The sequence below is a fragment of the Rhipicephalus microplus genome, chromosome 2, assembly GCF_043290135.1.
Source record: "Rhipicephalus microplus isolate Deutch F79 chromosome 2, USDA_Rmic, whole genome shotgun sequence".
NCBI classification, from domain to species: Eukaryota; Metazoa; Arthropoda; class Arachnida; order Ixodida; family Ixodidae; genus Rhipicephalus; species Rhipicephalus microplus.
Genome location: NC_134701.1, coordinates 188,399,523 through 188,543,701, shown reverse-complemented (window position 1 = coordinate 188,543,701; position 144,179 = coordinate 188,399,523). Strand labels below are relative to the sequence as shown.

Genomic DNA, 144,179 nt, shown 5'->3' with positions numbered 1-144,179 from the left:
ATGATTATCTTGGGCTGAATCCCACAACCGGCAGCAACACGGATCAGCTTTTACTCCCCATGTATTATGACCGAAGTTGAAGTCACCTGCTAGTAAAATATTTCCTCCACACGTGGTTGTTTAAGTATCTAATGGCCGAGTGCCATGTACGCCTGAAGGAAAGTATGCATTTACTACTGACAAAACCTGCCCGGCCGCAGTCGGGAGAGTTAAGCCTACAACTAATATTTCGTATGCCGGGAAGAGGAGCTTTAACGTCAGTTTGGCTTTGTGGCAAAGTTGGTTCGAAATCATTGTCACTATTACGCCACCTCTCGTAGGTGGTCTAGTCTGAACTAACGGTAATTCTTAAAGTGAAGATTATTATCAAGAGCCATTTAAGATTTTTTAAAGTAAGATTAAATGGGGATTTAGTTTGTCACACAGGAAATGTAAGTCAGTAAGAGCGGCAAATATAGAGTCCACTGCAGAACTCTCAGGGACGCTATTTTGGTGTAAGAATTGTTGCTGAGATAACTTTCTCCAAAATACTTTCTTTGAGTACTTTACTGGATGGAGTCTTTTTGGTTTAGACGGAAGGGAACTTGAAACGTGATGGTTCAACGGTGACCGGCTGCGTTTCTGTTCCCGAGCATCAAGCTCGACATCAGTAGACACACTTAGGTCTAACACTAGTTCTTGGTCAACGCTTGTCATGCATTCCGAGGAGCCTTAGATGTTATCCGCGTTATTCACCTCATCATTACATACTCCAGTAGCATCATTGGCAGTCGGTATTTTACTCGGCTCAGAATTATCCAGAGCAGTTGGAATCAACAGCTTAGTAATTTGATTACTGACAAATTGTGCTATTCATTCGGAGATGCTAGCTACCAATTGGTCCATTACTGTAGTCAAGGCTCTTCCTACCGCTACCTCAACTGCTGATTGGCTGATTGGCTGACCTCACGCGCACAGTTGGCTCGAAATTGCAAAATCGCACGCGCCTTGCCCTACACTTTCATCGTCATCGTTTTTTCTCACTGCTTGCTCCGCACAGAAAGCAAATCTTAATCATATCATGTGGGGTGCGGTGCCCTATGCAGACCCCTCCTCCGTCTCTTCAAAAAGTATACGTAAGTAATGAGGAGCAATAGGAGGCTGCCTTGCGCAGCTTGAAACCCGACGTCAGGAGGCCATCTGGATTGGCCAGAGAGGGTTGCGGAAGACTATCAAGTATATTAACCTCTACTCGTCTCTCTCCCATTGCCCCTTTCCTTTCCAAAGGAAAACTAAAGTTTTCTTTCCTATCTACCTACCTCACTGCGGTGAAGAAAATGTAAACGGGATGAAACAACTTGCCTCAGGCAGGGATCCACAACAGAGGCACAATAATGACACGCCCGGTGCTTCAGCGAATGATTATTACATATCTCTACACATGTACAGCGGAGAGTGAAACTAAAATGCTTGTAATGCATTATCCGCACACGTCTACAATGGCTTTCGCGAAGCCGATTAAAACATACCGCACCGTTTACGTTATACCATAAGCACTTCACCGTCTCATCGTGTCACCCTAATACCTAATTGAGACAGCCAAAAATGCAGCAGAAACTAACATTAAGGTGAGACCAACTACACACTGCAAATGTCTTATTTGGGACGTCAGCTGGCTCGTAACCCCAATTCTAATTGTGCAGATATAATTACAGTTGTCTAGAGCCCCCAACCAGCCACTCTAACTGCCGTTTTCTGAATAAATATGTACAGACGGACGTCATAATGATACCAAACATAGTAATACTGCGTACTAGATTGGATGGGATGAACTTTTATTTGGTCCTCTAAAACACAGATCACTGTGTTGCGGGCAGCTCCCACGTGGCGACTGAGATTCCAAGCTCCTCAGCCGCCTCGCGGGCTTGGTGGACAGCCCAGAGCTGATCTGCCAAGGACGAGCTGCGGATTGCCGCCTCCTATCTGGCAGAGGTGATGTTCAATATATGAGCGAATTTGGTGCACTGCCAGAGCATGTCTTCTAATGAAGCTATTTCCCCACAATGTGGACAAAGATTACTTGGGTATAGGTCAGAGTACATGATGTGTAACATTTTCAAAGTAGGGTACATCCGCGTTTGCAAAAGCCTTAATGTAAGTGCTTGGGGCCGGGTTAGATTTTTGTGAGGTGGAGGGAAAATTCTTCTAGACAGGTAGAAATGTTTAGTGAGCTCGTTATATTGCCACGACATAGTGCCTGCATTCAAACAACGCACCCATCACCACGCGCACAGAGACATACATGGGCGCCGTCTAGTGTTGCGCAGAGACAATGATGATAGCACGAGAACCCAGCTGGCCCCTGCTGATGTGTGCCACGCGCTTGGGACTCTTCTTGAAGAAGTAGAAGAAGAAGACATGTTGCCGTTCTGCTGTAACGTGCTACAACCATAGTCCCTTTGAGTTGTGGGCACAGGTTCGCCCTTTAATAAATACGTTTTGTTATACCCCGAGTCCTTCAACATCGTTACATTTCTGGTGGAGGTGCTGGGTAATGAATCAAAGCCCTACGAACGCAAGACAGCGTAGCCCCGACCACCAGCCAGTTGATACTGCGGAGCCGACACCTGTGCATCAGAGGACCAGTCGCAGTCTTCGAGGTGATTCACCAGAATTCAGCCCACTCCACTTTACGCCAAGGGGAACTCAGTCAATGGACGCCGCCACCATGACAAGTCATGTAACACCAGCCCAAGTGGTGATAAATCAGCCTCACCAGCCACCAGTATTTCATGGCGACTCGTATGAAGACGTAGAAGATTGGCTGAACCTCTTTGAGAGAGTGGCACGTTTGAACGGTTGGGACGAGAGAGAGAAGCTCCGCCGCGTATACTTTGCTTTGGAGGACTTCGCAAAGACGTGGTATGAAAACCATGAAACCTCCTTTACGACCTGGGATGAATTTCGGCGACAAGCTCTGGCGACTTATGCCAGCGCGGATCGCAAAGAAAAGGCGCAGGCTGCGCTCGAATCCAGGAACCAACTCACCAACGAAAGTGTCGCAATATATATCGAGGACATGATCCGCCTGTTCTAGCGCGCAGATACCCATATGACCGAAGACAAGAAGCTACGCCACCTCATGCGTGGGGTGAAGCAAGAGCTATTCGCTGTTCTCGTCCGCAACCCACCACGAACAGTTGCGGAGTTTCATACGGAAGCGACAGCCATAGAGAAAACGCTAGAACAGCGGGCTCGACAGTACAATCGAGACATAAACTATGCACCTGCCAATATCTTCTCTGGACGCCAGCGAAGTGACATGGACGCTCTGCGAGAACTCATCAGGTCAGTGATCAGGGAAGAGCTCAGCAAGTTGCAAGCACCTCACACTACAGCAACACTGTCTGTAGTCGTAGTAGTACGAGATGAACTGAGGCAGATGATACGTGAGCCGGAGCGTGCGCCACAGCCGATCCAACGCATACCAACGTACTCTGAAGTACTCAGACAACCCGCGGCGCACACCAATGCAGCAGTTACGATGGCCTCTCCTTGCCCACAAACGGTACGCAGCGCACCTCGTCCACTGGAACCGACGGCTACCTACCTGCCACGAGCCCGTGGTGTAGCTCGCTACGTGGATCAAAGGCCCCGGAAAAGGGACATCTAGCGTGACCATGAGCGCAGGCCTTTGTGTTTCCATTGTGGGGAAGCAGGTCACCTGTATAGGTTCTGCCCTTACCGACAGGCAGGATTAAGGGGCTTTCCGTTGTACGCACCATGCCCTCGAAACGGTGAACGGCCAACCGAGATCGAAGAGTACTTGTCCGCGCGCCAGAGCCCACTCACTCCACGCCAACATCAGCCAAGATCGCCGTCGCCCAGGCGTTACCGATCACCCAGCCCACGAGCTTCTTCCGCACGGTCTGGGCACCGTTCTACAAGCCCACACCAGGAAAACTGAAGCAAGCGACCTGTGGAGGTGAGGCCGCTGATAACGACAGTTGCGAAGATCCTCCATTGCGGTTTCAAGGTGACGATGCTATGTTTACAGAGGATAAGCGCAGCAGTGCGAAGATTACTTCCGATTTGCGGTTGAAAATAGACGGATACGAGCTGAATGCTTTAGTTGACACCGGCGCTGATTATTCGGTAATGAGTCACAAATTGGCAAAGAAACTGAAAAAGGTTGTAACAAAATGGAGTGGGGCACAGATACGCACGGCAGGTGGCCACACTATTACACCGCTCGGCAGATGCACCTCAAGGCTTGAAATAAGAGGCTTTACTTACGTTGCTGACTTCATCGTGCTGCCGGACTGTTCAAGGGAGCTTATACTAGGAATGGATTTTCTGCAAGCCAATGGAGCCATAATTAATCTGCGCAGATCCAGTGTAACGTTTTCGACAGAACAAGCTATGTTGGTAAAGGAATCGGAAAAGCGACGTCTTACTGCTCTGCGCGTTCTTGATGATGACGTCACAGTGCCACCTCGCTGTAGTGTAATGGTGCTTGTTGAAAATAAGGCATTTTGTGACCACGAAGGAATAACGGATGGAAACGTAGAGCTATTTTTAAACGAAGGAATTTGCGTGTCAAGGGGTGTTGTTCACTTAACGAATGGCCGCTCAGTTGTCCTCCTTACGAATTTTGGGAATGAATGTCAGCACATCGCGCAAGGTATGGCTATCGCCTATTTCCACGAGTTCTACATGGCGACTGAACTATGCAGTTTAGCGACAACGCCAACCACTCCACAAAAGACCTGCAACGTCGACGCATCAGTTAACGTCAACCATAGGCTCCCAGAATATCAAAAGAAACGATTGTTTGCCCTTATAAAAGAGTTTTCGGACTGCTTTTCAACGTCCTCTAAGGTGCGACGAACGGCTATTGCAAAACACAGGATTATAACAGAAGAAGCCACGAGACCGATTTACCAACACCCATATCGAGTATCGCAAAAGGAAAGAGACGTCATCAAGAAACAAGTGGAGGAGATGCTTTCAGATGACGTGATCCAGCCTTCCAGCAGTCCATGGGCGTCTCCCGTAGTGCTTGTTAAAAAGAAAGATAACAGCCTTCGATTCTGCGTCGACTATCGGAAACTGAACAGCGTAACGAAACGGGATGTATACCCTCTGCCGCGTATCGATGATACACTCTATCGACTACGGAGTGCGAAATACTTCTCCTCCCTTGATCTTAAGAGCGGATATTGGCAAATTGAGGTGGATGAGCGCGACCGTGAAAAGACGGCATTCATAACCCCAGACGGACTCTACGAATTTAAAGCACTTCCATTCGGCCTGTGCACAGCGCCAGCTACGTTTCAGAGAATGATGGACGCTGTCCTCGCGGGACTGAAATGGCAGTCCTGCTTGGTGTACTTGGATGACGTTGTCGTATTTTCCGCTACATTCGATCAACATCTAGAGCGACTCCGCACAGTATTAGAAGCCATTCGTTCAGCAGACTTGACCATCAAGCCAGAAAAATGCCACTTCGCTTTTGAAGAGCTTCGATTCCTCGGACACGTCGTCAGCTCCGACGGCGTTCGGCCAGATCCCGAAAGGCAGCTGCCATCGCGAAGTTCCCGACACCCAAAGACAAGAAGTCAGTACGTCGCTTCCTGGGTTTATGCGCGTACTATCGGCGATTTGTGGAAAATTTTTCGAACATTGCTGAACCACTTACTAAACTGACAAAAGACGAGGTGCCCTTTAGGTGGGAAAGTGAACAACAGGAAGCATTTGATGAGTTAAGAACACGCCTGCAAGCCTCTCCAATCCTCGCCCACTTCGATGATACTGCCGAAACTGAAGTTCACACTGATGCGAGTAACGTCGGCCTCGGAGCCATTCTAGTCCAGCGGCAAAACGGCCAAGAAAAATTGCTAGCGTATGCCAGCCGCAAGCTTTCGAAAGCTGAGACAAATTACTCTGCAACCGAAAAAGAGTGTCTCGCGGTCATTTGGGCCATAAGTAAATTTCGGCTGTACCTCTACGGTAGACCATTCCGAGCAGTAAGTGACCACCATTGCCTGTGTTGGCTGGCGAATCTTAAGGATCCCTCTGGCCGACTAGCAAGATGGAGCCTTAGGTTACAAGAGTACGATGTTACTGTGGTATACAAATCTGGGAAAAAGCACAGCGATGCCGACTGCCTGTCACGCGCACCAGTGGAGACGAGTGAGCCGGAGGAAGAAGACTTCCCGTTTCTAGGCGTCGTCCAGGCATCAGAAATCGCTGAACAACAACAAAATGACCCCGATTTGCTGCCGCTTAAACAGCGTCTCCAAGGACTCAACGTTAAAGTCCCGCGCACTTTATCCAGAGGGCTCCCTTCGTTCTGTCTTCGGGAAGGGGTCCTTTACAAGAGGAACTTCAAGCCTCATGGTGACAAGTTTTTACTCGTTGTACCTGCACCTTTACGAAACGAGATTCTGCACGCATGTCATGATGAGCCAACATCTGGGCACATGGGTGTCAGCCGTACATTCACCAGAATTCACCTAAAATACTACTAGCCAAAACTGTTATCATCAGTTCAGCGCTATGTGAAAACTTGCCGTGAGTGTCAAAGACGCAAAACTCCATCCGTGAAACCTGCAGGCCTCCTCCAGCCAATAGAACCACCGCATGCCCCATTCCAACAAGTTGGTATGGATCTCCTAGGCCCGTTTCCGACATCGACTGCACACAAGAAGTGGATAGTCGTAGCCACAGACTATTTCACTCGCTATGCTGAGACTGACTCGCTGTACACTGCAACATCTCTTGAAGTTGCCGAGTTCTTCATCAACAACATAGTCCTCAGACATGGTGCACCCAGCGTGGTAATTACAGATCGTGGCCCAGCTTTTACTGCAGACCTAATGAAATGTCTGATGCGAATGACCCACACAGACCAGAGAAGAACTACAGCATACCATCCTCAAACAAATGGCCTAACGGAGCGCTTGAACAGAACTCTGACTGATATGCTTTCAATGTATATCGACGTCGAACATAAACTGTGGTGTGAAATATTGCCCTACATCACGTTCGCATATAATACAGCCGTTCAAGAAACAACGCGAGTGACACCATTTGAACTTGTATTCGGCCGAAGAGTCACCACTCCACTGGATGCCATGTTACCACTGAATGATGAAAGCAGCAATCCACCTGGCCTAGACGACTTCCTGCAAAAAGCCGAGGAAGCACGACAGATGGCGAGATACAGAATACGCCGCCAACAACGTATCGACTCCTATCAATACAATCAGCGTCGTACCGAAGCGCATTTTCAACCAGGTGACAAAGTATGGATATGGACCCCAGTGCGTCGCCGCGGACTTTCTGAAAAACTTTTTAGCCACTACTTCGGGCCTTACGAAGTACTCCATCGTGTAAGCGATGTAACTTACCAAGTCAGATCCGCTATACACGGGAGCTCAAAACGCCGCAACCCTACAGAGCTTGTACATGTAGTCCGGATGAAGCCGTACTATGAGAGATCACCGGAAGACCAGTGACGCCTACGCCTACCACGAATCTATTCATTGCCTGACGCATCGGGACGATGCGTGTGAGGAGGGGGATTATGCCACGACATAGTGCCTGCATTCAAACAACGCGCCCATCACCACGCGCCCAGAGACATACATGGGCGCCGTCTAGTGTTGCGCAGAGACGATGATGATAGCACGAGAACCCAGCTGGCCCCTGCTGATGTGTGCCACGCGCTTGGGACTCTTCTTGAAGAAGTAGAAGAAGAAGACATCTTGCCGTTCTGCTGTAACGTGCTACGACCATTGTCCCTTTGAGTTGTGGGCACAGGTTCGCCCTTTAATAAATACGTTTTGTTATACCCCGAGTCCTTCAACATTGTTACAATATGTTGTAAGAATTTCCCGGTTATCCCCTTCACCGGTAGAACGCATCCCCGGGGAGGCGCGGTTGGAGAGTTCTCGCGCCGCCTCGTGTGCTGCTTCATTGAGATTGGGAGGGGAATCGTTGATTTGCCCAAGGTGATCTGGGAACCGAATCAGAAGATGATGCGTTATGTTCTTGCCTTGCAGTATTCTCAGCGTTTGTTCAGAGACCGTCCCCTTGGCGAACGCCCGTAGTGCTGCCATGGAATCACTGTATACGACTTCAAAGTTATCCATCTTGAGTGCTAAGGCGATGACCACCTGTTCCGCAATCATTGGGTCTTTCGTCCTGACCATCGCTGAGTTGACGACATGGCCAGCCCCATCGATCACCACTGCCAGAAACGCTTTCCCATTGGCGTAGGAAGCCGCGTCAACAAATACAACCCCTCGTTCCTCGTTTAAGACTTGACAAAGTATAGTCCTGGCCCTCGCTACTCTCCTTCCGACGTTGTGTTCTAGGTGCATGTTTCTTGGTATAGGAGACACCGTGATAGTCTCCCTGATGTTGCCGGGGATATCATTGTAATTGTGCCTGATTGCCATTGGGTGTTGGCCCAGCTCCTGCAGGATCATTCTCCCCGGCCTTGTTGTAGATAACCTTGCAAACTAAGCTCTCTCTTGGGCTTCTGCTATTTCTTCGAGCGTGTTGTGAATGCCAAGCTCAAGCAGACGCTCGGTGCTGGTATGTATGGGTAGGCCCAGGACATTCTTGATAACTTTCCTGAGGAGCACATTCAGTGTCTCGGACTCTGCTCTTGACCAGTTGTGCATTGCTGCCTCGAACGTGAAGTGGCTTAGAACAAACGCATGCATCAACCTGATGAGGTTGTGTTCCTTGATCCCATCTCGTTGGAATTCGAGGGGGAAAATCACGGGAAAATGAAAAAGACGCACACGTTCTCTCAATGCGTTTCATCATTTATCTCAAGTATTATGCGTCTATTCAAGTAATAAATACATAAACTACACAAGTCGTGTTAAATAATTTTCGCCGTGTCACGTGCTACTGTTGGCAACATCAGAGCACATGTCTACGTCGAGCTTAGAGGAAACTCTATGACGTATAGGAACAACTTCACAGCACTGCCGTGTACGTAGGCCTATTCTTACGTGTATGTCATGCCCTCATTCTCTGGGCTCGCCCCAGCGAAGGAAGGGAGAACAGCGTTCTTCAAATTTGACCAATTTCTGCGACGCGTAGCGTTGCAAATTTTGGCAGACGTGATCACGAACGCCCCATGTTCGCATTGCGCTTGTCAGCTCAAAATTGTCAAACCTAGTGAGTAGCCTTTTGACGATTTTCAGTACTATGTATATAACATATGTTTAGAAAAAGTGATCAATGATTTAAAGCACTATAGGTATTCTACTATGGAAGCGCATAAAGCCGTCTAGAGGGCCTCACGAGGCTGCCGTTCCACTTTGCATTTAACGATTCCTACTCAACTCTGGGAGAGCGTTCAGCCGTCCTGCTATGTGTTGAGAAAGTCGTTAACGATTGAGAGCACCTAGTACTCTACTATGGGACAGCATATAGCCATCCCGCTGTGTGTTTGGAGAAGGTAATAACAATTGAGAGTACGAGGTACTCTACTATGGGAGAGCATAGAGCCGTCCCGTCGGCCTCAAACCAGCCAATATCAGGCTGTCAAGCAACGTTCAGCCACAATACTACTGCATACTGTGTTTAGAAAGAGTTGTAAACGATTTAGAGCACTTGGTACTCTACTATGGGAGAGCTGAAAGCCGTCCCGAGACTACTGCATTGGAGGTTAGAAAAACGTGGTAACGATTTAGAGCACAGGGTACTCTACTACGGGAGAGCTTCAAGCCGTCCCGTAGGCCGCCATATCAAGGCCCTCTTCATCCAGAATAAGGCGAATGATGAACTTTGTTGAAGACCCTATAGATTAGCACTGCTTATGATGAAGCGGACTGCACGACGGCCTCCATATCCTATTCCAAGCACCTTATAAAAGTGTCACAGCTACGCTGTGTATTTTGTTAACCCCAAGTGTCAAATGATTGATCGATATAATTTTTATGAAACTATTGGCAAATCGTTTGCACAGCTGCGTATGACCTTTATTCGAAACTTTGCAATATTAAAACCGAAAGTGGAATAAGTCTACTAATGGCTTATAAATAGCTGCAAGCTCCTAGCTGAGGATGCTGCCGCATATGAGCTAGACATTTCAAGTTTGCACTCAGCGCAACGATGTGCGTCCCGTCGATCTGGTTCGTCAAGTGAGTGAGTGAGTGAGTGAGCAAACTTTATTTAACCAGCAAATTGAGGCATGGGCCTAAGCCGCACCAGGGGCGGTGGAGAGACCCTGTCTCTCAGCTGCCTCCCGTGCCCGCTGGATGGCCCATATTTGATCTGTGCGATCTGAGCTGATCAGCGCGGCTCTCCACCGCGCCCCAAGCTGTTCTGGGGAGACTGCATTGGCGTCCTTTATCTGTGTGCATTCCCATAACATGTGCTCTAGGGAGGCACGTCTCATGCTACATAGTTTACACGAGTCATATGGGTATAGTTCGGGGTAGATGCGATTTAGAAGCTTCGGATTGGGAAATATTCTAGTTTGAAGTCGCCTCCAATCAACCTCCTGAGATCTGTCTAATGTGGTGCTAGGTGGTGGAAATCTGCGCCTCGACTTTTGGTAGAATTGGATAATGTCGCAGAACCTAAACATTCTGCCTCTCTCCCACCACTCATTTCCTCCCAGTACCTCATGTGAAGCTCCATTGCGAGTGCGGTAAGTGAGACCTCGCGCTACGCGGTGAGCCTCCTCGTTGAGGTTGGGAATGGGGGACGCACACGGGGTGTGGGCTGGAAACCATATAATATACCTTTCTTCGAATTCCTCGGATGATATGAGATTTGCCTTGCGGAGGAGTATGTTGGCTGCTTCGGGAGATATTCTTCCTCGTGCATAGTTACGGATTGCTGACTGTGAGTCGCTGATGACATACCTACACTTTGGGGAAATTATGGCCTGTGCAATACCCACCTCTTCCGCGATTTCTGAATTATCCGAGCGTATGGAGCACGCGTTTACGCATTCGCGGTCGGTGTTTATTACTACGGCAACGTAGGATTTGTGACTAGGGTACTCCGCTGCGTCTACAAACAACGCTTCCTTGTCTCTGCCGTAGGCCTTAAGCAGAGTTCTAGCGCGGCTTTCTCTTCTGCCCTGATTAAATTCGGGGTGCATGTTTTTGGGCAGATTGGGGACCTGGATCTTTTCCCTGATCACCTTTAAAATCGACACTTTACTTCCTTGTTGCCTATGGTGATTTACCCCCAACTTGTCAAGGATACTCCGTCCTGTGCGCGTGCTGGCTAGCCTCTCCAACTGGGCAATCTGTTGCGCTTCTATCAGCTTCTCTAAAGTGTTATGTAAGCCCAGTTGAAACAGTTTCTCGTTGTTGGTGCTATCTGGAAGGCCCAAAGCTTGTTTGTACGCCTTTCGTATGAGTGCGTTGATTTTGAGTTTTTCGGCTGTATACCAGTTTAGACATGGCGCTACGTATATAATGTGACTTAGGGCAAATAAATAAATAAGCCTGATGACATTAGCCTCTTTCATGCCTTGGTGTTTGTTGGTGACTCTCTTGGTTAGCCGTATTGCGTTGGTGACTTTGGTTACTAACCTCTTGACGGTTTCACCGTTTGTACCCTTAGACTCTATGATGAGTCCAAGGACTCTGATTTGTTGCACTATAGGAATAGTCCTGCCGTTTTTGGTGTGAATTTGGATCTCTTCGTAAGCACGGTCCCGGTTGTATCCCTTGGATGGTCTGCCTTTAAGTGTGGGGCGATAGAGGAGGAGTTCGGATTTATCTGGCGAGCACTCGAGGCCAGTACCATCAAGATACTCCTCAATAGTGGTGACGGCCTCTTGTAGTCTCTGCTCTATCTCTCCGCCACTACCTTCACATGCCCAGATGGTGATATCATCTGCATATATAGAATGATGTATTCCGTATATTGAGTTCAGCCGCGCCGGGAGTCCTATCATTATGAGATTAAACAGCATTGGCGATATGACCGAACCCTGCGGGGTACCAGCACTGCCCATAGGTCTTTCCTCAGATCTCAGTTCTCCCATTACGATATATGCCGTTCTGTCTGTTAGGAAGTCCTTGACATAGTTATACGCCCTTGATCCTAGGCTTAATTGGCAGATCTGATGTAAGATAGCCGTATGCGATGCTTTGTCGAAGGCTTTTTTAAGGTCTAACCCTAAGATCGCCCGGGTAGCTCTTGTTTTGTTGTCTAGAATCTGCTGCTTAATTTGCAACATGGCGTCTTGCGTGGAGAGCCGTGTGCGGAACCCCAACATGGAATCCGGGTAGATTTCGTTCTCCTCAAGATAAGTGTTGATTCTGTCTAGAAAAGCGTGTTCCATCAGCTTCCCAGCACAAGACGTTAGGTATATGGGGCGTAAATTTGATAGATCGGGGGGTTTCCCAGGCTTGGGGATGAGAATTACTTTAGCTTTTTTCCACTGTTTTGGTATAGTGCCCTTGGTCCAGCACTCGTTAATATATTGCGTGATGTTCTCTATGGCTTGGTCGTCAAGGTTCCGTAGTGTTCTGTTAGTGATCCCGTCTGGTCCCGGTGCAGATTTGGTGTTTAGCTTCTGTAGCGCGGCCCTGATTTCAGCCACAGTAAACTCCTCATCTAAGAGCTCGTTCGGGCCTCCGGAATATGGTCCGTGCTCTATGACAGGCATGGCGGGAATGTACGTGTTGCTAGCCTCAGCGATAAAGTCCTCCTCACTGCCGTTATACTGGTGCACCAGTTTACGCAAGGTTTGCTTGTGTGCTGATTTGGTGTTATCTGGGTCTAGCAGGTGTTTGAGCATGCGCCATGTCTGGCCAGCATTCATTTGGCCATCGAGACTATTACAAACTTGGTCCCATTGCTGTTTGCTTAGCTGCTTACAATGTTCTTCGATCTGTTTGTTCAGCTTGGCTGTGCGCTTGCGCAAGGGCCTGTTGTGCCTCTGTCCCCGCCATCTATTCTGCAGTGATTGTTTGGCCTCCCACATGTGTGCGAGACGGCTATCAATCTGATCTAGGGGTGGACTTGAAGTGATACTCCGCGTTGCCTCGCTGACGTCGTTATTGACATCTTTGATCCAATCTTCTATATTGCTGATAGGGTCTTGTTTTTTCGCGTTTCTGACTTTCCGAAACTTATCCCAGTCAGTCCATCTAATCTGTCTCTGAATTTTTGCGGCAGCCATGGTTTCTATCCTGATTTCTAATATTCGATGATCACTCCCCAGATCATCGAATGTGTTTTTCCATTTAGCGGTCCCCGCGTTACGAACTAACGTTAAGTCTGGAGTGGTGTCTCTTGCAAGCCCAGTTTCCGTACGCGTAGGGGAGTCGGGGTCAGTGATGAGAGTTAAGCCTGTTTCTTGAATATCCTGCCATAGCGTTTTTCCTTTGGCTCTTGTGTATCCGTATCCCCAAGCACTGTGTGGAGCGTTAAAGTCTCCACCTATGACGAATGGATTGAGTCCCGCTATATCTACGGCCTTCTTAAAGAGAAGAAGGAAGCGTTGTCGTATGCGTGTGGGATTGCTGTACAAATTCAGAATAAATATGCTCGGAGATTTTTTTCTTTTAGGGGCAAGCTGTACGAGTATATGTTCAATTTGCGTGATGTGGGTGTCGTGGCAGATTGCTACGAGTCCCTTCCTTACTAGAGTGGTTAGTGTTCTAATATCCCCTGTTGAGGGGCCGATCGCCTGATATCCCGGTAGCTTAGCTAAAGCATGGGTTTTCTGCAAAATTAGAACATCCGGTTTGGTTTTGCCTCTAAGGTGTTGTTGCAAGACTGCTCTCTTCCCCTGATAGCTCCTGCAATTCCACTGCCAAATAATTAAGTCTCTTTTTCTCGGCTTCCCTATTTTGAGTTGGCTATCGAAGAGGGAGGAGGGTGAAAGGAGGCAGGCCTCATGAAATTAGTTGATATAGCGACTGATGCGGTGCCCTGAGATAAGTGTGAATTTCCTTCAGTGCTTATCGGAAGGTTGGTAGCTGGAAGTACCGGAGGTGTCCTAGGGTTGAGATTGGCTACGTTAGCTTCGAGTTTATCTAATCTATTCATGATCATAGATATTGCAAGCGAGAGGTTGTTGGTTGCCTCTGCCTGTTCCTTAACTGCTTTCTGTATTTCGGACAATGTTTGATTAATGTTCGAGCTTTGCGCCGTAGTTTTGTCATTAGACACCTGAGCTTTCCTTTTAAGAGGTGGCGGGGTACTGTCCTCGTCCATTCGGTTATCTTGCATTTCTTCGAGGCGCTCTTGGGCCGCGGAACGCATTTGACTAGAAGTTCTATTTGTGCAGTTTTAAGACTTTGAATTTCCCGAGTAAGTTGTGATATCAATTCTCGAAGCTCAGCGTTTTCTTTTTTCAGCTCTGCTATATCACTGGCATTATGCGCAGTCTCCCCCGAAGGCTCAGGGCGCGTCCCTTTAGCCACGTCTGACCAGCTCACCGTGAATGCCGGGTTCCCTTGATGGCCATTCCCACCCTTCGGCTTAGACCGGGATCTGGAACGGGATGTAGTGCGCCTCCTCGGTCCCGGAGACTGGGTGGTGTGGCCGCGGGGCGTTGCGCAGGACCAGGACCTTGATCTGGACCCAGGCGTTGCCCTCGTCCGGAATTTGGACCTCCCGCGTTCGGTTGGCTTGGTGGTAGGGGGGTAGTTCTCCTCGAGCGTCTCTTGAAGTTGTCGGAACCACTGGCGTAGTTTTACGATGTAGGGTGTCTTGAACTTGGCCTTGCAGAGTTTGTTTGCCGCACAGCTGACATCGTGGCTGACAGTGGTGGTCCTCGCTCGGATCAGGCGTTTCACAACCCGCACATAGCTTGTCGTTTGGCCTCCAGCACACGTCACTCCTGTGCCCAAGTCTGTTGCATTGTTTGCAAAAGTCAACTTGTTTCCTGTATAGTGAACAGCGTGTGAGCACTCCTCTGTACATAACGTGCGTCGGGACTCTGCTGCCGTCAAAAAGGACTATCACTGTCGTGGTGTTGCCAAGACGTTAGGCTGCAGTGGCCGTAGGATTTCGGGCTGTAATAATAGCTGCGGTGATGTCCCGTGGGGTTTCGTTCAAAGGAACTCCTTTGATTACACCTTTGGCAGTGAGTTCCGGGGCCGTCTCGTATGCTCCCACCTCATACAACTTGTCGTTGGCTTTGATGTGCTTGATGTCTTGGTACTTATCTGCATGGTCTTGGTTTGGGGTGCTAACGACCAAGATGTTCTGAAAATTATTCGGACAAATCGTGTCCGTCTCTCTTTCTTCATAAGGTATCTCGGTCGCTTCATACACAGCTTTGTCTAGCTCTGTTAAGCTGAGCTTGGATAGCTGCAGTCCTCCTCTTGGCCTTATAACTATCTTGAAGTCACCTGTCGGCAGTCTTGGCATTTTGCTGGCTCTGGTTATCCGGGATATCAGGTTTGCACCGCGCGTTCTAGGTGTTCGGGTAGGGCTAGGGCTACCACGGCGTTCCTGGCTACCTTTCTTCGCACGTTTTCTGTATCGAACTTCTGTCCACCCGTTGCCTGTGTCATCTTCTTGTTGGGCGACGTCTTCATCTTCCCGTCGGGTGGCATCTTCATTCTGCTGCGATACCTCCATTATTGATGATTACGGCCTGTATGGCGCGAACGCCGAGGCCTGGCTATCGTGAGGCCGCCCCAGTCGACGTGGAGCGCCGGTCGTAGGAGTAGTAGACGCTACTTGGTGGGGGCTGGTTTTCGGTCGTAAAATCTCAAAAAATGATCACTCACCTTACAATATGGTCTCTTCGGATTCTCGGTGACGAGAAGAATCAGATGGTATATAAATCCGAGCGGTGCCTGGCTGTATTCGCTGCGAAATCATTCAAGTCATTTCAAGACATTTCAAGTTTGCACTCAGCGCAATGATGGGCGTCCCGTCAATCTGGTTCGTCAAAAGCTGGATAATAATGAATAACATGGACAACTCAACCTTACTACACTGCAAATTTATGCTAATATTTTAAATGCGAAGCATTTCTTAGCGAGCTTCGGCGACTTTGAGTGTACCTATCTATCTACCTATCTATCTATCTAGCCACTTACGACTTTTAGCTCTCCTGGCCGTTTCGATAATCGTATCGATACCAAACTTGGTATGGCAAAACATGACTGTATGAAGAACATATTTGACTGGCCATAACATGAAATTCAAGACATCTATGTCATGATTTACATTTCAGGTTCCTGCAGCTCTTGCGGTGGTTTAGTTCACATGGCATGTCGCAAAACCGGTATAGCATGCCATGATGTCATAGTATGCCATGGCGAACACAAGCGACAGACACTAGCATGAAAACCATGACGTTTCATGTAACAACATGACTAACATGCCACGCTCATGATGCGCTCGCGGCCGTTTCGCTAGCGTCACATACCAAATTTCGTATTTAAGTACGTGAATGGGTGACGAAGTTATGTGACTAGTGCAAACATGATAATCATGACATGCGTGTCATGTAACAACATGACAACATGCCATGCTAATGATCCATTGGGGGCCGTTTCGCTAGCTTCTCTTATACCGAATTTGGTATTACTGGACGTGAATGGATGACGAAGGTATGTTTTTGGTGGAAACATGATAAACATGAAATACGTGTAATGTAACAACATGGCTACATGCTACGCTCCTGATGCGCTCTCGCGGCCGTTTCGCTAGCTTCACATGTACTATGCGACGCGAACGGACGACATAGGTAAACGACATATCGAAACTTGATAATCACGACATGCGTGTCATGTAACAACATGACTACATGCCACTCTGATGATGCGCTCGCGGCCGTTTCACTAGCTTCACATATGCCAAATTTGGTATTATGTGACGCCAATAGATGACGAAGGTATGTGACTGGTGCAAACATGATAATCATGAGATGCTTGTCATGCAAGATCATGAATACATGCCGCAGTCAAGGCGCCAATACATTTCGACGTGATGTGGTGCGCGTGTTTGCCGGCGTTCATTTCGTCGTGTCACGCCTGCGTTGCCACGCCATGCGCCGGTCCTGCCATGTACTCGCAGACGCGCGCCGCGCTGCGTTGCTTTGACGCGTGTGCGTTTCGGCGCGTTCGGCATCCCTCCGTCACGAAAAGAGGGATGCGCAGTGTTGTCTGGGTAACGCATCGGCGCGAAATGCAGCATGTCACATTTCGCGCCGACGGACGCTGGTCGCTCCTGGCGTCCGACTACAGAGTGTTCGCGTTTTGCTAACGCAGCGTCGCTGTGCCCAGCGTGCGCGCGCGTCAACGCTATACATTGGAGTATATTGGGCCCTTCATGATGCGTTCGCGGCCGTTTTGCTAGCTCTACATATACCAAATTAGGGGTTAAGTGACGTCAATGGATGACGAAATATATGACTGGTGCAAACATGATAATCCTGACAAGGTGTCATGTAAGAACATGACGGTATTTTGCTCATAGCTTGCTCGCGGCCGTTTCGCTAGCTCCATGGATACTACAAATTTGGTATCACGTGACTTGAATAGATGACGAAGGTAAACGACACATTTAAACATGATAAGCATAACACGGAAGTCATGTACGGTACCATTTACCTCCACCTCGTAACATTGTGCTGATATTAAAGTGACATATCAACATTTCCCATTCGTGCTTCGCATATCATTGATTCCCACTGTACGTGGGATCTGCCAGTTTTTCTTCGTCAAGAAGCTATTTCATCGACTCGCACTCAGCGCCATCCTCGCTGGCCGTCATTCGATGGTAACGTTTCTGATTTTGCAGTGTTTGAAGTGCACCGAAGCGGTAGAGCTTCATCGCGTTCGGTAGTGTTATGCCTGCGAGTCGACAGCGAACGTCTGTGCCTCTGTAAAAGGCAATCTGTGTCAAGGCCAGCCCGCGTCGCCCGCCTGACGCGATCAACAACTCAACGGCGCCTTTCTGGCGTGCACGTGCAGTGAGTCATCTCCGCAAGCGAGCCCGTCGAGTAAACAACTGGCGCCTTCCTGTCTGGCGGGTCTGACGCAATGCCTTGCGACGTCACTCGTCCTTGGGTGCAGCCACCTGCAGCGCAGCCTCTCAAGATTTGAGGAGAAAGAAGGACGCGGCCCAGCGGCGACCTCATTGGAGGATTCGGACCTCGCGACCAGCGGCGCTTCGGGTTGGACGTTTGGGTTGGACCCGGGGCATATAAAAGAAGCCCTACGGCGCGTCGAGAGAGACATCTTTTTACAGCGGATCCATTTAAGAGCAGACCTATGTTTTAGAGAGGAGAGCTCGGCTCTTCGAGTCTCTGTCGGCCCCAGTGCCGAATTTGTAACGCCTCTGTATATATGCTGTACATAAACCTTGTTTAACTCACCGTCGTCTCGTCCGCTCGTCTATCAGCTCTGCGCAGAAGCAGTCGCGAGCTGAGAAACCTACGCTACCAAACGGCTGGTGACCTTTCCGGCGGAGTTCGAAGCAGTGGCGCCTTCGGGACCGTGTTGGCGTCGCCGTCTTTCGAAACAGTGGTTGCAGCGGTGAGATTTCGAGGCGCCCTTCGTAACGACGTCGGAGGTGCGCGTCGCAACAGTGGTTGCAGCGGTGAGATTCGTAGCGCCCTTCGTAACGTCGCCGGAGGTGGCAGCGTTCGCAACAGTAGTTTCGGCAGCGTGAAGCAGCGACTCTGCGTGTATACTTCATCAGTCGCTCGGATGCACCAAGCTCATCACCTGAAGGTGACCACTCTCGACGATTGTCGTCGCGGTCATTCGTGCGCAGTTAGGTGAAAGTGAAGTCTGAATTGCGCGCGTCTGTTTTTTTTTTTTTTTGTTTTTTGGGGGGGAGGGGGGGTATGTAAGCGTCTGTGATTTATAACCCGCAAAATCCATGGCATCAGGGTTGCAACATGTGCGTGTGCGAGTGTGCTCCTTGGGTGTAGCAACGTGGGAATCTTTGTGATTTTCTGCGATATGCGCTGTGCTTTGCCAACGCCGACTAAATTTCAAGGCCGAAGGGCTGACGCAGTGACGTCAGAGGGTGGGGTTGCAGTTATTAAAGCCCATTTCTATGCCCATTTCTATGCCCATTTTGACCACGCCATGTGGAGGCGCACGCGCACAGCGAGACGCGACGTGGCACGGCACGTTAGGCCGCGTTCACACTGAGCATTCCGGCCGCTGAAAGTGCTCCGAATCCGGTTCGGCGGCGGCGAGATCCGCCGAAAGCGCCCTCTCCGCGCCAATCGCTCTCGAAGTGATTTTTGCGGCGTCTGCCGCCAAATCGGTCACTGCGGACCAATAGGAGCGCTAGTCAAGGAATTTTGAAAAATGGTGGCCAAGCCCTACTCACTTGTTATGCCGCAGTGCACGTAACTGAATGTTGAAACCAACGGGAGTTTAACCTACTCTGTGCCTACTTCACGTCCGTATTTCGTGGAAGAGGTGACTGAGCTTGTTGCGGTCTTGCAGAGCAAAACGAACCCACCCAACGCCGCTGGCGTCGGCGGTTTTTCTGCTTTTCGTGCATTACAAGATAGCCACTTGTCAGCAAAGTAAGCAGTACTGTCTTTTCTTGCTTCTTGCGTACGATAATCGTCGAAGCATACACCACCGGATAGCGTAGTAGCGTTTGCGAGCCGCGACAACAACCGTGTGACAGCGCATTCATCCCGCGTTCGCCCCGTAGTAGATGGCATATTCGGCGGCGCGGGGCGCGTTTAGTGCGAACGACGCTGCGTTTCTGCGGCAGGGGAATTTCGGTCGATGTAGAAAGCGGATGTTTAATGCCTAGTTCACACTGAAACATCCGCTTTCTACAGCGACCGAAATTCCCCTGCCACCGATGTTCAGCCCCAGATGAGGTTGGTGGGGGTGTTATTTGAACAACAGATATATTTCTAAGCTGGGGCTGAACTTCGTGCCTTCACAAGTTTTCTTATCATGCTTTGGTTTCTCTATCTCAATATCAATGAAGTGTTGCAAGATAATGGCTGTATGCGGGAAAGTTATTGGGGAACTACTTTTTTTGTAGCGCGGAAGCATAAAAAAATAAGGGCAATGCCACCTCGCTGGCAAAGCTTGTATTTATTTTTAGGTTGTCACCGACTATAGTTCACATGTAGTTGCGTGGTATATGCAAGAGCACAGGCGAACGTTGTCCTCGTATACAAGGGAGAGCACACCAAGGCGTTTCATTTGTCAAACGACAACGCTTTGAGCGAGCGCACATCGAGTAGGAGTGTTTATGTTTTTGTTGGCGCCGTGTTTGCGTGAGATTCACTATATGCTGCGTCCAGGTGTAAACTACTTCAGCTACAAGTTTTTTGTTTTGTTTTTATGTGGTTACTGATCTGTCTCAGGGTTACGACGAACATCGCTAACGCTACACATTCGTCGACAATAATGATAATTCCTATAATAATTGACAACACATTTTGCGGCATAATCAACTATAAGGAGTATCGTTCGTGACATTACCTATACGCAGTTTTTCTGTGTTATATAGTTCTCTAACATGGCGATCGTAGTGCTGTCAGTACCCTGCTTATGACACATCGTCACGTTCAGGTCGATTTGCGCCTCACGATGGCAGTTTTTGAAAGGGTTATCGGGCGTGCGCGGAGTTCTCTTTTGTAGGGGGGAGGGGGGTTCTACCCACTAAACCAATGCATAGGGCATACTTTGCACCCCCTCTCTTAGGTGATAAAGGTGGAGGGGGGCAGCAACCCCCTCCTTGCGTACTCGTAAAATTGCCGCTATCAAATTTTTTTTGTGGGCCCAAGGCGCACTTGTCACCTCTCTTAGAGTACAGACTTGTGGGCTAATTGATTTGCTACGTTGAATGAAGCCATAGCGCCGATAAGACAGTTGACCACAGAAAGCACATGTCCTCTCCTCTTTCTGTGGTCCCTGTTTTATCAGCGCTGTGGCTTCATTGAACCTCACCTCTCTTGCTTACGTAGCTCCTCGAAGTATTAATAGTCGAAAATATCGGCCACCATGATGTCATAGAGAAACATCCATACAGGGAGTGGTTACATAGAATCAACGTGCGCCGTTTTGTTCTGCGATTCTTAGATCTTGTATGCTTCTGGAAATTATTATTATTATTATTATTATTATTATTATTATTATTATTATTATTATTATTATTATTATTTGATATATTATACACGCCGTTGGTTATACACAGTCATAAGATGACACGCAGGAAGACAAGGGGTAAACAGTACGACAAAGCACGCGTTTCACTGTTCTGGACGTACAACAAAATGGCAGCCATCATGACGTTGATGCACGCCCCCTTGTGTGGGTGACTAGCTCTTGACAAAGCGCTATATCACCTATTCACTTTTCTCTACATTTTCACGTGATAACTCGCGCGCATTTTCTTTACTGTTCTTCCTTGAACCAGTGCCCTAACTCTTTATCGCTTATCTGCATGCGGTCAAAGCTTCTTTCAGCTTTGAAGGGCCCCCAGCGGGATACGAAGACACGTACCTGGATTCGCGCCTCGGGAAGCGCGATCTTCTCGGCCAACCTCTCCCGGGCGAACACGTCCGGGTAGTGGGTACGCTTGAACTCTGCAGCGTATAACATTGTTGTTCACGCATGGGTGCACGTATTCAAAGCATCACCTCTGCCAGATGGGAGGCGGATTGCCGCCTCCCTTCTGGCAGAGGTGATGTTCGATATATGAGCGAATTTGGAGCGCTGCCAGAGCATATGTCCTAATGTAGCTATTTCCCCACAATGTGGACAAAGATTACGCAGATATGGGTCAGGGTACATGATATGTAACATTTTCAAAGTAGGGTACATCCAAGTTTTCAAAAGCCTTAATGTAAGTGCTTGGGGCAGATTTAGATTTTTGTGATGTGGAGGGAAAATCCTTCTAGACAAGTAGAAATGTTTAGTGAGCTCTTTATATGTTGTAAGAATTTCCCGGTTATCCCCTTCACCGGTAGAACGCATCGCCGGGGAGGCGCGGTTGGAGAGGTCTCGCACCGCCTCGTGTGCTGCTTCATTGAGATTGAGAGGGGAATCGTTCATTTGCCCAAGGTGAGCTGGGAACCAACTCAGAAGATGATGCGTTATGTTCTTGCCTTGCAGTATTCTCAGCGTTTGTTCAGAGACCGTCCCCTTGGCGAACACCTGTAGTGCTGCCATGGAACCACTGTAGACGACTTCAATGTTATCCATCTTGAGTGCTAAGGCGATGGCCACCTGTTCCGCAATGATTGGGTCTTTCGTCCTGACCGTCGCTGAGTTGACGACATGGCCAGACCCATCAACCACCACTGCCCCAAACGCTTTCCCATTGGCGTAGGAAGCCGCGTCAACAAATACGACCCCTCGTTCCTCGTTTGAGACTTGACGAAGTACAGTGCTGGCCCTCGCTACTCTTCTTCCGACGTTGTGTTCTGGGTGCATGTTTCTTGGTATAGGAGACACCTTGATATTCTCCCTGATGTTGTCGGGGATATCATTGTAATTGTGCCTGATTGCCATTGGGTGTTGGCCCAGCTCCTGCAGGATCATTCTCCCCGACCTTGTTGTAGATAACCTTGCAAACTGTGCTCTCTTGGGCTTCTGCTATTTCTTCAAGCGTGTTGTGAACGCCAAGCTCAAGCAGACGCTCGGTGCTGGTATGTATGGGTAGGCCCAGGACCTTCTTGATAACTTTCCTGAGGAGCACATTCAGTGTCTCGGACTCTGCTCTTGACCAGTTGTGCATTGCTGCCTCGTACGTGAAGTGGCTTAGAACAAACGCATGCATCACCCTGATGAGGTTGTCTTCCTTGATCCCATTTCTTTTGTTGGCCACTCTGCGTATGAGGTTCACCGTGCTGTCTGTTTTTCAAGTTAACTTGGCTATAGATTTGCTGTTGGCGCCGGTAGACTCTATCAGCATGCCCAGGACTTTGGTGGAGTCAACCCTCTGGATGGAATCCCCTTGATTTGTACGGAGGTGGATGTCTATCTCGTTTAACGGCTTCCATCCTCTGGGCTTCTGTCCCCAGCGTGCAGTCCGATACAGTAAAAGTTCTGACTTACTCAAGGAGCACTTGAGCCCAAAAGGACGAAGGTACTCTTCTACGGTGTCAATCACCTCTTGCAGGGCGCTCTCAATCTGCCCTCGCTTCCATCTGTGCACCAGATGGTGATGTCATCTGCGTAGATGGTGTGCTTCAATCCTTCAATGCTCGATAATTTCTTTGACAGTCCAATCATGCCAATGTTGAACAGCATTGGTGAAATCACTGCCCCTTGCGGCGTGTCCCTTGCTTCTAGTTCGATTGCTGCGGTCTCGATATCTGCAATCTTCATGACGGCTTTCCGATCTGTAAGGAAAGACAATACGTAGTCATAAAAGGCTTTCCCCAGACCAAGCTTGGAAATTTCTTCGAGTATGAATGAGTGGTGGATGTTGTCAAACGCTTTTTCTAGATCTAGGCACAGAATGGCTCTCACGTCTCTCGTTTTGTTGTCGATGACCTGGTGTTTGATAAGCTTCAATGCATCTTGTGTGGATAGCCCTGCCCTGAATCCAACCATATTGTGTGTATATATGTCGTTATCTTCCAAGTACTTGTTTATCCTGTGCAGTATGGCATGTTCTGCAACCTTGCCGATACATGATGTCAAGGATATTGGCCTCATGTTGTCCAAGTTAGGGGGCTTTCCTGGCTTAGGAATAAGGATCGTCCTGGCCAGCTTCCACTGCTCTGGCACCCTGCCTTCTTTCCATGCTGCATTGATCATATCCTCCAGGGTTTCAATTGAATCAGCGTCAAGGTTACGAAGGGCCTTGTTTGATATACCGTCCGGGCCAGGGGCCGACCTGCCATTGAGATCATGCAAGGCTCTTCTGATCTCCTCGATATTAAAGTCGCCCTCAAGACCTGAATTGGGCCTGCCCTGATACTGTCTACTTGGTGGTGCCAATCCTCTTTTGATTGGGAGGTACTTATGCACGAGCCGCTGCACAACTTGCTGTTCTGTAGTGCGCCCTATCTTTTTATGCAAAATTCGAGTGATAACATGTTCTTTATTTGTTTTGGTGGTGTTTTTGTTGAGGAGATGCTTTAACATATTCCATGTCTTGCCATTGCGCATCTGACCATCGACGGAGTGGCAGATTTCGTCCCATTGCTGCCTGGATAGTGCGCGACAATGTTCCTCGACTGATCTGTTTGCCTCAGCTATCTTCTTTCTCAGTCTTCGGTTCAGGCGCTGACTCTTCCAACGGTTCAGTAGTGCTTGCTTGGTCTCAAGAAGATGAGCGAGCCGGCTATCCATTCTTTCAACCGGAAAATCTGTGGTAATGGTGGAGGAGACGGATTCGATGTCATCTTTAATCTGTTTCACCCACTGCTCCAAGCCTTGTCTGTGGCCATCTTGTTCCCTTTCCATCCTTATCTTCCTGAACTTATCCCAGTCTGTGAAGTGGAATTCTCTCTGCTTTTTACGCTCCACGGAGAAGGTAGTGGCAAGAATGCAGTGGTCACTCCCTAGGTCTACAGCAAGGTTCATCCACTGGGCCTTCTTGATGTTCCTTACAAATGTAAGGTCCGGGGTGGAATCCCTGCAGCAAGATGTACCAAGCCTTGTTGGTAGGCTGGGGTCTTTGATTAGGGTGAGATCGAGTTCACTGGCACTTTGCCAAAGTCGATTTCCTTTCCCAGCGTTGTACTTGTAACCCCATGTATGATGAGGGGCGTTGAAATCACCAGCTATGACGAGTGGACATTCCCCGGCGATATTAACAGCTTTCTTTAGAACCGTCTTGAACCCTTGCTTTTGTTCCTTTAGACTGCTGCATATATTAAGAATGAAAATTCTCTGACGGTTGCTGGTACCTGGCACGATCTCTACCATCACGTGTTCCAACCGGCCTGCTTCTATCTTGAGGTCGTGGGTTACGTGCATTAGTTTGTTGCATACGAAGGTTCAGACTCCCCTTCCTTCAGTATCTCCTATTATAGGCCGGAATCCAGGCAACGTTGCTTGCGGTGAAAGGGTTTCTTGTAATAATATAATATGAGGCTTTTCTTGGCTGCTCCGATATACTGCTGTAGGGCTGCCTTCTTTTTAAGGTAACCTCTACAGTTCCATTGCCAGATACGAAATGCTTCACGTAGCGATGCCATCATGGTTATTACATGGGCGGCCAGAGCCTGATGCTGCACTTGTCGACAGGTTTGGTACCACTAGTATTGGTGGCCGAAGTGGTGAGTTTGGTGCATGAGGAGGCCTTGCTGTATTGTGCAGATATGCTTCGACTTTTGTAATACGCAAAGTCATATGCTCTTCCAGTGCCACCACGCTTGACTGTAGCCTACCCATCTGCTCGCTAAGATTGGCTACTACTTTACTGAGCGTATCAAAGACCTCTTTCATATCTGACATGGTCGTTTGGTTGGCTTCCGCGTGTTCTGCTATGACTGCTCTCTTTTTTGTGGTTCTCGAGTCCCCCACGTTTTCAGCCACAGGGACATCAACTGTCTGAAGCATTGGCTGTGAAGACTGCGCGCTGGTTAGCTTAGTGAGAAGAATTTTTATTTCCTTTAACTCAGCTGATAGCCTCTCATTCGATTTTGTAAGTCTCGCGTTTTCTTGCTCTAGCTGTGCCATTCTATCATGCTCTGGAAGCTTACCTGTCATCACCTCTGCCGCGCCATTGCGCACTCGCTCAGCCCAGCTGCCTTTCGATGTAACTGCAGGCGTCCTCCCCGGGTGTGAAGCCGTGATCTCGAACTGAACGCCAGGCAGCTGGCCATTCGGGTGCCGCCCAGGCTGATCCCGACCCTAATGGTGACCTTGAGAACTCGAGCGCTCCCGTGATTGGGAGCGAGCCTCGGGTCTAGAATCTCTTCTAGAACGCGACCTCCCCCTGGAGTGGGGCCGCCTTTCCTGTTCTTGAGTAGTCTGGATGCTCTGGGTCCCGTAGGCTGGAATAAGCTGCTTGACGTTAATGTCTGGACTCGATGTGATTGATGCGTCCTGGGCTTCTGCGGCTGCTCGCAATCTTTCCCAACGTCTACGTCTGACGATGTATGACACTAAGAACCTGTTCTTGCACTCCTTGTCTGCCGTGGGATGGTGACCGTCACACAGCCTGCATCTCGGATTGCACTGGTGCAGGCTATCTGGGTTCTTGATCTCGCAGCCTCTGCAGATGGTTTCAGCTGGGTTCGGACAGACGTCAGACCGATGTCCCAGCTTTCCGCAGACGTAACAAATATCGATGTTCTTGCGGTAAAGGAAGCACTGCAAAAGTGAAGGTCCATATCTCACGAATCTGGGCACCTTGTGTCCTTCGAACGCTATGATGATTGTCCCGGTGTCCTTGATTCTCTTGGCCTGCAGCGCGAGCGCGTTGTTCGCATTCACAATCTTTCGGTTCAAAATGTCCGGAGTATCACTTACGGGGATCCCGCGAATCACTCCTTTACAAGTATCGTGGGGTGCTTTGGCGTACACGCTAACCTCAAAAACTTTGCCTCCAATGTCAATTTGCTTGACCTTGAGGTATCTTGACGCTCTGTCTTGGTCCGGAGTGCTTGCCAACTTAATGTTCTGCTGCAAGTTGGAACAGATGATGTCCTGCATGGCCTCCTCCTCTTTGATGCCGGCCGCCAGTACTATCGCGTCTGCCACGGCTCCAGTGCCAATTCTCGAGATATTTAATCCTCCACGTGGTCGTAGCACAATTTTGCTGAAGCCCTTGGGTAGTGGCGGCATGCGTCCAGCTCGCACGATTGTATGCTTGGTATCATACCTACTACGACTGGCTCGAGCGTCTCCCGCAACGCCAGCCTTGGTCGAACCCTTGGCAGTAGGAACGCTAACTGCGGTTTGCTTATTCCTTGAGCGTCTCGTTTCGGCTTCCTTCCAACCCATGTCTTCCGTGCAATTCTCTGGAGAGATGTCCTCTCCATCTACTTGGTATTCCATTCTCAGTTGCAGGTTCTGGAACGCGCAGAGCGTTGAGTCACGTTGACGCCGGGGCGGCGCATCGGCGACAATCGCCTCCTTGGTTGTTAGGCCTCAATATCCCGGTGGCGTTGCCGTGTAAAAAATGCCCCCAAAACGGTTTAAAATTCCACTCACCAGCACAAAGGTGGTATCTGCTGATTTCTTGAGAACTTAGGCACACGATGGGACTGAAAACTCGGCGACAAATTTGTGAATACCACAAGAAAGCATTCTTGAAAGCAGGAGCCGATCTTGAAAGCAGGAACCTCTACAGGGCAACGCTGCGTACTATATGTTTGTGCTTTAGTTTAAGCCTGGACGGAAGCCTGTAACTAACGTCAAAATGTCGACTAACGTTCCCATTCGGAAAAGTAACTATAACAACAACAATAAAATAATAATATGTGAAGTTTTACAATCCAAGACCCAGATATGATAATGAGAGACGCCATGCATACTGGGGGTAGGGGCTACGACCATCAGGGGCTCTTCAACGTGCTCTAACAATGCACATTACGTGAATCCTCTAGACTTTTGCCTCTATCAAAATGGTGCAGCCGGGATAGAACCCGTGACCTTTAGGTCCGTATCCGAGCACCGAAAGGACAAGTACGCCGTGCTGGTCAATCATTGATACTATACTACTAATAACACGTATAGTAGGTAGCTTTAAGACGTGTAGTAACAGAGCAGCCACATATCGCTACAGTGTATGGCTAGAAAGGCCTCCCTTATTGCAGTTTCTAGCATTACTGCCGCATGCTCACGCAGACGATTATTAAAACATCTGCCAGGTTTGAAAGTGCAGAATGGGATGCGAGTATAGGAAGCGATTAGCTCGCTCCCAAGGAAGGAAGGAAAATAGGAGGAAAAGAACGGCAGGGAAGTTAACCAGCCTGTAGGCGGCCGGTTTGCTACCCTGCGCATGGGAGGGGGATGGGGAGATGAAAGATAGAGAGCAGAGAGGAAAGAGAGATAAACACAGCACATTCAGCAGCACACGCGCGCACACTCGTAGTCCAGTCTTGTCTTTCGCAGTGTGTGACATTCCTGTTACAGCCGCTTGTACAAGTCCGTGTCGCGTAGGAATTTCAAAAGAGCTTTTGTCGCCTTTTGTTGCAATATCTTCTCTCGGGCACTTGACAGAACAGTGTCCACAGACATTTGGCTGTTGTCGATGCGCGCAAGAAAGGACGCCAGTGGCTGCCTCCGGATGTCATACAACAGACAGTCACACAGGATGTGGTGTGGCGTCTCTTCGCAACGACAGGCATTGCAGAGAGCATTGTCGGTCATTCCTATGACGAAGTAATAAGATTTTGTAAATGCCACTCCTAGCCATAAGCGATGAAGAAGGGTGGCTTCTCTTCCGTCAAACCCAGTGGGCATGCGGAGAGCTATCAAAGAGGACAGGTGTTGTTGACGATTCGTCTCGTTGCTTGGTGGGCACCATACTGAAAACGTGATTTCACGCGCAAGTCACCGTAGATTACTGCATTGGTCCGCGAAAGTGGTATGGCTTCTTCTCGTGTTCCCAGAGCTTCTCGCGCAGCAGTATCGACATGTTCGTTCCCTATGACGCCGCAGTGACTTGGCAGCCACTGAAAGGTCACATGATGCTCTTTCTCGTGTGCAGTGTGGAGAAGGCATCGAATTTCGAAAACAAGCTGTTCGTATGGCCCACGACGCATTGCTGAGAGCACAGATTGTAGGGCAGCCCTTGAGTCGCTGAAAATCTACCATTGTTGCGGTGCTTCCCAATTGACCACACAAAGTGCAGTGCGCTGCTGTAGATGCCGTGGAGTGGTCAGTCCTAAAGCTGATGGTAACACCTTTTGCTGCGACAACTACTGCACCTGACGAACACTGGCGGTTCGGGGAGCCATCGGTATATATATGTACACTGTCTGAATATTTCTCGTGCAAAAGAAGAAGAGACAGCTGTTTCAGCACGGGCGACGAAAGCTCAGATTTCCTCCGGTTCCCTGGCACACTAAGAAGCACTGTTCGTCGAATAATACACCAAGGGGGTATTGATGGTTTAGATGCAGGAGTGAAGTCCGAGGGAAGTTTCTCGTTGTACTTCACAATCATATTAGCGAACGATGCTTGGCGCCTCTTTGAAGCCAACAGTGCAAGGTGATGACAGGGAGCACGTGCGAAGTGTCTGATGTGCGTTCTCAGGACTTCTACAGCGATGTGAGTTTGCATCGGATGGTCACCAGCAATTGTAATTGTTGCCTCTGTTGACGTACATCTGGGCAGACCAAGGCACACTCTCAGTGCTCCCAAAAAGGCTGCTTTGTGTAAGGCCTCAGAATCCAGTAACGCCTCAGAAGCTTGCCGTAATTTCTTATCTACATGGAATCTCGCACAACTTGAAAAAGGATGGGGAGCGGCCCAATGCAAAGGTGGTTCTTTTCTGCCCCGGAAAAGTTGTCATACTTGCGTATATGAAGGATGTTTCACATGCAAAACCAGGTTGTTCGAAAAAGCACAAACATTGTTCGCTATGTGCGCAAAAAATATAATCTACCAGATATGCCTCTTTCATGCGGCAAGCACTACATATGACAAACTGGCCGCTGTGTTAATTCCCCCTTGGTTATGGGACTAACTGCGCTTAGCCTTAGGGTCGAAGCAGGGGCGTAGCCAGGGGTTGGCGCACCAGGCCGGTCGCCCCCCCCCCCTCGTACAGCATAGAAAGCGAAAATTGACCATTTATTTGAATGGGGTGCCCTACATCCCAGGGGGGGGGGGGGGTGTCCTGCCACAGTTACTAGACGCTCAGCAGAGAGCAGTTGGTTGGCTGGAGACAGCTGCGGACAAATACGTACGGGAATCTACTACTTACCAAAAATCTCAGTCTTCTTAGTGAAATCTATCCGGCAATATACGACAACTAATGCCAGCTATGCGGAGAACACTCCACACTTTACCACGTGAGATGGGCCTGCCAACACACAACGGTAGTGCCAAGAAACTCCAACACCGGAGTAGAGCGAGGCTGTGCTGTCCTGCTTTAAGCCTGAAGAACAGCTCCAGCTGATCGACAGAGCTTGAAAGATGTCAAAGGCCACAAGGTCCCAAGACTGAGGGCTCCACCTTCACCGGAAAAAATATTTGAAATAAATTTTTGCATTCATTCATTCATTTCTCAAATTTAAGGCAGTGGCCCCCCCTCCCGCTCTCCTCCTCTTTACGTACGGTGTTCGTCGTTCCCACCAAACCATCCTCCCGAAACTACCCCTTTCCCGGAAAAGATTTCTGGCTACGCACCCGAGTCAAAGTGAAGAGAGAGAGAGGGGGGTGTTAATGCAAAAAGGACGCTATCTTCGGCCTCCCGTCGCAGGGGCACGGCTTAGCACCTTTAGGAAATGGGGGGGAGAGAAGGGTGGAAGTAAAGATCATAGGAAGAAGAGAGGAGACAAGGAAAGTGAAAGGCATGGAAAGAGATCGTCTTCTTTGCCCAGTCAGTAGGCATTTCTCTTCGTGAACGCGGAATGTGGCCGCAGCGGCCTGAAAATGCCAAGTGTCTACATAATGCTGTCGAGAAAGTACGAGGAAGTATCTCGCTTCCTGGATTCCGGGCCGACCGGTTGTGCGCCCACGCGCTCTGCGCGCTTGCGATCTTCGGCGTCAGCGTAGCTCTGGCCGACTGGGCTCGCCTTACGTCACCTCCTGCCGCCGCCGACCTTCGACGACAGTGTAGCTCTGACTTACTGGACCTGCTCTACGCCATCTACCGACGCCGATAAGAGCTCTCGCAAGTGTGCCCCGTCCTCGGACTCCAGTGACCGTGCTTCCATCTTTCCTGTCTCTCCTATCCCCTCAGTTTGTTGTTGCTTCTTCTTCCTCTTTTCTACACCTTTACTCCTACCCTTTTTATCCCTCCTCACCCCCATCCCTTGTGAGCTACTGTGGCGGTGTCGCTCACTGAAGCAGACAATAACGGGGCTCACTTTTTTCTTCCTTTCTCTCTCTTAACAATCACTCACAAGTACGAGGGGGGGGGGGGGGGGGTAATTGCTTTGAAAGGGCGATCGTCTTCCCCACCTTTCTCTAGATGCACCACTGCAGCCCTTAGGAACCGTCATACGGAAACGGACGAAGAACTTGCTAAAGGACTCACTTGCATTAGAACGGGAGCTAGTTTCGCGATTTGCGATAGCAAAACTGTTCACCAGGAAGATGCAGGAAAACAGGCACCTATCATCCGCCACGCTCTCTCATCGCTTGGCGTAACGCTCCTTATGTCAATAGCGTGGGCAGAATAATTTTAAGGGGGGGGGGGGATGGAGGCGGGGCACCGCTTTGATTTGAACAGGGCGCCGGACAGCCAGATGGTAATTTAGCGCTCCGCGTGCCATGGCAATATATATATATATATATATATATATATATATATATATATATATATATATATATATATATATATATATATATATATATATATATATATATATCCGAGGGGAAGAGGGGTGCGCGGGCTCGGCAAGCCAGCCCCTGGTTACGTACGTCACTGCTCCATTTGCAGTCATATGCATATAGCATATTGAGCGCGCACTCGCGCTGAGGAGAAATTCTTCCTTTTATTCTTCGATCACCTTGATGATCTCCATGACCAATAAGTAAATAAATCCCCGCAGGGGCGTCTGAACAAGCAGGTTTGGTGTTGCCACCACGTACCCAAGCCAACGGGGAGGGGGAGGGGTCGACTCCCTCCCTCGCCTAGCCGTGCGTGGCTTTGCCATATCCGGGAAAAAGGGGATCCTGGGGGTTGAGCCGACGCCGATTGGACCTTTAAGGCCCCCCGGCAGAGGCAACACGCCCCTTTGCCCCCGCTTTACGTAGACAGCACCACTTGATTGACCCACTCAGAGAAAACCGGCAGTCGCCCTTTTCTGTCTCTCTCCGTACATCGTCGTCTTTTATCTCTCACTTTTTATCTCTCCTGTAATTTTCGTTTTTTTTTTCGTTTACTTCCTAATTTCCTGGTGGTAAGGGTTAACCCTGTGCTGTTGCCCAACCTTGGGTAGCTATATTCGGTTATAGCGGCGATGCATGGCTGGCGCCTCCAAGTGTTTGTGAATCAACCTTGTAGCGACTTCTTGTTGGGCTCGGAGGTGGGTGACCATCATCGCCGCCGAACATTCACAATCTGTATGGTCAACTATTTCCCCCTTTTTCCTGATCGCCGCCCGAAAAGGTGGCGCACTGAAGAACCATTCCTTTTTTTTAAAACCAAAGCAGTCTTTCTCCAAGTTTCTTGTCGTACATAGTCAGAAACAAAAGGAAACAGTCCGAGTCTCACCTTTTCTTGTCTCAAAAACACACACTGAAGCAATTGGCCCAGGGTATCGTGCAACCAAGTTGGGAAGCGGCGACCTCTTTTTAGAGGTTCGCAGCTGTCACAAAACGAGCGCTCAAAAAAGCGCGCGCCGATAAATTCTCGCGACGAAGCGCCGAGAGGTCAACGATAAAAAAAAGAAAACAAGCATCCAAAGACTCCCCGGGCGCGCGTCCCTCTCCCCTCAGAAGCGTAGGTTCACCAACGAACCTCCTCGCATCGGCGGCCGAGCAAGCCCTAGAACGTTCTCGATGGAAAGGAGCGTGGTGATGCAGGGTTGCGTCATCCGTCGAGGACGGCCCTCGTACCGTCTCACCCTTTTCCCTTCGCTGCGCATCGCGCCAACAAAATGATGAGAATTTTCTAGAATCTCGCGCGGAAGGTATTTAACCGAGCAGCAGAGATGGGAGATCAGGAGAAGAAGGAAGTTAGCGCCAGTGTGCGTGGGGTATTCCGCCGCGTCTGTCGGTGAAGGTTTTGTCCTTAGTGACAAAGCAGGAGAAAAAGAAAGTATGCGCCAGAGTGCGTAGGGTGTTCCGCCTTGTGGGCGAAGCCTTTGTCTTCCGTGACAAAGGAGGAGAAGAAGAGGATTTCCACCTGAGGGGTGAAGACTCGAGCTACAGGCAAGAGTGTCTGTCTACCGCTATCGAGCGAAGACGCGTGGCAAGAGCTGCGTGTGTGAAGCCGACGTGTTTACGGCGAAGAAGTTTGGAGCCTGGAGAGCGACCAATTGAAGACGCGAGGTTTCCTGGAAGAGAAACTTCGGGGGCAGCGGAACGACAAAAACGCTGGACTTTGAGTGAGTGATTCTCGGAAGAATATCATCCAGACTTTTGTTCCAAGAACTTTGGACTGAATAAGTTTTCTAACTCTTTAGTCTTTAAGTGTCTTGGTTGTTGGATGCATGCGACTGCATTGTAGTGCATATTGTTGTCTGTATCCGTTGTTTCGAGTGTGGCTCATTGTACTGTGTAGTACATTGTTTTATTGGTGACATATTGTATTCAACTATTGTCGAGTGTGCATACTTGTGTATCGTTTTGATCTGTCATAATTAAGAATATAATTTTGTTTTGTTTATCAACTCTCGGCTCTGACTTGTTCTTCGGGCCACAGCCGGCGTCCGCTGGCGCGCCAAATAGGACCACTTCTAATTGTTCATGCTTTCGTGGTGTGGTTCGGGGGGCCGATACTTCGGCCCTTGGAATTAGCCCGGCGATCGCCTCCCGGATTAACGGGATCTGTGACAGCGGCAAGCTCCCATAAGACAGCATATCTAAGCTTAGTAACGTTTGGGGATGTCCCAGTTTCCATAGTCCTCCACAGATCCTTGAAAACAGTTCGCGGTGTCATTTCTGATGATGACCTTCTTGGATTATCAGAGAGTTAACTATTTGAAGGCTGGCAAGACTATGCAGAATGGAGTAAAGGTCCAAAGAATAGTGATACGACGAAACAAAAAAGAGACACCAACAACACATATAATGACTTACCAGTGACTTACCCGATTCAATTGAGCCCGGCTACTGCAAGCTTCATGTCAGGCCATAATTACCAAATCTTTGTGGGTGTTTCGAATGTCAGCGCTTTGGACATGAGTCGCGAAGCTGCCGAGGGCGCGCTACTTGCGCGAACTGTATACTAGAGCTCCAACGAACACCCATCTGACCATTGTACTGCTGCAGTCCGCTGTGCGAACTGCGGAGGAGACCATCCCGCCTACTCACGAACGTGCCCATCCTGGAAAAAGGAAAAACAAATTGTTGCACTTAAAGTTAAATTCAATCTGTCTTTTCAACAGGCACGCCAGCGCTTCCTCTTTCCATAACAAGCACCCTCCTTCATTTGCAGATGTGACGCGCCAGGGCGCCGCATCACATCTTTCCGCGCCCTCGAGTGCCACACAAAGTGTGACCGCGGTCGCGCCGTCTGCGCCCACGGCTGGAGTAGCCTGTGCTGCTCCACCTCCTGCTAAACAGGTTAAGCAGACTTCAAAGTCTGTCGGACTCCGGACCACTGCACCCGCAGTTAGGTCCGAAACTTCTGTGAACGTGCCTGCTCATCAGGCACCATCCACTCCCTCACAGGTGGTGATGGAGTGGATGCCTCAAGCAACGTGCCTCAAGCGCCGAAGGATAGGCGCGACTCTTTGGAGCGCGACAAAAAAGAAAAACCCCGAATTTTAGGGCCCCCAAAAAGCCCTGCAACCTAATCCAACACTTCTGTACACACAGCACCACACAACAATAAAATGACACATACTACAATGGAACGTCAGAGGACTGCTGAGGAACCTCGAAGATATTCAAGAACTTTTGCACAAACATACACCAAAAGTGCTGTGTGTACAAGAAACACGCCCAAAATCCAAGCACACTGGCTTTCTATGCAGTTACACTACTTTCCGAAAGGACCGAGATGATGCTGTCGCGTCATCTGGCGGTGTTGCCATTATAGTTGTTCAAGGAACTGCCTGTGCACATTTACCACTTCGGACACCCCTTGAGGTGGTGGCCGTCCGAGCTGTCCTCTTCAACAAACTGGTCACACTTTGCTCCATTTACATACCTCCGCATCACCAACTCAATAAAAAGGAATTCCAGTCATTCATAGATAAACTCTCAGAACTCTATGTTGTCTTGGTGGACTTTAATGCGCATAACAGCTTATGGGGTGACACTCGCTGCGATGCGCGAGGTCGCCTGATTGAACAGTTCTTTGTTTTTTCCGGCACGTGCCTCCTGAATCGCAAAAATCCAATATATTACAATATCGTTAACAATACCTACTCGTCAATAGGCCTCAGCCTAACATCTCCATCACTCCTACCTCTATTTAAATGGGAAGTCATGAATAATTCATACGGTAGTGACCATTTTCCTATAGTTCTCAGCACATCCATACCAAATATATGTCATCCACAGGTTCCCAAGTGGCTCACTGATAAAGCCGATATTGAGAACAGTTTTAAAGAATGACTCTCTTAACGTGTACTGACATGGGGGTGTTAAGCTTAGAAGCTGCTGTGAGCTACCTGACAGCGTTTTTTATTGATGCTGCAACTAAATGTTCACCACAAACATGTGGACCATCGGGAAAACGACGAGTCCCATGGTGAAATAATGAGTGCGCAAAAAACAAAATAAGGCATGGAAGTTGCTTAGAGACTCGCCTACACCCGAGAATCTTATAAACTTTAAGAACATCAAGCAGCAAGGAAGGAGGACGCGCCGACAGGCGAGAAGACAATGTTGGCATAAATGCTTATCAGGCATTAATTCATGCACAGATAAGGCGAGACTCTGGAACATGGTTGGTAAAGTAGCAGGACGGCAAGCACACACACTTCCTCTAGTGAACACGCAAAGGGAGAGTTTGGAAAACCATGCGAACTCTCTCTCTCTCTCTCTCTCTCTCTCTCTCTCTCTATATATATATATATATATATATATATATATATATATATATATATATATATATATATATATATATATATATATATATATATATAGGTATGGGATATGGCACAACGGGAGCGTTGTGAACAAGGATAAATATATTTATTTCCCAACAGTTTCGGGAGGGGTCCTCCCTTCATCATGGGATGAGTTATACTGACATGAATTTCCAAACTTCGTTGCTGCCGCGTCCCTCTCACCTTGAAACATGTTTGCGAGAGTGAGAGCGAACTAAAAAAGGAAAGAAAACAAAAAACCAAAAAGGGGGGAGAAAACAGAAAAAGAAAGATAAGAAAGAAAATAAACAAGAGGAGTAACCACTGTCAACACTGAAAACGAAACCAACTGTCCGTCTACGTCCACATACGTTTCTTATCACGTGCTGTTCAGTTCTCGACGTGTGTCGGGCCACCCAAGATTGTCGCCGCGGTGCCGGGAGTGTCCGTGACGGCGTGCGTAAAGAAAGGCTTTCCCCGTAATGGGTCGGTCGGCTTGCGGCGTGCGTAAAGGAAGGGTTCCCGTTAATGGGTAGGTTGGCTCTTTTTACCTTTAATCTTCGTCCGTTTCCCTTCAATGGTCATGATGACCATTCAAGGCGAGAGGGACGCGGCAGCAACGAAGTTTGGAAATTCATGTCAGTATAACTCATCCCCTGATGAAGGGAGGACCCCTCCCGAAACTGTTGGGAAATAAATATATTTATCCTTGTTGACAACGCTTCCGTTGTGCCATATCCCATACCTTCACGAAGACTAACTGGCCCATTAAAATATTACTCCCACTATATATATATATATTGTTAAGACGTTTATTGGTGGACACTCGTTGATGAATCACGACAGCGACAGTCAATGCGGGGACCGACTCTCTGCACGAGCTGCTCTTCTTCTTATGAAAAGGGGCGACCCACTAGAAGGCACTCGAGAGGACGACCCACTGTTCGAAGGCTTTGCCACAACTACCCCGGGTACGAAAAGGGAGCCGCCTGGCGACCTAACAGGTGGTTACAATGAGCGGGTCATGGTAGGCCTTGAGGCGCTCCACGTTAACAATGTCGCGTCCTCGACGGCGCATGTCCGAAGATGGTTCGATTGGTTCAATCAAGTAGTTGACAGGAGAAGTGCGTTTGACGACACGGTAGGGGCCTTCGTATTTTGGCAATAGTTTTGAAGATAGGCCAGTTGCAGTGGTAGGGATCGAGAGCCAAACGAGCGCTCCAGGGAGGAACGTGGGCGCAGTAGTGCTGGCGTCAGCGCGAATGCTTTTTTGCCGCTCTTGATCGTGCGCAGTAAAGGTCTTTGCAAGCTCTCGACACTCTTCAGCAAGCTTGGCTGTAGCAGAAATAGGCGCCCACTCAGACGGATCTGGCCTGTACGGAAGTATCGTGTCGATGGTGTGCGACGGGTGCCTTCCATATAATAAAAAGAAAGGTGAAAAGCCAGTAGTGCTCTGAGGGGCGGTATTATATGCGTAGGTGACGAAGGGTAGAATGGCGTCCCAATTTGTGTGATCGGCGGCGACGTACTTGGAGAGCATGTCGCCGAGCGTACGGTTGAAGCGTTCGGTGAGGCCATTTGTCTGCGGGTGGTAAGCAGCAGTTTTGCGGTGAACAATGTTGCACTCTTTAAGAATGGCTTCAACTACTTCAGACAGGAAGACGCGACCTCGGTCACTGAGCAGTTCCTGGGGTGGACCGTGTCGCAAAATGAATCGTTGGAGCAGAAAGGAGGCCACATCGCTCGCTGTAGCCGCGGGGAGAGCGGCCGTTTCGGCGTATCGCGTGAGGTGGTCCACAGCGACAATGGCCCAGCGGTTACCAGCTGACGTTAGTGGAAGTGGCCCATACAAATCAATTCCAACGCGCCCAAACGGCCTGGCAGGGCAAGGTAGAGGTTGCAGACCTACCGGCGACAGTTGCGTTGAAGTTTTGCGGCGCTGACATTCTATGCAGGAGCGAACGAATTTCTGCACGTAGCGGTACATGCCGCGCCAAAAGTACCGTTGGCGAATGCGGTGGTAAGTCTTCGCTACCCCGGAGTGTGCACATTGCGGATCAGAATGAAAGAATTCGCATATGTCAGAGCGCAGACTGCGAGGTATGACTAGTAGCCACTGGCGACCGTCACCGTTGTAATTACGCCTGTGGAGGAGGTCGTCGCGAATGGCGAAATGGTGGGCTTGGCGACGCAACGTGCGAGTGGATGGAGTGGATGGATCAGCCAGCAAGTCGATCAGTGAGGCGATCCATTGATCCTTGCGCTGTTCAGTAGCAATGGCATGAATGCTAATGGAAGAAATGGCAAGGTGAGACGCGCAGTTGTGGGCGTTGTCGTCAGGCAAGGGAGAGCGTGACAGGGCGTCGGCGTCAGCATGTTGCCTTCCATTGCGGTACAGCACGCGGATATCATAGTCTTGCAGGCGAAGTGCCCACCGGGCGAGACGGCCTGAGGGATCTTTCAATGACGACAACCAGCATAGTGCGTGATGGTCGGTAACGACATCAAATGGGCGACCATACAAATAAGGTCGGAACTTCGTAAGGGCCCAGACGATTGCCAAACATTCCTTCTCGGTGACGGTGTAATTAGTCTCGGCCTTAGTAAGCGTACGGCTTGCATACGCCACGACATATTCCGGGAACCCTGGTTTGCGCTGCGCAAGGACAGCGCCAAGGCCGACACCACTGGCATCCGTGTGTACCTCTGTAGGGGCCGTAGGGTCGTAGTGGCGGAGTATGGGAGGCGACGTCAACAAACGACGGAGCGTTGTGAAAGCGTCGTCACACTGTGATGACCACGAATGGAGAGGCCCGTTACTTCCAAGGAGCTTCGTCAGCGGCGATATGATAGTCGCGAAGTTTCGAATGAAGCGCCGAAAGTAGGAACACAGCCCTACGAAACTGCGCAGTTCCTTGACGGATGTCGGCTTGGGGAACTCGGACACGGCCCGAAGCTTAGCTGGATCAGGGAGAATTCCGTCCTTGGACACAACGTAGCCGAGTATTGTCAGCTGCCGAGCTGCAAATCTGCACTTCTTTAGGTTCAGTTGCAGACTGGCGTCCCTAAGACGCGTTAAAACATGCCGTAGGCGTTGAAGATGCGTCGAGAAGTCCGGAGCGAAAACGACGACGTCATCGAGGTAGCACAGGCACGTGTGCCATTTCAGGTCACGCAGAACAGTATCCATCATGCGCTCAAAGGTGGCGGGCGCGTTGCACAGCCCAAACGGCATGACGTTGAATTCGTACAAGCCGTCGGGGGTGACAAAAGCGGTCTTCGGTCGAGCGTCCTCAGTCATAGGTACTTGCCAGTACCCTGAGCGCAAATCGAGGGATGAAAAGAATTCTGCTCCTTGCAGGCTGTCAATAGCGTCATCTACCCGCGGTAGTGGGTACACGTCCTTACGAGTGATCTTGTTGAGGCGTCGGTAGTCCACACAGAACCGCACAGAACCGTCCTTCTTCGTGACGAGAACGACAGGAGATGCCCAGGGGCTGCTAGAAGGGCGAATAACATCGCGGCGAAGCATGTCGTCGACTTGCTCGTTGATTACACGGCGTTCTGTGGGAGATACGCGATATGGACGCTGTCTCAGTGGTGGCTGTGTGCCTGTGTCGATGCGATGCGTAATGGTGGATGTGCGGCCGAGAGAAGGTTGGGCGACATCAAAAGAAGACCGGAATTCTTCCAACAGGCCCAGAAGCTGGGAACGCTGGCCTGGCGTAAGGTTGTCGGGAACGGAAGGACCGAATACATCATCGGATGATGAAGCAGATGTCGAAACAGCACTAAGCGTACTGGAACTTGAGCAGTGCATGTCATCGGGTTGATCCATAACTTGTTCCATAACTTGTTCGTCTTCGATGGGTTCCACGCTGCCGAGAGATTCCCCTCGCACCAACGTAACGCTGTACGGGGATGAGTTCACTGCAAAAATAGTGGTGCTGCCGTGAGTGAGTTGCACGGTCGCGAAAGGAACCAGCAAGCCTTTTCTGATGAAAACACGATGAGATGGCGAGAGGAGTGCAGCGGTGTCAGAAAGGCTTGCGCAGTAGACCGACACCATCGCGGACGAGTTTGCAGGCACTTGGGTGTCATCTCTGACGAGTAACTTGCTTGCGGCAGATGGACTGTCGGCCGGCGTCAAAGAAGAGAATTGGGTGAGTTCTATTTCTGCTGGTGCACAATGAATGACGGCGTCATGGCGGGAAAGAAAATCCCATCCTAGGATGACGTCGTGTGAGCATGAAGGAATTATGATGAATTCGACCGCATACATCACGTCCTGAATCATAAGGCGCGCTGTGCACATCGCCGTAGGGTGAATGCTTTGGGCGCTGGCTGTACGGAGGGAGAGCCCGGAGAGTGGCGAGGTCACTTTGCGCAGTAAGCGGCTAAGTTTTGCGTCCATGACGGATACGGCGGCTCCAGTATCTACAAGGGCAGATGCACGAACGCCATCCACAAGTACGTCTATCACGTTCGATGGGCTTTCCTGAGGGCTTCCGCAGTTCGACAGCGTCGCAGCCCTTGCCTCGTGGACTGCGACGACTAGTTTTCCTGGTCGCCCTCGAGTGGACGTGGCCGCATCGGCGACAGTGAGCGACGTCGCGGAGATGGTGAACGACGGGTAGACGGAGCGGGGCGGGACGACGGTGACATAGGTGGCTGTTGGTCATAAGAGCGACTTGATTGGCTGGGAAAGTTCGAGGCGACCTGCGGTTGCTGCACACGATTGCAATAACGTGCTACATGACCGACGCGACCGCAAGCAAAGCAGATGGGGCGATTGTCAGCAGTGCGCCATCTGTTCGCGGGTCCCATCCATGTCGCAGAACGCGTTGGGCGAACCGGCTGCTGATATGAGTGCATGGTGGGCGGCACTCGTGGCACGTGGGTGACGTCGGCGTATGTAGGCGACACAGTTTCTCCGAAGGCGTGGGGCCTCGCGGTGGTTTCGGTGTAACTTACAGGGCAATCCACAGCAATCGGTGGGGGCGGCCTGGCTACAACTTGGGCGTAGCTGAGTGGCGCAGATACAGGAGGCGGCTGGTGGTATTCTGGAACGACCTGCGCGATTTCCTGCTGAATGGCTCGGCGAAGCGGAGGTACAAGTGTACTTGATGGCTGCTGAGCATGTTGCGGCGGAGCAAAAGCCAGTAAAGAGACCTGGCGGGCAACTTCCTCACGCACGAATGACTTGATTTCGGCGAGCAAGGCTGTGTGGTCAGGAACCGCTGACAAAGCCGAGAGACCAGCATCACGTGGTGGCGATCGACGGGTCATCAAGCGCTGCCGCCGCAGCTCGTCGTAACTTTGGCATAATGTAATAATTTCTGCCACAGTATGAGGGTTCTTGGCCAGAAGCATGGTGAAGGCATCGTCGGCGATGCCTTTTAGAACATTCGTGATTTTGTCAGCCTCTGACATGTTCAGGTCGACTTTCTTGCACAAGTCAAGGATGTCCTCGATGTAACTCGTGAAGGACTCGCCAGTCTGCTGTGCTCGTTCCCGTAAACGCTGTTCGGCTTGCAGTTTACGAACGGCAGGGCGGCCGAACACGTCAACGACAGCGGTCTTAAAAGCGGACCAAGTCGGGAAATCAGATGCGTGGTTATTGTACCACATTCCGGCCACACCAGCAAGGTAAAAGAACAGGTTACCGAGTTTAGCTGCCTCATCCCAATGATTGGGGACGCTCACACGTTCGTACATGGCCAGCCAGTCCTCGACGTCGGTGCCATCCGCGCCGGTGAAGACAGGAGGGTCGCGGATGCGGGGGACACCGGGACATGGCGTCGGTGTAGGAGGGAGCGTTTGCTGAGCGGCGTCCTGGTGCATGGTAGAAGGCACGGTACGGGATCGAAGCTCGAAGGGCATCGAATGCGAACCAAAGATGTTTGAAGGGGACAGCACTCTCCACCAAATTGTTAAGACGTTTATTGGTGGACACTCGTTGATGAATCACGACAGCGACAGTCAATGCGGGGACCGACTCTCTGCACGAGCTGCTCTTCTTCTTATGAAAAGGGGCGACCCACTAGAAGGCACTCGAGAGGACGACCCACTGTTCGAAGGCTTTGCCACAATATATATATATATATATATATATATATATATATATATATATATATATATATATATATATATATATATATATATTTATATATATATATATACAGGCATGGTGGTTGAGTGGCCGTAGCGTTGTATATAGTCCAGTAGATCCTCCGTGGGCGGTCACAACGTGGTTTATTTCGACGTTTCGGCCTAGAGTCGCCTTCATCAGGATTAAACATACAGTTTGTCGGTGCTCAGCTTTATACAATCTCAAATCAGAAGGCGAGGAAAGAGGAAAAAAAGACAGAAAATGAAAAAATGCAAAAGGAAAAAAGAAAAAGGAAAGAAAAAGAAGAAAAAGAGAAGAAGAAGAAGAGAAAAATGATATACGGTGGACGCCCCTCGGGTGCCCCCCTTCCACTCTTCCTTCCACTTCCCCCTTCATCTCTCTCCCCCTTCTCCCCTCCACCTTTCTGATGTCAGCGGTCTGTGTATGTTTCCGTTCACTAATGCATTCCTCCCGATCAGACGGCCCCTCCTGGCACTGGCGGTTCGGTGTGGGGCAAAAAAGAGCTTTTCAGGAAGTCTCAATTTTCCCGACCATGCATTCGACAAACTATCAGTAACGCTCTTAGAGACGGGATTTAAATCAAATCGAGAACGTGAACAACGAGAGTCATACCTTATCCACCGATTTAACACCCTCGATAGAGGAATAAATGAGAATCCTGGTACACTTGCAGCAATTAAAGCATTAGAAAACAATAACGGCAACAATGAAAATAGTAACTGAGTTCACGGCACTGCAGCTGCGAAGGGCACTGGACAACCCAAAACAATTCCAAGTGTAACTACTCTTCCTAAATGCAGCTGTCGTCTGTTTTCTGTTTTATTTTTACTACCCTTCTAAATGCTACTCTTCCTAAATTATTTTTTGTTTTATTTTTACTACCCTTTTAAATGCTACTCTTCCTAAATGCAGCTGTCGTCTGTTTTCTGTTTTATTTTTACTACCCAATCAATTGTGCCATGCATGACATACCCAACAGCAACCCTGTGCACAGCCGGGAGGTCCCCCCTACACGCGTAATCCAGAAGCGGGCAAGGAATTTGCATTGCACCTGCTTGCACAGCCTACCGCAATACGGGGCAACCCTCTTTTTACGACGAAATGTTGACAGGGCGCGGAGTAGTTAAAGGCTTAGAACTTCCTAAAATGCCCGCTTACCAGCCTCTGCCACAATACGCGGCACCCCTCCTTCTACGACGAATTGTTTACGGGACTCCGAGTAGTTAAAGGCTTAGGACTTCCTGAAAAGCTCTTTTTTGCCCCACACCGAACCGCCAGTGCCAGGAGGGGCCGTCTGATCGGGAAGAATGCATTAGTGAACGGAAACATACACAGACCGCTGACATCAGAAAGGTGGAGGTGAGAAGGGGGAGAGAGTTGAAGGGGGAAGTGGAAGGAAGAGAGGAAGGGGGGCACCCGAGGGGCGACCACCGTATATCATTTTTCTCTTCTTCTTCTCCTTTTCTTCTTTTTCTTTCCTTTTTTCTTTTTTTCCTCTTTCCTCTTTCCTTTTTTCTTTTTCTGTCTTTTTTTCCTCTTTCCTCGCCCTGTGATTTGAGATTATATAAAGCTGAGCACCGACAAACTGTATCTTTAATCCTGATGAAGGCCAGACTCTAGGCCGAAACGTCGAAATAAACCACGTCGTGACCGCTCACGGAGGATCTACTGAACTATATATATATATATATATATATATATATATATATATATATATATATATATATATATATATATATATATATATATATATATATATATATATACATATATATATATATATATATATATATATATATATATATATATATTGAAGCGTTGCAACGATACAAAACTAGAATAGAAAAACAGAGATTAGAGCACAACATACGAGCCATTCGATGAACCTTTCTGTTTGGCTGAACTACAATTCTTACTTACTTGCTGCAATAAATCTACCCCAGGCCCCCCAGACCGTGTGGCACATGAAATGTTGAAACATCTTCCCGCTGAAACTCGAAAAGCTCTTCTCTCCCTTTACAATGCAATATGGTTTTCCGGTAAGCTACCCTCAGCCTGAAAGGAAGCTATCGTTATCCCAATTTTAAAACAAGGCAAAGACCTATCCTCAGCTTCTAGCTACAGGCCAATAGTCTTAACCAGATGTCTACGCAAGGTCTTTGAGAAAATAATAAACAGCCGCCTGATGCAATTCCTTGAAACTAGTGGCCTACTTGACCCATACCAGTGTAGGTTTCGAGAGGCTCGTTCCACCACTGACCACCTTGTCCATATCGATGCACAAACTCATGACGTTCTTGTTCATAAGCAATTTTTTTTTCTGTGTTCCTCGATATGGAATAGGCATATGACACTACATGGCGCTTTGGCGTGTTGCGAGACCTGTCACATATAGGCGTGCGGAGTAGAATGCTGACAATCATCGAAAGCTTGGACACGGAATGTCCAACCGGATATTCCGTGTCCGAGTTGGCACTGTCTTATCTGGAGTCTTTGTCCAAGAAACAGGAGTGCCATAAGGAGGTGTATCCACATCTCCCACACCATTGTGTGGGAGATGTGGAGAACCACTTACGGTTCTCCTCATTCTCATCCAGTACAATGAGTTGGATGCTCTAAGACAAGTCAAGTCAAGTCAAGATCCTTGACGATGTTGCGCACACCCACGCTGGCTGATTGGCCAATAAGAAAAAAGCTCTAAGAAGAAAAAACAGTTTTTACTGCCCTACCGACAGCAGATCCCACTACACCCTGGGATGCTCATCGGTTGGGAATCCGCTTTTTAAGCTGCAATCACTTTTCACGTTTTTAAAAGATGTTCATAGCTTTAATTCCATATTTCGAGGTGATCCGTAGCACAACCTCTGTACCGTGGTCGTGGCTGCGGTGACTACATCTCCACCATGGTTTATTATCATGACATTTTGCCATCCACTTTCAGTCCACATATTTCACGCCACTGTCATGATTTTATTATTTCTATGTTTTTTACCCGCGGTAGCGCGAGGGATTTCAAGGCCCGTTCACAGCCACGCATCATATCATTGTTCATATCTCTAGCCTATAAATGGCGCTCTTTGGCCATCGATTGGCCCTAGCGCCATAAAATACCACTCATCATCATCTATAAATAAATATATAAATAAAAGCTAGTGCGCTTGGTTTAACGGAGTGAAGACAACGTATAAGAATAGAAGGAGAATAGCAAGCGAGAAATAGAGAAAGAAGAAATATGAATAAAAATGTAGAAAGTAATAGATAAAGAGGGAGGAAGAAATAAATAGAAATAAAGATAGACAAAAGGCAAAAAACGAAAAAGAAAACCGATAAGATACCAAAGGCTGTCCAGCTCCGTAATTCTTTCAGGCTTGGCGCTCCACCGTCGCCATCGAAGCCAACGTTAGTCGAAGCTCCCTGCTGCACTGGGCAAGCGCGCCGTGCAAAACCACAGGTTGCACACTGCTGGCGCAGCGGAGCCGTACATCCCACCACCGGGCGCAGCAGACGCTCTCCCCACGCACCTACCGCCTTCATGAAAGTCGGCAGCGAGATCAGGCGCACATTGCTGTTCGCGTCCCATTTATAAGGAGTTTCGTTTATCGGCTGTATTCGTACGGGAAAGAACTTCATGTTTTTGAAGAAACGCTCCGTTCGCAAACCATACCACGTATCTTACTTCACGATGAAGTCGACAGTTTTAAACACAGTTTTCGGTTACCTGAGTGACCGAAAACTGTGTTCATAGTTTCATAGGTGTCTTTTCAATCAAAGCACCGCTAGTATCATACCGCTAGTATTTGTCGACTTGCTGGCCATCAAATAGGAAGCTGTTGTAGAGCGAGTGAAAAACAAAAAAAAACAATGTCAGCTGTTTCTGATCGACTGTCACCGTTGCTGCAAGAGCAGCGGCGGCAAGGCGAATCGATTCGCGCAGCAGGTCAGCCTGACCAGTTTAAATAGCTGTGTAAGTAGAAGAAGACAGCCAGGACTGTTCAAACTTCTACTCTATTCTACTTCTACAATGACGAGCAGCGGCGTGCTTAGAGTTCGCAGCATTTTCAGGCCCAACCTGTTCAAAGGCAAAGTGGCCGTCGTCACGGGTGGAGCAACGGGAATCGGAAAGGCCGTCGCAGAGGAGCTACTTTACTTAGGTGCAGTGAAACTTATACTCTTCCCCAAAATTGCTAGCGTGCGGTTAAAGGAAAAATTAGTCACAGTTTCGCCAAAAGGGTGAAGCAATGAATGCGATAGCAACATATTCTAATGTTCTACGAAGCAATTTTAGCATATTTAGGAGCAATATTAATTGCAGTAAACATGCGGGCACGACGTTCGTCCGCTTCGTGCCCAGTGAACCACTGATATCCTATCAACATAGAAATAAAGTCCATACGTCTACGTCTATTAATAACATCCACTCGACATCCCTATAATGTGCCATCCATACAGTCTAAAAAGCTTAGGTATTGTTAACGTCGTATGCACTTCTCTCTTAGACAAAAACTTGACGTCGCAAATGATGTCGCATATACGTGCCCACAACATCAAATGCATCGCAGAACATTCCGTCTTGATTGATTGATTTGTGGGGTTTAACGTCCCAAAACCACCGTATGAATATGAGAAACGCCGTAGTGGAGGACTCCGGAAATTTCGACCACCTGGGGTTCTTTAACGTGCAGCCAAATCTGAGTACACGAGCCTTCGACATTTCCGCCTCCATCGTAAATTCAGCCGCCACAGCCCGTATTTGATCCCGCGAACTGCGGGTCAGCAGCCGAGTACCTTAGCCACTAGAACACCGTGGCGGGGCAGCTTTCCGTCTTCCAAACTGCTTTAGTTGACGTTTAGATTGATAAGTATATACTGACACGTAAAATCTAGAAAGTGCTCGGACATAAATGAACATGTAACGTTAGAGCATGCGTAATGCATACACCTACATGCACGAGGAGATAAAGCGCGCGAACGACTTAAAAAAAAAAAACATGCGTGGCGTTAGTGCTGCCGTACATGATAGCGCGAAATCATGCATCCCGAAGGAGCTTTAAAGTGTGAAGCACTTTAGGAGTCTGTGCTGTTGTCGCTTGGCGTAACGCAAGCAAAACCGCATAAAAAATAGAAAAGATGAAGCGAGAGAAAATTAAAGAGATGGAAAAGAAAAAAAAATAGGAAGAAAAACAGAAAGGGCAAGGGAAATAGATTTAAGAAATATAGGATAAATAAAGAGAAAGAAAACTGAAAAATAAAAAGAAAGAGAGGTGGAAGGGAAGCTTAAGTGAAACAAGGCAGACTTATTCCCAGCCCCGCACTTCTTTCAGGCTTCCAGCATGTATAGTTCTGTGTGCTGGAGACCTGCACTTCCACTGCAGTCTGGCTCTTAGCTGGTGTGCTATGCTTAAATAAAGCATCAACACTGTGAGGCTGACATTAAATTTGTCGTCTGATAGCAATCCAACCAGCTTCGCCCCGCTGCGGAGGTTTCATGGCTAAGGTACTCGGCTGCGGACCCGCAGGTCGCGGGTTCGAATTCCGGCTGCCGTGGCTGCATTTGCGATGGAGGCGGAAACGCTGTAGGCCCGTCTGCCCAAATTTGGGTTCACGTTATTGGTCTAAATTTCTGGAGCCCTCCACTACGGCGTCTCTCATGTGGTAGTTTTGGGACGTTAAACCCCACATATGAATCAATTCGGCCAGCCTCACGTCTTTGATGTTTTCTATATAAAGTACAGCTAAGCGGCAATAAGCAAGACTGCCATGGGACCGCAGGCCTAACACACCAACTAATGCGGAAAGTGTGCGAAGTGCACGAAAAAAACCTTTTATTTACTAAATGACAATGTCTATTTATATCTATTGAATGTCCATTCAGTGTGCATGTGCAACGTACCTGCAACATTACTCGGCTGAGTTTTTTATAGTTTAGGGTACATCTAATCTTCGCAATTTGGATTTCTGTATATATCTAAGAGACATTTCCAATGTCCACAAGAAACATACCATGGATGTCTACCCAATATTTGCGGCTCACTGGGTGCTGTCGAACTGCAGGGCCTTGTCATCTCTGTCGCCTCGCCTCAGCCTCGTACTCTCGCACGGCGGACAAATTTTAATGTTATACGAAGTGACGCTGGCAGTCAACTCGATTAGATCCAATCTCACGTAACTCCACAAAACGCTGGTGTAAGAGAACACGGCCGCTCCTGGCACACATTTGGCACCTTTTTTGTTTGTGTTTTTTTTTCGTGTAGAGAGCGCAGTTCGTAGAAGCTCCCGCTTGCTTTGGGGGCACAAGCCACGCACCGATTATTGCCGCGATAACCACATACGCCCCCCCCCCCCCCCCTTCTTAACTCACGAGTAAGCACGTGCGCAGACGACCCCGGCCGGAAAGGCAATGTTCGCTCCGCAAAGGGAGAAGGCTAGCGCATCCTTCCTCATGTATATACACATTCATATACGTGAATGTCGACAACGGCGACGGCAAAAACCAGCCGAGACTGTTCATATATTTGCTATCGCAATGAAGAAAGACTATAGCTGTCGCTGTTTTATGCTTGGGGCGTTTGCTTTCAGAGAAAACGCAGCATAAAATGCCGCTTTTGCTTTTGCATTCAATTCGGATATTACAGCTGTCAACAGTGACGGTTTCGCTCTCAACTTCAGGATGTTCGGTGAACATTGCTTCGAGAAACGAGGACAACTTGAAGAACGCCGTCAAAGACTTTCAAGAAAGGTTATTGCCGGATAGGGAGAAAAATCGTGCGACGTACATGCCCTGCAATATCCGCAAAGAGGACCAGGTAAGTCGCCATCCGGAGATTCCCCTCTCCATAGTGTAGGGTAGCGAACCAGATGGTGCAATTTTGGTTTGCCTCTCTGCCTTTCTCTCATTATATACATATATCTCTCTATTTTCCCAAAAAAAGGATATAATTAAGAGTCTAACCAAAACCTAACAGTTGTTCCTCGATAAAGCAAAAATATATTTGCTTTAGCCACCAGGAAATCAATTTTTATCACTTTTCAAAAACACATGTAGAATGATATCAAAATTTAAAATCTTATTTGTTTTTTTTTATGGGACCTCAGAAAACACAGCTTTCCTACATCAGCACTGCCTAGTCAGCATGCTCAAATTCCAAACAATGACTAAATAAGTCCCCTTGTTTACGCTAACATAGCGACATTCCACCAACTCGCTTGTATTTCGCATATAGGAAATTTATAGGTATCTTCTCATTACTGCACTCACAACGGCTGTTCAAACAACAGAATTTAGAGATTTATATGCACGACGCTCGAGTTCCACTGCAAGAAAAATAGAAACAGTCCTCCCTGTGCAGTTTTCAGACATATAGTAGCGAGTTTGAAATGTTTTTTATACATGTATGCTGCTTTGCATGGCTTGTAGAATAATCTTCTAACGTATGGCATTAATGAATGCTTGAACGCAGTAGCTAGAAAAGTATACACAGCTAATAAGAAAAGCTTTACATGAGAATGTTTATTCTGCATAAAATGTTTGGTTGGATTCAATTACTGCATTTGGACCATGAATTGTCATAATTACTGATGCCAACTACAGCTGATCTGGTCACCCTAGCTCAGCTACAGTTGCCTAAAGTCTGCCAAAGTGTCCAGCCACTGGCTCTGCATCTATGGATGGAACTATTTTATTGGCATTGTAACTTGAGTAGCACTGTCTTTTCCAAACAGCTTCCATATTTCTTATGTTTCTCTGGCGTCATATGCCAGAGGGTAATGTTGAAACTCGCTTCACCGGCGCACGAACTATAGCATCGCGAGGCCCCTATATACTAAATACTTTTTCGCCCTTCTTTCCTGTACATTGGGAACACTAATTACACTGTCATTTAAAGCTGTAGTGCAACAGGTACTTCTGCAGTAAAATATTGCATGAACAACCTTCAAAATCTTGCGGATAAAATCGGGGCTTTATAACTCCCCCTGTTTGTACGGCTGCTCTTTATGTGTTTTGTTGATTTTATTTTCACGAGAATCTGTTTAACAGCAAGCACATGTACCGTGAGTTTCATGAATCTTTAACTGTTCAGCACATTTCATCATTTGCGTGCCATATGTCGCCAATAGAAAATTAAAATTTATATATATATATATATATATATATATATATATATGCCACTCATAAAATTTGTCAGGTAACCAATAAAAAGTGGTTTCGTGCTCCTCACTGCATCCTGCAACACCCAATTACTACTAATGAGACTACATTTTGAAATTGAAGTTGCAGATAAAAAAACGTCTTATGGTCAGCTATTAACGTGGAATTAATGATAATGCCCTTGATTTCAGTAGTGTCACTCACTACGTTATCACAGTGGTACAGTCAACAAGTACTCCTTCACTTCCACCTGGCTTCATAAATGAGGGACATGGAGATTATGGCAATAGTTAAAAATGTGATATTCACATGATCATGTTTCCATTTCCTGTCATCCACTTTCTTGATATGTAACATATGACAGTTGAAAGGCAAGTATTCCTGGCAAGGTCACCACCATTCCAGAGTATAGGAATTGGCCTTCATAGGAAATCTTTGATAGACTAGTCCCGAGCCTAAACGTATAAATAAGTTATTTTTGTTTGTCGTAAATTTTGGTATGACCAAAGGCTATCTACTTCAAAAATCCAATTTCCGTCTCTACACCTGAGCAGCAATTGTGTTGTCACACACAGTCTGTACCTGTTGCATCTAGCAGTGATAATCCCAAGGCGCACTAGGCTGCACTCAATGTGCTTCTCAAAACTTAATTGTTTAAGAGGTTGTTTTTTTTTATGCCACATCGTGCCACTGGTACATTTTTGTAAACAGCAGAGGGGAGCTGGGTGACGCACGACCCATTCCAGCACCTGCGACATTTGCTGGCAACACGACAGTGCCCGCTAATACAGATATTTCTGAATGACTTATTACTGCAGCATATTCCGGCCAACACACAAGCATGGCTCGTAACTGCCATCACAGTTTATTGTCCAAACACGTTTACACGCGATAGTGTTCAATGTCACCAAAATTGCCATTGTAGTGTGAAACTCAACGATGAAACTGCAGCCTCAACTTTCGCTAAAGTGTGTTCATGTATGCCCACAGTTAAACCTCTTTAATAAGTTTTTCGTGGGGGTGCAAAAGAAAAAAACAAAGCAGTAGACAAGGAACGTATATAGTAAGCATGAGGCTGCGATTGAGGAAAAATGCAGTGAAATAATCAGACGCATCGTGTGTACCTCCAAGTCAGGAAAGGTTATTTATGAGCTTACGGCTTGAAGAAATTCTCGATGAAAATCTGGTGTTTTTCGCAGCTCTGCCGGAACCAGAGCCATTTAAAGCCTTGCGATAGTCTTGTGGCAGTCCACATCGCCAAATTCATCGACGTATCAACTCAATACATCCAGAACAGTGACAGTTCACAATGTGTCAGAGAGGAATGTTGCAGAAACGTCTGAAAAAGAGATTCTAATATGCAGGCACCTGTAGATGCTTTGCCTAGACACCAGAAACATAGGCAGGAGAGAGCATAATTTAGGAACATAAAGAGGGATTGCTACTGTATACAGCATCAAAACAATATTGTACTGGTTAACAAGAACATCTTGAGTGGCTAGTTTGTGCATTCAAGTAAATGATTGTAAACTACTCAAAATTAGGAAAAGGCCAACATAAAAGAGAGAGGCCACACAATACACATATAGTGCACAGTATTCTTGTATTGTCTTTCATGTCATCCTTTTCTTAATTCGTGCAGTTTGCAATTGTTTATGATATTGCAATAGTGTGAGCGTAGTAGAGTGTTTCTACCTAGGACCCCTATAAGTATCAGATCTGTCAGGTGCAGCTGGAATAAGCATATTTAATGTGAACATTGCTGATGAATTGGTGTTGAGGATGCCCCTGCGGCCCATTCTTTTCACAGGTGAAAACGCTTATTCAGCAGACACTGGACAAACACGGCAGCCTAGACTTTCTCGTCAACAACGGAGGCGGTCAGTTCCTGTCAGAAGCGAAGAGCATTTCACTGAAGGGCTGGAATGCAGTTATCAAGACTAACCTGACGGGAACGTTTTTCATGTGCCAGGAAGGTTAGTTTCAACAGTTGTGGGCAAAACAAGCAGTATTGACGCGCACAAGCCACTCTGGCAGCTGTCACTGCAAGCTGGCAGCGGTTGAGAAAGCTGCAATGCTGTAAATAGATAAAGTAGATGAACACTGACCTGAAAGCAGGGACATCATAAAATTAGATTCTGAGAATGTATTAAAGAATACTTTCGCACGACACACCTGCATGAACTGCAGCTATATTGCAGATTAAGGTTGACCTGAAAGCAGAGAGGTTATAAAGTAAAATTTTATTAATTCATAACAAAAAAAAAGACCTGCATTCTAACGATGCACAAAGAGGCAACAGCTGCGTGAACTGTGGTTTATACATGTCAGTTAGTGACAGGTCAGTTGGTGACCTTCAGACTGTGTACATGAACTGGCTGACCACATTTAGATGAGAGGTGAATGTGAAGACTGATGACATTCAAATTTTTAAAGAGCTAGGCAGTCAATGCTTGTACAGAGTCCTTTGTAATAATGTTTCATAGCCGCACTGTAGCTTTCAGGAAACAAGATCAATCGGTCACTTGTGCCAGCCAAACTAGAAGAAAAGTGTAGGACTCAGTAATTAAGGCTGGCTTGGCAAAGCAGAGGTTTCTTTCATGCTTGAGTGTCAGCTTTAATGAAACTTCACTTCGATCCTCAACACTTCCCATCCTGGCACAACTGTACAAAGTCATCAAAAGGTGCCTAGTTAATGCAAATACGACGCTTCTTATGTCGTTTCCAGTGTTATGTCAGTGTTGCCTAAAACACCTGTATACTCAAAGCTCAATATAACACAGTTGCATCTAACGTAAAAATAAATTTGTTATAACCAGAATTTGTTATAAAGATATATTTCTAACACTATTTACTGCAAAATTATTTTTCATTTACTTAGTTATAACCAATACTTCGTAACATCCGGGTTTGTTATATCAAGGTTTGAGTATATTATGTGTGCACAAATGCACGCTTGCAGATTAGGCTTCATTGCCTCACTTTATTTTTCTAAAAGTTATAAAGAGCATACTTAAAGGGAGTGGTTTGTCAAAGCACATTTTTACCGCAATAGCGTCAGAGAGCTTGTTTCGCAGAAGTTGCGGCGTCGGCGTCAGCGTCGTTGGTTGTGAGCAAAAAATCATCATCTGAGTGACCGAAAAGTCGAGAAAGACGCAAATAAAATAAATAATTTTAAACTGTGGGTTTGAGAAAGGACCAAACCCGGGTGGTTTACATGCCAAGCGGATGTTCTACCACAGAACCATGCATCTGCTTGAGAATAGAGTGAAAATAACTTCCCCTTCTTGGAAATGCAGTGGAAGTAATGTATGCTTTACAAACACACGCATCCTATATGCATGCTTCAAAATGCAACATGTAACTTCGCAGTAACAATGCGTGGTACAAGCGTATATTGCGATCAGGCATCAGAACCTGCGATTATCATGACTTCATGGCTTAAAGCGGTCCACCCACTACAAAAGACACACACGTTACTGCCCCTTTTCCTTTAAAGCCACGTAGTGGGTGCACAGCAAGTTCAACAATATTTCACGCACACAATTGCCAGTGTTTTAAACCATGCTAATCATTACACAGAATGCAGCTGTAGGCGAAAGCTCACTGACACAAGCCATTTTGGAATCAGTACGCACTAGGGACAGAATATCACTATCGCGTTTAACTCTTAAAGGTGAAGCATAGAGGTCTTCCAAATTTTATGGCAACAAAGGTGATTTTGTATAAAATGCAAATAGACATGCATATATGGCAGTCTTTTTCTAGGAACCACAAGAAGAAAATCCATTGAGTGCTTTGTTAGAAATCCACTTACAATCTAAATTTTAGTTAGTTTATGCATATGCACTGTAAACATGTGTAAGGGCTGTAACCCCTATTTAAGAGTCTAAAAATTGTGAGAGAAGACCGATTCCAATGCAATGACTCCTATCAGACGAATTCGGAGGGCATCATTACGATTCGTTTGTTTGTTAACCTATTGTTCACGGCTTGGGGTGTCATCTGATTTGATTGTGAGGAATTTAAGTATAAGAAGTTTCCCAAGCGACCGATGGCCCTAAACATCAAGTTGTCCACAAAGACGAAAAGCATGTGTAAATAAACTAACGAAACTATTACGAAAAGGATAACATTCAGTTTTTTGTTGGTGGGCAAATGTGTAGGAATGGGGTGGACTCAATACTTGTAGCTTGAGTTACATGAACAAGACAAAGGTGTTTGGTTCTAGCTATGGGCCACTTGTCATCACAACTGTTTAAGAAAGTTTTACAGTCCTTACACAAGTCTACACAGTGTGCATGATACATCAGTTCAAGGTGACAAGAAAGCTTTCAATGTCACTTCCTAACATGTATCTCATCTCTCTCTCACACACAGAGCGAGTACACATTTTATGAGTGTGTGAGTGCATCGGTTTTTGTGCTTTAATTTTAAATTTTTTTCTAATTTTGAGTAACATAAGAACCAGCTTTTTTTAGCCACGCTTGTGGTTTCAGTGTGGTCACGCTACATTGCCACAGTGAAGTGCTGTTCCCATTAACTTACTAGGATGCTTTCATTTCAGCTTATCAGCGGTGGATGGAGAAACATGGAGGAGCCATTGTGAATGTGATAATCGAAAACTCTCGTGGATTTCCGATGGTGGCGTAGGTAGACTTTTAAGGCAGTTTGGGTAGCTTCTGGTTGCAAAATGCGTTCTCTCCGACAGGCCGTCGGGAGCGGCCAGAGCTGGTGTGGAAAACCTGACGCGCTCGTTATCGATCGAATGGGCCGCAAGTGGAGTCAGAGTAAATGCACTCAAGCCGGTGAGAATGTAAATGCAAATATTGTGCACCAGTGCCAAAAGTTTATAGTGCATGTACACACATCTTCCAACTCTACAACGCTACCACACTCTTGTTAAATGGTCACACTTGGCAGATAATAAAAGGGGGTAAACATAAGCTATTTTAACATGATATCTTAATTTTGAGTGTAAATTATGGGCCTCATGCCATTGTTTTCATTGCAATGAAATGAAATACACTCAATCCCCATTATAACAAAGTTACATCTTATTCAAAAATAGGTTTGTTATAACCGAAAATTCGTTATATATGTATATTTTTGAGACTACAACTATTGCAAGACTGTTTTTTATTAACCTCATTATTACCAACATTTTGTTATATCTGGGTTCATTATATCGAGCTATGAGTGTACAGAAAACTTTATTTCACGAAAAGCTCTGTGGGTGCTATTTATGAAGAAAAAAAAACGTGCATTATGCTTAAGTTGTAGCAATCATAAGAGTGCTGCAAATCTGCAAGACAGAAAAGAAATGGTAGGGAAGGAAAGGTATGGAGGTTAACCAGTCCAGGATAACTTTTTTACTACCCTAAATGTTAAGCAGGATGAAGTACGGAGCGAGTTGGTATAAATTCATAGTGGCTAGCAGCATGAATGACACTAACGAAGGTGAGATCGAGACACAGGGCACAGCGCTGATATTCGACAAGTTTTATTGAAGCAAGAAGAGAGCATAAATAGACAAACTGAAGACCTCGTGACCAGCCCAGCCTGGGCCAAATATGGTCGAGATGGTCATGACATCTTCAGTTAGAGTATTTACAATCACATTTTTTTTTATAACACAATTAAGTTGAAAAGTGACGTTGTGCTGCGTGTCCCATTCTCAGTTTCGTCAGTGTTAAGCTTTATTCTCACGATGGATGTGATCACGGACAAATTAGTCACGTGACGTGATGTATTTCGGATCCCTCAGCAGCCAGAATACACACGACGGGAGAATTCATGCCACAAGCGAGGATTTCGGCATTGGTCCCCGAGAATCCCAAGAGCGATTTGGGCTTACATAGCTTCATGAATTGGTCCACGCCAAATGAAGTGTAAATGCGGGAACAGCTGACGTACCGTGACGTTGTACGCAATTCGGAGGTTCGAATTGCGATTTGATTCATCGTGTGAATACAGCTTTAGTCGTGCTGTAAGTCACAATGAATCTGCAAGAAATTCAACCAGTCGTGACAAAAAGGGTATAAAACATATAAAGCATGTAGCAAACATTCTCAAAGTTTTTCTTTGTGTGAAATCCAAATATCAGAAAGCAGTAGAACCTAAATAACTATGTGAAATCAGCACAAAACACTAAATCGCACTGGCATTCAGTCCGTTGTGGCAGTAAATGAATGCAAACACTCCGGCATTTCATTTACACAGTGTATCTAATGGGTACAATTTTCACTGTAATTTTTTCTTTCACAATAGGGCTTCATTTATTCAGAGTCGGCTGCAAAGAACTACCGGAATGACTTGTTTGCCATGATCAGACCACTACTTCCCGCGAAACGAGTTGGAACCACTCAAGAGGTTTGTAGTGAGCACTCCTAAGTGGGTCGCCTGGTTCCTTGCCATGAATTCAAGTGTGCTCGAATGAAAAAGAAAACGAGTTGATCAACAGACCTTTGAATAGCACCTCTGTCAAAGCTCGAAGAAACTGCATTAGTCGCGAACAAAAATTATCACCATAAATCCGCGTATGCTCTTATTGTCCTCTTCATCTTCATAGAAAAACGGGAAGCAAGAATGAGTGAAAGTTAGAAAAGGAAACAAAGATAGGAAATAGAAAGCAGTAAAGAGAGAAAGAAAGAAATAGAACTAAGCAGAGACAAGAAGATAAAACAAGAAAAAAAGAGAACACTAAGGAGAAACAAGGTAGGCTACCCAGCTACACACTTCTTTAGGGCTTGAGTGGCAATATGACCGCAATATGTCCCTCAATATGTCCGCAAACTATGCGATTTACCTAATCACGTCGATCCACGTAGTAACGCTCGACTTAATCCAACTACTACACAATTTACTGAAGGACATCGATCTACGTTGCAACATGTGGCTCATAATAAAACTAAATTTTACATCAGATCAATACCTACAATTCACAGAATCTGCCGGAATTTATTTATTTTTAGCAAAGCCTGTTTTTCTAAAAAATGCATAAACTTTGCAGATGGTAGGCACTTATATCGACTGTTCTCAATAACACATTTACTTTACCGCTAAATCTCTTACTGTGCAACCAGGAATTTAAAGGGGCTCTAAGGAGAAGCCATGAGTTGTTCGAGATTGATCAACTGCACTCTGAGAACTCCAATGTCAAAAGTTTCCCTGTTATAAGTTTATTATTAGCGGAGAAAATCAAGGTTGAAGTTTCAATTTTTAAATTCCTCGCCGTGATCTCCGCGTGTGACGTAGCAAGTTCTACAATGTATTTTTCGTATTTTTACGACATTGGCTTAATAAAATTTTCTGAGACTTCGTATGCTAAATTTATGGCACCCCCAAATTACAATCTAGTTTAATTTTATCGATTAGAATCTACGTTGGACCCAGTAGACGCCTTCAAAACTTGATGACGTCAAGTTTGGTGCGGGAATATCAAGGTGGCATTTCCATCGACACTTTAGTTTCATGCGTTTTCTTGCTTACCAAGCATTATGTCACGGTATGAGTGCTATTTTCAAAATTGTGAAATTGTACTTTACTAGTACGCCAAAAAGCGTTCTACTCTTTAATGTCCCATTAAGAGTGTCCAATAACAGAAAGGTTGGTGACAAATGGAAATCTAGCACGCAGAAAAGCTATAAGTTACTCAACTAATAAAATTGTACACTAGTTAAAACTTCGTAACAACGGATCTGCTTACAACAGACGTTTGGATACACTACATACCAATTGGCGGCGTTATGGCGACCTCTCCATTTTTTTCTCGCTCTCTGGATTTCGTGCCGACCGGCTGTGCCCCCCCGAGATTTCCGACGACAACGCAGCTCTGGCCGACTGGGCTCGCCCTACGCCATCTCCTGACGCCGACAAGAGCTCTCGCCGAGTGGAGCCCCGTCCTCGGACTCCTGCGACCGTCTCCATCTTTCCTATTTTCTCCTTACTTTCAGATGTCGCTTCCCCTCCCCCACGCTCTCTCCTTCCCCCTCTCTTTATCTCTATACATTTTAATCTTATTATTTTAATCTTTCCTTACCCCCACCCTAGCTACTGTTGAGGTGTCCTTCTCCTGAGAGACAGTTACGGGGCTCACTTTTCTCTTCTTTTCATTGAAGAATCACTCCCCCCCCCCCCCTGTTTGTTAAATCGGTTAAATGTTTACTACGGATTTTGGTAAAACGGATATTCAGATATAACTGACTAAAATGTGAGGCCTGCATGGCGGCCAGGACTCCTTTACAGGAGATTTATATGAAGAGACGAAATTCAAAAAAGTTTGGAGTGTAGCCAAGGCTTCAAAGCAAAAGGCTTGGTTGCGATGTGCGTGGCCGCGGTGCTTCATGATTCGAAGTATGTGATGCTCGATCGCGAGCACAAAGAGTTGTCTCGTGGCGGTTTTCGTCACAATGTCCGAAGTGCCGATGGGCAGTACCAACAGCGGATTGATGTTCACGACGGGTGCGGCGTGCTATCGTTATCTGATTACTGAACTAAAGCGTAACTCTATTCTAGATATCGTCGACCCGTGAACACAGAAAGAATGTGAAAACGTGTCTAAGTAGCGCAATTTTTGACAACCGTGACCTCCCGACGCACAACCAGACGAGGCTATATACGAGAGGGAGCATCGAGCCAATGGCGAGGCTTGCTTGAGCTACACGGAGGAAGCAGCCAATTGGAGACCTTGAAATGAATTTCAAATATCTGCCTTTTTCGCGCTTGTAGCTGAAAAGAGGAGCTCTATCTTGCGTTTTGTAGCGCTGACATGCAGTATTTCTAGGCGTTGCACCCTTACGACGAGCTCAAAATGGTGGCGCCCGGTATTGCTGCTGCGGAGCTCTAGCGGATAGCCTAGCCCTAGGATTCATGTGCGTGCCTCCGTAACGGAAGCACAGAGACACACGCACACCAAGGCTCTTAGTAGCAAAGCCATGATTCCATTAAAAACGAATATTTTTTAGCTACTTCTGCAGTAATTTTCACCACTTCGGCAGGCACAAAACCTTTTTACAGCATTTCTATGTAGTTTTTAGTGAAGATGTTCTGGAACCAGATAGAAAAGAGGCTACAAAAATTGAAAATGTGATATTAAAAAAATTCTTTTTTTTTTTTGTCACCACTGTGAATGAATGTGTTTACGACTGGTAATTCCCTCCATCTATAACAGACCCATTCAATGTTTACATAGAAGCCTGTTATAGCAGTACTTGGATTTTACATACTTATTTTACAACAGAGCAAAATCATCTTCACTATAGACTATTTTCTGTAAGACTTCTGGGCGCTGCCATCTTGGACTGCGAATCTGATGTTTCCTTGTTTTTGCATATCACAACATGAATTCATAAGGCCATGAAACATCACGATTACTAACCCAACCATTTTCATGTATATGCGTCTACAGTGACACTGTTTATTTAGTTAAAGATACAGAACGTAAAGGATAACAGCTCAATATAGCAGTACTCAAACTCACCCGTAAAATAGTCTATAAAGGTCTGTTGAAATGCAGTTATACTGTAGTCATGTATAACCAATTAAACCATAGTGAAATATTGTTGCAGCTTGACAAATGTGCAGAATAGTTCCCAAAGTCTTCGTTGCGAGTATGTGCTCTTGAGTCGTGGCAAGTGTTACATTGTTAACACTTTAGGAATATACAGCAATCAGCACATTGGGGACTGTAGTTGTAGGCTCCTAAGAAAAAACAAATGCAGTTACACAACGACAAGCTTGTATTATATAAATGCACTTTTCAACATAATCGTGCTTCAGAAGTATTGAATGTGCAGTGGGCCAACTCATTACAAAAGAAATAGGTTTTACTCTGCTGCCCAATATGCCACCTCAATTGAATGAATTATTTTCATTCAGGAAGAATCTTACAAAGCTTATCACCAATCTCTATTTCGTGATGTACAGCATCACGGTCGATTGACTAGCGAGACCCAATTAACTCAAAGCAGTCCTCTGTTTTTCTTTTTTGGGAAAAGGTATCATCGGCAATTTGCTTTCTGCTGTCACCAGGAGCGTCCTACGTGTCCGGCACTACATTAACTGTGAATGCAGCAGGCACATTCTATCCAGCTCTCGCATATGAAATTCCAGGTCAGCAGTTTGCAAAATATTTTCATTGCGTTTTCGAATTTCGCACTTTTAAAAAGTGTTGGGTGAGCTCCCGTTTATCTGTCGAGAATGAATGTTGCCGCACTGCACGCTGCCACGGAAAATGTGAAATTGTTTGTGACTTAGCCACATAGCCAAAAAGGTATAAATATCACAAACCGCTGGTTTATCTACAACTTGCAACAATCGTTGACTACAGTGGCAATGTTGGTAACACCCTTGATGTAGTATCTGGGAGCCCCGCCGCAGTGGTCTAGTGGCTAAGATACTCGGCTGCTGACCCGCAGGTCGCGGGATCAAATCCCGGCTGCAGCGACTGCATTTCGGATGGAGCCGGAAATGCTGTAGGCTCGTGTGCTCAAATTTGGGTGCACGTTAAAGAACGCCAGGAGGTGGAAATTTCCAGAGCCCTCCACTAAGGCGTCTCTCATAACCATATATGGTGGTTTTGCGACGTTAAAACCCCACATATCAATGATGTAGTATCTGGGAAGGGTTACAAAGGTGGTGTTGACTTGGAGTCATCCAGCCAAACTAGCTATGTGAGAGTAGAGTGCACGAAATAAATCTAGCGTTACTGTGATCGAAACTTATAAGTTTGCAAATGCAGAGTGCATTCAAACATTGTACCACACATTTAGAACAAAGTGAAGCTCTCAGGTATGCATTCCAATGGCTAGGGGACGTGGTATTTGGTAGCACTGCACCCACCACATTATGTTGTAAATAATAATCATCATCATCAACCTGACTATGCCCACTGCAGGGCAAAGGCCTCTCACATAATCCGCCAATCAACCCGGTCTTCTGCTTTGCGTAGCCACGTTATACCAACAAATTTCTTGATGTCATTGGCCCACTTGAATTTCTGTCTCCCCTTCGTGCATGTGCCTTCTTTGGGAATCTAACCAGTTACTCTTGATGACCAGCGGTTACCCTGCCTACATGCTACGTGTCCAGCCCATGTCAATTTCTTTTTCTTGATTTCAACTATGGTATCCTTAACCCTGGTTTGTTCTCTGACCCATTCTGCTCTCTTCTTGTCTTCTTGTCTCTTAAGGTTACATCTATCATTTTCCTTTCTATCGCTCGCTGCGTCGTCCTCAATTTAAGCTGAACCCTCTTTGTAATCCTCCAGGTTTCTGCTTTGTAGGTAAGTACTGGCAAGATGCAGCTGTTATATACCTTCCTCTTGAGGGTTAGTGGCAGATTACTATTCATGATTTGAGAGTGCTTGCCTAATGTGATCCACGCTATCTTTATCCTTATAGTTATTTCACTCTCATGGTTCAGCTCCGCAGTTACTACCTGTCCTAAGTAGACATTCTTTTACGACTTCCAGCGTCTCTCCACCTATCACAAAGTGCTGTTTTCTACCGACACTGTTGCACATTACTTCAGTTTTGTGGATATTGTAACGGGTATGAGCCGAGAGAGAAGAGGAGAACAATATTAATTTTCAGACCTACTTTTCTGCTTTTCGTGTCCAGTTCAGTAATCGTGAGCTGTAATTTGTCCCCTGAGTTACTCGTCAAGACAATATCATCAGTGAATTGCAGGTTACTAAGGTACTCTCCATTAACTCTCATCCCTAACTCTTTCCAGTCTAGGGTCCTGAATACCTCCTGTAAACACGCGGTGAATAGCATTGGAAAAATTGTGTCTTCCTGCCTTACACCCTTCTTTATTGCGATTTTGTCGCTTTCTTCGTGGAGAACTATTATGGCTGTGGATCCTTTGCAGACTTCTTCCAGTATGTTTATGTAGAGTTCTCTGATGCCCTGATTCTGTAGTACCTGAATTACTGCTGATGTCTCGACTGAATCAAACATCTTCTCGTAATCTATGAAAGCTATGTATAGGGGCTGGTTATATTCATGCGCATTTCTCTATTACCTGATTGATAGTATGAATATGGCCCATTGTGAAGTAGCCGGTACGAAATCCTGCTTGGTCCTTTGGTTGATTGAACTCTAATATCGCCTTAATTCTATTAGCTATTATTTTTGTAAATAGTTCGTAGAGAATTAACAGTAAGCTGATCGACCTGTAATTTTTCAAGTCCTTGACGTCTCGTTTCTTATGGATTAAGATGATGGTGATGTTGGCATTCTTACAACATTCTCGTACCGTTCCCGTCAAATGGAACTTTGTATATAAGGTGGCTAATTTTTCTAACACAATTTCTCCACCATCTTTCAGGAGGTCCGTTGTTACCTTATCCTCACCAGCAGTTTTTGCCTCTTCATATTCCTTATAAGGCTTTCATCACTTCCCCTGTCGTTACTGGTAGAATGTCAAATTTTTCTGGTCCATCATTGTTTCTCACAATATCATCCTGGTTCTTTTGACTTCTGTACAGCTCTCTGTAGAACTCCTTTGCCATCTCGACTATATTACGATATTGATTATGACTGTTTTCTTTGTTCCTAAATGCATACATCTGAGTTTTGCCTATGCACAAGTCTGCCTTCGCAGCTTTTAGGCTTCTGCTGCTTTTTACAGCCTGCTCAATTCTTTCCATGTCATACCTTATGATGTCGGCTACCTTACCCCTCTTGATTAACTTCGAAAGCTCCACTAGCTCTATTTTGTCGGTTGCATTTGAGGCTTTCATCATTTGTGGTCTCTTAATAAGATTTTTTGTCTACTGAGATAGTTTGCCAGTTTCCTGTCTAGTGACTGTACCTCCAACTTTAATTGCACACTCTTTGATGATACTAGTAAGATTATCCTTCGTTGTGACAACGCTAACGTCGGTTATCTAATTTAGTGCCTTGAATCGATTCTGAAGCGAAACTCTGAATTCCTATATTTTTCCTCTCACTGCCAGTTCATTAATTGGCTTCTTGCATATCACTTTTTGTCTTTGCTTTTTTAAATCTAGGTGTATACGAGCTCTTACTATTTTATGGTCATTGAATCTAATCTTGCCAACTACTTCTACATCCTGTCCAATGCCTGGGTGCGCACACAGAATGAAGTCCATTTCATTTTTAGTTTTCCTAATAGGACTTTGCCATATTCACTCACGGTTAGCCCGTTTTGTGAAAAAGGTATTCTATATCCATAAATTATTACGTTCTTCGAACTCTACTAATTCGCCTGTGGCAGTTTCAGAGCCGCTGCCATATTCTCCCACTACACGGTCTCCGGCCTGTTTTTTGCTTACTTTGGCATTAAAGTCACCCATCAGAATAGGATACTGTGTCCTTACTTCATTAATGGCTGACTCAACATCTTCATAGAAGCGTTCAACCAAATAATCATCATGCCTCAATGTAGGCATGTAGGACTGTACCACCGTCACCTGGTAGCTTTTGTTAAACTTAATTATGATACTTGCCACCCTATCACTGATGCTATAGTATTCCTCTATGCTGCCAGCGATAATCTTGTGTATGAGAAACCCCATCCCTAGTTCTTTTCTGTCAACTAATCCACGGTAGCATATTATGTGTTCATTTTTCAGCAGTGTATAAGCCTCACGTGTCCTCCTAACTTTGCTTTGCCTTATTACATCCCATTTTACACCCTCTGATTCATCGAATATCACAGCTAAACTAGCCTCACTAGATAGCGTTCTAGCGTTGAAAGTAGCCAAGTTCAGCCTGTCTGGACCAAGGCATTCCAACATTGTAAATGATTAGATTTAAATAAGTTGACTTGCATAATGACAGTTTTACAACTAGATGTGCCACTGTTAATTCTTAACAGAAGATGCAGAAAGTGGCATCACCTTCAGGCACACAACCTTAATAGAATTTCAGTGTACATAAAGATTAGTACCCTGTGTGTTGAAGCAATGAAACTTTCTTGGCGCCCATGGTACAGAAATAACATCTTCAGAGGCACAGCTAAATATGAAATGTAATCTACTGCCAAAAGCTAGACAGCTTGCAGATTCTGTGCACCATTTGCTAAAGGGTCTTGTCTATTTCTGTTATAATATACAAATATGAAATTTTATAGTGTGCATTAATATATTAGGGTCAAATTTAAGTGGAGTTATTCAATTAAACCAGTTACTTAATTAACAGAGGCCCTTTCAAAGCATAAATTTCTCTAGCACTTTTTTTTTTTTCAAGTGCAATTTCCAATTCTTATACAAAGTATATTGCTTCCTTTTCAAGCACCACGCTCGTTAGTTCCTTTTTACAATACAACACAGTTCTTAACTTGCTGCTAATGTTGCTTTACTCAGTCAAAGGAAGTGCTATTAGACTGCCATTCAGCTACAATTACCGTTCTGCTAAAAGATGCAAAAGATCAAAAAGAACTGGGTACAGATTCCCATAATGAATATGCAAATGAAGCAGCTAAATAGTAAGATAAGATTTTACAGACATTATGTAGGCAATGTTGGAGACATTTAGCAACTTTTTTGTTTGGCTGCTTTTAAACAGCAAGCAAGGCATACTATATATAACTAGACAAAACTGACACAAAATACAATGCTTGCTTTAGTCACACATATTGTCCTTTTTTTTGTCTTATAACGGCACCAAAATCATTACAATTATTTATTTCTGTTTCCAGAACATGACCGATGGCCCAAGCATGACAGCTGCTCCGAGGATGGCTTAGAAATGCTCTCAAAGCCTTAGCAATCTTTCTACTGCCGTTTTAAATACTGGAAAAGTGCCTCCTCGCAGTCGAATTCAGCATTAATAACTGAGCAGGGTTGCAATACAATCTAAAGCTTGAGGTGCTTCTTGATGCAATCGACGATCTCTGCTTTCTTAGATGGACACCGGAGGCCTTCTTGTTTGCAGAAGTCCCTCAGGACACTGACCGTGAGGCTGGCCAGCTGCAACACATGTGCAAAGACATACTACGTCAACAATAGAAACTACGTAATACACCAAATTCAAAAGATTACAATATGCTTGTGCAAATAATGAATTTTAGGTTAAAAGCAAATTCAAGGCGAACAGTGACCTTGGTCAATAATTTTAAGTCAAACGCAAATAGTCTGTATGACATAATATAAAGAAAAAAGGGCATATTTGTCATGACCCATTAGCCTGTATAATATTTTTCTAAAAATCGAAACAAGGCCTGTGCAAACGTCATTTTTTTGGGGTCAAAAGAAGTGGCAAAAACTTTGAATAGTAGCTGATTTTCACTTTTGATAGAGCACACGTAATAACCTGTAAAATATGTTATATTTTAAAATTCACTATACTTCAAGCAAGTAAGCCGATATAGTGAGCTTTTGAACTTAGAAAACGATAAATCGGCACAGGAGTAATTAATTAATTTAACTTTGAAGTGGGACTTCACAAGAGTGCAGATTTTCCCTGAATGGGTGTTCTCACGGTTTATCGCTCTTTCATAGCAGTGAAAGCACCCTTACAAAAAATTACATGCGAGTTAACATACATTTAGATATATGCTTTCATGGGTTAGCACCTCCTCACTGCAGTGAAACCACCTTTACAAAAACCCTGTAAAACACAGCTGTTCCTTCATTTCGAATACATTGAAATTTTTCACAACGAATAGAGTACTATTCGTTTGAATATTAGAAGCCTATTTGCACAAGCCTAGATTACCATATTTGCAGATTTCATACTTGCAACTTGTTTGGTCCAATCACATTGCAGTCGCTACCTTTTACACATTGTGAGCTTGCTCAATCACTTGCTTTTTTTGCTTTAGATTTTATTGCGATAGCAATTATATGGACACTCTCGGCTGGGTTTTGCGACCAGCGTCTACGTCGACATGGACGTCACCGTCATTCACCATATATGTATACGTATCTATATATATGAAAATGAAAGAAAGAAAAATAATCCAGAAAGAGACTTCGGCACACGAAATCGAACCACTGACCTCTGAATAGCGAGTGCGAAATGTTAGCTACTGAGCCACGAAGAAACACCTGCTTTAACATTCAAAGGCAAGCTATTTGTATCTACCACTCACCGCTGGTGAGGGGCATCTCGGGAAAGGAACTATCTTGTTTTCACCATTACCAGCGAGAAGGCGCAATAAGCGCGCGACGCCAGATCCTAACGACGCGCGCTCTCATCTACCACGCGTACATTGCCCCGCGGAGAGGGGGCACGGTGGACGATCTCGCATGCGCTCACTTATCTCGTGGTGGGGACATTCGTACGCCTTGGGCTTTCAAGAGCGATTCATTTGTAGTTACTCGGCGCACGAAGGTCACTGCACTTGTTGCAAAATCTTTGTTTGCAAAAAGGGCGCGCTTTTCAGACACAGCGAAGTATTAGCTGAGACGCTTATTCGCGCTCATCTGCACCTGTGAGTACTTTCCGTGCGTCATTTGTGTGCGAGAAACGCGGAGCACATTTCGATCTGCTTGCCATTATTCACGTTACCTTCCAATTCGTTGCTATTAGGTTCATTGCTTTGCCTTTGTGGCAAAGCTGTGACTTTTTTTGTGCACATGAAGCTACGTAGATAGAGGTACAACTCCACCTGGTTGTACATACTATGAAACTTCGACGGCAATGTACAGAAATTGAGGGACCCTTAAACTGCGCTTTTAGGAGTTGAACGTGATATAAATAGTATTCTGTTCCTCCTGCTTATTTCAAATACTTAGTGTGTAAAATTTTCTCGGACTTGCTATGCACCCACTACCTGGCCTTAATAGTGCAGTAGCGTGAGTGCCTTTTTTAGTGAGTGACTGGCTTTAAACTGCTTGTACTACACATTATTACGAAAATATTTCATGTTGTATTGCGAAGCATGCATACAGGATGCATGTGTTTATAAAGCATAAAAGTTACTTTCACTGCATTTCTAAACAGAGGAAGTTTCTTTCACTGCACCCACAAGCAGATGCATGGCTGTGTGGTAGAACATCCGCTTGCCACACAAACAACCCCGGTTGGATCTCCACTCTGAGCCAGAACTTTCATATTATTTATTTTATTTGCATCTCTCTCGATTTTTCAGTCACACAAAGATGATAATTTTTCGCTTACAATCAATGACACCGCCGCCGCTGTATAATTTCTGCAAAACGAGCTCATTAATACTATCAGGTTAAAAATGTAATAAACATTGCACTGTTTTCCGGGTTTTCTATGTTGCATGACGCACAACTGCTCCTACTGCGAGTTTCTTACAAACTGCATTTTATTCAATGGTTCTTGTTCAAACACGACAGTGCTGTATGGCATCGCATGGGATCACTACAGATAAACAGCACATACCTCAAAACCTTGTCTTGAATTCAGAAGATGATTCATTCAGACATTTTGCAGAAATTCAGCATTTCTCAATAGGTTCTGCACAATGCCGCGTTTGCCATTAATTTTCTGACAACTGCGGCTAGCTAGTAGAGCCTAAGTCACTTTTGCACCAACATAATGACTTTCACGAACTATAGGCATAGAAAGTTAGGAAGTGCATACAAGATGTACTACATGTTTACAGTATGGCTTTGTTCAAATACAAATGAAACATGTATAATGAATCAAACATCATGCTTTCAGAAGTGTCACAGCCAAAATAAAATTTTGAGCGATTTTCGGAGCAGCTAAAGCTTACTTTTGGACAACTAAAATGAAATATGGAGCAGGTGTTGGGAAATAAAATGTCTATTTTTTATGCCAAAAACCAAATTTGGAGTATGTCAAAAAAGAAGGCTTACATTTAGAAAAAGAAAAGTATGTGCAAACAATGCAACATAACCCAAATCGTGCTACGTAAACACGAGCACTGCTATTTCAATAATATTAGTATTTTAAGTCAACCAACTGAGCGAACAATTATAAATACATCATTAGCATTTCTTGCATCTGGCAAATCCTTTGACTAAATCCGTGAATTCGAATGTATATCTGCCACGCCAGCATAGGTCGGCACTTTGAGAGACTACTCACTCATACTCACTCACCACAATTTTTTCAGCCTTCACCCTCACTCACGTTCGTACTCACGTCTACTCCCACTCATAGGCCCTCACTCACGTTCGTACTCAAGCCTACTCACACTCACTCACATTTATACTCACTCCTTCTCACACTCAAAGTACTCACTCACGTTCATACTCACTCCTACTCGCACTCATGAGTACTCACTCACGTTCAAACTCACTTCTACTCACACTGAAAGTACTCATTCACGTTCATACTCACTCTTAGTCATACTCACGAGTACTCACTCACGTTCATACTCACTTATCCTCATACTCAGAGTACTCACTCACGTTCATACTCACTCCTACTCGCACTCATGAGTACTCACTCACGTTCAAACTCACTTCTACTCACACTGAAAGTACTCATTCATGTTCATACTCACTCTTACTCATACTCACGAGTACTCACTCACGTTCATACTCACTCTTACTCATACTCACGAGTACTCACTCACGTTCATACTCACTTATCCTCATACTCAGAGTACTCACTCACATTCATACTCACTTATACTCATACTCAGAGTACTCACTCACGTTCATACTCACTCCTACTCACACTCATGAGTACTCACTCACGTTCAAACTTGCACCAACACACACTCTAGGCCCTCACACACGTGCATACTCACGACTACTCACACTGATGAGTACTCACTCATTTAATACTCAAGACTACTCACACTTGTGAGTACTTACTCACATTAATACTCACGCCAGCTAGCACTCATAGGCCCTAACTCACGTTCATACTTACGACTACTCACACTGATGAGACTCACTCATGTTCATACTCACGCCTGCTCACAGTCACTCACGTTCATACTCACGCCTACTCACACTCATTGCTCATGGCTCACGTTCATACTCATGACTACTCACACTCTTAGAGAAACACGGACTGCTGGGCGAGTTGGTAATTCATTTTAACTAAGGTGCGCAAAAATTAAAGCAAAAAGGGAGACACGTCGAGACAGCGCGCCGTGTTCAGGTGTCTCCTTTTTGTACTTCAATTTTTCATGCACCTCAATTAAGACTCATAGTTACTCACTCACCTTCATACTAACGCCTGCTCAAAATCATAGGCCCTCACTCACCTCCGCACTTACATAAGAATTCACCTTCATACCTACGCCTACCCATACTCAGGCGCACTCAATCACGTACTTTTACATTCACATACACATCAACATCACAGCAGGACAAAGGCCTCTCCCCTGTTCCGCCAGTCAACTCGGTCCTTTGCTTGCTGTTGCCACTTCATACCTGCAAACTTCCTAATCTCATCTGCCAACCAAACTTTGTCTCCCCTTTCCCGCTTTCCTTCTCTTGGAATTTACAAAATAACTGGCAGAACACGAAAGTAATGAACAACAACCTCGAAAGAAAACAGCGCTTCGAGATAGGTGGCAGTGCACTTGAAGTTGGTAAAGGTATATACGTCTACTTAGGACAGGTAGTACTTGCGGAGCCGAGCCACGAGACTGAAGAATAACTAGAAGAATAAGAGTGCGGTGGAGAAGATTCGGCAAGCACTCTCAGCTCATGGCTGGTAGATGGTCACTATCCCCTCAAGACGAAGGTATATAACAGCTGCATCTTGCCGGTACTTACCTACTGAGCAGAAACCTGGAGGCTTACAAAGAGGGTTCAGCTTAAATTGAGGACGACGCAGAGAGCGATGGAAAGGAAAGTAGTAGTTGTAACCTTAAGAGTCAAGAAGAGAGCAGAGTGGATCAGGGAACAAACCGCGGTTAAGGATATCATAGTTGAAATCAAGAAGAAGAAATGGACATGGGCCAAGCATGTAGCGCGCAGACAGGATAACAGCTGGTCATTAAGCATAACTGACCGGATTTCCAGAGAAAGCAAACGGGTTAGGGGGAGACAGTAAGTTAGGTGGGCAGATGAGATTAGAAAGTTCAAGGGTATATATTGGCAGCAGCAAGCACAGGACCGAGTTGAGTGGCAGATCATGGGAGAGGCCTTTGTCCTGCAGTGGACGTTGTCAGGCCGATGATGAATATTAACATTGAGGTAGCGTTACGTGTACTCAGGTTACTCAAGAAACAATCAAGCTGAACAATTGTCGCTTTCTTTAAGGGTTGGTAGGCTCCACAAACAGGCAATGACTCAGCGCAATTACGACGAACCTTTACATTCATTTGTGTGTCGTGATGCGTAGGAGATGCTGAGACATCGTTTAGAATCTCAGTAATGTGTTACAAGCACTCAAAACGCGCTTTCGTAGGCTACGACGCACGCGCGCTAAATAGTGACGCTCTCGACAGCTCCAGTATACTACACCGCCGCCACTATGATTACCCGCCAGAACCCAAGACGTTGCCATGCCATCCGGCTCGGCCGCTTCGTTCATTCCACTGCCCCTAGCCCCTTCTGACTGCACTAACGGGACAGGCTGGCACCGTGGCTTCGCCACTCCGGCCGCCCGGCCACTGATAGGTGTTCCTTGGCCCGGCGCGACCGTCGAGACGGCTCCTCCCCTCTGCCTCGCCTTCAGATGGAATGCGTTGCGTACAGCAGTTTTGCATTCGAGAAATTGTGCGCATCTTCGGAGATGTTTTTCTTCTTCTGTGGGTCGCGCTCACGTGGAGACTTCGTTGGCTCCGTGCCGGCACTGACGATTGCAGGGGGCCTTATTTATGGATCTGCGGACGTGGTTAACATTCATTGGCAGTGTGCGTACACAGGGTTATCGCGGACAGCCGAATGAAACGGTAATTAACGAGTTGCATTATGTGTGTTTTGTACTAGCCCGCGTTATGTGAATGACAGAATAAATTATCAAGGGTGATTGGGCGCTTATTGCACATTGTGTCTGCACTGTTGAAGGCATAATAAGCCGCCTTTAGATGGGGTTTCGTCTAACCTTTAATAAATTTTGCGTCAATAATCATGATGCAGCGTGCATACAGTCGCGCAAACGTGGAAAAAATATAGACCGTGTGGAGAACACATTGTCGTACTAAATAAAATTAATTATTTTATTATTATAGGTGATACAGCTCCAGGTCAAGACTTAGTAGGGCATATTAAGTATGTGGGAAATTGAATAAAATGAACATGCCTAGCAGGGAAAGTAAAGAACTTTGATTATGCAATTATACAATAACGGCGGTGCGTGGTGCTGGGGCTGCCGCCATGCACGTTTTTACCCTCGTTTGTGGTTGATGTTTTGGGGGTTTGTCTGCATCTGAGGTGACTTTCTGCTTAGTAATGGAATAGAGTGATAGAACATGCATCTGTGCATGGTATGCACAGTGATTCTATAGCGTACATAAAGTGATGATATACCAAGGGCTCTAAAGCGTGACGAGGGAGGGGGTGGCAGAATGTCGGAAGGAAAGGCATATATTGCTAAAACAGATAAATTCACTTTTAACAGGGGAGCTGTTTTAAGGTTGGAGTAAGTCCGCGTAGTGTACGCCATGGTCTGCCGTCTGGTAACTCGCGCGGGGAAAGCCACAAAGGGCCGTCCGCCCTGTCAACCTGGCACTACACTTTCCTTGGTTGGAAAACATGGCGGAGGAAGAAAAACGGTTGGTAAGGAGCCTCAACAAGCCTCGTTTGCTATTCAAAACAAGCCCACATCAACGTGTCCTGCAAATTTGTTACTGGTTGGCATGTTCCATAACTACAATTTTCAGGTTGTGTGTCACCCGGTATATGAGTCATGCCTCATGAGAATACATAGTTGCTTGCAATGTCTGTTTGTTGTTTTGTTTTGTCTCTTTATTGTGTCAAAGTAAAGTTCTTATAGTGAAATATTTTTAAAACTATTGCTACAGTTTCGCTTTCTCGCCAAATTGTTACGTCCTGTTCTACACACTTCATTCTTCATGGCTGCTTTCAGTGAGTAGGAAAGACAACAAATCAAGTCACAAGTCTAACGCCTCTAGCGATCACCACGTTATCATTTATCCATAATGACCATAAATAAACATGGAAACTTCATGCATATTTCTGCCATGTCTTCCGCAGCATTTGACACGCACATCGCAGTCGCACTTTATAGTTGGCTATGCTGACACACGTGTATATAAGTGATACACACCTTGACTGATTAATTTAAAATCGTGCAAAATCTTTTCGCACTTCGCATTTTACTCTGTCGAATAGCTTGGTGAGTTATTTGAATGTGTTTTGTTAAAATAATGCCGAAATTGAGCTATTTCTCTCTATGTTGCTCTTTTTGCAGTAACTATAGGCAGCATGAAAATTGTTATCGTACTTGCTCACAATGAATATTTCAATATTGCCACGAACGTAATAACAGAGAGCGACGAAACGACGTCTTGCTTGCCCTCAGACCAGGACGCAAAGAGCCCTCTTCTTTCTTCACTTCCAAGGGGTTTCCCCTACAGTTGATGGCTCATACCCAATACCTGTGACATTACTCCCTCTCCTCGAAAAGCATCGGCTCGATGCTGGTAATGAGCGTTGAGAAAAAAAATGCGAAAGAAAAGATGCTACCATGAAACCCAATAACTCCGTCGTAAGGGAAAAAAAAAATGGGCTGGCGTCGTAGAAGAACTCAATAAAGAAAGGAGTAAGTACACAAGACAATAAAAAAAAACCAAAGTGGCAAAAAAATAGTCATTGCATGGTAAGTTAGTGCACGTTCGATGGATGACGCGAGAAATATGGCTTGAGTCTTGACACGTGCACCACATCACTTTGTGGAAACCGACGGGAACGTCTTGAGGTGCCCTCAGGGAGAACTTCATACGTAACGTCACTGAGTCGGCGCAGAACTTTGTAAGGGCCGAAGTAGCGTCGAAGCAACTTCTCAGAGTGACCACGCTGTCGGATGGGAGTCCACACCCAAACTTCATCGCCTGGTTGGAAGGTAACCTCTCGGTGTTTAAGGTTGTAGCGGTGTGCGTCGGCAGTTTGGCGAGCCTGAATACGGCATAGGGCGAGTTGACGGGCCTCCTCGGCGCGTTGAGCGAACAATGCAGCGTCCGTGTTGAACATGCTCAAGTTGTTGGGAAGGAGCATTGCGTCGAGCATTGTGGTGACCTCTCGACCATGAACTGTAGGTTTAACAGTACTCGCGCAAAGCTAGCGCATGAGTCAGTTGAATAGCTTGAAATAGTTGTAGAACCACTTGCTACTTAGCCTGTGTCATTTGACGCACTCAGCAGAGTTACTGGCAAGTATTCTGACTCTAGAAGCAGTGGTAACACGACCTTTCAGTTAAGGGTTCGTACACTCTTCAGAATTGTTTTGAAAGCAGGTCAATAATAACATAGTGTATATAGATATCTTACGAGAATAGTTTCCATCAATTCGAGCTTCGGTTCCGATTTCCCAGCGATTCCGCAGTCTCTGAGGCTAGAAATATGCCTTCACAAATTATTTTTGTTCGTCATTTACACTTAGGTATCCACAGACAGTGTTCCGCTGCTAAAAGGCGCGAAAACGAACACGGGCATACACTTCGCGTTAGGCCTGTTTTCCCGCGTATATAGGAGCAGCTTCTTCAACATAAGTATTAGGTACGCTCTCAGCAACAAAAAAAAAACAACAAATGCACGCCACCATCTCGTGAAAGAATTAGTTACGCTGCACAGACAACAACCAAGCTCGGTGAGCAACTTCTTTAATGATTGAGCAATCGAAACCAACTAAAATTCGATCGTGCGTGTTTTTTTTTTTTTTTCGAAAATAGCTACGTTATCCTCGAATCCCGCTCAACACTTTCTCTCGGAACATACATTTTAACGAACAAGGCCGGAACCCCGTCTTGTAGTAGGCACACGTTGTGCGCCAATGAAAGGAGAACTGACAAGTGACGCGCCGTCCCTTAAGCGCCGTACTATATCTGCGCCTCAAATTAGTTTTTATAAAGAAAATTTATTAAATTTATTTAGAATGTCAGAGTGTTGTGCATGCTTACGGAATTTTTTCAACGCTTGAGTGAGAGGACGCACGCTGCGCCTTGAATATATCGCAGTAAATGTTATTAAGGCTGACAATAACCGCACTTCAAAGCGACATATTGTACCTTCAGCAGAGCAGACAAAATCTGCAATCAGCAAACAAACGCCCTTGATGAATGATTGTATCACTCATATTACGACAGCACTGTAAAAAGATGCGCAAAGCGGTTTCAACTCATCGATAGACAGTTTTAGCTCAACAGCCATGCGTGCGCAGGCTGCCATTGGATTAACAGGCGCACGTATAGATGATATCTAGGCCCACGTTGTCCGTGTCACGGAGCCTCCATCTACAATAAATATGCTCACACTAAAAAGTTAAATCACGTTACCAGGCATACAGGCGGACATTTTTGTGGGGGGAGGGGGGGGCCCAGTTTGTTACACCTTTGCTACGCCACTGCACGCTACGCTAATACGATACGTAAATACGGCACGGGTCTGTGATGGTGCTCCTCCTCTCCTGCTCGTTCTGTTTAAAGTGCGCCCTGAAATATGTCTGAGGGCAAAAGAACTAGATATGCGAGAAGATGACTATACAAGCGCTCTTGTATTATTTCACTAAAGTACCTATCCCGATCAACAGGTGTATCGTAAACAAAGCGTAGGCTGACAGGCAACAATACGGCGTGACACCTTGCATAGTAGTTTTTTTAGAGGCCTTCATGGTGTTTGGATGCTTTTACTGGATTGATTGATTGATTTGTGGGGTTTAACGTCCCAAAACCACCATATGATTATGAGAGACGCCGTAGTGGAGGGCTCCGGAAATTTTGACCACCTGGGGTTCTTTAACGTGCACCCAAATCTGAGTACACGGGCGATGCTTTTACTGGAGTTAGGAGCGCCGAAAGCACAATGAACGAGAGAGGAGGGGTGTACCGACTATAATCTACCGAGTCCCGTACTGTATTTGCGATCCATACCTTCCTAACTTTCTAGTTTCCACAACTATTTCTCGAAACGCAGTACTACCAAACAAGCAGCGCACTCCAGAGACAGAGAGGAGGTGCCGTCGCCGCCACGCCGAGACAGACGCCGACGCAATCGTGTGCAGTGGCGCCAGGACACACAGGCACAGCGTACCGTGACGAACGACGAACCAAAAGCATGCCACCAGCCGCGTGATCTTTGTCATATTACACACGCCAGTGTTGGGGAATGGGTGCCTCCATTCCACTCCAATTCCGTTCCGGGGAATTAAAACTTGCCGCAATTCCATTCCTTTAAATTCCTCGGAACTAAAAAAACTTTGCCCATTCCCACTCCAAGAATGGCCAGGCTGTTCAATTCCATTCCTGTAATTCCTTAACGTCGGAAAGGTATATTGACAGTTTTATTGTGTTAAGAATGAACGTCCCATAAAGCTGACGTCAGCCGATGAAACAAAAACTGCAAAAAAATTTAAGCATTGCCATTTTTTGGGGCGTGTTCATAAACGGAACTCGAAAACACATTGAGAGCTAACATATTGAGTGCATTGCTTTGTCGTCTGCCTTACGTTGTTTGTTAGCCCTCTATATGTTTTCGAGCGTTTATTTCGTGTGAACAAATATACACGCCTTGGAAGAGGAGGGATATTGCGATTCCGTGCCCCGGCCTATAGTTCGAGTTTTCATAAGCACGCAAAACACGTTCTAGGGCTAGTAGCTTGATGACAAATCTCGTGCAATAGCTCACCCTGCTGATTACCGTAGGGGCAGTTCTATCGCCACCCATAGTATTTGCATGATCAGCAGGTTTAAACGAATGGTGATGCATTATAACCGTTTAGGCTTGAATGTTTCACTGCAAAAGTGAAAACATGGCGTATTTTTCTGCCGACCAAATTAGTGTGGGAGAAGACTAAGCAATTTGGCCAGATGTGTGGAGTGGTCGTGAATATGAAGAAAACTAAGATATGCTTAAACCGGAGCAAGACCCCCAAGATCTGCTTGTATCAGTTGAAACAGGGCACCGTTCGGGCACCTTGTGCCTTTGCATTGATTACGCAACACTGGACTGCAGTAGTCACGCTTGTCAAGCGCACCTCGCAAGCATGAATAGGATGAGAACTTGTGTTCGCCTGTGCGCAGGTATGGAATCTCTTCGTTTGTCGCAAACGTCTGTCGGGTACTAAACTGCTCATGGGATAAAATTCAGGCTGTACCAAGAGTATTCGCCACTTTCGTGTGGTTGTATCCTTAGGCCAACGCGCAGGGATAACTTGTTTCTCCCTTCAATGTCTGCCGCACTTGTTTATACACTAACTTCCCCTCGGTTTCTCTTTTACAAATATGCAGATCGTTCATATATACTTTTACATCATGCCTACCCTTGCCTCTGGCTTGGCTCTGGGTAACTGAAAGCGCAGCTAGAGAATGCGTAGTGATCTTCGACTTTAATAATAATTATTCACGTTTAACGTCCCAAAACCACCATATGTGTATGGGTGACGGCGTAGTGGAGGACTCTGGAAATTTCGACCACCTGGGGTTCTTTAACGTGCACCCAAATCTGAGCACACGGGCCTACAACATCACACTCATAGTAACTCACTCATGTTCCTACTCGTTGCTACTCACTCTCACAGCAACTCACTCACCTTCGCAGGCAAGTCTACTCCCACTCATGAGTACTCACCCACGTTCGTACTTACTCCTACTCACATTCATGAGCTCTCACTCACTCCTAATCACACTCATGAATACTCACTCACGTTCATACTAACGAATACTCACACTCATCAGTACTCACTCATGTCCAAACTCACTTCTACTCACACTCATGAGTACTCACACACCTTCATACTCTCTCCTTCTCACACTCAGAGTACTCACTCGCGTTCATACTCACTCCTACTCACACTCTCAAGCTCTCACTCATTCCTACTCACACCGATGAATACTCACTCACGTTCATACTCACGGATACTCACACTGATGAGTACTCACTCGCGCTCAAATTCACATCTACTCACACTCATGAGTACTCACTCCCGTTCATACTCACTCATACTCATACTCAAAGTACTCACTCACGTTCATACTCACTCTTACGCCCACTCACAATACTCACTCACGTTCATACTCAATTCTACTCACGTTCAGAGAACTCACTCACATTCATACTCACTTATACTCACACTCAAAGTACTCACTCACGTTCATACTCACTCTTACGCCCACTCACAGTACTCACTCACGTTCATACTCAATTCTACTCACGCTCAGAGAACTCACTCACATTCATACTCACTTCTACTCACACTGAAAGTACTCATTCACGTCCATACTCACTCTTACTCATACTCATGAGTACTCACTCACGTTCTACTCACTCCTATTCATACTGATCAGTACTCACTCATACTCACACTCACCACGTTCAAATGAGTATGAATGAGTGTAAGTGAGTGTACTCATGAGTGAGTACGCCGAGCTATGTACGCCAGTGACCACGAAATTCAAGTGATTCGTAAAACTGAGGAGTAGAAGTGGCGAAAAATAGCACACAGCTTTTTGTTTAAAAAGTGCAGGAGAAGTGTCATACACTTCTCCAAATGATTGCCAGAACCTCTTTCAGATGCCAGCGATCATACTAGTGTTCCCAATTACGCAGTAGTTACACGCATGAGTAATTGAACGAAATGTGCTCTGTCCCGTGAGTACATGTAGTACAGCAGCCCTTCCAAATCATAATACGCTTTTTCGCAGAACACCGGTGTACTGCAGCGAAGGTAGTTTAGGCAGCGTTCTGCACGGGTTATAACAAGGCCAAAAAATTTTCGAACACCGCCACACAACCCACCCCACTACTTTTACTTCTTATTTTTTACTATGGGGGTTAGGTTTAGGGGACAACATCTCGGCTCGCTTGCAAGGCGCATTCTTCAAGATAAAGTAACAACAATGCACGTCCGTTGGTCCGGCTACAGCACCGGATATCTATCACCAGGGGCAACGCAAATGATGCAACTTCAATATCGAAAAATGTTTTAGTATGTGTCATTGCTATGGAGAGAAACCTGATCGCCAGCAATGCGGGCGTTTGCAGTCCATCGGCTCTGTCCGTGCGTGGAAATTGTAATATGCACTCCCAGTTCTAGTTGATAACAAGCCATAGCTGTTTTTGCTGACTAGGAAGTTCATATTTGCTGCGAAGCATTGGTGGCTACGGCAACACATTTTTGTCTTGAAGTTGTGTCGTCCTGCCGATGGTATCTGCTGCGGTCAGCAGATGAACGGGCGCACAGCTTTGCTATTTTATCCAGTCGATAGCACCTCCCGAGTGCCCTGCCCTAATAGTATTATAGTTGCTGTGAATTTAACGTTAGGGTAGTTTAAGGTTTTTTAAGGTTAGTATGGCTAGGTTACCGTGGTATAAGGTTAAAATCTGTGCACTTGGACTGATTCATCACGCAAACTGCAGGTGGGCAATATGGCCTTTATTTTTTGCTGAAATTAGCACAACAGAAAATTTGGAGGCTGGTCGGGCATTTTGGCACAGCATGGTGCAATTTCAGCAAATTTAATGGTTTTGGCACAGTTCGGCGAAAAAATGGGAAATTTTATCAAATTGGTGCAATTGGCGCAGGTATTGAACCTCTGTACTTTTATTAGACACAACCATAGAAAGCTCAGAAAATCATAGAAGCGCAGAAAAGCAGGCTGCTGACCCGCAGGTCACGGGATCGAATCCCTGCTGCGGCGGCTGCATTTTCGATGGAGGCGGAAAAGCTGTAGGTTCGTTCGTGTGCTCTGATTTGGGTGCACTTTAAACAACCGCAAATGGTCCAAATTTCCGGAGCCCTCCACTACAGCATCTCTCATAATCATATTGTGGTTTCAGGACATTAAACCCTACATATAAATTAATCATTACTAAGTGGTCTTACTAATGTACAAACATGGCAACTGGGTATACAGTTGAATCCTTTTATAAGAGACACTTGTATGAGAGACACCAGTGTGTCTACAGTGAGATACAGGTTGACAGGAAAATGCATACGAGGTACCCTGTTCATAAGAGACATCTCGTATAAAAGACAAGAACTGCTGCCCGGAGCATGTCTCCTATAAAGGGGCTTAACTGTACTAACAGCCTTCAAAAAGCTACTAAATACTATGTTATGCCTATGTGCTTCAGTCATGTGCTTAATAACCGTCTATGTGAGTAAACCACTCAGTTTTAACATGCACTGTGCATAAATAATGAGGCCTTACCTTGCCACGCTTGGCCTCTTCCCGGACGTCCACGTCGCTGCCCTGATTTTCTGAGCGTGCTTTCTTTGCCGGGCCTCCTTCTCCGGCTTGCTGAAAGACAAAGGGTTCAACCAGTAGATGTAATTTGAATAATAGTACAGACGACTCTCAATAATTCAACCTCAACGGGACTTCTGAATTTTATTTGAATTATCAAGAAGTCTGAATTATCAGAAGTTCCCAGATAGATGACTCTGGGTGAGGCAACACCACACATTATGATTAGGCATTTATTTTATCACATTTAAGAATCTAAGTGTTTTTAAGCTCTGACTGCACACAATAAATAGAAAGCAGAATAGTAAGGTCCACAAGCTTATTGGCCATTTACTGCTGATCAGACCTTTTAATTAATTGCCAACTGCTTCTTTGCTATAAGTATGTGCCTTCGGCACAAAGCACTCTCTACCAGTTGAGAAGCATCACAGTTTACCATGCGTGTGCTTTGTTTTAAACACTTGTTTACTAGCTAAGCCTTTTTCCTTGAAGGTCCGAGGTGCTTATTTTTCATTTTTAGACATTAAGGATTATATTAGCATGCAAATTTTTAAATAGTGGTGGGAAAGCAGCAGATATTTTCTGGTATGAAACTGCAAAAAGTACGAATTAACTGAATTATGGAGTATGAGTTAAGAGGCTTTTAAATACATTGAAAAATTAGATTGCAAACCAAAAAATTTAACTTCGTTTGAATTATAAAGAGTCTACTGTAATTTAACAAAAGCAGAAGGTGACTTTACCAACAATCAAGTTCTGAAATGTCGAATGCAGAATAAATGATGTAGGCTGTGCTGGTTGTGCCTACCCACATAGTCTGTTTAGCTTGTCGTTCTAGCCTGGCGACTTGGAAAAATTCTGTGGCCACTTGTGCAATTATTTCAAGGCTGGTGGAAACTTACAAATATTTTTTTAAAGATGATGTCGGTGTTTCATGCACACTTTCAGCAGTCGGATTTCATTGTGGCCTCAACCTCATGAGACTCTCACTAGAAAATAAAATCAACAAAGCAGCCATCATTCCTAAGTATTAGTCATGCTTGACTGGGTGTCACAGTTTCTAGTTTGTTTTTTTTCCGGTTTTTCTGTCTCTCTCTGTCTTTCTTTTTTCACATTCATTTGCCTGAAATTTGCTTCAATCACACTTCAGTAAACAGTTATTACGTAAAATTCAGCAATGTAAAGCTGCAACTGTTTTCCAGCCTAGTGAACAGTGCCCAAATGAACCTCAGAAAGCATTGGCACAGTGTGGCTCTGTACTAGAAAAAGGATTCTTATTTAGGTGATTTCAGCTGTCTGCGAGCCCTGCCACATTTCCCATTGCTGCACATGGCAACGTCAAACACAATGAGCTTATCAGACACCATATTGGCTAACACAACTCGTGAGTCATCCTCAACGGTGTGCTTTTGCCATAGCAATCACGGTAAATGCTACCAATTCTAGCCCTTGACTGCTTCCTCGAAAACAAACTGCACACACGTCACTCACCGCCCGCTTCCTGGATCCTGCGGTAGTGGCAGTGCACCCATCTGGAAACGCAGCTTCCAAGAAAGCGTCCATCTCCTCCCTGGCCTTAGCTTTCATCTTCTCGTGGTCGGGACCTTGAAGTAGAGCAAGCATTAATGCAGTTCCACAAAAAGGGTTTCAGAAAAGAGGATAATGTAACATGCAGCAACCTATAAAATTCAGGACTTCCAGAAGAAAACTGCTGGCGAGTGTCGAAGCATTTAAAATAATTATAACAATTGTTCCTGCAGAGGCCAGTCGTAGCTTTTGTATACAAAAGGCGGATGTGCCATAGAATTTCAACTCTCCGTTCCTATACAATTGCTGTGGCTGTCACATGCAAACTGGATCAGAAGGAATGCAAACAGCTACAGCTTTCTCACCAGTAATAAGAGCTCTATTGCTATGCACCACAATGAAAACATGAACAATCCATGATCCAGTGCTTCAGGACCATTTTTAGCATTAGACCAACACGTTTTAAGCAGGTGGCTCAACTTTCATATAATACTCGTGAAGTATAGGCCACATTTTGGGGGAAAAATATGTGGAAGTGTCTACAGCTTCAAACACATGTCACCGCTTTTATGTGCGTCAAATGCAGACTTACTGATATGCTCCGAGCACTGCTGCTACAGTAGAAACCCTTTATAAGAGACACAAATGTAACGACAAATGGGTACAAGAGACAATAGTGTGCTGCCTACAGTAATATAACGATTGGCAAGAAAATGCATGCATGGTACCTTCCTTATGAGAGACATCTGATACAAAGGACAAGAATTGCTCGCCTGTGCACGTCCTGAATGAAGGGGTTCAACGGCAGAGGTGTGTGTGCCGGCTAAACATGGTGGCTCCACACTTAGTAAAAAACTTTCTCGTCTCACCACCTACCCCGCCGCGGTGGTCTAGTGGCTAAGGTACTCAGCTGCTGACCCGCAGGTCACGGGATCGAATCCCGGCTGCGGCGGCTGCATTTCCAATGGAGGCGGAAATGTTGTAGGCCCGTGTGCTCAGATTTGGGTGCACGTTAAAGAACCCCAGGAGGTCGAAATTTGCGGAGCCCTCCACTACGGCGTCTCTCATAATCGTATGGTGGTTTTGGGACGTTAAACCCCACATATCAATCAATCGTCTCACCACCTTTTGCCTGGTGCAATCATTTCTTAAAACAGCATTAACTGTGGTAGAACGGAAATGTCTTTGCTTATTGTATTTGCAATAACATGGCATATAGGATGCACAGCATTTGAAAACTCAGATGGCTAAAAATAACATGGAGAAGCCCGCCATGGCCTACCACATATTCAGATGGCAGTTCTGACACACATGAAACTGCACACTTTCATTTTACAAGAAGTCACATCAGACATTGGTTGTAACCAGTGCAGATGCATATCTTTTGTGATGTTCTGCCAACATCCTGGGAACCTTACTGCAGACCTGTCTACTGACAGTGCACAGCAATAAATGCGACTACCTGATTTGGGCAGTGCAGAGTTCAGTGCTGGGATAGAGCCCCTCACAGAATACACGCCCATTATCACTGCTAACTGTGGAATCATTACAGCTGTGAGACTCGCATGTCACAGTGGCAGGACTCACGTGTATAGTCCTTCGGATGTTCCGCATCGTCTCGATCCAGAGCCAGGGCCTCCAAACAGCTCCAAAACCCTTGAAGCTCTGGTAGATACAAGCAAACACACGTGCAACAAATGTGCGAAAAATATTAGCGAGAACTAACAGGCAATATTGCCAAGGAAAGCGTTCAGATCTGTTGACACAACATGCAACAACAAGCCTTCAGATACGCAAATTTAATAGCCTTCAGCCTTCACAAGGGAGAACACGGCACTTCAAAAATAGTTCGCTAAATTCTTGATCGATATTGATAAAACTTAGTGAATTCGTGTACAATTGTTAGATGATTTCAAACATGCTCCTATTTCTGTAGGGTAATGTTTAGTTTACAAATTGCGCAATATTTTATGCACCTTATGGGAAGCAAATTTTTTTTTCTAAACTGAGAAATTTTCAAAATAAATCAGCATGTCATAATAATTTGAAATCAGAAAAGTCTGCAGCAACAAAAATGGATGTTCTATAACCCATCCGTTATAGAATGTTGGACACTTACCAGTGTTGAAACTGACTCACTCACAAATGTTCAACATACCCTAACTTTTGTTCAAATGTATTTACACATCCATATTTGTTGCACTACACACAGCTCTGATACCAGATTACTGCAGCATGTCGATTCCCTTTGTACGTAGCTTGCTATATTTGCTCCACAAAATAAACATGAAATATTACACATTTTATAAACTAGTACTTCGTATTATACTATAAAAATAGTAGCACATTTGAAACTAGCACACAAGTATACATGAACTCACTAAGTTTTATCAAAACCTTTATCAAAACCTACAATTAGCAAAATTTTTTTAGAGCAGTGTGCCTCTTTAAATAAAAGGGCACAAACAAAGCATATTATGGGATACCTGGATTCTCAAAGTTATCCGGATGATAAGTGAATCGTAGCTTCTCCACCATCTCCCGTGCCAGGGCAATTAATCCAGGGGTGGCCTTCGTTGTGCCCTCCTGGAGGGATTGTAGCCGACGGCGGTCGTCGCTAAAGGGCAGTTGTACCACGTGGAATCCTGGTGGTACCATCTGGAGACCGTGTGGGTCACGTTCCTCCTCCTGGGTACAAATGTGAGAACGGTTGAGCGACAGTACTGATGACCAGCGCATTGTGCTAGAGCGACACATAGTGAAACTCGTTGCCTAAACTTATTTCCTCAAAGGGCCATTATATATACAAGCAAATAACACCGAACTTGAAGAGCAATCTTCCAATTCGTGGTTTTCCTTACCTGAATAAACGGCAATTATTAAATCACTATACATCACTACATATCAATTTCCACTGTATATCCTCGTTAGTTTTACGAAATCCTTGAATACTTTTCTTTTTGTCTTGAAATTCTCACTGAAATTTCATAGAGAAAAACAAAAGAGGCGCCACCGTGAGTACAAGCTGACTGACCTGCCTTCTTAAGATGGATTCATGTTGGTATTTTTCACAAAAAAAAATTCTGCCTGCAATTTTTGCAGTGTTCGCTAAATGAACATAGCAGTAATGAGTGTTAGCCAAACAATGTAGAAGGGCAATGAAAAGAAAGGTAAATATTAAAGGCTTTCAAAATCGACAGGGTAAGTTATGTATGTGTCAGCACTCTATCACATTGTAGAAAAAATAATTGTACGAACTGTGCCAGCAAAAGCAATGCATGTGCGGGTGGCAAAGATAGGAAGTGGTGAAATTCCTTTAGAAAAACATAGTCTGCGACGTGGTGAAATACTATATATTCAGTCTATGTCAATTAAAAATCAGTTGAAACCTAGTCGTTGTCCTGTATCTTTCTATGGTGTCCTTGTGCGTGTTCACAAGTGATAAGGAGCCATCAATGTAGCACGCTAGTTGCCTGCTATTTGACGCAGTCAATCGCTGCAGTGGTTTGACTAAAGCTACTCATCAAGTGAAGTGATTTCGCTTTTTATCATGTCCATATCCATGTTTCTTGTCTTGATACCGGTGTAGTTTTTAAAGTCGTGCTTAAGATGTACGGTACACTATGAATAGGTCTGGCCGACCCTCAAATACAAGTGCGGTGGCAGCCCGCAAGACTCAATTTCCTCTTAATTGCCCACCTATATCAGGGCATCACAAAGCTGCCGATGAGTATTTCAAGCCCAGAACAAGGAAGTCCGAAAATTAAGCCATCTTGGCACTAATTGCAAAAGCAGCCATCTCTAGGCAATATTTACGGTTTCCAATTCAAAAGTTTTTGCATTTACAAATTTTATAACATAGATTGGTTGGTACCTGTGCGACTCTCTTTTTTTTTTTAGATGCAAAGCTCTTTATTTCCCCGTACTTCCTCAGGTTTTGTTATCGCCCTGTTACACTGTACGTAATTCACAGTGCAAACCACGCCTGCAGTGTTCGAGAAGCTTCGGGAGTATAGAAGATCATTCCGTTAAGATTGCGTTAACATTCCGCACACTTCGCGAATATTACAGATTATTCTGGAACCTACGCGGCCGCTACCAATAATGCTAGAATATTCGGCGGCACATGTATAAATGGCGACGGGCCTCACCACTTGTCAGTTTATCGACGGCCGATGCTCTGCTTGCCGCTAACAGTGCCAGTGTCTTGCTGTAATCTGACTTTCCTTTTACGCGGCCACTAGTACGGCCCAAATAAACAGTTTATTATTCGACCTGCAGTCTGCTCCCTTCGTCCACATCACGAGCCCGTGACGTGGTCGAGCTCAATCCGGTGTGGGGCGTGATTATTCTAACTGCACATGCATGTCTCTACCCTCTCTATCAGGCACTGTGCCGTGCTCCCGACCAGGTTGCATAAATTAGGTGCCTTTTATCATCTTCTAACCACTACCACCACTACCACACCCTTTCTCTCTCCTACACTCGCTCCCCCCTCTTTCTCTTTTCGGCACCCCTCCCCACGGAGTTTACACCCCCCTTGCGCATGTACGTCCTGTCCCCCTCTCTCCTCGCCAACGCTCTTTTCTCTCTTTCGCCTCCCAATGCCGACGCAGGCAGCATCTGCCATCGACTGGAACAATCTTCCCTCGGACGTCATCCTTCACATCAACCATGCTCAATTCAAGAATTCCGTTGAGTCACACTTTGTAAATATTAACTAACCTGTTTGTTTCTCCCACTCCTCATGTAAAACCCTGTGTACAGGGTCCCTGAAGTATTTTTAATAAATATGTAAATAAATGAATAAATAAATACCACCTATGGTGTCCCACTTCGGATGTCATAGACCTTCATTATCACCACAATGGTGTCCTAGGTCGCATGTAAAAGGTATTCGAATGGATTCTTTGTCTTGGCAGTCCCACTTTATCAGAATGATATGCCAAATGATGCAAGCAAAGACCGGGGTAATTTTAGGACAAGAACATTAGCAGGGGAACATGTGGCACAGTGTTTTATATCCTAAAAGTGGCAGTGAATGCTTTAGTTGCCCATGTAGCCCAGCACTATATTTTTTCCTTGGATTTGGTGTTTTATCACGAGCAACTTCTTTCTTTTTGTTGAAGGGCGAAAAGCTAAACAAAAAAAAGGGAAGCGTAGGCACAGAGAAACGAATGATTATTTGCTACCTCCCATCCCGAATGCTAAACTGTCAATCCACAGGAAATCTATCCTTAATGAACTTTTTGCGTGGCAGTGGCCTACTCAATAGGCTATGGCACTTCCGCTCAACAGTTTTCTTTTGTTTAGTTGTTTGTTTTCAGGTGCCTTGTCTCTCTTCATCTTTTTTTTTCTTTTGCACTCACCCTAGTGTAGGGTAGCAAACCAGATGTTACGACCGTGGTTGACCTCACTACCTTCCCTTCACATTTTTCCCTCCCCTACACCGCTTTTCTCAAAGATTCGGTTGAGGCTGAGAGTAATATGAAAAAAGTGGAACGATCACTCATTTAAATAAGACATTTCGGCAAGGCTACCGTACCTGCGCCAGGAGGTAGACTAGCTTGGGAGCCTGGGCTGCACGTGAGATCCAGAAGCAGACAGGGGCCACACGATGTCGCAGGCAGCTCTGCAGCAAGGCGGCAAAGAGGCGTGTGCTTCCTCGCACGGAACCCTCATCCGGGTACACGAAGTTACTCGGTCGCACGTGCGGCTGCTTCTCCAGATAGCTGAGCGGCTTGAAACCGAGCAGCAATAGGCCTGCGGTATTATTTTTTTTAACCAAAATGTAAACCAGCACAGGAAAATACACTCGTACCTCATCATAAACAATATTGCTGTTAGCATGAAAATAAGTTCGTCATAGCCAAAAATTCATTAGAAAGGTGAAGAACACTAGCAGGAGCACACTGTAAGGCCGTGTTTTATGTATCGAAAGTGGGGAAAAAAAATGTACACGTCCTAACACTATAATCATTGCAAGACCACTCTCCATTTGTTTGTAATAACAGATATTTCCTTATATTGAAGCTTGAGTGTAGAAACACATAATGGGACTAATGGAACTCTTTGATTTAATCGCATTTCTGGCATTTCGCATTTCTGGCATTTCTTTACAAAAGTATCTAAAAAGTTGCGCTTGTAATACGCCTCGCGTTTTGATTCACAGACTGAGTCAATAAATCTGGGTTTTCTCCTGCACCTATTTCCAGTTTCATTTAAAAACAACCTTGCTATGAGCATACTATTGTTGGATTTCTCAGACGAAAAGTTAAATTTTGTGAAGCTTTATGCAGCTTCAGAATTAAAAAAAAAGCTTCAGCCAGTTCCACGGCGTGCTACATATCAGACAGCAAAGCGGTAAGTGCGAGAGTATTATCACCATTTACCATCTTCATCATCTTTGTTTTATTTATCCCTTCATTTTCTTCCTCCTCTGGTCATGTGCCCTGTGTGATGTTTAATACCATATTTACTCGCGTAGTAGGCACACTTCTTTGGAGGAAAATCCGCCACCAAGTTCGGGGTGCGCCTACTAGGTGGGATAAAATTTTCAAAAATTGTTATTCCAACTACACCATAGACCGCTGACAATGTAAGCCACTTAAGTCATGAATATCCGCCCTACAGCCGAAACAACCTTCTTTAGAGGCCACACTTGTGCAAAATGTGTTGAGCATGCAGTCTTGCATGCACGAGAATCAATGCATGCAAAACGGTGTGCTTAGAAGCATGCAAATTTCCAAAAATTGATACTGAAAATCCCACGCCGCCAACAAAATGAACGCAAAAAGAAAATATTTTGAAAAGAAAGTGCCATCGTGAAAATTCACTGATTACGTTTCAGGCCACCTAGATTATGCGCATTACCACGACTGAAATTTTGTGCGCTGAACAGTGCCATTTGTTCATTTCACAGGTTCGCAACCCACATCCAAAGACAATGCAATCGAATCATGAACCACCATTGGAATGTCACAAGCGCCACCAATGCCCCCTTTCCTTCAAGTAGAGCCACTGCAAAGTGTTGTGTTGATTCTGCACAAAAAACGCATCTAAGATTGTCCGCGAGCGCCATCGAAAAGCAACCAACACTGGTTCGGCCTAAGTTAAAGCTCGACATGTCGCGGGAAGTTTGCACAATACAACATGAAGATTAGGCGTCGAAAAGATCGCACTCAAGCACACAAGAGTAGCTCGTATGATACAATGTTTAGGTTTTCGGCCAAAAAATCAACGACAAAAGTACGCGATGGTTGCGCAAGTCTGCATAGTAGCAACAAAGGCGAAACTCGCGTCAGAAAGCCGAATAGCTTTTAAGTTTGCAGACGAGGGAGCAAGCACGATAACGACACTTTTCCCAAAGGGAAACTCAAAGTGCACTTGATGAGGATGCGATCACATGTTCCATACAAAGCGCATGTGGCCGGAGCCACGCAGCCCCGATGCAAGGGTTACTTCGACGCCCAGGCAACCACCTTTCTTCCTCACTCAGCGAGCCTGAGTAGGGCTGCTGCGGTCTTCTTTTCTTTTCTATTTAAGTAAGAAGGCGTCCTATTGCTACTGTGCAAATACAGTACAGAACTGTTGCTGATCATGGCCAAGTTTGGGGTGCGCCTATATATGCATGAAAATAAACAAAATCTGGTTTCTCGCGACCAAACTGAGGGGTGCACCTATTATGCGAACATGCCTATTATGTGAGTAAATACGGTATTACTAATACTAATACTACAATGACGACAATGCCACAGCTTAACTGTAAAAAAAAAATTTTGTTCCTGTTTGGGTCTTGCTGCAGTTCTAAATCCTCCGCTTAATGCAGCACCACCACAGTTAAACCTGGGAAAGTGTACAACATAAGCAACGCCGCCATAACTCAGCAATCGCACATTTGTCGAGGCGGCGGTGCCTTTCTTTGCAGGCGCGGGACTCGGGCTGATGTTTCAGAAGTGTTTTTCACGATTTCAGGTAAACTATTGCAATTATTTCTCGATTTTTTTCTGTAGCTTATAATATTTTAGACCTTGCTAAGTTTATTTTGTACTGGTTTTTAGCACTGTTAGCCTCGTCTTATGCCTATATTGACCACAGCGTGACCATGCGATACGATTCGGTGGATGGACAACAAGGAGGGCTCACGAAGTGCTACGCACTTGAAGAAAGGGTCACGACAGCGTTCGTAGTACAGCAAGTTTCAAATACAGCGCAAAGTTGATAATTTTTTAAACGAGTCTCTCACCTGGAGGTGCCATTGCTTTGATCTGCTTCACTTCACAAATGTCGAAATGTGCCTTTCTGCCACCATACTCCTGAGTCTTTGATATATCACCCGGCATCAGTGCCTCCGCAGAGTCCTAAGAAGAGGAAGAAGAGAGTGGGAATATCGCTTGTTAAGCAGAGGGACTAACTGAAATCTCATTATAACAAAGCTGCATATTAGAAGAAAACAAGGTCGTTATATCCAAAAATTCGTTATAAAGGTTACTCCTAACCCTATTTATTGCAAGACTACTCTTCACTTACTTGGTTATAACCGACATTTCGTTATATGCGTGTGCGTTATGTTAAGGTTTAAGTGTATAAAGAGTAGGTCAGCTGAGAAGCAAAGGCCATGTAGTCGAGAATTTGCCATACCATTGCATAGGTGATCCGACGGGAGAGCAGTTCCTCGTTGGTGTCCCTGGCGAGGCGCGTGGGGGCGGGCTTTCCTGTGGGTCGCACCAGGTTGTAGAGGGAGACTGACATCTTCACTTCGGGTCCCAGCCAAAAGGACAGAGACATGAGGCGCCGCTTCTTGTGGTCCTTCATTCGTACCCTGACAACAACGGCACGGTCATGGTGCAGTTCACAAATAACTTGTAGATGGTTACAACCTGAAAAAAATAAATGTGAGCACCACCCATTGTGCCATGCAGTGCCCAGAACAGTCGTAACTGGTCTACGCTAGACCCGTGAGTGCTTTTTTGTGGCTAATGTAAAACATTACGTTTGGCTGAGCAAGCAATGTCAAAATTCTTGATGAACTTTAGAAGGACAGACAAGTCTCCAGCCTTAAAGCAGCATCACAAACATGTGCCTGTATGGCAAAAAGAATCGGGCGAAACACTGCAAGAGGTTGGAATCAAGAAAATGAGTAAGCGCAACTGGATAGAGCGTTCAAGCAAGTTCTCTCTGCGAGGGACAGCAACGGCTCTGGGCAGGTCTGCCATTTTTTAGTTATATCGCAACAGACTATAAATGCAGCAGCCTACCAGAGACTATTGCAAGGCTGTGGAAGTGCATAACAATGTTCCTTTCAGCCCATCTCCCACTACCATTGTTGCCGCTCTTATGCCAGCGCACTTTTTTCTTATGTTGCTGAATGATATTCTCTGCCACAACACTTACCGTAAAATTCAAGCAGGTGCCCCGAGGTTCGACAATGATGAAAGCCGAAGAAAAATTCATTGCGGGTAGCAAATGTCCTCACCTCAGTAAAAGTTCTTCCATTTTTTCGGAAGCCTCGGGGAAGCCATCCTCATAGTTCTCTTTGTCAGTCACCAGGTTCTTGTTTGCCAAAAATGAGATGTAAGCAAAAGTAATGAGCAGGTTCATGGAAGAACTAACCAACTCTTGCAAAAAAAGATGGGCTTTTTTGGGGGGAGGAACACTTTTGGGGGAAGGAACACTGTAACACTAAACATGTGTGGTGCAAATTGTAAATTCTAGGCTCGAAGCGAATTTCAAGTCATAATGATTCGGTCGAATCATTTCAAATTAAGTTCGAATCATATTTATCTTATATTAATCACATATAAAGAAAATTACAATTAGTTGTTATTGCCCAAATGATCTGCACAATACTTTTCTTTGAATTGAAACAAGGCATGTGCAAATGTAATTCGTTCATGCTTGAAATGCAGTGAAAGCAACATTGAAAAGTAGCAGGATTTCATTTTCGGTAGAGCGCTAGCCATAACCTGAGAAATATGTTACATTTTAAAGTTTACTATACTTTGAGCATAAGAGCTACCACAAAAAGCTTTTGAATTTAAAAGCAGGATGAATCAATGTGAGGGTAATATGTTCCTAACATATTACCCTCACCAGGTAACACTGAAGTGGGGCTTTGCAGCAGCACAAATTTCCCCTGGATAGGCCTATTCACGGTACAGCACCCCTCTACTGCAGTGAAACCACCTTTACTGAAAATTGCGTACAGTTTATATACATTCGTTCGCTTCGAATATTTTGAAATTAGGAATGGATAATTTAAGTTCGTGTCAAAGCGAATTCAAACAATGTAATACTTGTTCGAATATCTGAAGAGCTTGAACAATTGCATATGCCTAATTAACGCATAAAAAGGGCATAACTGATTAAGTCATTCTTTGTTTTGGACATTGTTTTTATAAACATGCTAATTGCATATATTGAGCCCTTGTTAAACTTTTGATATGACAAAAAAAATAAATCTGTGCACTGTATTAATGACTTTACCCATAAACACCACAGCAACTTTGAGATTACCACTTTTATTAATTTAAGTCTCTTCTTTTCGGAGCAAGACAACTATTGGGGTGGCCAACAATCACACTAGACTAGGGGAAGTAAGCACTGTCGCCAATCAGGCATCATTCAGGTGGGGGAGAGGGATTCTGCAGCACGTGGAGGAGGTGGTGAGCAAGAACATTAAAAGGCCTATTGAGGCTGCTGCCAAGTAGCTTAAAGTGGGAGAAGTGATGGGCAAGTTTTCCCAAGCAAGACATCATGACATGCTGCAATACGTATTGAACTTCTGTGCTTTCACAGGACTTGCAGCATCCACAGGAAATTTCACAGGACCTTCGATATAGCATCTCCAATACCAATCATAAAAGTACTCACATGTGTGCTCACATAAAAGTGCTCATATGTCAGCCGCACCACTGAGAAGGAAACCAGCGAATACCTACACCACTTTAAAAGACTCTTGACACCAAATTTGTAAACTCAAGATGCTTGTATTGTTTGATAGTCCTGTACGAGGAGCCACTTTTGAAGAGATTATTGTTGCCGAGCATTGTCTATAGGACATTTTAATTTGGTCTTGAAGTAAAGGTGCATGCTCATCTGAGTATTCAGGTCCAATTTACATATTCTGTGGTTTGACTAAGACAGAGGGCCCCCCTCGTGACGTTGCAGGAGTCAAGCAAGTATTGTTGGCGTCAGAGAACATTTGCGGGGCGCGCACAATACCACGACTGGCACCCTGCGAGGACTATTGCTCGTCAGCTCTCTTGCCCTGTTCTTAGCTGCCCTTGAGGTGGTTTTGGCTGCCTATGCCAGGAATGTTTTTCTTTTTTTCTGAGGGGGCCACGCACAGAGCACCCACATCGTTTTATTCTCTACCGTCTACGAGATCCCTTATTTGAAAACAGCACACTCAGTGTCCCCAAAGCTTTAGCGCACATAGTCTGAGGCACCACGCCGCGATGGGGCACTAGTTCCTTAAGGTATTTAGGCGGGCATTTTTAACTGAAGCAAAATTGTTCTGAATTAATGGCACTAGCATTACTTGTACGATGCGTTTAGAGCATTTACAATTCAAATTCAGCACCGCCAGACAGAAAGCTACAAATTACTGCAAAAAATGTTAGAAACAAAAGTTTAACTGTCAGGGGTCCTTTATGTACTTGCTGAAGTGTGCTACAGTGGAACCACTGCGAGACATCAAGCACAAACAATTTACTGCCGTCACTGTTGAAGTTGGGTTCAGCCCAATATCAATGGGTGTTAAATGCAAAAACACACTCCTACCTAGCAGAGCAGTTAAAGGATCCCAGGTACTTAAAATTATTCTAGTGTCCACCACCATGGCATGCCTCATGACCACGTCCTGGCTTTGACACATAAAACCCCAAGAGTTATTATTAACATCATTATTACTTATAGCCATAGCCCGCTAGTATGAGTTGACTCACTCGATTCCTACAAACCTGTGAGTCTGAGATCGAGCGAGTCTGGCTAAGAAAAAATTTGAAGGGAGCCCAGCTGAGTTTTAATTTTGGTGAATCTGAGATGTAGCAAATCTAGCTGAGTATGATTCTCGTGAGCTTAAGTCTGGCTGAGCTGGCTTTAGCGGGATTTCGACAAGTCTGAGTGAACCTTATTGAATAAAATTCTATGAATATGAGTCAGAGTATGAGCCTAACTGAGCCTTTAGCATTGCCTAGCACCAGCAAAAGTAATGCCGAAAATGATCCGTTGCATACCATTCATGGACATTTTTCTTGATGCAGAGGTGCCATCGGTAGTGCAGAACAAACGTTCAGGTATCTTCGTTAGCATTTGAATCCCCCACGCAGTAGGTGCTGTGCCACCCCAGTGAGGTGTAATGAGTCAACGACCAGACATTAATACCTTGGAGCTTTGCTGATTTTAACTACTTTTTATATGTGCAAAGGATGTTTAGCACATAAGAAAGCAAGGTCTAAAGCCAGATCAGTTAGCATTCGGCAGCAGGCGTAATTACCATGTGCCAGAACACTCACTGGTAACTCCATCTACTCACAGTCATTCTAAAGGTGTGTGTGGGTGACCATAGGACTGAGGCGATGGGTGTTCCTCGATGCGCGTGATCAGCAACTAACTCATGTCTACCAACTCAGCTGCTTGTCGTCTGACGTTTGTTCAAATATCTTTTTTTGAGCATAGAATGATAAGCCCTTTTCTGACATTACTCGACCTTACTCTGATTTAGGCGTATCAGTAAGTCCGAGTCCAAGTGAGCTCAGCCGAGCTGAATATTGGTGACCTCTACTCGGAGTGAGGGTGAGAGGCCGAAATTTTCTTGAGTCCACTATGAGTGAGCGCAGTCCATAAGATGGATCTCTTTAGCAAGTCTAAGTATTTTGTAAAACTTTTTGCTCACTTAAGCTCATAGAAAACACTTCTTGCAGTGGTTTTTGAGCTTCTTAACTTTCAAACATCATCATTAGCCTGACTACGCTCACTGCAGGACAAAGTCCTCTCTGATGTTCCGCCAGTCAACTCCAATCTGTTCTTGCTGCTACCACTTTACACCCGAAAACTTCCTAATTTTATCTACCCACCTAACTTTCTGTCTCTCCCTCACCTGCTGGCCTACTCTGGGAATCCAGTCAGTTACCCTTAATGACCAGCGGTTATGCTGCCTACAGGCTACGAGCGCGGCCCATGTCTATTTCTTCTTTTTCATTTGAACTATATGATATCCTTAAACCTGATTTGTTTCCTGTGTAACGAGGGCAGTGGGCATAGAGTGTGAGGCCCCTGCAATGTCATGAGAAGGGAAGCTGCGACGACGGCAGTGACGAGCTACGTGGCCTGGAATGCCACATGAAAAACATATTGGCCGATTATCCGGAGTGCGCCATTGGCTGACGATAGGGGCACTGTTCGCTGAACAAGGTACCGTAAATGGTCGTGCAGGTGGCGGCGTCATATAAACGTTCTGAGCTGTTTCGTATACAGCTGGAGACGAGACAGTCAGTGAGCCGGCAGGTGGTGTCGGCGAATAAACGTGGCGAGTAGCTTCGTAGATGGCCGGAGACGCTGGCGCACGTGGCCGAGCAACTGCGGCTGCACACGTTAGTGGTGCGGTAACAGTTGGTGGAGCCTGAGCTGGCGGCAATGCTTCGGCAACTTGCGATTGAATGACCTGGCGAAGTGAAGGCGACAAGGGTGCCATCGGCTTGGTAGTTCTTGTGATTATAGATAGCTGCCGGGCGACCTCCTCGCGTATGAATTGCTTTATGAGTGGCATCAACGCAGAGTGGTCGGCGGTGTCATGGTGGTAGTCGAGGGATGAGATGTCCGCGGTGTCTTGAGCAGCGCAACGTGTAGAAGCGCACTGCCTACGCAGCTCATCATAGCTTTGGCAAAGCTGAATCACCTCGGAGACCGTCTGGGGACTCTTCGCAGCAAGAATTTGGAATGCACCGTCGTCGATTCCTTTCATGATGTTCTTGATCTTGCCTGCCTCGTCCAGAGTCGAATCGACGAGCTTGCAGAGAAAGAGCACATCTTCGATGTAGCTCATGAAAGTTTCATCTGCTCTCTGTACTCTGTCCTGCAAGCGCTGTTCAGCACGAAGGCGGTGGACAGCAAGATGGCCAAAGACTTTCGAGAGGGTTTTTGCCAATTCCGACCAGGTACTGAAATCACTTTGATGATTCCTGTACCATAGTTTTGCCACGTCGGTCAGGTAAAAACTCACATTTGTGAGCATATCGGCTGCGTTCCACTTATTGTATGCGCGCACCAGTTCATACTCGGCAATCCAGTTGTCCACATTGGTCCTCTGTGCCACCAAATATAAGGGGGTCGCGCTGCCGGAGAGCGCCAGCGCAGAAGACAGGCACAGGTGCGTAATCTGGAGTAGCGGCCCGAGACGGCCCTGGATCAGTCATTGTAGAAGGTCGTTGGAGCATGCAGCTGCGAAGTTCCAGGGTGAGGACCAGATGTATCCCAGCACTTCCACCACTTGAAACGGGTTGTTGAACAAGCAGGAGTTGACTCGGCGAACGAGCTTTATTTAGCGTAAGGGCTAACTGAACGCAAGCCTGCGATCACAGCAAGTCTTCTTCTTTTTCTACTCGAGCTCCATGCCTACTGCCCTCGTTACACCTGATCCACTCTGCCCTCTTCTTGCCTCTTAAGGTTACACCTATCATTTTCTCTTCCATTGCTCGCTGCATCGTCCTCAACTTGTAATCCTCCAGGTTTCTGCTCCATAGATAAGTAGTAGCAATCTACCAGTCATAATTTAAGAATTTTTACCGAATGTGCTCCACCCAATTCTTCTAGTTACTTCAATCTCGTGCTTCGGCTTCGTGTTTACTACCAGTCCTAAGTAGACGGGCTCTATTACAACTTCAAGTTCGCTGCTACCTGTCTCAAAGCACTGTTCTGTTCCGAGGTTGTTGTATATTACTTTAGTTTTGTGCAGATTAATTTTAAGATCTTTTATCTATTAATGCGTGAAATGCCCTTCCACACAACATTGCAAATATTAAAGAATTAACTGGTTTCCAGTCAGCCCTACTATCTTACTTAAGTTAGCAGTTCTGCCACACTAGCGGAATTGTCCGATTCCAAGTTTGCATTTATTCTATGTATATTTTTTGCTAGATTGTTCTCTGGCATTTTTCATTGATTGCTTATTTTACTCTACTGAACCTTGTGTTACTGAACTGTGTTTTCCTTTTTTTTTTACATTATGTCTGCATTATGTTTGCTTGTTATTGTTTTTTTTTCTTTTTTCATGCTAGTTTCTTCTTTTATCTGGTTTTCTTCATTCATTGTACTCTGTATTATATTCCCCCCTTATGTAATGCCCGCTCTTGGGCCCTTAGAATCAAATAAATGAAATGAATGAAATAATCTACCTTTGTGCTCTCCTTGTCTGGTTCAATAATCATGAATTGTAACTCTCCCCCTGAGTTACTCAGCAACGCAATGTCATCGACGAAACGCAGGTTACTATGGTGCTCTCCATTAACTCATATTTCTAACTCTTCCCATTCTAGACCTCTGAAAACCTAGTGTAAGCATGCGGTAAATAGCTTTGTGGAGATCATATCCCCTTGCTTAAAAACCTTCTTTACTTTCAAACATAGCTAGCAGCTAAGTAGCTAGTACTAGTTGAACTATGGTGGCACACATACCACTATAGTATCTTCCCATCTAACTGCTTCTAAGGCAAACCTTGTAAAGGATCTGTGGCCGGAACTTCTTGTCTCCAGGTGGCTTCAGGTGAACCAAATCGAGTTCAATGCCAGATTGTAAAAGATCCTTAGCCTTGACCACCGCCTTGTCATCGAGATCGCCTGAGCCCTTGTGAGGATCATCCTGATTGGTCAGCACCAGCACTCTCCGCTGCCCTGCACGGCTGGAAAGAGTTTCCACTTATTTTAATTTCAGCTATCAAAAAGACAACACAGCAATTGCCAGTCTACTAAAGTGCACAGGCTTCTAAGCAAACACAAGCATTTCTTTCGTAATGAGCGGAAAAGCCATACCTTAAATGGCAATGCCTTTAAATGGCTCGATGCCCAATGGCGGTCTATTCTAGAGCACTGCATGTGTTGATTTTTTGTAGGCCCGGGCTTGACCCGAACAGAAAGGGACATCCTCTGGCCTGCCCGAGCCTAGCCCTGTGCTCTTTATTATACCCCGTACCCAGCCCGGGCCCGAAAGATTTGGGCCTGGCCTGGCCCAGGCCGTTCCAACCAATTATGGTTTGAGCATAAATGAGGTGCTTTCCGATTCTCGGTTATTGTGAAGATACCAGCCTCACAAAAATATATTCTTAGGAGTGCTGTAAGAACTTTTTATTTGAAGTGGTCTGCAATAAGCGCGCGAAAAATGACGAAGAGGAATGAGGGGGGACTGCAGGAAGAAGTTAGAATAAAATGGCCGATGACACCCGTCTATCGTAGATTATCTGTTTTTAATGTGTTAGTTGCTAGTCGAAACGCTACATTATTGTGTCATGATTTCCAGTGGCATTGCATATCATCTTCGGCTAAATGTGCCCGTAAAATATTTGCAAAATATTTGCAGTGCAATAGAAGTGTAGGCTAACAACGTGACCTTAATATTGAATTTCAAATAACAACTTGAAGATACAATGGCCACACAAAATGAAGAAATAGCAAACATTTATAGCTGGACTGAGTTTATATAGATTGCTGAGGAGCTTGGGCTGTTGAGTAAAAACAGCAGAACGCCTTCCGCAAACTTTTTCTGATGCACATGGGTGCAACAGCCAAAATAGAATATGAAGCAATTTTTAAAGCAACAAAATGTTACTTTTGGAGCAGTAAAGCCCAAATTTGGAGCGGATATTGGCAAAAAGAAGCATCCATTTTTCATCATGAAAGACGGAATTTGAAGCAGTACAAAAAAGGCAACTCAAATTTAGAAAGAAAAAAGATAGGCACAAACCATTCAACCTCACCTAAATCGTGCAGAGTGAACATGAGCACTACTACATATTTCAATAAAAGTAGTATTTTGAACCACCTCCCCTGTGTAAACGATGAAGTCGACATTAGCATTTGCCGCGCCTGTCAAATCCTTTGACAGACTTTGTGAATTCAAAAGTGGCTCTGCCAAACTGGCGACCTTGAAATTCAGGAGACCCATAAAACCAAGGGGTCGGAGTGGCGAAAAAAAAAAAATATATATATATATATATATATATATATATATATATATATATATATATATATATATATATATATATATTGGCGCACACTTTTCTTTTTTTTTTCTGGGAAATAAAAATATTATTCACTGCTCTAAAGTATTGCCAGTAACTTTTTTTAAGACGTCAGCATTTAAATTATGCGGCGCTACATACATGAGTAATCGAACAAAACATGCTGTGTCCCAGGACTAGCGCTAACAGCCCCTTCCAAATCACAATGCGCTTTCCCGCAAGGCACTTCTGTACTGCGGCAAAGGTAGGCTAAGTTGCGTGCTGTGCGGGTTAGAACAGCACTCTAAAAAACAATCGAGTAAGAAGTGTTTCTTTTTGTACCATAACCATAAACTCAGTGCTTACCACTTTCATATCGAGAAACCTATGTGTCACGCTGATAGCGCGTATGTAGTTCGTGACCTAAAAGTGACGGGCGCGCGGCCATAGTGCAAAGAAAAGAACGCTAGATAGATGGCGATTATTATTGTGGGACAAAAAGATGCTCTTTTTACTTGATCTTTTCTTTGACTGAAAGCCAAAAATATTTCGAACTGCAACCCCCCTTCCCCCACCACTTCTTTTTTTTCACAGTGCGATTAGGTTTAGGGCCCAACTCGGCTCGCTTGCAAGCAGAGTTTGAATAGATAAAGGAGCAACAGCACGCACCCGTTGGTCCAACAAAAGCACCGGATATCTATCACCGGGATATTGCAACGACATCGCAAGATAGATATGTGCCATTGTTATTCCTGGCAACGCCGGCGTCCACAGCGTGTCGAGCTTGTTTGCATGCGGAAAATGCAGCATAAGCTTCAAGCTTTAGTTTCTAACATGCCATAACCGCTTTTGCTGACAAGGATATTGAGATCTCCTGCGAAGCGCTGATGGCTACGGCAACACATCTTCTTGAAGTTCGATCATCCTGCCGATAGGTATCCACTGCAGCCAGTGGACAGATGGGTGCGTGCCATTGTTTTACTTTAGCCGGTTGATCGCGTCAAGCAAGTGTCCTTCAATAACTAGTATATACCTTACACTGTGGTTTAGGGCTAGGGTCTGCCCACTTGGATTAATTGCTGATGCAAACTGCAGGTGACCAATGTGGCCTTTATTTCTGGCTGAAATTAGTGCACCTAAGAAAGCTTTGAGGCTGATGGGGCACTTTGGCGCAGCGCCCTGCTGTTTCAACAAATTCCGTGATTTTGGCGCAGCTCGGTGCAATAATAGAGAATTGTATCAAATTGGCGCAGCTGTTCCACCCCTGGTTTCGCAATGCAATGAGAAAGAAAAACAGTGCGCTCTGCTTCTGAAAGGAATTCACCAGGCTGGGCACCGTTACATGATTGAAGGTGTCGCTTCGACTCCACCCCAAGCAAGTAGCTTCCCCCCCCCTCCACATTCACTACATTATAGAACCCAAAAAATGGATCCTCTCCCGACCCTTGTTACCCAAGTCACCGCCACTGATGTGCCATAGACCAGTCAAAGTAAGAGACGCACCTTAGCGAGGTAGTTAAACCCTCGCCGTTCCCTGAACATGCCTATCTCGTCGTCACTGTGTGACTGCCCTAGACCAGACTATAGGCTTCCTAGACAGTGGCATCTTCAGCACTCCCCATTGAACATGGCAGGTCTGGTGTCTGGAGTGCGCAGTGATCGGAAGCAGAATATTGCCTCGCCTAGTCACCGAGGGCTGGAAGCCTCGGTCCAAATAGAAGTCTGACTGGCTGTGGCTCACAGCTGTGGTTGTAGGCTTGCAGCTTGAGGAGTGTTTTTAGATGAGTGGGAGCAAAAAGAAAGCACAAAAAGCAGCCACATCAAAAGTAACAATACAGTACTATTTGGTCGGAGCAGCGTTGATGAACAAGTACAAGTTAAGAAGAAGGAAACTACATGCATATATAAGGTGACAGCGGATGCATTATTAATTTTATACAATCCTAAAAACAGGTAGAGGAAAGTTTACACACTTTTAACAGTTGGTGTAAATACACATAATGGCAATCAACTTAATACAAGGAGGCAATACTAAAATGAAAATACAGTGCATACTATGTTATCAGACTTATTGTCAAATGCTTTGTGTATTTTGCAACATTTCTATAAAGTCATCAACTGTATGCTGTTTGGCTCCAAGTTGGTCAAGGGCATTTCATTCTCGAATGCATCTAGGAAAAAAAGAATAATAGAATGTGTTATTGTTGCATGAGTATTCTTGGAGTGTGTGATCATGTGTGTGACGTATTTCTCTTGTCGTCTTGGTTATCACGTATCTTGTGTGGTCTATTTTAAAACAATTGTACAATAACTGATCTAGAAACTTCAGACGATCACTTTTTGCTCGATTTTCGAGTGTGGGCAAACCAGCACGGCGTAGTAATTCAGTTGGGGAGTCGAGGCGGCGATACCGGTTGAAAATAAATCTAACCGCTTTACGCTGTACGTTTTCAAGCGTTCCGCTACCGCTGCCCATGAAGAGAAACCAGATTATGCTGGCATACTCCAAGAACGGTCTGACAAGTGTGACGTATGCTAGACGCTTAGTGTCGCGGTCGCCGTGTCGCAGCGTCCACTTAAGGAAAAACAATCTCTTTAAAGCCTTATTTGCTACAGTTTCTATGTTCACTATCCAACTAAGATCGGAAGTTATAATCACACCAAGGTATTTGTACTGGCCTACATTTTGTAGCACGGTGTTGTTGTAACCATAATGGAAGGGTAAGCGCGATTTCTTTTTTGTGACTTGCATCGCAACTGTTTTGTCAGAATTAATCACCATTTGCCAGTTAGAGCACCATTGTACAACGTCATTTAGGGCATCGTTCAATTCAATTTGGTCACACCAGCTTTTGATCTCTTTGTATAATAATGCCACTTGGCCGCTAGTTACGGCGAGCGCAAGCCATGGCTGCCCGCGAGGATGGAAGACAATGTTCTGGGGCAGCGCGTGCTCTGGCTAGTTGTTGTTCATATTGAAGCAGCCATCTTGCCAGTTTTCGGTGCGTCTCCCTGCCCGCTCAGTTCTTCGAAGTTGAAGACCTTTTGTAACACGTGGCAATATGCAGTCCTCTGCAAGAAGTCTAATGTTTACGTTAATGTTGGTTGTTAGGTCATTTATAAATAGAAGAAATAATATCCGTGCCGAGCCCGAACCCGGCCTGGGCCTTATCCAACAACTCCTTACCCAACCTGCACTCTGCTTGACCCCGCCCCGTGGGCCGAGCGTGAGCCCCTACAGTGCTCTAGTCTGTACCGTAACTGGCTATGCTTTATGTTTGATATTCACTAACACAAATGGACTAATCATCATGAAATACTGACTTGTGGAGCCATTGATGTTCTTACTGCCAAAATATTTGACAAGGTTGGTAGAAAGCAGATACCATGTAAATTATTACAATAGTAAAACTTGGTATCTTACAAAAATAATAATAAATCACAATTAAAAATATAATAAAGGCCCAGCAAGATGATATAAAGGACTACTACCAGGCTCTGGCCATCTAATATCAAGATGAGAGCACTCACGACTTAGAGAACATAAGGGCACAGGTCCAGAGGACATCGGCCATGTTGACACTGCCATGTCCATACTTTTGCTTGAACTTCTCGGGGCCATCTAGACAAAATAGTTGGGCATGTAACTGGACAATTCCACCGCAAAATAGCCTATTCAGCACCGCTTGACCATACTAATGAGACAGAATGAATGATGAATGTGAAGGACTTAGTAAATCACCGTTACTATGCAGAACAACCAGTAACCTGAAAGAGCGCACACAATAAAATGTTACTGCAACTACGCTGTGAACTACTACGATACACTACCAACTAACCAACTTTCCTGTCTTGCATAAGAAAGAGAGAAACTTGCTTATAACACTGCTCAGCCTGCAACTGCAGGTCAGAAGGCATATCCAATAGCACTTAAGAACCTGCGTCATTTGCATGGCAAGCGGATGCTCTACCACACGGTCACGCATCTGCTTGTGAATACAGTGAAAAGAACTTCCTCTTCTTGGAAATGCAGTGAAAGTAGCTTTCATGTTTTACAAACACACGCGTTCTGTATACATACTGCACAATGCAACATGAAATATTGTAGTAATAATGAGTAGTACAAGTGCTCATTGCCAGTGGGAGTCAGAATGTTATCATAATGAGTTCACAGTTAAAAGCCCTTCACCCACTACAAAAGCCACACACGCTACTGTGCCTGTTTTCTTACGGCCACGTAGTGGGTGCACAGCAAGTTTGAAAAGGTTTCGTGCACAAAGTGTTTGAAGTACGCACTAGGAACAGGATATCGACTTCATTCAACTCCTAAAGACGAAGCTTTAGGGTCTCCTAAGCTAACCTAGAAATCGCTGCAATGAACCAAGAATGACACTCAAGGCTGCCTGCAATCTTTTTTTATTGAGTGAAACTTATAATGACAAGCATACACATGATCACAATTGGTTGTTCTGCATATTCCTTTTTACCTGTGATGTGTAGCTTGTACGGTTTTATATAAGACATAAAATTTACAGCAACTGGCTCAGTTTTCTCTTCTACAGATCGCACAATACTGGATGTGACTATCGTCTTTAGTTTTTTCATCATTATCTTGCCAGTCACGACAAATAGCTGAAATGAACAAAATAACGACCTGAAAGATACGCTGCGTGTGTACTTGGGACATTTTCTTTATCTGATCAGATTCATTCTTGAGCACAGAACCTGGAAAACTTCAATTTCCCGAATGCTTCAGCTAAAAATTCTAAACTGCTCATATTATAGAGGTTCGAAACATCACAGCTTCTGAAATAGCTCTTATCAATGTGCTGCCTTCATTTTCTCATTGATAATCGGGCATATGTTGGCAAATGCACTCACACAGCGGCTTACCTCGAAGAACAACAAAAGAGGACCTGCCAAGTTTGCTTAGTGACCATCGTGTTGTACTGCAAAGGTTGATGTCATTGTTTCACTACCTGACTACTGGACAGCATTTATATAGAAGAAATATACAAAAAGAAAAAAACATGCGCATATTAAGACCGAGGTTTCTGTTAGGAAGACTAAATGGTAAAAATTAATCCAGTCATGTCACAACAATGCAGCCTGTAATCACATTGCAGTTTTGGCACATCGAACCCATGACAGAATTTAATATTAATGACGGAGGGGAGGGCGGGTGTGTGGCACAGCGTACAAATGAATACGCAGAAAGAAGTCCGGAGAATGCAGCAACCCATGCATGCACGTGACGTTGTGGACGCACATCGCTCCAACATCCTTGCTTAGATGACATCAAAGCAACAAAACCATGCAGTGGTTAACGTGCATGTGATAATGACATTGCGGGTACGTAATTGGGCCTCTGTGCAAGAACAACAAGAAAACCACCATGCCATGGGCCACCAACACTAACGGCACTATACAAAGCTTGGGTCCCACTATGATGGTGTTCCAATGTGGCTGTTTCAGTGAGATCAGTGCAAACCATATATACTGGATACACTATATACTATATATATACTAAAATGAAAGTAAGAGAAGTTCGCTGCCTCTTCCTCACCGGCAATCAACTTCTCCAGCTTGAGAACGCTTTCTGCTCCTGGACTTTCGAGATCTTGCAGCACATATACATTCTTGAAGCGATTGGGGTTGCTGTCTTTGTCCTGTTAGTGCCAAAAAGTTGAAATGAAGCAGCGAGTGAGATATTTCAGAAACAGCTGCCAACTAAGTTAGCAGGAAGAATCTGGTTCAGGCACGTCCAGAGTACAACTTCAAGAAACATGATCAGCAGAACAACAAACAAAACAATAGAATGAGGCATTCAGTTTCAGAAGGCAATAACTTGTTTTGGCACTCGCTGATTTTACATCATGTGCACAAACAAGATTAGTGCACAAGATTGCCAAAATAACGCTGTCAAAGGCATATCATCAAAATAAAAATACAATTCACCTGACAGCAACACATTAAGCATATTTAAAATGATGGTAACTTAGCACTCGATCAATCAAGCACCATTTCTTTCTGATAAAATTCACAGCTGAGCCAAATCACTTATTCATTAGTCATACTTCATTAGTCAACATGCTTAACTTTGGTACTTGATCAAGTGTCCATACCTTGATCAGTCAGACAAGGTTACCTCACAAGATCTCCAGATGTTCACAATTCACTGAACAAGTGTTCTTAAGAGTTTGCAATGACAATCAGAATTCCTAACAAGTGGCAGTTAACTTAAAATTGTCAAAGGGCAAGTGCAATTCTTTGTATGAAGAATAACGAATGTTCATCATATGAAACAGCTGTAACACAGCCGGTCACTCACCGTGCCAAAAAGTATTATACCCACGAGGTCTTTTGGACTGCTTGTGATCTTGTTCAGCATTGTAGACTTTGCAGCCTATGTTGATAAAAGTAGAGTTCTGACACTGATCAATGGGGCTTAACAATTGACATTCTTTGAAACACAGATGTAATGCTGTTCAGAAGTGGATGGCCGATAAATCGAGGAGCTTCTGAGGAACACTGGGTTTCAGTTGACTAGCAAGCAGCTGCTTTAAAGAATCAACGAGACTACTACACTCCCTTGCCTCCATGACAACATGTATACACTGCAGGCCAAGAGTGACACATACATGAATAGGTAAAAATTTATTGCAAATTCGACAATTCTGAGCAGTAAATACCTGAATAAAATAACAATAAATGTGCAATACACTACGTTGGTCTTAGCCACACAATGCCTTGCCCTGCAAAATAATTTAATTTGTATCATTATAAGGCCTTAATGATTTAATTCAACAGCAATTAACATCAAAAGTTGGCTGATGACCAACAATAATTTTGAAGTTTACATTATAATGAAGTAAAATTTAGGTTCTTCAATGTTGGAATAACAGTGTTGTGACTGAGAATGCGTCATATAATGAAGCTACGCCCTAAACTATTACATCCGAAATGCTACATTGCTCATAGGGTAGAGCAGGTTTTATGTTCGTACATTTTATTACGTGCCTCGCTGTCAAGCTAAAGAATAAAAATCTTTTCACCTTAATGCACTGCATGAAAGCGGTGTCACCGTCAACTTCTTCAAACATGCCTTCCGTAGCGTCGATAAGAAACAGGATGCCATCTACGGCTTGCCCGAAGTCCTGCCACAAAACAAAAACGTTTTTATTTTCTGGCTGGTTAGTTATGAGCAAGCGATTACTAAGATGATGCAGAGTAATAAGAAGAGTAGCGGTACCACGGTGCTGCTTTCATCATCACTCTCTTCATCGTCCTGACGCATCCACGGCTGATCCATGCCAACTGCTGCACCCGCGCAGTGCAGTGAAGTTTCGCTAGAAACGCAAACAAAAATTTTCGTTATTCAAGAATGAATGTATGTACACAGTACGCGAAACACTTGACCATATGTCTATGCGTTTCTGACGCTATCCCCGCTATCACCTCACGAAAACCTGCGCGATGCTACGACACAACTCGAAAATACCGGCACGACGTGCTACGACTCTGCATGTTCCCCCTCAGCAACTAAGAACGTCACATTGATGTCATCTGAAATTGGTGCACTAAGATGATGGATACACTTTCATGTTATCCTGTAATAGCGAAGCTTAATTACGGGATATTTCTTGAGTAATGGCACTTGTTTCGATTGTCGAAACAATCTACCGCACGCTTTTCAGCGTTACAAAGCGCAACGTAGTTGCACAATGCGCCACCGACTCGCTTACTTTATTAGGTACGAGCAGACTTTGGAAATCGGCACTCACTTTTTACGGAAAGCGCAAACAATTGAATTAATTGAACGGTAACTACTTTCGCTTCAAGAACTTTATCGAGAACCACAATGCAGCGCGCAAAACCGGCGAACTGCCGCCATTCTAAACAGCCGCTTTGCGCGCATGCGCAAAACCACGTGACAAAGCCGTCAATAATGAACGACAAGATTCCTAATACCATCAAACTTTCTTTTATACAGCAAGACAATTAAACAAATTTGTGTGTTACTTAAATTAAAATGCTACTGCTGAAATAACCCTACTTTTTATTGAAATATGTGGGTTTATTTTCGCCTATTCCTGTTTTGGCAGAATCGAGACGCGAAGCTGTTGGCAACAGAAATAATAATGTTTATGCTCTGAGGGTTGCGTGTGTTTTGTGGTTTTGTTGTAGTAGTGTATATAACGCTATTAAGTTTTACACCCCACCCACCTAATTGCGTAAAAGATTAGGACCCCTTCGCCGTTCTTTACCGGATGCCAGAGAGGAAAGCGAAGGCTTCCGTACTAGGAAAAATCGCTCGGGTTCAAAGCGATCGGCCGTCCTAGCGCTCCGAATGTTGCCTTGATGCGGTTGCTGTATAGATGGATATCCTCCCTAGTTTTCGCCAATTGTTTGCAGTTGTGGTTCTTTTTGGTGCAATACATGGGTCCTCCGAATCCGAAGGTAAAGTACGCCATTGCACGGATCCAACGCGTTCGATTTCTCTCTGATGCAGTACGAATTTGCGGTCAATGCAAAGGTGACGGTTTCGTTCCAGGTAAGGAGCTCGTGATTACCGTCCCCTCTGGCAAAGTAGCGCGGCGAGTGGATGACGACCTGAACCTAACCTGCAAAGTCGCCTCTGATGAAAGGTAAGGGCCCTCTTGCGTGCTTACGTCTTTCGACCCGGTGTTTATTTGAAGTGTACGATGATACCTCATGGGTGGCAGCCGCACCTAATCTCGCCTTGAAATGGCCGCCTCCATCTCACTTTCGCGTTCTTGCTTCAGGTTCCACATAACGTGGGTCATTCCACAGGATAAGGTGCGCCAGGCGCATCGTGTCAAGATTGAGTCTGAGCATTTCAACGAGAAGAGTGTGACCATCTATAATCTGGAGGAACCCGACACCGGCTGGTACACATGCGTCGCACGCCATCACGATTCCAACGTCAATCGAGTGTTCAACAGAACGGTCTACGTCACAGTGTCAACTTACGGTGAGCTTTTCGCCGATTTTCTTGGGCGAAAAAAAAAAATGCCTGTTCTACTTTGTGTCACACACGAAATACAAACATTAACTTTAGAACATTAGCGCACTTAATAAAATAGGAGGACGAGTGCGTAACATTTTACGGGATCTAGAATCTTCGAGGCATTGTATAGACAACAATGTGTGGTGGTTGTTTGTTTAAAAATTAACCAACCACACTTACTGGCTGTTGAAACTCTGCCGCTCTGTTACAAGTTCTAATGGCGCTACATTACTTCTTTTCAGCGTTGTCTGGGAGACGGCCCTGCTACAACCAGTCGTTCGTGTGTGGCAACGGCTACTGCATTCCGAAACGATATGCCTGTGATGGTCACGTCGACTGTCACGACAGTTCTGATGAAGCCCCCAAGCACTGTGGTACGTTTCGGATCACATTGCTAGCTTTTGCTTGTGGTGGAAGTGACACTTGGAGTCATCGCAGTGATTTCAAAGTTGGGTCATTTTACTCAAAGTGCAGAGTTGGGCCTCGTGCTGTGTGGTTTGAAGCTTGTCGTAAGGATTCCGACTCATCCTAATGGCCCTACTTACACGGCAATGCAGTGATGTTAGTCCCCGACGTAGTCGACTATGCTGTGACGTTGTCAACTGTGGCACATGACATAGCGAAAATTATTTAACAGGACCTGCATAGTTTATGCATTTTTTGCTTGAAGAGATTAATAAATTTCTACATAAATTATGAGACGCAATAAGGAATGTGAGCATTTTTTTCTTTTTTGTTTTCACGAAGAATTGCAACGAGATTCGGGGCTAACGAGCCATCGTTACACATTCGTTCGTGTACCCGCAGTCAGCGCATCGAGCAGACCACAGCCGTGGAACGCTCCTATGCGTTGGCGCAACCATTGTGCTCATCTATTCTACTACGTCTAAGCCAGCATTTCCAAGCCATCCCGCAGAAACAGGCAGTAGGCCTCAAAACAAAGCTGGTCAGAAAAATTAAAAAATGAACGCCGCTCGCGTGCACGGGGGTTGGGCTTGTTCGCGTACGTCATGCGCACATGACCTCTTGATCGGATTCCAGAGAGGGTAGAGAAGAGATTTGGCTTGCGAAGGCTATGCAGAGGAGCGGCAAGGGTATTGAGCTCACCTCCTTTCATCCTCGTCTCACGCTGCTTAAAAAAAAACAGTTTTCTCAGCTCGTAATGAACCGATTCAAAAAAATTTTGTGCCAAAATGTTTCTCATCGTGCACCCAACAATTTCCCGGTATAAATAAAATTCGGTATGGGGCCTGGTGAGTGACCCTTTAACGGCTACCTCTGCATCTGGTTATTACGAAATGAAATGGTAAACGCTCTAAGGTAGTGTATAATTACCACCTGCATAGTTATGATTAGTCGATTCGGAACACCTACCTATTCTAAGAAACTGGTGATCCATGTGTGCCACTTGGGATTGCCTTGGATTCACATTCTGACTTGTCAGAGTTTGAATACTCGATTTCTCTATCACGTTTAACACAAAATAAATGCCACATCTTCGAATCCTTGACCTTAACGTCATTTATAACAATGATGATGTTTGCTGTATTTACGATCTATGCGCCAGCATACCACCCCTACCCACTTAGTCTACACACAGTTAATTTGTCAAAAATGGCTATTTTCGAGGTTTGCTTCACTAACGCATCAATCCAGTCCTGCTACCACACAATAAACGTTGCCTGAAAGCCTCAAGCTATCATGACGAATTACCAGTCTCGATAGCTGAGACTATCTGCTGGAATTTAATTAGTGATAGCAGTGAAGCTAGTCACTGCAGAGCAAATGATGCAAAAGGACTGCAAGATTGTTGCGATCCCCTACAAATATCGGCGTACGAAAAATTGATGAGCGGGTCGGTGTATGTAACTGTTTTTGTATATATGTTGTATGTCCTTTTGTGTGTTGTGTTGGTGTAGATGCAGTTTTTTCTTCCCACATAAGCTTCCTTTTTTATGAGGGAGAATCACTTCCACAAGGAAACAAGCACTTCTTTGTGGCACCAAACACCATAACTGACTCGTGGCATGTACTCGGGGTGTCATGTATCGAATGGCCTTGAGCTGTATGATGCTTGCGGCGTGGATCAAACTGGCAGATGTTTGAAAGTTCTGGGAGCATGCTAGCAGTGCCAGATATGAAAGTGGGAGGTTTGTAACTATACATCGTAGAGCATATAGCTTGTGGCATAGAGCTTTGCCCCTTGCCATGGCATGGGTTTTCAACTAGTTTTGGTGTCTACATGTCATATCATGTCTCTCCCATCTATCGCGGCCTTACGATTCTCAGAAAGTGGGTTGACGTCAGGCTCCCTTTGTCGTAGCCAGATCTCGGCGGTGGCACTGCACAAAGTCTTGCTAGACATTTTGTGCGCAGCAGGGACAGTCTCCCTCTGGTCAGCGTAGCTCAACACCCGATTTTCTTTCTCATTCGTCGGTTTCTTTATTTAGGTTTTTCTCGTACAGATTTCACCAACAGTTCCTGGCAACAGCAGTGAGCGCACAGTACTTTACATTGTGCCTTCCGAAAACTTGTCCGAAGAGCAGTGCATAATTATGCTACGCCGAGCTGCACTTAGTGAAGGCGTGTGCAAATGAAGTTTGCTTTTCCTCAAGCAATTAGGCCCATGGGTCAGTGATCGTGAGAGTATGCAGCAATGCCACCAGGGACCTTTCCCTTTGTAGCGTAATGCTGTGAGCCATTTGCCGTGAAGAAGTGCTAACTGTGCCTTTTTTTTTTTTTTTTTGCTGTGCATTTCTGCTCGGGTTATAGTTAAGCCCTTTTGCTTCTCCTGCCCCCTTTGGGAGTTGGGCGTGGTACTGTATTTGATTTGATAATGTTGCCGCAAGAAATAAAAAGTATTGCAGATTTTCTTGGAACCGTACTGTGCATTTGCCTTGCTTCGTTCGGCACCATCGTTGCAGGAATGCATGTGTGCAGGTGCACTAGCTCACATAAGGCAATTGCAAATATCGTCCTGTTGGCTCAATAAATCGAAACCTGTACCAGTGGCCGTACTCTGGTGAGGTACGTGCACTTAGTCTGATCAAATGCACGTATCTGCATTTGATCAGACTAATGGGATTTTCTTACGTATAAGAGATCACACCTGCCTCATTGTAGAAGTAGCTTGCATGACATGTAAAGAATTCCCATACGTAAGTGAGCCACAGTTAGCGTTAACGCGAGGAGAGTGGTCATTCATAACAGGCACCAGTGCAAACAGGTTATGAGGAGGTCCTATCATGTGCTTTGCATATCACAAATTGTCATTTATTTTTTATTTCTCCTTTTTCTGTTCTTCTTATAAGGTGCCACTAGAAAACACTACATCTGCACTAGGCAGCATGTGCACATCTTTGTCATTTCTGTGTCCTTCCTTCACTGCTGCACTGTACCGCCGTGACAAAAATGGAAAACCAACTAGTTCAAACCAGTGCTCTTCCCAGCTCTCTGTCAGAAGTGACAGATATCTTAAAAACGTATTTTCTAGTTCCCGAAACCCATAAGTATCCCTGAAGTCTGATGAGTAAGCGATGACTACTTATATTGTGGCGGGAAACATGTCCTCAAAGTGTGCCGTCACTCAGGTCCTGACCCTTGCGAGGACAAGGTGCTTTGTGAAGATGGCCGCTGTCTGCCTCGCTCGCTGTGTTGTGACCCTGCTACGCAACCAGACTGCCGAGTTACTTATGTGCTTCCCTGCTGCAAAAAGTACCTGGCCAGCATAGGTAAGACGTGTCAGATATTAGTGCCTTCCATAGGAAGTGGAATTCGTTCAATGGCGCTGCGTTTAGAAAAGGAGCCTTATCATCAAGTACCAGAAGTCATAGATGGTGTCTATGACTTCTGTGAACTTGTGAAGAGTAGCACAATATAGTAATATGAAATGGACTCTTCTAAGAAATATGTGTAACATGTAGTAGTCCTCTCTCAAAAGGCTCCATCCTCACCACTCCCGCAGGGGCGCCTGCGCAAGTAGGCGTTTGGTGTGTAGCGACACCACGGACCCGAGCTAACGGGGGAGTTTCTACTCTCTCCCACGCCTAGCCGTGCGTGGCTTTGCCGTGTCTGGGGAAAAGGGGATCCTGGGGGCTGAGCCGACGCTGGGTGATTGGACCGTTAAGGCCCCCCGGCAGAGGCAACGCACCCCTTTGGCCCCGGCTTCGCGTAGACGGCACACCTGGGCTGACCCACCCAGGGGAAATCGGCAGTCGCCTTTTCCTATCTCTCTCTCCCTACATCTTCATCTTTATCTCTTATTATTTATCTGTCCTGTCTTCTACTCTCTTCCGTTTACTTCCAAAATTCCTGGCTGCTAGGGTTAACCCTGTGCAAATAGCCTATCTTGGTCTAGGCACATTGGGTTATAGTGGGGTTGTACGGCTGGCGTCTGCAGGTTTCAGCGTCCGCAAACTTGTAGCGTCCCCTCGTTGGGCTCCGTGGTGGGTGGCCGCCAACGCTGCTGAACAAAAATAAGACAGGCATGCATAGAGCATTCCCCCTACTGTCTGATCGTACCGGCTTAAAGCGGGTACGCACCGATGATATAAATTTTTTCAACCAGCCAAAAGAAACATATCCTCACTTTCATGTTATCCACTGTGAAAAAACTGAAAAGCAAGCCAGGACTGTCTCTCCTTTCCTAGTTTCTAGATGTCTTACCGAAACTCTTGGCACAGAATACAAGGTAACCAAAATGGCTAGTGGAAACCTTCTCCTCGAAATCCGTGACAAAGAACAATTTGAAAAGCTAGACCATCTTTCAGATTTCGGTGGCATACCAATAACCATAACACCACATAGATCAATGAACACAACTCGCGGAGTGGTATCTGACATGGACTTACTTGACTTGACTGAGACTGAACTTTTGGAGAAGTGGAAGAGCCAAAATGTCACTAATGTACAGAGAATCATCATGAGAAGAGATAATAAGGAAACACCGACAAAACACTTAATACTCACGTTTGCATCCAGTAAACTACCGGAATGTATTCAAACAGGGTACACGAAGACATCTATCAGGCCGTACATACCAAACCCTCAAACCTGTCGTGGTCGCCAGACTTGTACACAATGTGGAGTCCTAGGCCACGTGTCTGAGAACTGCAAACAACCGCCACACTGTGTAAACTGTGAAGGAAACCATGCCGCATATTCACGCTCCTGCACATACTGGAAAAAAGAAAAAGAAATAATTACGTTGAAGGTGAAGGAGAACATTACATTTAAGGAAGCACGGCGAAGAGTCGCTCCATTCTATGGACCTACATACGCTTATGCGGCGTGTCAGGGGGCACTGCCGCACCAGCCCTCGCCACTCCTTCGGGCCGCGCATACCGAGCCGGTGGTTGTGGCACCTGCCCCCAAGGTGACTGTTGCCAAGGGTACACCGCCTACTCTCAAACAGAGACCGGAGACTTCAGAGTCGTCGGGTCTCAAGGCCTCACCTCACCAGGCGAGGCCCAAAATTCGAACTAACAGCCCGCACGTGCGGGCATCCAGTGCCTCCGAGGAGGCAATGGATACGTCGGTACCCTTGGTGCCGAAAGAGCGGCGTGGCTCCTTGGAGCGCGCCAAGAAAACAAAAAAGCAGATAACAGGGCCTGCCTGGTGACGGCCCTGTTAAGTGAACTCAAACTCCCTGTCTAAACAGCCACTCGCTTTTCGAACACACAGCACTATTTTACATTCACCATGAACACTCAAATTATACAATGGAACGTCAGGGGCCTTATCAGAAACCTTGACGACATCCAAGAACTCTTACACGAACACTCACTAAAAGTGCTGTGTGTACAAGAAACACACCTTAATTCAAAACACACAAATTTTCTTCGTAAATACGTTATTTTTCGAAAGGACCAAATGATGCCACGACATCATCCGGAGGTGTTGCCATCATAGTGAATCAAGGGATTGCATGCACACACTTACAACTCCAAACATCCCTTGAGGCAGTGGCTGTTCGAGCGGTTCTTTTTGATAAACTGATCACAATCTGCACTATTTACATTCCTCCTAGCTATCAGCTGCAAAAACGTGATTTACACTCTTTAATTGATGAACTTCCGGAGCCTTATGTTCTCCTTGGAGACTTCAATGCGCATAGCAGGCTATGGGGAGACTCTCGTTGCGACGCGCGAGGTCGACTGATTGAACAGTTCCTTCTCTCGTCGAGCGCATGTCTCCTAAATAGAAAAGAACCAACCTATTATAATCTCGCATATAACACCTACTCCTCCATAGACGTAAGCATAGTATCTCCATCTCTTGTGCCTCTACTCCAGTGGAAAGTCGTCAGTAATCTGTACGGAAGTGACCACTTCCCCGTAGTTTTGAGCACAACTACAGCAACTGAGTGTCCACCCCGTGTTCCCAAATGGCTCATAAACAGAGCCGACTGGGAACAGTTTTATACCATCGCTCGTATAGATTGGAGTGACATATGTACTTTAAGCATTGATGTTGCTGTCGACTACTTCACAGCTTTTTTGATTGATGCTGCAACAAAATGCATCCCACAAACAAATGGACACCCAGGAACGGCGTGTGCCATAGTGGAACTCTGAATGCCGAAACGCGCGCAAACAGCAAAACAGAGCTTGGAGGCTGCTTCGGAATTCACCGACAGCCGAAAATCTTGACACCTTCAAGAAAATAAAGTCTCAAGGCAGGAGAACGCGTCGGCAGGCCAGAAGAGAAAGCTGGCAGAAGTTTTCGTCAGGGATCAATTCATACACACAGGAGGCTAAAGTCTGGAACATGGTCGGTAGGATAGCAGGAAAACAAGTACACACACTTCCACTCATAAACACTCAGGGTGATACCTTGGAAGATCAGGCAAACTTCCTCGGTGCACACTTCGAACAGGTGTCCAGCTCATCCCACTGTACTGATACTTTCCAAAAATACAGAACAAGAATAGAAAGGCAAAAACTCGAACACAAATGCACTAGATACGAGGCATATAACCAAGCTTTCAGTCTAGCTGAGCTCCAAACGTCTCTAAGCTCCTGCAGTACTTTTGCCCAGGTTCTGACCGTGTGGTGTATGAAATGTTAAAAAACCTACCAATCGAAACATGAAAAACCTTACTTTGTTTGTACAATGCTATCTGGTTTTCTGGCACTATTCCTACCTCCTGGAAAGAGGCTATTATTATTCCCATTTTGAAAGAGGGCAAGGACCCTTCTTCAGCTTCGAGTTATAGGCCTATTGCACTTACAAGCTGCTTGTGCAAAGTCTTCGAAAACATGATAAACTGCCGACTTGTACATTTTCTTGAAACAAACAATTTTCTCGACCCATTTCAGTGCGGGTTTCGAGAAAGTAGATCCACCACAGACCACCTTGTTCGTATCGAGGCACAGATCAGAGACGCCTTCGTTCATAAACAATATTTTCTCTCTGTGTTCCTCAATATCGAAAAGGCTTATGATACAACATGGCGTTTTGGAATTCTAAGAGACTTTTCCCACCTTGGCGTGCACGGAAGAATGTTTCACATAATCAAAAGTTACCTGTCAAACCGAACATTCCGTGTCCGAGTGGGCACGGTTCTTTCCCAAACATTTGTCCAGGAAACAGGCGTGCCACAAGGTGGTGTACTTAGCTGCACACTTTTTCTCATAAAAATGAATTCCTTGCGCTTGACCATTCCTCGCAATATGTTTTATTGTACATATGTCGATGACGTCCAGCTTGGCTTTAGGTCTTGCAATCTGGCAATGTGTGAGCGGCAGGTTCAGTTAAGTTTAAACAAGGTCTCCAAATGGGCAGAGGAAAACGGATTCCGACTGAACCTACAAAAAAGCACGTGTGTCTTGTTCTCCCGAAAGAGAGACATGCACTTAGAACCCGACATTGAACTGAACGGTCAACGTTTGTCTGTAAATGCGGAGCATAAATTCTTAGGATTAATATTGGACAACAAGTTGACCTTCGTACCGCACATCAAGTATTTAAAAACAAAATGTTTAAAAGCCATGAACGTTTTAAAAGTGTTGTCACATACTACGTGGGGTAGTGACAGGCAATGTCTCATGAACCTGTATAGAAGCCTCATTCGCACCCGCTTAGATTATGGGGCCGTTGTTTATCAGTCTGCGACTCAAAGTGCTTTGAAGATGCTGGACACCATGCACCATTTGGGCATCCGCCTTTCTACGGGTGCTTTTCGCACCAGCCCCGTAGAAAGCCTTTATGTTGAGTCAAATGAGTGGTCGCTTCATTTGCAGAGAACTTACATGTCCTTTGTTTATTTCCTTAAGGTGAAAGCAGACAAGAAGCACCCCTCATACTCTACTATTAATGATTTGTCGAGCTCCACTCTGTTTCAAAACAGGCCTTCGATGAGGCAGCCCTTTTCAATTCGCCTGAAGGGTCTAGCTGAGGAAACTGGAATATCACTCGAACACAGTTTAATGGCTCCTGTAGCATACCCGCCACCGTGGCAGTGGCAGACTATTGACTGCGATGTGTCTTTTCTAGAAGTTACAAAACATGCGCCTATTGCCCATATTCAAACATACTTCCTGGAACTTCAACACAAGTACACACGTCCGGAGTTATTCACAGATGCCTCCAAGTCTAACTCCTCCGTGTCCTACGCTGCTGTCGGCCCATCCTTTTCGGATGCTGGCCCTCTACATCCAGGCGCAAGTATCTTCACAGCGGAAGCTTATGCGATACTTTTGGCGGCTAAACACATCAAGCAATTACAAATACAAAAAGCAGTAATTTATACAGACTCCCTCAGTGTGGTAACGGCTCTGCACACTCTTAAAAAACAAAAAAACCCAGTCCTTGTCTCACTTTACTCCATTTTGTGCACACTCTACACACTCAAACAACATGTTGCAGTGTGCTGGGTGCCAGGGCACCGTGAGATCGAAGGCAACGTGAGGGCAGATCAGCTCGCTGCATCCGTCCACAAAAGCACTGCCCCAACACCCATATCGATCCCGGCCCTTGATCTTAAGCCGTCTCTCAAACGAAACCTCAGGGACTACTGGCAGAGCAAGTGGGATACACACACACAAAACAAACTACACATTATGAAGCCACACCTTGGTCATTGGCTACCCGTATCGAAATCGCGTCATACAGAGGTAATACTAACGAGACTCAGGATAAGACACACATACATGACACACACATATCTTTTGTCCGGTGGCGATACACCATTGTGTGACAGATGTGGTGAAGCATTAACAGTCCTTCACATGTTAATCCAGTGCAAACACTTAGAAACTCTAAAAAAACAACATTTTCCATTACCCTACCGACAACATATACCTTTACACCCTGCAATGTTCGTTGGTAGGGAACCGCTTTTTAGTCATAAATTATTGTTAGCGTTTTTAAAAGAAATTCATAATTTTCATATCATGTACCCGGGCATTCCGTAGCATGACCTCTCCAGAGAGGTATTTGCTGCGGTGGCTACACAGGAAAGCACCTGCCTCACGGCCCTTGGACGCAAGGGTATGAACGAGTGAGGTACTTGTGCTAATGCCATACATGTCCACCATCGTTTGTCATTATCACCTACTTTTGTCACCTATTCACACCACACACACCTTTCACGGCATGGTCATGATTTTATTACTTCTATGTTTTTACCCGCCTTACTGCGAGGAATTTTATGGCCCTTATACACCCGCTAATCACAATCATTGTCCACATTCCTTGTTCCATGAACTGGCGCTCTTTGGCCATCAAATGGCCTTTGCGCCAAAAAACACCATATATCATCATCATCATCATCCATCCTCACCATCTGTGTCGCATCACTTCTCACCCCATGCTGCCTCAAACTTTAAATATTGCAGCACTTGAATGGTTATGGGTAGACATGTGTGAATACTTGAACGAATGCTACTTGAATTCGCTTCAGCATGATCTTAAATTTGCAGTTTCAAAGCATTTGCAGTGAACGAATAGGCATAGATTAGGCTGCATGTAACTCCTCTGTAAAGGTGGTTTTACTGAAGCTTAGGAGTTCCATGCCCCGAAAGCATCTATGCACGAAAAAGACGCACTGCCGTGCAGTACCACTTCAAAGTTAAATCAACATATTACCCTTACCTCGATTAATCACTTGCTATTAAATTTAAAAGCTTGTTATATGGGCTTGTATTCTCAATATATAGTGAGTTTTACTGGTCATCATAATTTACTGATTATTACTTGCATCGTACTCAAATTCAAATTCTGCTATTATTCAAATTTGCTTCAACTCCATTTCGAACCATTAGAGAAGAACATTCAGTCATGCCTTGTTCCAATTTTTTTTTTAATATTGAACTGGTTAGTTGCATCATGACAAATATGTATGCTCATTTTGATTAATGATACGCTGTATATACTATTCTACCTGTTCGATTAGAAAACTTTTGACCGAATCACTATTCGCTTCGAACCTGAAATTTACTATCCGCCCATCTTTAGTGATGAGGACGGGCTCAAAGGCTTGTGGCACTGCGTATGTATGTGGGATTTCAGAAAATTCATCATAGCAGCTAAGTGGCTGTAATATTATGCTGTGGATGTCGACGTCATTCTTTTAATCTCTTTTTTTTTTCCCACTTTGTGCCAGACAGCATTGTGTTCGGCTGTAGAGCATTAGTTCGATAACTGAATGTGGTGGGTGGTGCATTCCTCAGTGCGCATACTGTTGAGATGTGCAATAACTTTGCTTATCTAAATGCGCAGTAGAAACCATAGTTTGATAAAAAATATTCTTGAGCCCTTATGCTACAGCCTTTCTTACACTTTGTTTTGGGATATTAAACCTTATGATTAAATACCGAGCATCTTGATGACCTCATATAATTGGAGCCCTTTTGCAGTTAAAAAAAGATTAAAGATTAAAAATGGTAAATACGGTGTTATGTACTTGTCATTATTGTATGCATGGCATTCAGGTCATGATTCCTGCCAGCTGTTATGATGTTTTGCTGTTCTTTCCTCTCCCCTCTCTTTTTTAACTGCAGCCAACACTACAGCCACGCTGGTGGGTGTGCTGGCGCGACCCCCACATCAGCGGTTGGGTGCCAGTGTAGAGTACCTGCAGTCGTCAGTGTACACCGTGGTCAGTTGCGCGGTGGTCTTTATCCTGGTTGCCACGGTCATGGTAGCAGCCATCTGCCGCATACACATGCGCCGTGCTGTCATGGCGAGCCCCTTCCCTTTTGTCAGCGGCGACGCCGACCACCGTTGCCTTCCCTGGTGCAGGCCTCTGCATCACCCAGTCACCTCAACGGGGGTGAGTTGGTCGTTGAACTTGGCCAGGTTGCCAAGGTAGACTCAATGAAAAGTTTTCATTGGAAGCTGTAAACACAGCAGATATCAAGAGCAAGAGATTGAATTGACATAACTTTAGGTAATCAAGAAAGTCTGTAAAACTTTATCAGACGTAAAGCAGGGTGCACATGAACTTGCTGTGTAATGTCTTGAAAGGAAGCATTGTAGTTATGGCAAGCGCATTTATGTAGGGTTGGAATGCAAAAATGTTGGTGTACTCTGCATTGAATGCAAGGTTAAAGCAACCCCAGGTGGTCAGAACTGCTTCAGAGTGCCCCATGAACGGTGTGTTTCATAACTGAATCATGACTTTTTGGCACGCAAGGTACCAGAAATATGTGTTTTCCTCCCGCCTTTTATGCGCAGATGAGCTTTGGCGAAGGGGGCCCTGCGTCATGCTCGCACCTCACTGGAGCCGACCTCCGGACAGTGACGTGCGCCCACGGCAGCTACGTTGTAGCCACGTACAGCAGCAGTGGTACGCCGGGTGGTCGGCCCAAGCTGCACTTTCTCCAGCAGCTCCCCAAGCCCCCCGAGTACTCGCCGCTCGCCCAGGGCCCACCGCCGCCCTACCAGAGCACCGAGCAGCTGGCCACGGCCGGCAACAAGGAGCCCTGTGCCGAAATGCCAGAGATGACTGCCGCCAACTCCTGTGGAGCCTTGGCGCCCGGCTCGTCTACCTCCCACCCGTGGCCGTGCCACTTGTGGCCGCGGGATGAGTCGCCGCCACCGCGCTTCTCCTCCCTACAGGACCTGAGCGAATGCGAAGCCCAATGTCTGCTGCCCGCATTTGAGGAAGCCGTGGCATCCGACAACCGCTATGACGCAGACACTGCTGGTTTCCACAGAGCACCTTTTCATGACGACCTTGCATTAGCCAGTGACCGGGAGGAGCCACATTCAGGTTCCTCCCCCGACTGCACTCTGGCCGCTGGCGGCGGGAGCAGCAACGGGTTTCCGGAAGCATCTGACAGCCTTGTCGTGTGTACACCGTTCCGCGATGTATCGTTTTCTCGCGGGCCAGCGTTTCCAACTAGAGTGGAGGATTCGGCAATTTCCACTTCCCAGGGGTCCTCTTCTGACAGTGCCAATGGGCACAGCGCATGTCAAGAATTTGTCAAAGCTGAGCAGAGGGCATCTACTTGATGTCAAGCTTTCCGAAAGAAAGGTTGATGATTGTGGCTGGCCGTGGGTATTGCTGCAACTTATGTGAGCCCTTTGTTTTTAAGTTTTGAGTATAGAGAGGCCCTGGGCTTGCTAGGAGGTCTTTTATCGCTATTTTTTATCAGCATCAAGGAATTATGCGTGCACGTGCTTTGCGGCAGACAATTTGCCATAAGCATTGGGCGAACGTGATTGTTTTTTTGCACACGATAGATGCACCAGCACTTAATGCTTAGGACTTCAACAAGGTTATTGCTGGAGTGGGCCTTTCTATATAAAAAATGTGAGTGCTGAACTTATGGAGGGCCTGTAAAGATATGTTCATTTAGAGCAGCAAAACGAATGTGAACTGGACAGAATGATTTGGTGGGCGCAAAAATTGGATCATAGTGCTGCGTGGTTCTTAGGCTTCGATGCTAATCCCTGATCAGGGAGAGAGGGTGAGGTATGTTGGCTTGCTATCAATAATACCACACTAGGTTGTGCCGTGCTTGTTTTGAAAGTTGTGTTGCCACGAATACACATGAGTTGTCTTTTCGATTGATACTGGGAAATGTGCAAGCCAGAATGTGTAACGGCTCTATGTCATGTCTTTAGACTAAGGAAACCAATGTGTGGTTATGCCCTGAGATAGTCAACATGGTACTTTGGTTGCATTAATAAGCTGGGTTCTGGATGTATCTAGTGATCTGTATATGCATCAAGTTTGCTGCTTCATCAGTTAATAAGTTCACCGATTCGACGCACAGTCAGGTAACTGCGCGAGTTGTACTATACGGAGATTCTTTTAAGTATTCTGGGGAAATTCTTTTTTAGAGTGATGATTATTGCTTGGAACTGAAATTTTTTAGTATTTTAACGAAGATGCTTTTCTTCTGTTGGGTTGGTACGTTCGAGGCCCATTTTTTCAGTATTGAAGCCTAGAAGTGGTGAGAGCGACGGAATGAACTTTTCTTCAAGGATGACCTGGTCTGGCTTCAGCTGTTTTAGAAAAGCGCATAAAATGTGAAACACACCTTTGAACCGTAGTTATACAATGTTGTGACCTGAGCAGTTGAAACCTTTGACTGCAACTCTTTTCAACTTTTAATATTGTTTTGCTCTTTCTTTTCGGGCTACCCATTATAACTTGTTAGTGTCTTTATAACTGGTTAGTGTGATTGCTCCTACCATGTGAAACCGTTTTCTTTTTTCCTTCCTGTATTACAGTGCCAATTTGGACATTCCAAATGTCTTTACGTAAAGCTTGAGCAACATTTCTGTTTCTTGATACGCTGTGTGTGATTTGCAGTTCTGTATGAGCATGGTTTTCTTTTTTTCATTGACCCTTGTTCAGCCATGTGAGTTTGAGATTCATATGCTGGGGCGATACCTATTTATGTCTTGTTTTAATGTTATGTGAAACCTGTTTATTCTCTTGTAAGATGTTACTTGTCACTTGAGATGTGCATTTAATTGAGCCATTAAGCTCACAGCAATTTTACACTTTAACTGCTTAGTCTTTAATGCAACAAAGGCTTACTGTAACCTAAACAGTGCATCGAATGGGAAAAAAATATTTTCATGCTTATATCTTTAGAGCTCACAGAGGTTACTTACTCGCATCGTCTCTGCAATACGTGTGGTCTAACGCGTGAAAGAGAGAGCACACAAAGGAAATCGGGATAGTGGGGCGAGCCGTGTTAGCGCCACCTCTTGGTTTGAGATTGACCTGCTGCCCAGGCGCATAATATATGTAATTTTGGTGTTAAGCTTTAAAAATGTTGTGCCAACAACATTTTTCAATACCATGGTGCAGGATAAGTAATACAATTCTGTATCTGACCATCAACTTTGTAATGACATGGCCCACCAAACGGCAACGTGTAGCTTAAATCCTCGGACATTTGTTTCTTTTACCCTGGTATAACCCAGTACCATGGCTGTGTTCAATGTGATTACAGTTGAATTGGGAAAACCATGTCTGTCAGCAATGAGCTTGTTACTGTATATATATTTAGTTTGGTATGTAATGCAACTACCGTACTGGAGCTCTAGACAAAAACTGCAGATTGCTTTTAAAGCTTATTCTGGCATTGAGGTGTTCATGCCCCCTTGGGTGCTCGTTCCAGAGCACCATTGTGCTGTTTAGTTTTTTAAGCCGCAGCCGATGAGGCAAGGCCAGTTTCTTGGTAACCGTTCTTGAGTAACGCCGTTAAAATGAGTTGGGATTCTGGAACCACATTGTCTGTGAAAAATCCCAGGCTATTTGCTGTGGCTGGACGTAGCATTTCATTTGCCAACTCTCAACTCGGCTGAGGGAGGTAATGCTTTTTGTGTGACGTGTCTGTATTTTCACATCAAAGTGGACTCATCGTGCTGCAACATATCAGCTAGTGTACAAAACCCACAGGTACAGTAGACTCTCAGTAAACAGAACCTGAAGGGACCGGGAAAATATGTTACGTTTAACAGGAGTTCCGTGGTCTGAGAGGTGAACATGGGTGTAGAATACAAGCCCGAAACCAAGTGTTGCAGAGGCAATAGTTCCGTTTAAGCATTACTTCCATTTATCAGATTTCCGTTTACTGAGAGTCTACTGCAGTGAAAAGTCTCACAGAGAGGTTCAGAACAGGACACAAGAAATATGAAATAGCAGTTCTGTCTGCAGCCACCAATCGAGACTATCACTTTCCCTGAATCCGATTGATTAACCAACACAATCTAAACGAAGGGAACTTTTCGTTGTTTCTGTTAAAAACACTGTCGCACCACGAATTTCTAGTGCATTGTTGGCATAGTCAGCGAAAGTATCTGGGCTCTATGAATGTGTTGAATGCTTCATCAAAAACATGAAAGGATTTGATTGAGAGCCAACGACTTTATGAATCTGAGGCTAATGCACAAGGCAGCGACGACACGCGGGGCAGGGGTGTTTGTGAGACACCTCACAGCCACTCTTGGCTTTCTCTTGCTCACATGTTTTTCACCAGGTAGCCTAAAAGCAGCAATATGTTTCTGCCATGGGGAAAGAGGGAATGCTTTGTGCCAAAAAAAAAAAAAAAAAAAACTGCTGCCACAAGAGCGCTGCTTCTTTCTGTCCTCTGCCCGTCCATTGCTTCTGAAAGTATGTTTCGGACAATGGCACAGAATGCGTGCTTTGCAGATTGCAGCGCGTCTGCTGTGCATAAAGGTTTCGAAGGAGGCTCTCCTCTCAGTGACTTGTTTGCTTTTTTGTTAATTTGTGACCTCCTCTAAAGCTTCTTTGAGTAAGCACGCTCACGCCAAAAGAGCTCCTCTGAAACTGTTCAGAGAAAGGAGAAAGTGCTCATTACGCTGGTAACAAACTGTGTGGTGCGGCCCTTGCATAGTAATGATATGGAAGCCACGAGTAGAGAGGCCAGCATAGTTTAATTTAGGAGTTTCAATCACGAGGACAAGATAACTTGCTTGAAAAAAATGCAACTGCCTTCAAAGTAAGTGCACCACAATTACATCGCCAGATGGTTTTCATTATTGTACACACCATCCCTGTGCAAGTATTAGTGGTGTACTCTTTACGAGTTTCATTGCACTGAGTGCAGCACTGGAAACATTGGTTCTAATGCACATGCAAGACCATCTTAGAAAAGCAAGCTCTAGAGGAGGGCCTTCTCGAGCCTCTCCACTTTTTCTGGTTGTGCTTCAAAACAAGTTCAAAGTGAACAACAGTTCATAACCTCCGAGTAGTAGCAGCGTGCGGCTCATATACTACATGCTCCTTTTCCCTGTGAAGTAAAATAGAAGAAAAGAGGAAGAGCTACGCTGCGTGTTTATATTTTACGAGCACACGCCAATGGAACGTCATTTGTGTCTCAGTTTCCTGGTTATGGCTGCGCTACTACTGTCAACTAGCAGCCGCTGTTGGATAATGTGTGGCTGTTTGCTTGTGCAAGCGGGCAGTACGTGTGTTGTGCAACTCGATGCATTTGTGCGTAATATTCAAGGAGGCATATCCCTTTGTACTGGCATATCAAGGATCGCCTTGTGTGTGTGTGTGTGTGTGTGTGCATCTGTGTGTATACGTTATCACTGGCAAAAAGCTCAGACTGAATTCCTGCCAAACAGCTTGCTTCTACTGGGGCTTGTGCTTCTTTGCTCTGCTTGGGAATGCTGACGTTTCGCTGCGAGTTGCTTTTGCTCGGGCTGCTAAAGGACTGTAGAGAAACGCGGCAACTTGCTTCTACGACGCACCTGTTACTTGCTACGATATATCCATAAGCACTTGTTGTAGGTGCTTGTTCCACCTGCGTAATGCACTTGCACACTGCACCGCGATGTGCTCTTTCTTTTTCGGACATAATTGCCCCTTTCTTTTACGAGCATCATTTGAAATTGGGAATGGTGCTTTGAGCACGAGTTTAACTGTCACAGTTTTGCCAGCACTTGCACTGAATAATGTTAACTGCATAGCTCCCCGCCCCTTCTATCATTTGTCTATCTGTTACAAAAGATTGCACTACAGAGAAAGAGAAAGCAAGGCAATGGAAACTCTGAGTATAGTTTGAGTTCTTAGACGAAAAGGCATGGTGTTTACAACAGTGTAGGCATGGGGCTTTTGAAGCAAAATAATCTTTAGTGCTTCCTGGCCTGTCTCATTCTTCAAAGACCTCCACGTGAGAATTTGACATCGCTGCATATGCAGGAGGTAGAGTAATTGGGTATGGTTTAAATATATTGCACATAGCCCACATGTGAACTAGTAAGCATTCTTGCAGTTTGTGGTCCAAAACTATTTAACGAATATCTGAGAAATGTTCTCATTGGTTCATCTTGTCGAACACTTTTTCCTCGAAGACCATGTGCATTAGTAGAAAGCTGTGATTGTGATGACATGGAAGGACAATCTAAGCAGCGTGCATGTACAAGGAACTAAGTTTTTTTGTTTTTATCAGAATTGCTTGAACCGACCGAATGATGTCAGTGGGGGACAATGTTTCACAAAGGGGACTGATTTTCACCCTTGCAAAGATAAATATTTTATCACTGTTAATTGCTTCAAGTTTTTCTCCCTACGAATGTCTGTCTCGAGTCCCATCGTGACTAGTGACAGTTGGCCAGTTGCTCTACAGTCCTTTAAGGGATACTGCGAAATTATTGTGAACGGCGCACTTGCATTGTGAAACACTCGTTGATTGCACAATTTCTCTTTCATTCTTTATTCTTTGTCTCGTATTGGAAAAAATGGCCAAAGCCGAGGCCACAGTGCACTTTTGGTTGTGTGGTAGGTGGTTAATATCTTGAAAGGTCATTGAAACCCTCAAGGCACCCGGCACTATTGCATTTTAGCTGCTTTGTAGGAGTAAACTGGGCTTTCGAGGTCCCAAGCTCAAAATCTGCCAAAAATATTCCAGCACTGGATTTTCAGACAGCACACTTAAGTTTGGGAATATGAGAAGTATCAATGGAATGTCTGTAAAAAGGAAGACTGGCTGATATACAAAGCTGATTTTATTTGCCTGTGGTGATGATTTGTCAGTTAATGAAGCTAGCTTATTGGTCTTCTGGTTAACACTAAGCCAGAATAAACAACCATGACAACTTTTACGAAACATAAAAAAGACATCATTTACTTGCTTTGGTCATTCATTTGGTGTTTTTACATAAAGTGGCATAAAACAGTGAGATTCAAATTTCGGGATATTCTGGATAATAACTTGTTACAGTTGGTATTTGTTTTAATGTGTATGTGGCCAAATCTGTTGAAAAGAGATTACCCAATGCACCTGACTTGCAGCTGTGGTCAGATAAAAAAAAGCGCAGTGTTGCTTCTTAGTGCCTTGCTGCCGTTGCGAGCACAGTTTTTACCCCACTTACAAATAGCGCAGCCTCCAAGCTTGGCATTTGAGCACAGATCCCTGTGACACGGGCTGCCACACAATTATGCAATGTACATGCACCCAACAGGATGTACTTTTTCTCGATTGCCAATATCGTATTTTCTCTATATATAATGTTGTCGTTTCTGGCCGCCGCCCGTTTGTGCGAAAGTGCAACAACTAGTTGTGCGCGTGCGAGGACTTTTTCCGACGCCCCCCCTTCAGTGCCAAAGTGTTTTACCCTCGTTTTAGCTGTTCTCGGGAGTTGCACAATAGCTCTTACTCACTGTAGGTTAGCATAGTGTTGCTCTTGGCATTTGCCACGCAAGCATGCTGATTGCTGCCAAGTTTTTAATAACCGGGCAACAGCATTGGCTGCTCATCGCAAAGGTTGTCGCTCCTTGAATGTGAAAACCAAGGACACTTGAGGAACGTTGTTATGTTTAGCTGCACCCAGGGTGGATGTAATGAGGGTCTTGTTATTTAATTTTCTCTTTGAGCCTGCATTTTCAGTGGTGATTTCTCTTGAAAAGATATGTTGAATTCCAATGGCGGTGTTGGAGCAAGTTTTTTTGCTCTTTTTAGAGCATGTGTGTTCCAGTGAAAAAGTCGAGGTAAATTTAAAGTGGGAGTGACTCCGAGGAGTAGGAAAAGTTGCTCTGCCGAAATCTGCGAAGTTGACCAAAATTCAGCGTGACAGACTCCCTTTAACACATTTGCCCGCTTGGTGCCGCGGCTGTCGCCGTATTTTGCGACAGCCAAGGCAGAAAGCTCCAGTTGCTGCACGAGCAGTTGATTGGATCGTTTCCCCGACACTTAAACTACTACGTACGAGCGGGAATTCAAGAGAATTTGACAGTGGAATGAGCGGATTGGAGTACCTACACGCAAGGTATTCTGGGCAACTCAAGGACTTCTGCTTCCTCCTTGCTTTTAGGCTTGCTCTGGTGGCACGGATTGTGTTCCAATCGCGGATTGGGAGGGGTTGTTCTACGCCGAAGTCGAGTACTCGCCCAGAGAGTCCATTGGCTGCTCCGACTCTGCCATTGGAATTCAACAATAGTTTTCAGGGAAAACGCAATGCTTCAACAGTGACGTGCATTGTTCAGTAGTGCACAGCAGTGTCAGCACTGAATCACAGCGTAAATATGGCGGGTCCGTACAGTATTTTGGGCGAAATGCGCTTTGTCACTAAGCAGTGAAAAGCAGCACCATTTGTGCATTTCTGAAATGTGCAGTGCATGTCTTTTCTTCATATCAGCATGCGAGCAGAAATTTGTGAGAAAAATGTAGCACCTGATACCTCCATATGTCATGTAACTAATTGTAAAATATTATGGCAGTGATGCAGGCATGTGCAGGAAAAGGAACAAAAACGCAACTTTATGTGGCTTGGTAGAATGTTAATGACAAATTGTACATTTACATCGTCGGATATTTGGTCGCAAAAATTAAGTGGCAGGAGTGTCATCTTCCACCGTGGGTACGGAATGTTTAGCGTTCAGTTGATGATTATGTTTGAGTATTTAATTTGTATATGTCGGTCATAAGCCAGACCAAAATTACCTTGCTGCTTGGTATGGGGCAACCACAGTGGCTCCACCACCTGTGGAAGGCTCACTTATCATTATCAGTAGACAGTGTCCGTGACTGTATTAGGCACACGATTTAGGATGCTCTAGAGTTATTTTTCATCTTGCCCTTCGTGCTGGGGCAGTTCACAGCAAAGAGTCTATAGTTCCTTCTAGTGCCTCAGAGCCAAGCACCAAACGGTGCAGCCACTTTGCAGCGATCGAGCCATCCTGCTCTCCAAGTGCTCAAAAAAAACTGTCATCAGTTCTTGTTCTTCCTGTCGTTTGTTCGTGCATTGTCGTAGCATAGTTTCAGCGTCTTCTGAAGAACTGCTTCTCCATTGTTACATTGTTCAATGAAGATACTGGGCTTCAGTACATCCTAGAATTAACTGGTGTGCTATTACAACATAATTAAAAGTTTATCTTTGAATATATAACCTGTATCATGACAAGGATTGGGTGTCTGAATTAGCATTTGGAACCAATGCTCACTCACATTAACCTATGTTTAAATTTACTAATTGAATATTCTAATACCATCTCAGAAGAGAGTGAAGTAGCAAAAAGGTGATCAAGTAATAGCCTCATCATTGTAGCAATGTGTACCTTGCTGTGCAAAAGTGAACAAGCTACCTTTCTGAGGTATGTCGCCAGAACCCAAATAATTAGAGTATGACAGGTCAATAAAACCTGCATCGACTACACTCTTATGAATTGCTTCTTCAGATTTCACACTTTCATGTTGTCCTTTTCAATACAGTCCCATCAAACTTTTTTTTAGAAGCAGCATTTTGCGATCTTCAGAAGTGCGCGCATGACAGCTGCGTTGCCCAACCATTTTGTGTGTCAGTTCAGCTACTTGTTACTCCCGTCAACGCCCACTGCCGAAGTCTGGAACTTTTCTGCAAGTTTCCAGATGCGGGCATTACGTCATGGTTCCTCTCGAGTGACCTGACTTTCTTTCGCAAACGATGCGGCATTTTCTGCTGACAGCTCATTTCGCATTGTTTGCCACTGTGTAAATAAATACAGGGCCTACGTTACACGTTTAGTGTACATGACCATCATGGAGCTTTTCGCCGTTTCCCTCATACAAGCAATGTTGTGAATCATGTGATGTGACACCTGTTATACTGGCTGCCTCGAGAACTGCTCTCGCCCTGTGCTGTGCGTGCGAGTTGATTTATGTCGGCTTGTGAAATTTGTCACGGCATGCATTCTTGTTCTTTCTGCTTTTCGGGTATACTTCAAGAAGTAAAAGACCATCGCGCTCGTTTTATCGCATAGTTTTAGGCGTACTTTGTTGTTTAGTTCTACACACTAACGACACGCATCTCAGCCATTCGCAGTCAGTGACTTGCATAGTGGAACACCAAATTCACTGTTCAGCTCGAAAGTAGTTTGCATAGGTGTGCCTGCCAGTTGCTTTCGCCCTATTCAGTGATGCCGAGGCACTTCATTTGTTAACATCTCTGTGGATGGTTTGCATCTGGGCTAGTTGGTGGTCCTGCATGTCGAGTGTATGGAGCGAAAATTAGATGTACAAATAAAGAAAAAAGAACAAGAAGACACTTTGCAGCAGTAGGTTAGTGTTCACTCCTTTGTCCATACGCTTAATTTTTGCTACAAACACTCAACATCTCTCTGGAGCTTTTTGTTTTTCTTGGGGGGGGGGGGGGGGGATTTTGGAGGACATAAATGTAATTGCAGTGCGATTTTCGGTTGGCACTTCAATCAATTACTTGGGTTGTCACCAAATGTGGATAACGCCTGCGATAGTGTCTCTGTTTTGTATGTAGGATACACGAGAGATTTCGAGGGCTGTTGCTACACGCAGAGAGATCTTATGTTCAATATTTCATTTACACTGCAGGGAGATGCATCGCCTTGCAAAAGAGCTGGCTTGCGAAATTTCGTTGGCGTGGCCTGTTTTTGAAAGCACTACGCTTCACGCAATTTGTATTTTTCTTTCATTTTGTGAATTACAATGCAAAGCTCTGGCCCTCTTTTGTATTAACGATCGGAATCGTCTCACTATTGTAATTAAATTACCACTGTGACGATGTTGTTCACGTGGTCAGCCTGAAATTTTTCGCAAGCAAGCTCCTCCACAAGGAAAGGCCCATACATCTTGCTCGCACTATGACCTGCAGTGAGATGAATGGAATTTCAAATGTCCTAAAGTCATGTACTTCGAGCTCAGCAACCTGTGCCGGTCGCAGAATTGCGCGCTTGCCGGTAAAATCAAAGTATTTATACGCACCCTCTTTTGTGGATGTATGCTGTGTACTTGGGTGTGCGTTTAACCCCTTCAGCCACGTGATTCCTTCGTGGTGAAGACAGCTTCATGCATTCAGTGAATCGACTCTTTGCTCACATGCTGTATAGTAATGCTCTAATATGCTTCGGAGCTCTGTACCTTATCACTCTTGTGAAAGAAAGTTGTTGAGGCCTCTTCTTTTAGAATGAGTTCTGTTGTGCTGAAAAACGTGCAATGAAAACACTAGATTAGTGCAAGTAAATCTTTTACCCTAATGCCGCGCTTATGATAGTATGGACGGATGACCCAAACACCACATTAAATCTAGGGAGGGGGGGGTAAACGTTCATAAAATTAGCGAAAAAAGGCACAATCTCTCACCTTGCTAATGGCACTTCAACTTTGCAACTGTACGGTCAAGTCAGTGGAACAACACACCACTGGTCTCTGGTGGTACAGTACTTAAAACTGCTTGCGAATGTTACATAAGGCAACTGTTTATGTTCACTTAAGTTAACTCTGCTCTGTAGAACATGCGAGTCATCCAGAAATACTTGTGAAAAGGTATGTTTTACATAACGAGCCTGTTGTTCTTGTCACCTTTTGTTTCATCAATGTTTCAAAGAAGCTGTAATCAAATGTGAATACTTAAGTGCAATTGGTAACTTGCTTCAACATATCCATGTAGGGTACATGCTCTGTTCTGTCACCTGATGTCAGTTTTCTTTTTTTATTTGATATTGTGTGTGTGTGCTATAGGTTATCATCGATCTGCTTTATGTACTTTGATCGGATTTGTACCCAGAAGAGATTTGTGAAGCCTCATGCATGCCGGGATGGTTGCATCTCATGGCCTAGTAATTCCAGAGTATTCAAGAGCAGAGCTATCCTGAGAGGTACCCTAATAACTTGGATTAATATTGCATAATATTCCTCCCTGTTTCAGAATTGCCATTTCTTTAACTCGCATTTAGTGGTTAAAGATTAATCTCCCCTCCACGTGTTCTAGTAGTTCTGTGCGCAAGCCTTGTACTATATTTGGAGAGCAGCGTGCTGCTGTTTCTTGTTTGTGTAAATGAGACCTTGGCTTTGCAGGATTTGATCGCTACTGTCATTTGGCTGCACACTTCCGTTCTAGGTATAAATACGTATTCGCCTTTCTTTTCGGGCGGTGCCGTCCTAAGCAAGAAATGTGTTCCAGAGCTTTCGTTTCGCTTGGCGCGAGGCAGAGAAAGGCCAGTCGAAAGGCTGGTCGAGGACTCCATCCATTCCTGTTGTGTTGTCTCGTGTCTGTATACGCTGTTTGTTTGTCTTGTCTATACGTCAGGCACACTTTGATGGGCTCGATCGCTGCTGAGCCTCACATACATTATATTATACATGGGACATCCGCTGCAACGACAACTAATAAACTATATATATCTATATCGACACCAGAATGTTGTTCTGTCTTCTCTCTCGCTTAAGCCCTCAATGTTTTGGCAAGTGACATTTCTTGGATTCATGATGTTTGCTATTGTGCGGTGTAGTAGAATGTCATGGCATCCCTGTAGAAGCAGCTGGTGTATGAATCTTCTTAGTAGTACTCTATATTTGAGTACAGTCTTAGAACCAGTCGCATTTCGTCCTCAAAGGTGGATGAGTACGAGCCTGCACCAATGCACATGCGTGCTATAAATTGACATCATAAGCCGTATGGCTGGCAACTTTACTAACTGGCTGGCTAATTTTTTAGTCGAGAGTGGCAATACAGTTACACATCAATATAACAAACTTAAATATAATAAAATTTTCTCAAGGACTAGGTATTTCACTTTTGACTATTGAACTAGGAAACTATCTCGGTAGACGAAACATCACATTAAGAGACGACAAGCCATGAAAGCCTCAAATAGAACCATCAAAATAGAGCTAGTGGAACTTTTAAGGTTAATCAATAGATGTAAGATAGCCGACATCAGAAGTTATAACACGGAGAGAATCGAGCAGGCTGTAAAAAGCGGCGGAAGCCTAAAAGCTGCGACAGCAATCTTGTGCACAGGCAAAAACCGGATGTATGCATTAGGGGACAAGGAAGGCAATGTCACAACCAATTTGGATAGGATGGTCGAGGTGGCAGAGGAGTTCTACAGAGAGCTTTACAGAAGCCGAAACAAGCAGGATAATATCGTAAGAAGCAATAATAGCCCAGAGGAATTCGACGTCCTACCAGTAACGACAGGAGAAGTAATGAAAGCCGTATAAGGAATGCAAAAAGGCAAAGCCGCTTGTGAGGAGAATAAAGTAATAATGGGCGACCTGCTGAAAGATGACGAAGAGATTGTGTTAAAAAAACTGGCCGCCTTATACACGAAGTGTCTTGAAGGAAAAGGTACCGGAATCTTGGAAGAACACCAACATCATCCTAATCCATTAGAAAGGAGATGACAAGGACTTGTAAAATTACAAACTGATCATGTTAGTGTCCATTGTCGACAAACTATTTGCAAAAATAATAGCTAATTAGGGCAACATTAGAACTCAATTAACCAAAGAACCAAGGAGGATTTTGTACAGGCTGCTCCACAATGGACTATATTCATACTATCAATCAGGTGATGGAGAAATGCTTCGAATACAACCAACCCCTCTACATTGTGAGAAAGCACATGCGCCCATGCTTTCTTTCGCTTTTACAGCAGCATGGCAGCCTAGTTGCGAGGACATGTCTGTCCCTTAGAGAAACGAGACAATGAAGTCTTTTTCGAAGGGACCGGTCAACCCGCGGCCGGCGCATATTATTTCTCTTTCCCAGCACGTGAGGTGAGTTACCCTCCCTCAGCGAAAAAACCAACCCTCGTTGAGGAGACGCAAACCGAGAGGTTGGTCAAAATGAGCGTGCCGACAGCGACAGGCTCTCTGTCACTGGACTGGGACAAGAACCTCCGGGTTTCCCTGCGAGCCAAGGCAATCGACAATGAAAGGCGCAAGCGTATGCCCTTTGTTATCTTCTTAGAGCAGAGAGCTCCTCTACGCGACGTTTATGCGTTGTGGCTAATGTAGCAAAAAAGTGTTGTTCAGCTGACGTAGCCTGCTGCCATGTAGCTGCGATGACTCTAGCTACCGAAAAGGGACTTTAATTGTGCACGGTACGACTGTGCGGAGCTGGAACATTAGCTAGGCTTCTACACCAGCCATGCACAGGGCGGGCCCATAGCCTTCATAGATTACAAGAAGGCATTTAACTCAGTCGAGACATCAGCAGTAGTGCGGGTACTACGGAATCAGGGCATCAATGAAACCTACATAAATATACTGGAACAAATCTAGAGCGGATCCACAGCCACCATAGTTCTCTATAAAGAAAGCAATATAATCCCAATAAAGAAGGGTGTAAGGTAGGGAGACACAATCTCCAATGCTACTCATTGTGTCTTTACAGGAGGTTCTCTGGGCCCTAGATCGGGGAGAGTTAGGGACAGGAGTTAATGGAGTAACCTGCATCTTTGTAACCTTTGATTCACTGATGACAGTGCCTTCAAAAAAAAAAAACTCAGGTGATGAATCACAGCTCATGATTACTGAACTGGACATGGAAAGCAGAAGAGTATGTCTGAAAATTAGTATGCATAAAATAAAGTAATGCGCAACAGTCTCGGCAGAAAACAGTACTTCGTGACATGACTTGTCTTATACAGTCAGTGCGCAGGTCTGCAGTAAGAATTGCAGAATGTAGGCAGACTCTCACAAAGATAAGCTCAAACCTCATTATAACTAAGTTGAATCTTACATAAAAACAAGTTCGTTATATCCAAAAATTTGTTATAGAGCTATATTCCCAACACTATATCTATTGGAAGACTATTTTTTATTTACTTCATTATAACGAATATTTCGTTACACCCGGGTTCCTTATATCGAGGCTTAAGTGTGTGCAACTGCACATGTTACAGCATCTGGTAACGTGAAGCATGTGGTAATCTGAAGTTTTTGTAATGTGAAATTGTTTAGTTTTATGTCTTGAAACCATGATTCGATTATTAGGCAGGCCATAGTGCAGTGCCTCGGGTTGCTTTTTACCACTTGGAATATTTAAATGCTGGAAATTACATAGGCTACATTATAGCAAATACCGCACACAAGAAAAAGTGCATTCTATACTACAGAAACCACACGGTATCTACTGTCTGAACCCTTCGTCTTGCAGCAAGTCAAAGAAGGAAGCTTGGCAAAGAAAGCGCGCTCCGAAAATCAAGGCAGCACTGTGTTCATCCGTGAAGAAGCCAAGCGTGACTAGGTACACAGTTGTTTCTACAACAATATATACGCATGCGTGTCTAGGCCAGGTCGTCTACTTGCACAAACCGTCGCTGAGCACTCGACTGAAGCATGAGTATTAAGTAGCCACTTGAAGGCTGTAAGTAAACATTATTAATGCAATAGCACTAAAGAGCTTGTTTCTCAGAAATTCCGTTGTCGTCGATCGTGATTGAAAAATCATCATCTAGCTGTAACCAAATAATCGAGAAATATGCAAATAAAATGAAATTTCAAGAATTTTAGGGTTCGAGGGAACCCAGGCTGTTTGCGTGGCAAGCAGATGCTTTACCACTCAGCCACGTGTTTGCTTAAAAATAGAATGAAAATAACTTCCTCTGCTTGGAAATGCAGCAAAAATAATGATCATGCTTTACAACACACATGTCCAGTTCACAGGCTTCATAATACAACATGCAATATCACAGTAATAGGGCACGGTATAAGCATTCATTGCTACAGGGCACCTGAACATGTGATTACCATAACGAATTTGTGGTTTAAGGTAGGCCTCCCATTACAAAGGCACACGTTACTGCACGTATTCCCTGAAGACCATGTAGTGGGTGCATAGCAAGCTCGAAAACATTTCATGCGCACAACTGCTCGAAGTTTAAAGCATCCTATCCATTACACAGAATGGAGCCATATGCAAAAGCTTCACTCACACAATCCACTTTCAAGTTTATCGATTAAAATGTAGTAATCACGAATCTAAACTTCTCAAGTAACATCATACAATATAATTACTATGCACTAAGTGTTTGCAGTACTCACTTGGGACAGAGCATCACAATTTCATTCAACTCTTAAAAGCGAAACTTAAGGGTCCCCACCCCCCCTTTTTTTGCTGTGTTTTATGTTTGTACTTTAGTAAGAACACTCAAATCGAGAATTCTGAAGTTAACCAATGATTGTAACATGAATGTAATGAGTTGTTTCCAGTAAGTTGTTTTTTTTTCTTTATCTCATAATCGCTACAGCTTTAATTGAAACTGAAAATAACACTTTTTTTTAGGGTTGTAGGCAATGTCTAATAAGAAAGTGTGGTCATTATCAGTTACTCTGCTGGTCAAAAAGCGACCGAGGCTATGTTAGGCCAGCCACAGGGTGTCATGAAATTACATGGCAAAAGCAATAACACCTTTGATGTCAAAAATCTACTCACGAAGCAACATTTGCTTGAAAATTCAAAATTTTTGTGATGGGACAAGCAAATAATCTCCTGAAATTAAGCAGGGGTGCAGAATTATGTATTGTTTTTGTAGAGCTTCTTTCATGTGGTGTCTTAAAATACTGTTGTGTTAAAAAAACAAGCATTGAACTAACTGTCAACAAGAAGTAGTTGTTTGTCAGCAACTCTTGGTAGAAGGAGTTACGCAGTATGCAAGATACACATGCAGAAAACATTCCAATGTTTATTACATTTTTTGTATATTGTCGTTGAGTTTGTATTTATTATATAGAGCCTTACGTGTTTTATCTAGCTTCATGCACACGAAAAATCAAAGTGACACAACAAGTGATAATGCACTTGTGCTGGATTGAGCAAGTCTATAACAGCGGGTAAAAAGTAGCCACTCCAATTTGGATGGACAGTAAAAGTTGCAATTCTAAAATCTGTAATAATAACTTGTCCTTTTGAATTTGGCATACAAGTGCCTAGTATCAGTGATGTAGTATGTTTATCCACTTGTATTGCAGCCGGGCAGCCTCATGGTCAGTGTCCCGAGAAATTTCTGCAAGCAACGAGGCCTTCAATACCGATCGAAAGAGGAGGGATTTGTCAAATGCATCAAGAAGCACAACAAGCTGTAAAGCATACCTCAACCCTGCCCTGTCATGAATGCTGAATTGGAGTAAAAGGATCCCATGTCCTGCAATACACCGAGATGGCAGTGGGAACATTGCAACAACTTCGATTCATCTTTTTTGTCATCCTCGGAGCAGCGGTCATGGTTAGCCATTGGTCGTGCTATGAAAAGAAATACATTAGAAGGCATGCTACAAACGAGATCGTACCCATCACGTGGCCGACTCAGTCATCACAACTCAGACATAAATCCACAATGCCCAGACTGCACACAAGTGCACTGTTCACTCGCACACATGCTCTGGCAATGTCCTGCGTTACCACAGGGACCTCTCACCAGTGAGTCCGACTGGATAGAGGCACTCAGAGCCACAAAATCCAACACTAACTAAAGGTAGTCCAAAGGGCCCAAGAACTGGCGGAACGCCACCAAGTTCCCACCTCAACTCGGATGCCGCCTACAGTAGCGGCTGCTAGGATGTCCCTCGTGGACACACTGGTGGCTTAAACTCCTCAGGACCTTCTAATAAAGTTCTTGACTGACTGAAGGCATCCCCATAACACATTTTATGCTATCTCATGGCAAATTGGTATATGATCAAAGCATTGTCTTCCTGTTGTGCCAATTTTATGACTCTCTTAATTAATGCTGCTGGCTAGTTAAAAGCAGTCAAAGAAAATGCTGGTTAATTGTTTTTAACATTGCCTACACGGCCTTTGTATTTCATCTTGTCAAATCTCACGAACAATTTGCCAATTCTTTGTGAGATTTTGTACCCTTTTCAAGGCTTTTTCGACCGCACAGTAATATATATTTATATATTTAGTAACGGCGTTTATTTGCACAGCAGAGTGCAGTAGGAGAAGCAGTCAGCAGCGCCCGGCCAAGTGCAGCAAGCACAAGCTCATAATGATGACGATGCCCCTGAGGCGCAGAGCAATGCCGCCAAGGCCACTCTTCTTCACTACAATCACCCTCCGCAGAAAAAAGCGCCATCCTGGAGGATTATGGAGAAGAAACAACTAATGGGTCATAGTATGGCTTGAGACGAGAGACGTGGACAATGTCACGGCCCCGGTAGCGTAGGTCTGTGGATGGCATGATGGGCTCCATGATGTAGTTGACGAGTAACGTTTGCTCTACAACACGGTATAGTCCGAGGTTTTTGGGAACAAGTTTTGCGGAGCAACCCAGTGAGGTAGCAGGTACCCAAAGCTATACTATTGAATTAGGTGGAAAGTTGGGAGCCGAACGGTTTCCAGGTTGGCGGGATTGCTGCTGCCACTTGTCCTCTGTAGAAAAGGAGCGGGCAAGCTGGCGGCATTCTTCAGCATGTCGAGCAGCTTCGGACAGAGTTATACTTTCAGACTTATCAGGTTTCTATGGGAGAATAGTGTCTACTGTATTGGAAGGTTCTCGTCCGTATAGAAGAGAGTACAGCGAAAACCCATAGTAGCTTGTACGGCAGTATTATACACGCAGGCGATGAACGGGAAAACTTGGTTCAAATTTGAATGACCAGAGGCGACGTACATCAACAGCATATCGCCAAGAGTACGGTTGAAGCGCTTCATCATGCCATTCGTCTGAGGGTGGTACGCTGTACTTGTGCGGTGCACGATTCGGCATTCGTCGAGTAATGCCTTCAAAGCATCAGAAAGAAAGGCATGGCCTCTGTCACTTAAGAGCTGATGAGGGGCAACATGATGCAGAACAAAACGTCGCAAGAGAAACGTTCCAACATCACGGGCTGTGACATTCCACAGCACAGCTGTTTCGGCATAGTGTGTGAGATGGTCTATCGCAACAATAATCCAGCAATTACCAGCTAGAGTTGATGGTAGTGGTCCGTAAATGTCAATGCCGAAGTGATAAAAAATCTATGATAGTGCCACGCTGTGTTGGTGGCAGAAGACGAGAGCGAAGAAGTGAATAGCAGCTGTGGCTGAGTAAACAGTCCTCCACTTCGAGTTCCTGCCTATCGTTTCCTCTTGCGACAGACTGGTGGACGTGCTGGGTACTGTACTGCAACGTCTTATGCCTGCTGGTCCTGAACCAGAAGCAACCACCGTCAGTGCACCAGGGTCTGCTGACATCTATCGAAGCAGCCGCCGCCTTCAAGGACTACCACCACAGTACGGCCCCTTGGCAAGTTCCGTGAGGACAATGTTTGCCACATCCGCAACCCGAACCGAGCATGACCCACTCGCCAGCGTACCCTGTGTCATCAACACGCCTCGCACACCCAACCCATTCTATGGTGATGCCAGTGAAGATGTCGAAGACTGGCTTGACCATTTCGACCAGGTCGCTGCCATCAACGACTGGGACAATCGCCGTAAGTTGAAGAACGTGTATATCTCCCTCTTATACGCGGCAAGAGTGTGGTATGAGAACCACAAAACTTCATTCACAAGTTGGCAGGAATTCCATCGGCAGCTTCGCGAGGCGTTCAGTAACCCCGAACGGAAAGAGAGAGCGGAGCAGGCACTTTCTTCGCAATTTCAAATGCCGAACGAGAGCGTCGCCATGTTTGTCGAAGAAATGTCGCGATTGTTTCGACAGGCTGACCCCCACATGCCAGAAGACAAGAAAGTGCGCTTGCTAATGCGAGGCGTAAAGGAGCAACTTTTCGCGGGCCTTGTGCGCAACCCTCCTACGACTGTGTCCGAGTTTATACGTGAGGCCACAATTATGGAGCGCATGCTTCGGCAGCGGGTGTCGCAGTATGAGCGTCAGACGGCCATGGCCGCTGCGTGCTCGCTTGTACCAGGAGGTGATAACAGGAGGTCCTCAAAGAACTCATATGGCAAGTTGTACGCAAAGAACTTCGGAAATTTCATGCAGCGTCCCCTCCCAGTAGCGCTGCTCTTACAAACGTCGTTCGTAACGAAATCAGGCAGTTCGTTCACTCCTCATCACCATCTCAAGTCGAAGCTCCCACGCTTTCCTACGCGAATTCCCTACGCGCCTCTACGCTGTCGACGGCACATTTTGCTTATCAACCTACTGGGACACCCAGACGCTTTCCAAGTCCAGCCCATCGCCTGCCTTCTTAGGCCGATTTTCGTCCTGGCCCGCGGAAGTCCACCGTCTGGCGTGCACCCGACAATCGTACTTTGTGCTACCATTGTGGCGAAGTTGGACACATGTACCGCGACTGTTACTACCGACGAGTAGGCCTACGCGGATTCCACCGAGATGCACGTTGTCCACGCTATGGTCTATGGTGAGCACCCACAAGAAATTGCGGATTACTTGGAAGGTAGTCATCACGCTCCTGTTCCACCGTGACGACAGTCATGGTCACCATCACCCCATCTTGCTTCCAGAAGTCTTGCTTGCAATTTTTTTTTCAGTGATTTGTAACTTTGTGTCCAGTATTCCAGAAATTGAATCGTAAATTTTCCAGCATATTGTATAATTATTGCTAGCCTCGTTAATTAGCAACTTGTGTTCAAGGTTTGGTGATGATATGGTGATGTTAAATTCACCGTATTCAAATCTGGAGAAGGGGAAGCAGGGGCGTCCGCAAGCGGTGAATGAAATTACATAATTAAACAATGTGGGTGCTCTGAACCCCCCCTTTGCAAAAAGAAAAGTATTCCTGGCGCAAGCAGCCATAGCCACCTTGAGAACAGCCCCACAACAGAGCAAGATGGGTGACAACACTGTAGGCGTGATGAACAATCGTGAGCGACCGATGCCAGTCGAGGTACCGTGCACACCTTGCAAATGTTATCTAACGTCGACAATACTCGCCTTACTCATGGAACGTCACACGGTGGCCTGTCTACGTCTAACCCGAGATAATGTCGATTGGCACCGATAACTCCGACGAGCTCCCACACTTACTTTAAAGTGGCCATGAAACACTTTTTCAAGTAACCGTGGAGTGAAATCATTGAAAGAGCTTATTGTCTCCCTCGGGAGCTCACTTTTCGCCGACCAGCAATAGTCTGTCCCAGCAGGCCCACGAAGCGGCCGCCAGGTACCTGTGAGTCCTTACGTGGCAGACACCCACTACGCGCAAAAAAACTAAAAGTTTTCTCATTCCTTCCATTCCAGTGCGAGTGGAGTTAAAAAGATTTGTCGCATGCTGCAATTCCATTTTGTCTTCTCTCATCCCGACGAAAGCCCTAGAAGCTAAGCAGGGAAGGATGGCAGGGGGCAAAGAAACTAGGTCACCAGCGCCTCATGACCCTTGAGCATTTTTTTTTTCAAATGTGCGTCTTTTTCAGTGTGAACGCATGCTTACGCGTGGACAGGTCACGGTCTTCCGCGGCGATCTCTGTAACGACCGAGCACACCATGTTCAAATCAGCCAATGGCTGATAGATGGGCTTGCTAAGTGTGATTTTTGAGCGTCTTTTATCATTTGTCTAGAGAAGCGAAAACAATATTTAGCCGATTTTGATAATTTATTGGGAATTCCAGGCCCCGTGCACCGCTACAATATTTGGCTGGCAGGTTGTCAAGAGCCTCTACTACTGATCGGCAGCGTTTTCTGACCATGCTCAAAAGTGTTGCAGGGCCCCTTTAAAACCATATTGAATTATCTTATAGGCAACGCCCATCACTGTTCATCGGTCAGAAGTGCCTCCCCATGCAGAATTCTCAAACACAAGCTTCTCAAGTTTCCAAAATCGATGTCAGCGGTTCTTTAATGACGATGCGCCATTTCAAAAACTGGCTTTTATGCAGTGATGATAAAAGGTGCTATATAACTACTCCAAGTGCAAAGGAAAGTATAGTAGAGGTTGTTATTAAAAGTATTTGTAATGTGAATGTGAAGAAGGAAAAGTGGACGAAAACATAACTTGCCACCACAAAGTTCCGATGTATGTATGTATGTATGTTGTTACGAAAGACGGCGACGCCAACACGGTCCCGAAGGCGCCACTGCTTCGAACTCCACCGGGAAGGTCACCAGCCGTTTGGTAGCGTAGTTTTCTCAGCTCGCAACTGCTTCTGCGCAGAGCTGGTAGACGAGCGGACGAGACGACGGTGAGTTAAACAAGGTTTATGTACAGCATATATACAGAGGCGTTACGAATTCGGCACTGGGGCCAACAGCTTAGAGACTCGTAGAGCCGAGCTCTCTTCTTTGACACACATGTCTAGTGCTCGCGACGCGCCGCAGGGCTTTTTTATATGCACCGGGTGGATTGTTTAAGTAACCAAATGTCCAACCAGAAGCGCCGCTGGTCGTGACGGCAGAATCCTCCAATGGGGTCGCCGCTGGGCCGCGTCATTCTCATCGAATCTGGAGCCGCTGCGCTGCACGTGGCTGCACCCAAGGACGAGTGACGTCGCCACGCATTGTGTCAGACTCGCCAGACAGGAAGGCGCCGATTGCTTCGACGGGCTCGCCGGTTCAGGTGACTCGCTGTGCGTGCGCGGCAAAAAGGCACCGCCACGTGATGACGCCGTTGAGTTGTTCGCGTCAGGCGGGCTCACGGGCTGGCCTTGACACAGATTGCCTTTTTCAGAGGCATGGATGTTCGCTGTGGACTCGCAGGCATAACAGCACCCCCGCCACCAGACAATGCGCCGGAAAGACGAGCTGCTTCCACGTGGCTTGGATGTCAGGCGCGCTCGTTCGCCAGGTCCCTCCAGGTTCGCCTCCGGGGCCATGGGGAGAATGCAGCGCCAGACTCTCTTCCGGGAACACATCCCATTCTTGAGGACGGATCCCAGATCCACTGGCTTGTCGCCACAACTTGTCGACCAGCTTCGCTCGTCTCTTCTGACAATCTTTGGTTTCAGCACTTGCCGATGGTTCTGCAACTTGTCAAGAACGGTTCGACAACAAACAACACATGACACAAGCAAGTGCCCTTGGTCACCCGACAGAACACCAGACAAAGTATAGTACATCATATACCTAGCTACGTGTATCGGAATTTCATTCCCTCTACACCAGGAGGCACATGTGGGACACAAGACTCTTAAAAATGAGAACTCAATTTTTTTACACATACAACAACGTAACGAAATAGAATAGAACATGAAGTTGGCTCCTTGAGCTCATTCTGAACGAGAGCGCTCAGCTAAGGCCGTGATGAGGACAAAATTTGGCCCCGAGTCGCCAGCGAGAAACCGAAAGGTGGAGAAGGTACTGACTAAACGCACGGCTCAATGCGTCTGCATTAGCGTTTAGCTTTCCTTTTTTGTAGCGAACGTCAAAGCTGTGCTGTTGGAGTATCATGCTCCACCTCAGTAACCGGCCACTTTTAGGCGACATGTTATTTAACCAGGTCCGTTTCAGTGGTCCGTTTCGACCACAAACCTCAAACCGGAGACATAACAAGCTAGCTTTTCAACGGCCCACACGAGGCAAGCGAATTCCTTTTCAGAGGTACTGTATGCCTCTTCCCTGCCGCTGAGCTTTCAACTTCAATACAAAACTGGCCTTTCGTTACCAGCACTGTCTTCCTGACACAATACAGCTCCCATGCCGCGATCACTCGCGTCGCATTGAATCACAAATCTTTTAGAGAAATCGGGTGCCATGAAAACGGGCTTTTCACTTGGGGCCTGTTTTAGCTGGCAAAACGCATTCCCTTTTACCGAGTCCCATACTACTTTAACTGGCTCGGTTTTTGAAGTGCGTCAGCTAGAGGGCTGTCAATGCTAGAGTAATTTTGCACGTAATGCTGATAGTATCCAGCCAGGCCCAAGAATGCCCTTATCTCAGATTTTGTGGTTGGTCGTGGATAGTTTTTGACGGCGGCTACCTTAATTTTTGAAGGTCTACGCCGGCCACGCCCCACAACCTGCCCCAGGTAAGACACCTCGCTGCACCCTAGGTGACATTTAGTAGGTTTCACGGTAAGACCAGCTTCTTTCAACCTGTTCAGCACGTCGCATAAATGCTCGACATGTTCTTCCCAGTTGTTGGAGAAGATGGCGACATCGTCAAGATACGGCAGAGCGAACACAGAGAGGCCTTTAAGAACGCAGTCCATTAAGCCTGAAAAACAAAAGGGCGCATTTTTCAATCCAAAGCTCAGCTTAAGTGGACGATACGTTCCAAATGGAGAAACGAATGCGGCATAGCGGCTAGCACGCTCTGTAAGGGGGACTTGCCAATACCCTCGCACGAGGTCTAACGTGGAAATATAGCTGGACTGTGACACAGTTTCCACCCTCTCCTCTAGGTTTGGTATCGGGTAAGTTTGGTCTCGAGTTATGGCGTTAAGACGCCGATAATCGATGCATGGCCTCAGATCTTTTCCTGGCACCTGAACCAATATTAGAGGGGATGTATAGCCACTCTCACCCGGTACTATGACTCCCAACTCCAGCATTTTATCGATCTCCTCTTTCATGATCTGCTTTTGCACAGGGGAACAACGATACGGCTTGCTACGGATTGGCTTCTCACAAGTTAGCTCGATATCGTGTTCGATCACCATCGTGTTTCCGGGACGGTCTGAAAACACGTCTTTAAACTCAGAAACAATCCTTCTCAGGTCCTCCTTTTGACTTCACTTAACCTAGGCTCTAGGTTCAACTGCTCCAAGATTACCTCCGATCCCCTTTCGATTACATCACTAGAACTCAAAATTTCTGCTCCCTCTTCCTCTGAAGCATTCAACAGCAGATTTACGACCGCTTGACGTTGAACGTATGGTTTCATCAAGTTACTGTGGTAAATTTTGTTCGGCCGCCTTCCTAATTTCACTTCATAATTGGTATCAGAAAGCTCCGATATTACTTTGGCGGGCCCTTCCCAATGAACCTCAAGCTTGTTCTTTTTGGACGGCCGCAGCAGCATTACCTGACTACCAACATCAAAAGCACGCTTCTTCGCCGATTTGTCGTAGTACTCCTTCGACAACACTTGTGCAGCCTTCATGTGGCTTTCCACTAGATCTTTCGTTTTTCCAAGCCTCTGAAGGAGGTCTAGAACATACGCAACTACATTAGGGTCCTCATCGAAACCCTCCCAGGACTCGCGCAGCATCCGCAATGGTGTTCTCAAACTCCTGCCATAGACAAGCTCTGCAGGGCTAAAACCAGTGCTCTCATGAGGAGCTGATCTTAAAGCGAACATAGCGGGAGGAGTACACGCTTCCCAGTCGCATTTGTGCTCCTAGCAAAGAGCTCTCAGTATCCGTTTCAGAACGGAATGCATACGCTCTACCGGATCAGATTGCGGGTGATGGATCGAGCTGTGCACTACTTTTATTCCGCATTTATCCATAAAGGTAGAGGTAAGGCAGCTGGTGAAGACACTACCATTGTCGCATTGCATTTCAGAAGGAAATCCGACGCGAGCAAATATAGATAGCAGTGCATCCACGACATGAGGGGAATTGAGCTCCTTAAGTGGTATCGCTTCCGGAAATTTTGAGGCTACACAGAGAGCCGTCAGGATGTACCGACAACCTTGCCTTGACTCTGGCAGTGGCCCGACGATATCAACGACTAGGCGCTGAAAAGGTTCTGTGATAATTGGCACAAGCTTCATGGGTGCCTTCCACTTGTCCGTGGAATTCCCCGCTCTCTGACAAGTGTCGCATGAGCGTACAAAGTCTTCGATATCCTTCCAGCATTTCGGCCAATAAAACTCAAGGTAAACTCTAGCCTTGGTCTTTTTTATGCCGAGATGTCCTGCCCATGCGTTTTCATGCGCCAGTTCCAATAGTTGGGGACGATACTTTTGTGGCACCAAGAGCTGCTGATACTTGCGACCTTCCGAATTTGTGTAGCTCCAATACAAAAGCCCTGCTTTCTCAAAAAAAGAAACATTCTTTTTCTTTTTTCCCAAGTTTACGATTTCCATTAGCGCTTTTATCGAAAGGTCCTCACGCTGCTCTCGAATGAGTGTTTCTCGATCAACCCTAGACAGCTTACTCCAACTTTCCGCTACAGGCGAGAGCGTTG

At 45.4% G+C, this 144,179-nt stretch overlaps 3 protein-coding genes across 4 annotated transcripts; 2 read left to right on the top strand and 1 right to left on the bottom strand.

Annotated features, from left to right (window-relative positions):
* The first annotated feature begins 45,850 nt into the window (after positions 1–45,850).
* On the top strand, positions 45,851–64,839 carry LOC119170544 (peroxisomal trans-2-enoyl-CoA reductase-like). 2 transcript variants are annotated; one of them, XM_037421733.2, is made up of 8 exons: positions 45,851–46,018; positions 48,534–48,670; positions 51,824–51,989; positions 54,581–54,662; positions 54,725–54,821; positions 56,284–56,385; positions 60,012–60,126; positions 64,684–64,839. In XM_037421733.2, the coding sequence occupies exons 1-8, from the start codon at positions 45,889–45,891 to the stop codon at positions 64,749–64,751; spliced, it is 897 nt and encodes a 298-aa protein (XP_037277630.2). In that variant the 5' UTR covers positions 45,851–45,888; the 3' UTR covers positions 64,752–64,839. The 2 variants fall into 2 exon arrangements, with proteins under 2 accessions (XP_037277630.2, XP_037277631.2); XM_037421734.2 differs by lacking the exon at positions 60,012–60,126.
* Positions 64,655–105,932, bottom strand: Irbp (Inverted repeat-binding protein). The gene is made up of 16 exons (XM_037421731.2): positions 105,780–105,932; positions 105,248–105,344; positions 105,051–105,152; positions 104,327–104,401; positions 103,562–103,664; positions 101,527–101,617; positions 96,498–96,681; positions 90,259–90,335; positions 89,424–89,604; positions 89,029–89,143; positions 86,329–86,546; positions 83,270–83,471; positions 82,371–82,448; positions 80,748–80,860; positions 79,221–79,310; positions 64,655–64,954 (listed from the first exon to the last, which is right to left on the bottom strand). Exons 2-16 carry the CDS (start codon positions 105,305–105,307, stop codon positions 64,841–64,843), a joined length of 1,803 nt encoding a protein of 600 aa, XP_037277628.2. The 5' UTR covers positions 105,308–105,344; positions 105,780–105,932; the 3' UTR covers positions 64,655–64,840.
* A 69-nt stretch (positions 105,933–106,001) lies between these two features.
* LOC119170543 (uncharacterized) lies at positions 106,002–130,613 on the top strand. The gene is made up of 7 exons (XM_037421732.2): positions 106,002–106,455; positions 106,550–106,643; positions 106,782–106,990; positions 107,269–107,400; positions 110,617–110,757; positions 118,030–118,301; positions 118,706–130,613. Exons 1-7 carry the CDS (start codon positions 106,374–106,376, stop codon positions 119,483–119,485), a joined length of 1,710 nt encoding a protein of 569 aa, XP_037277629.1. The 5' UTR covers positions 106,002–106,373; the 3' UTR covers positions 119,486–130,613.
* The last annotated feature ends 13,566 nt before the right edge of the window (positions 130,614–144,179 follow it).

Bases quoted from the DNA above. Each gene is read 5' to 3' on its own strand.
- LOC119170544 (XM_037421733.2), top strand. From the start codon at position 45,889: ATGACGAGCAGCGGCGTGCTTAGAGTTCGCAGCATTTTCAGGCCCAAC. The intron at 54,663-54,724 runs GTAGGTAGACTT...TCTCTCCGACAG, and splicing joins CGTGGATTTCCGATGGTGGC to GCCGTCGGGAGCGGCCAGAG. The intron at 60,127-64,683 runs GTCAGCAGTTTG...TTCTGTTTCCAG, and splicing joins TCTCGCATATGAAATTCCAG to AACATGACCGATGGCCCAAG.
- Irbp (XM_037421731.2), bottom strand. From the start codon at position 105,307: ATGGATCAGCCGTGGATGCGTCAGGACGATGAAGAGAGTGATGATGAA. The intron at 96,682-101,526 runs GTGAGTGCTCTC...AACTCTTTCCAG, and splicing joins GCCCTTATGTTCTCTAAGTC to CCGTGCAGGGCAGCGGAGAG. The intron at 83,472-86,328 runs GTACGGTAGCCT...ATTTGTACCCAG, and splicing joins TAGTCTACCTCCTGGCGCAG to GAGGAGGAACGTGACCCACA.
- LOC119170543 (XM_037421732.2), top strand. From the start codon at position 106,374: ATGGATATCCTCCCTAGTTTTCGCCAATTGTTTGCAGTTGTGGTTCTT. The intron at 107,401-110,616 runs GTACGTTTCGGA...GCCGTCACTCAG, and splicing joins TGAAGCCCCCAAGCACTGTG to GTCCTGACCCTTGCGAGGAC. The intron at 110,758-118,029 runs GTAAGACGTGTC...TTTTAACTGCAG, and splicing joins AAAGTACCTGGCCAGCATAG to CCAACACTACAGCCACGCTG.